Below are 144179 nucleotides of genomic sequence, written 5' to 3' on the forward strand. Positions count from 1 at the left end.
TTTCATTTGAGTACATAAATAAAGACAATTCCTGAAACTGAGGTGTGGTTGAGTTTGGAGACATATGGAGTGGAATCTTACAGCCCAGCCATGGCAAGGGCGGGACCATAAAAGCTGTTCAAAAATCTATTCACTTCATGGGGACCATAAAATCCCGCTGGCATAAAATTCTGCCCATGGTTGTAATGCTTCACTTTGTAAATAAATTTAAAACTGAGTAAAGATTAGCTCTAGTATCATTCGGCACCAACTGGCTTTCAATAGTAGGGCAAAAGATGGACAAGCAAAGAACCTTTGGTCCATCCAGCCAATCCTGGGCAGTTGTGATACCTGCTGGCATTGAACGTCAGAAGGAAATGGTTTTTGTTGTTGAACAATGTCATTATCCAGCACTTGAGTGGCCTGCAGTGCGTCAAGGCCAGTTTTGAGCTGGTGACTCTATCCTTAGCTTGTCCCACTTAGTATGATGTAATGGCACACAACACAATGGAGGATATCCTCACTACCGAGATGGTTTTGCCTTCACAAGGACTGTGCATGGTCACGCCTACCGATGCTATCATGGATAGATATGTCTGAGACTGGTAGGTTGGTGAAAATGAGGTCTGATCAGCTACTCCCTTGTGCTAGTCCCTCTCCTTTGTGCATCTAAAGTAAGACCAGTGTGGCAATTATGTCATTCGCCACTCATGCAATTCAATTGTTCAATTGATCCATGCTTGGTGTGCAGAATAAAGTCCTCAATCAGAGTAGATTTTTGGCTCTTTCTTCCTTTATTGGTCCCTTCAAGTGTTGTGAAACATTAGGAGTACTGATTTGGAAGCTGAGAGGTAAAGTGTTAGGTGGTGGTCAGCCATTTGTTTCCTTGACCTGATTGGGCCTAAACCATGAGACTTCATAGAAGACATAGTCAATGTTGAGGACACCCCAAGACTACTTCTAACTAGCTGTGCCTTCACTTCTGGTGCCTCTATTTTGTTGGTTGGACGGGAAACACTCATGGATAATGTAGGAATGGGTAATGTAGGAATCTAGAACGTTGGCTAATGGAGATCAATCTATTATTTGACTAGCCTGTGGGACAGGTTTTCCAGATTGGGCACCAGTTCTCAGATTTTAATATGGCCTGAATCTTGTCCTGATGTGCTGCCTGGGTCATTGTCCAATTTTTCTTTATAACTGAACTTCGTTGTGACTGACTGATTTACTAGTCACTTCAGCAAGCATGAGGAGTCAACTGCATAGTGTGTGCTGGAGTCACGTGAAGACTTGCTTTGTTGGCTGAAAGACATTCAAAAATCAGTTGGGTTTATATAACAGTCCAACAGGTTTCATTGTTACTTTCCCTGTTCCAAGTAGATATTTGATCAAATTTATTGAACTGAATTGCACATCTTGCCATGGTGGGAGTTCAAGCTTTTGTGTGGGCTATTTGGCTGGGAGGGTAAGCTCAATACTTGTCCAGTCTGGTCTTCACAGACATGTTTTTCTAGCATTAGTTGCCTCCCCAACTGAGATCTACTAACTGAGATTGGCTAATTCAACACAGACCTGAGATCTTTGTGGTCTGTATAGCTCAGCCATCTGTTTGATAAACTTTTACCGATGATTCCATTCTATATTTAACAGCATCCTTCAGATCACAGATCCTCAATGCTCACAACCTCCACTCGTCTCGGAGTATGTACAATTACTATCAGCATTCATCTGATTTCCCAGGAAATAGAAAGTTTCTTTTGTGATTATTGCTCTTTTGTGTAGCTGCCTCATTCCTAAATACTAATTCTTTAAAGAGCCATCAGCATGACTGCTATTTACAATCAGCCTTTCTCACATGCTTCAGGTGCAGTTAGTTCTTGACGATCTTTCATTGTTCTGACACCAGACTGCCCTTCACATTAAACCTACATTTAAATCACAACCTGAAATTTAAAATCACCGAGCTTCTGTAATTTTGTGCGAAATGTGTGCAAATTGTATTTTATTGTAGCGCTTCAGTTTGGAAAATCAACTTTATTCTGCACTGGTTTTCCATTAGCCAATTCAGTTCTCAACTTTTCTCGCACTTTGTGACTAATCCTGAAAACAATTCAATTCCACAGAGTGGGCAACACTATTTTTACTTTTATTGGCCAGTCTGAAGAAAGCTGCACACGGCACCCCTATTCCAATGGTGCCTATTGGAACCAATTAAATTCCTGACGCTGGGATTAAAGTGTTATTTTCTAGGGCTGTGACTCCCAGAAGAAGCATGAAGTGGATCTCCAAGTGCAATTTGACAAAGACCCATCACTGAAGCTATCGATATTAGCTGCTGAAGTAAGAATGGCAATTAGCCATTGACCAGGCCTCCTGATGTAGAACATGATTTACTTATCATTACAAAGTGCTTGTACAGTAGCAGAGGTCAAAATGCTAAGAGACAGAAAGTGGATTGTGTCACCCCAGTAGTGTTAGTTGGTATGATAGAATCTGAAATGGAGGGTTTCCACACACTTACTTGCTACAGTGATGCATGTCACATTAATTACTGTAGAATGGCAGTAAACTGAAAAGAACAGAAGTATTCATTAATCAACTAGGAATGCTCAGTTTATAGATTGCAGTCAAGGAATGACAACAACATTACAGAATATCATTGATCCTTTAGGATATATGTGAAAACTAAGACCTGATTAAATTAACTCCATGTGAACTGTGAACACTGATTTTTTTTCAAAAATTGTACCTGTGCTTCATTGAAGGATATGGTGTAATCAGCATCAATAATACATTAGGCCTTTGAAATGTGTAGAGCAGTGGTCCCAGCAGTTACAATGGAATTAGACTGATTCACTGCTAACTCCTGGATTTGGGTCAGGGAGAGGTGAGTCAATTTGAATATTCTTTTGCATCTCGGAGGTGCATCTTGGGCAGTAGCCTGCTAGAAATTGTAGTCTTAGTGGTCAGGGAGGTACCAAGTTCCCATCAAATACGACACAGAAATTTTTCCAAACAGCCTCCTTTGTACTCAGTAGGAAGCCAGTGATGGTATGTGGAATACGCCCTACTTGTTACTATGCAATAACTACCATTGGCTTTTAGTACTCACAAACTATCCGGTACATTTCATACATAAATGTTCTATCACAATAGCCTGTGAGATGAATTTGTGAAACTGCACATGTTGGTTGTTGCAACAAGTAGTAATAGGGAACCTGATGAGACATATTTTCAGTGTTAGAGGGAAGAGCTTTGAGGAAGGTTTTGATAACATTGAAAAGGGTCATCACAGGGGAGACAATATATAGTGGTATATAATATACTTGGCAGGATAAACTAAACCTGGAACAGTGCTTTCAGATATGTCTTAACAGGGGCAAATTGATGCGTTGCGATTTATTTCTTTACACAGCTAGAATGTTTGAAGCCAGGACTCACTTAGGAAACAGGGAGATGCCGTAATGGGAAGAATGGAACATTGGGTTATTGTTCTGGGGAAGGATGAGTTTCAGTGGTCAGAAATGGCCTTCTTCATTACACATCCTAACTGAAATTTGTTCATAATTCACATAAGGACCATGATTTGTCAAGAAACCTAACACTGTACCTTGAAACAGAAACATAAAAGTAAAGTGGACCTGAAACACAGAGGCCTGAATTTTACGCTCCCCCACCAGCAGTTTTGTAGGCAGAGGGTGAACCTGCTCCGACCTTTCTGCAATTTTCCACTGGTGTGGGTGAAGCCTCGGATAGGCCACCCGCCCTTGGTCCAGGTGAGGCCCTTAAGCAGCCAATTATTGATCATTTAAGAGCCATTTCCACCCAGCCTCAATTTTCAGGCTGGCAGGAGGAATTCCCAGATATGGGGGAAGCCTGAAAATAGTCGGGTTCAGGCTTCAGGTGGAAAGGAGGTGGCACCTCCATCAGAAGCCCCCCGATTAACATCGGGCCCCCCCGATTAACATCAGGCCCTCCCGATTAACATCGGGCCCCCTCGATTAACATCGGGCCACACCCTCCTCCCTTTAAGGTCTGGTAACCGCTGAACCACCCTCCCCCACCTGGCCTCTTCCCTGACACCCTAATCCCCCACTGTCCACCCCCCAGGTCCTCCCCACCCTGAGACCCCCAAAACTTACCTGGTTCTGGACTCCTGGAACTTGGACTCTGGAAACTGACTGCAATCCCAGTCCTGTCCACTGCAGCCTCTGGCGCTGCAGGGACTAGAGAGCTGCCGGCCAATCTGATTGGCCTGTGGGGTCTCTAAGGCAGAACTTCCTGCTGAGTGAGGGGCATTTGGAGCGTGAAATGACTGTGGGGCAGACAGTGTCAGCAGGGATGTGTTCCCTGCCGACTCTTCAGATGGCGGAATGGGAGACGCTGCCATCCTAAAAGTCTTGGCCAAAGTGTACTGACTTGGAATAAATTGAATCTTACAGAATATCCATTCTTTCACATAGAATATAAAAAAAGCAGAAACAGATGATTTGACCCAACTAATCTGTGCTGGTGTTTTCACTGCATATAGGTCTCCTCCCATTCCACCTATCTCATCTCAGCCTTCCAGTGTATCTCTCTCCCTTTTCTTTCATGTACTAATTCTCTTCTTTGACATTTATGGATCATATCATTCCTTCGGTGTTAGAAAGTATGCTATTAAAAGCATATATAGTTGATTGCTTCAACTTCAAAAAAACAATGCAAAATAGCCCAATTATTGCTAACCAGCTGTAGTGAGTGAACTGATTATGCACTCACATCCATGTGATATAGAATCATGCACTATAGTCAAGTGGTGTGTTACAGTTCACTCAGGGAATCCAAGTGGTTGTGGCAACATGCACTTTTGCACCTTTACATGCATGTTGTAGCCTGGAGCTAGGGATAGTGATGGTAAGAGACTCCAATTTTCTTTCCATCATATGGCTGATCAGGAATCTCTCCTGCTCTTACCACCTGTCATTGACATGTATTGGTGGATTTGCAGGTTAACACTCAACCTGTTTGGCTGTGTTATGAGTGCATCTTCCTTGGCCATCAAGTCCTGGGATGGGATTCAAATTCCCCTAGATTTGGGGAAGGTTCCATCTGATTGGGAAATAGTGAATGTAACTCCTTTATGCAAAAAGGGAGGGAGACAGAAAGCAAGAAACTACAGGCTAGTCAGCTTAACATATGTCATAGGCAAAATGTTAGAAACTATTATTAAAGATATTATAGCAAGGCACTTGGATAAGTTCAAGGTAAACAGGCAGAGTCAACATGGCTTTGTGAAAGGAAAGTCATGTTTCACCAATTTATTGGAGTTCTTTGAGGAAGTAACATTTGCTGTAGATAAGGGGGAATCGGTGGGCGGAGCTTCATAGATTCTTAATAGGCAAGGAGGTTAAAGGTTAACTGGGGTGTGTGGGAATGTGGAGTTGAGGTTATAATCAGACCAGCCATGATCTTATTGAATGGAGGAGCAGGCTCGAGGAGTCAACTTGTCTCCTCCTCCTAATTTGTATGTTCATATGTATATTATTTGCCGCTTGTCAGCCTAAGCCTGAATGTTGTCCATGTCTTGCTGCATGCAGGCATGGACTGCTTCAGTGTCTGAGGAGTTGTGAATGGTACTGAACATTGTGCAATCAACAGTGCACATCCGCACTTCTGACCTTATGGTGGAGGGAAGGTGATTGATGAAGCAGCTGAAGATGGTTGGGCCGAGGACACTACCCTGTGGAACTCTTGTAATAATATCTTGGGACTGAGATGATTGGCATCCAACAACCTAAACCTTCTCCCTTTGTGCTATGTGTGTGTGAGAGAATTTCCCCCACTGATTCCCATTGAAATTAACCATTGTACGAGCCCAATCTGCAGCCTGCCCCAAGATTTCGATTGCTGTGGATTGTCCTCTAATGGTCCTTGACTGTGGCACTCTGGTTATCCTGCTCGGCAGACGGCCAGCCTGTCAATTTAGCCATTTGCTGGGGGAGTCAAGGGCGGAAATGGAAGAAACAAATTAGACTGAGGTCCTGTTGTTAAATTTGGCAGGTCCTCACCTTGCTGTGTTAACCCAATAACACCACATTCTCCCACAACTTCCCTGCTTATGCACGCTTCCAACTTCCCTGTAAATAGTGGGACTAATATCTCAGGACTAAAGTGGTGAAACTGTGGAGCAGGCAGTAACCTATTTATAACCCACTTTCTGGGGCTCCTCGTGCAATACTAGCAAATGATATGCTGTGGTTTGTTCTGCATATTACTCTCTTCCGATCTGACATGTGATACATACAGTTGCACTGGAGTTAACTGACAGCCTTTCAGTGAACATAAAGGATGCATTAAAATATCACTTTCAGAATGTTCCGCTTCACTGTAACATGTAAAAAAAAAATCCCCTTCACTTAGGACACAGCTTCCTTTAAGCTTTCTTTAATCAATCAACATGTATACATCAAAATTATACAATTCTTCCCCACAAGGAATTGCCATTGATTTTGTGAGGGAAGAAATGAAAGCGAGCAACGTTCCTACTTGTAGGTCGGAAATATCCACCAACCGGTGCAAATTGGTTAAAATTTGGTATAGAAAACAGTGATTAACACACTTTTTGATTAACGGAAACAGGATGTGGTGTATCTGAAAAATTGCGGTGTAGAGTTTGGCTGTTTGCACTGCCTGTTGTCACTGCGATTTTATAATAGAAGCCGCATTATTAATGCTGCCAGTTACTCTAACACTTCCACCACTCTCACCATTCTTGCTTGTGTCAGTCATGTGATCTACTGCTTGAGTGGATTTGCTGTACAGGTGGGTGAACCTGCTGTCAAGTTTAGGTTGCTTTGGGACTGCAGTTCACATTAAAAACAGCAGTTTAGAACCTGGACTGCTCATAGGAGATATATTAGTAATAATTAAATATAGTTGTCTCAGTGCTGCAAGACTTCTCCATGAATTACCGAAGATTCAGAACAGCCACAACACCACAACATGGTTACAATCACATAGATAAAAGCAAAAAACTGCGGATGCTGGAAATCCAAATAAAAACAAAAACAAAAATACCTGGAACAACTCAGCAGGTCTGATTTTTTTCACCAGAAATGGAGACAGAGAGGTCAAGGAAGGGAAGGGAAGTGTCAGAGCTGGACCATGTGAAAATGATGGAGGGGTGGAGTGCAGGGCAGATGCTGTCAGACCTGCTGAGTTTTTCCAGGTATTTTTGTTTTTGTTAAGGTTACAACCAATCTGTTCCAGAAAGCCACTTGGGAATTGGACATAAGCTACATCAGTGCATCAAGTCTATACCTCCACTATCTCCCAATAAACTACTATGACAGTCACACAGTTTCCAGTCGGCTTTACCTCTGGTTTTACTGCCTAAAGTCAAATAAGTGATTGTTTAAATTGCTGCCACACTCTTACTAATAAAACTTGCCTTATTGCTAGTTATTTCTGCCAGTGATTGCAGTTCTTTGTGATTGTGGAATGGTAGGTATTTTAAAACAGATAGATCTAGTGGGGAATGTGATGGTACAGAATGTCTGGTGTAGCATTATTTAAACGTGCATTTCAAATCTACATGAGAAAGACGATTTGATCATGAACTTTTATGGGGAGGATTTGAACCAACATCAGTTTTCTGTTAGATTCCTAGTTGCAACAGGTTGAGACCACAATTGTAACCTCATGGCCTGATACCACCATCTGACTTCCCAGCTGGACTAGAGGAAATGAACTCAGAAGTGAGATTTATAAGAAAGACACAGTCCAAATTCCAGAATAGAAAATATGTACGCACATGTTTTTTTTTTTCAAACACACTGATACTCATGATTTGAAGAGTAAAGTCAGTTTTCTCAGCTGCCCCTATACAACACAGCAACTTACAAATTGCAAACAACAAAATGACTGGAAACAAGATTTAAAAGTAAACAGCAGTCAAATGGAATGGTTTTCATTTTTCTGTGTGAGTGTTTAACACAAATATTGAAAATCTCTTGGGAACTATATTCTAACTTTTCTGAAGATAGTGTTAGCTATCCAAACGAAACAGTGAACTCATTGCAGAAACATTCAGCGAGCTACAGCAATGAAAATAATTTGCTTCTAAGTCAACCTAACACTGGAAAAAAGCTGCATTCTTATAACATAGCCTAGTGGCCCACAGTGTGCCAGCCCACAGCTGACAAGAAAGCTCTTGACCTCATAGACCCTCTACCATTCCCTCAAGGGATTTCAAACCCAGTCAGAAAACCTAAAGTCTGTTTTTCTGCACTTTCTGGTTTCCTCTATGCTGGTAAAAGCAGATATATATTTACTGTCATGCAGACTTCTCTGTGGTTAGATTGAATCAGCCAGTACAATATATAAAATGTGTGCTGCTTTAAATCAGATCCCACACAGAGTATTCATGAGGAATGGCAATATTCTCTTTGGTTTAATAAAGTGACCAATTTTGATTTACCTGACAAATCTATACACAAAACTTTAGCTGGCATTGGGTTTCCCATGGATGTGGGGAAGGGGCATGAAAATGACCAGCCTTCTCAATGCTCTCAGTGTGAGACTGGATCTTGTTTACCTCTAACTGGCAGGCTGATCGCATTGGGAACATGGTTTCTCAAGGGCTTTCAGATGCCTATTTAAAACACGAATGCGAGTTATACTGCTGCAAAGTGGTAATTCTGAGAAATGATCAGGAGCAAGTTCCCAATTCCTGACTCCTTCCTGGAGGTTCTGGTGGAAGATCTGAGGGCAAGAAGGGATGTTCTCTTTTCAAAACATGGTGATGAAATTCTGAAAACCAATGCTCAATAGCACTGGAGAGAGATAGCTAACTTGTCAGTTCAAGGAGCATCACTTTCAGAATTCAATACAAGAAATGGCCTGCCCAGGGTGGTAATGTTGAGTACAGGCTTTAATTTTTCCATCTCTCTCCCGGACACCTGACAATAGTTTCTCTGGATGCAAAGTACTGAGTGGCCTTCCTTACCTTCACTCAAGCATCCTTTTCAGATGAGGCATTCCTCTTGCTGCACCTTCTCTATGTGCAAATCTCTTTGAGTAACAAGATTAGCAAAGTGCAGGACACTGCCAAACTGCATGAAACTCTCAGTGAATCGTCCAGACTTGAGCCTCTGACTGATCCAGGCACCTAAGCCATTGTTTGAGGAGGGCAATTGTGTGCTTGATGATCATCCAGTTGTTCCTCAGTTGTGCAGGATAGGGGCCACAGAGGGTTGGCATCAGTCATGAATGGAAGGGATAACTCTTACCCCTGAGCAGCCATATTTTGATGTCCTTTGAGAGGTGGAACAGTGGAGAAATGGCTCCATGGAGCAGGAAGAAGGTATTGGGACAGCTACCTAAAAATCCGGCTTGGATCTATGGCAGTGATCACTGATCAGCTGCACAGTCATGGAATTCAATCCTTCCTTATTAACAAATGGTTGGTTTTCTGGTGCTTTGATGGCCACATGTATAAGTCCATGGGCAGAATTTTCTGTGCCTGTTGGTGTTGGGCATGTTCGGTGGCTTGAGCAGACAGTATAGCAAGAAGACCAAAAATCGGTTTCATGATGTTGTGAAACCAGTTTACAGTCATCCGCTCTGCCTGACAATGGCGTGCTGTGTTCCCCGCCATTGGACATTGGGAACTTCGTTAGAATGCATCTGCGTATCATTATAATCCCAGCTCGCCGGAATCATCCCCCCCACACACTGCATTGTCCAAGCACATCGGTGTGATTGCACGCTGACATGTTTCACAACTGCACATAAGCAATGTGCACCTGCTGAGCTGCACTTCACTCGGGACTTTGAAGTTAGTTTGTCAACCTGGCTTCAGGCAGCGCTCACAGTCTCAGCTCCAGGGTTCACAGACAGCACCACATCACTGTTAGGGGGCTCATGGGCAGGTCTGTACCCACCAGACCAGCTGTGGGGCTTTTCAATGGCTGCAGGGCTAGGACTTGCCTGGGGGAGGGGGAGAAGTGGCCTCAAGCAAAGGAAGAGGCTGCAGGATGAGGGCTGTACTGGGGAAGGGGGGTATCCCAGGGTGTGTGTGTGGGCACATGTTGACCTGTTTGAGTGGCCTCAAGATGGTGAGGGCTGAGGGGGCAGTCTCCAGAGGGAGATGAGGCCAAATGGTGGTGAGGGTGTGTGTGAGAGAGTGAGTGGTGATGCCCCTTGAGCTGGCAGTGAGTGAGATGCCAGTGAATGTGTGATGATCTTGTGAGTGTGTGAGTTTAGAGTGATGAGATGGTTGCCATACCCTGGCTGCACAGTGAGATCATTCATCCTCTATCTGCATTGGATGGTCAACCTCTTCTGTGCAGCGTTGGCACTGACCACCACTGCCATCGCTTACCGAGCTGGAGTGGTGATGTAGCTGCCCCTCCTGCAGCCAGAGCCGGGGGTAGAGGACATCATGGCCGGGCCTTCATGGAGCCCAAAAGGTGCTCGAGAGATGTATCACTTAACTGGGGTGGCGGGGGGCTGGGTTTTCTTGCCTTTCGGGGCCATGTCTTATTTGCAGCAGGTCCTGGGCTGGAAGCGCTGAGAGGTGTGTGCACAGCTGTGCTTTAAATATGGCGCCCGGCGTGAGAAAGAGTGAGGTGATGGCATGGCGGGCAAATGAGAGCCTGCTCGCCAACGAAGCAGCGTGTTTCCCAGGAATGCATGATTAAGGAGGCGGGATTGGGATGACACGGCATTGTGGCTGATGGGTAAAGGATCCTTCCTCCTGCCTGCTATCACACATGGTGCAAATGACTTCCTGCATATGAGTCAAGTCAGTGATGCTGCAAATCCCACAGCTCGGAACATGGGACCTGGCAGGAGGAGGCCATTCACCCCTTCAAACCTGCTCCACTATTTGGTTAGATCATGGCTGAACTGGTTGTGGTCTCAACTCCACCTCCTGTCTGTCCCCTATAACCCTTGATTCCCTTCTTCATCAAAAATCTATCTAACTCACCCTTGAATAAATCAAATGACCCAGCCTTCACTGCTTTCTGTGGGGGTGGTGGGGGGTGTTGGTGGGGGAAGGGGAGGGGGAGAATTGCACAGACTAACGGCCCACTGAGAGAAAGAAATTCTCCTCATCTCCACCGGGGAGACCTTATTTTTAAACTGTGTCCCCAAGTCATTGTTTCCTCCACAAGGGGAAACATCCTCCTGGTTTGCACCCTATCAATTCCCCTCAGGATCTCATGTTTCAATAAGATTACCTCACATTCTTCTAAACTCCAACCTGTTCAACCTTTCTTCATAAGATAAGCCCTTCACCCCAGGAATGACTCGAGTGAGCCTTTCCCTCATCTACTTCAAATGCAATTATGTTCTTTTTGAAATAAGGAGACCAAAACTGTACATAGTATTCCCGATGTGCTCTCACTAACGCCCTGCACAGCTGCAGTAAAACATCCCTATTTTTAAATTCCACCCCCCCTTGCACAATCAATGCCAACATTTTATTTGCCTTCCTAATCACTTGCTGTACCTGCACACTAACTTTATGTGATTCATGTGCCAGGACACCCAGAACCCTCTGTTCCACCAAGTTCTACCATCTCTCTCCATTTAAACAGTGTAATATTTCTCCATTCTTCCTGCCAAAGTGGACAAAATCATATTTGCCCACAGTATACTCCATGTGCCAAATTTTTGCCCACTCAATTAAACTGCCTGTACCCCTTGTAGGCTCTTTACCTCCTCTTGCCAATTTGCTTTCCTAACTATCTTGGTGTCAAATTTAATTCCCATACATCCAGGCCCTTCATCCATGATGTAGATTGTAAATAGTTGAGGCCCAGCACTGATCCCTGTGGCTCTCCACTGGTTACAGCTCGCTAACCTGAAAAAGACCTGGGGCAATGAGCACCATGCTACAAGGCTGTAACAAAAACAGAATTACCTGGAAAAACTCAGCAGGTCTGGTAGCATCGACGGAGAAGAAAAGAGTTGACGTTTCGAGTCCTCGTGACCCTTCAACAGAACTAGGTGAATCCAAGGAAGGGGTGAAATATGATTTCCAGCATCTGCAGTTTTTTTGTTTTTATATTTATGCTACAAGGCTGTGCCTGGCATCCATGTCCTAGTGCCAGTCTAGGGAGAGGGAGGGCCTGTCTGTGCTGTGTCAGTCGTGCACAGCTTGGTGTGCAGGGTGTGGTCAGTTCCTCACATATTTCGGTCCTGTGAGATTGATGGCTTGGTATTGGGCTGCAGATGGCAGAGTCACAGTCAGGGGAGGCATCTTCAGCCTGTGAATGGGCAACTGGTAACTAAGAGGGGGGTACTCGGTGTCATGGTGGGGGGGGGTGCTTTTGGTAGCTCACTGTGCATAGGGCCTCAAGATGGGAGGGGTCAGATCAACATGGGGCATTGGGACATCAACAGAAAATGGTTCAGCGGAGAGGACAGGAATATCTACAAAAATAACAGTGGGCTTCAGTGTTGAAAGGGGAGACAGGAGCATGGTCGGAAGGAGGGAAACTTGCACATGATGCTGTTCCAGGATGGTAGAAGGGATTTGGAAAGTCACATTGGAGGGGGGGTTGTGCAGGGGGTTGGGTGTTGGGAGCTGGTCTCACAATAGAAGTGGAGCAGCACCATTGGTGGTCATCACCGATGTCCTGGTGTCCGCTGGAGGGCCGAGGCCGGGAGGGCTCTGGCCTGTTTTGGGTCTCCTGATGTGCAGCAGATGCACCTCCCTCAGCCTGAGCAGCTGGAGCTGCTGGGGTCACAGGCAGAGTGGGTTTGAAGCGGCTGGACAGCCCAAGAGAGTCCTGAGTGGATCACCTCGGAGTGTCCGGTGATGGTCCTCCTCACTGTGGGTGTCTGCAGGTCCCTCCCTGACTCCTTGAGAAGGGGCTCCTGGAGGGAGACCAAGGTGCCCTGTCCCTCTGTCACCTAGTCAGAGATGGATCCCATTCATGGCTATTGCGATGGTATGCAGGTCCTCATGATTATCTGGCAGAAACTGAGCACCCTGCTGGACCAAGGTCTCCATGGTGGTCTCCATGTCAGACAGAACGGTGATGGACTCTTCCATCCTCCATTCTAATCTGCTAATGGCCTCTGACAACACTGCCTCCTGTACCCCTACCTGCCTGTCTGTCTTTGGAGTTCCAACATCTCTGGGAGGGCCGATTCCAGAGGCTTGTCTTTGGACTTGGACTCAGCAGAAGCCTGGCCTCCAGCAGTCCCTCGAGTGTCAGTGACCTTGGCTGTCACTGCCTCTGCCTGCTGTGGACCCGAATCTGTGCTGTGCCCACCAGAGAGTGACACTGAGCCTGCTGTAAAACTAGGTTCCACTGAGATGTGCGTCTCTGTGCTGGTGGAGGGTGCAGGTGAATGCAACGACAGCTCTACATCCAGTGGGTGGCCCTCAGGATCCTCACCTGAGGTGGGCTGGGGCCTGGGGGCTGGGGGCCTGGGGCCTGGGGGCTGGGGGCCTGGGGCCTGGGGCCTGGGGGCCTGGGGCCTGGGGCCTGGGGGCTGGGGGCCTGGGGCCTGGGGCCTGGGGCCTGGGGCCTGGGGCCTGGGGGCCTGGGGGCCTGGGGCCTGGGGCCTGGGAGCTGGGGCCTGGGGCCTGGGGCCTGGGGGCCTGGGGCCTGGGGCCCGGGGGGCTGGGGGCTGGGGCCTGGGGGCCTGGGGGGCTGGGGGCTGGGGGCCTGGGGGGCTGGGGGCCTGGGGGCCTGGGGGCCTGGGGGGCTGGGGGCCTGGGGCCTGGGGCCTGGGGCCTGGGGCCTGGGGCCTGGGGCCTGGGAGCTGGGGCCTGGGGGCTGGGGCCTGGGGGCCTGGGGGCTGGGGGCTGGGGCCTGGGGCCTGGGGGCTGGGGGCTGGGGGCTGGGGCCCGGGGGGCTGGGGGCTGGGGCCCGGGGGCCTGGGGGGCTGGGGGCTGGGGGCCTGGGGGGCTGGGGGGCTGGGGGCTGGGGGCCTGGGGGCTGGGGCCTGGGGGCCTGGGGGCTGGGGGCTGGGGGCTGGGGCCTGGGGGCTGGGGGCCTGGGGGCCTGGGGGCTGGGGGCCTGGGGGCCTGGGGGGCTGGGGGCTGGGGGCTGGGGGCTGGGGGCTGGGGCCCGGGGGGCTGGGGGCTGGGGCCTGGGGGCCTGGGGCCTGGGGGCTGGGGCCTGGGGGCCTGGGGGCCTGGGGGCTGGGGGCCTGGGGGCCTGGGGCCTGGGGGGCTGGGGGCTGGGGGCTGGGGGCTGGGGGCTGGCTGGTTGTGTGTTTCCTCCTTTTCTTGTTAGTTGCTGTAATAGAGAGAAGAGATCATTAGTGACTGGCTAGATAGTCACCAAATTAAAAAGCACTCAGTGGGCGAAGACTAGTGGATGGTCCTCACTGGCTTGTTTGGAGATGCCAATCTAGTCTTGGACACAAGAATGGTCCCGGTTCTCACCGGCCAGCTCTGCTGTCTGATCCAAAAGGGGGGTGAGTGGCCTAAGCTCGGGCATCGCCTCTCCCGTCTGGATCTCTCCCTGTTGTCGTGGGTGATCTTTTCCTGCATAAGGACAGATGGAGAGACTGTGAGCAGGACACAGGCCAACACAGGTGATAAGCTTGCCTGCCTTCTGTGTGTGTTGAGCGGACGTGTGTAAGGGCTGGTGACGTGACCTGTGCAGGATGTGACGAGAGATGAAGATGGAAAAGTGTGTGTGAGAGAATCAGTGATGGTGTCCCTTGTGCTGGTTGTGTGTGAGATCCCCGTGGACTGTAACCCTGCAAATGCCTGATGGCTTTATGAGAGTCTGAGTTGAGATTGAGAAGAAGGTTGCCTTCCCTGGCAGAGCAGATGAGATCATTTATCCCCTTCCTGCACTGGATAGCAGTCCTCACCCTGAGGGGCGTAGGTGCTGACTGCACTGGCAACCTCCTCCCAAGCTTTGGTAGTGAGGTTGTTGGACTTCTGGCTCCCATCAGGAGGGTAAAGTATCTCCTGCCAGTCCTCGACTTCCTGGAGGAGTGCCACCAGTACCTTGTCGCTGAACCTGGGAGCACTGCATTAATTTGTCTCTTCCAGGGCCATTACTCACCACAAGAAGCCCTGGACTGCAGAGAGTGAATGTCTGCCTGGGCGCCAGTAAAATATGGCCCCCGAAAACAAGAGCCAATGAGATTGCAGCAGGGTGGACGAGTCCAATCCTGGCCCACCAGGAGATACGACCTGCTCCTTGTTCACGCAGACACAGGGTGGAATCGTCCCAGATTTCCACTGAGTGCAGAGGCGGGTTGGGACAACGGCGTTTAAGCTGCCGGCTGCAATGGCAGCTTCCCACACCATATTGTCCCAAACCCGCCTCATTAATTATGCATTCCTGGGAAACACGCTGTTTTCATGTCAGGTGGGCTCTCATTCGCCTGGGCACCATCACGTCACCACTTCATCACGCTGGGCGCCATATTTAAAGTCTAGCCGCGCGCGCGCCTCTCGGCTCTTCCAGCCCAGGACTGCCACATGGAAGACACGGCTGTGAGAGGCAAAAAGACTGCAGCCCCCGGGTTTAATGACGTGTCCATCGAGTGCCTTTTGGACGCAGTGGAGGCTCGCTCTGATGTCCTCTATCCACCGCTCTGGCCACAGGATGGGCAGCAACATCACCAATCCGGCTTGGGAGGTGGGGACACTGGTGGTCAGTGCCAACAGCCTGCAAAGCAGGACAGACACCCAGGGCCGCAAGAGGATGAATGATCTCTTCCGTTCCGCCAGGGTAAGTCACTCTTCTCATCACTCTCAACTCACACACTCACAAACCCATCACACACCCACAGGGCCCTCACTGTCAGTACAAGGGGCATCACCATTTACTCTCTCACACTCACCGTCATTGTCCTCATCCTGTCCACGGGACCACTCACCACCCACACAGGCCAGGCACATTTATCATCTGGCCTGACAGGCATCCTGCTTACACTCTCTCCATCTGTATCCATGCAGGACAAGCTGGCACACAACAAGAGGGTGAGGTCGCAGTTTGGCTGAGGAATGCCTGAAATCAAGGTCCTCATGGACTTTAAAAACAGCCATGTGCTGATGATGAGGTTGGTGCTGCTCAACCAAGTGAGGGTCCAGCAGTGCAACATCCATCAGACAGCCATGCTGTGAGTGATGTGTCCTGTTTCACAGGCCCCTGCCATGCACTGATTATCTCTCCTTGCTTTCACAGACACATCTGGGAAACAGCCAATGGCTTCACTGGCTGGGCCAGCATTAGTTGCCCATCCCTAACTACCCTTGAGAAGGTGGTGGTGAACCGCTGCAGTCCATGTGGTGTAGGTACACCCACAGTGCTGTTAGGGAGGGAGTTCCAAGATTTTGACCCAGTGACAGTCAAGGAACGACGATATATTTCCAAGTCAGGATGGTGAGTGACTTGAAGGGGTGTGGGGCAGCTTATCTCACTCCAGCTTCCCCTTCTCCTCAAGGAGTCAGCCAGGGGCCCTCGGGCACCCATGGGGAGGAGGATCAGCAGGTCCACACCCCGGGGCCATCCACCCTGATGACTCTGAGTGTCCTGTTCATCCGAATCCCCTCTTCCTGTGTCCGCACTTGCTCCAGCTCCACAGCTTGAGGAGGGTGCCGCTGCCTCAAAGTAGGACCCCGAAAGCAGGCCAGGGCCCTCCAGGTATTGTAATCACTTGTACTTAATGTTCACTATTGTCAATAAACTCCCAAGAATGTCTCTCTGCCTATGGCTCCTTGTTCTGATGAGCAGTGTTCGTGTCACTCAGATGTGAAACCTTTCTGCAAAAGATAAAGGCAGGTGTCTCAGTCCAGGGCCTCTTCCCTCTGCTCTTTGCAAACTTCAGACCACAGTGATGGTCTGGCCTCACACTCAGTGGACACATTACTGATGCCTGCACCTCGATGGTGCTGGTCATTGCTGCCAGAATGTCATGGTCAGGGGTCACAGAGTTCCCTCATTCTCTCTGTGTGCTCTCAGCACCTTTAAGGTGGAGCTGGCCCCATCTCTTCAGCATCTGTGACCAGTGACACTGTGCTCCTGAAGGGCTCAGGTGCTGAAGGTGGACAAGGGATCAGGTGCATTTAAAGTTTCATGGCTGCGTCTTCATGATATGACCCTGATCACAGAGCACTTGCGAGCTGTCCTCGGCCAGACAGGAGTCAGATCTATGGAGTGTCCTCACTGCATGTCATCATCATCCTCTTGCAATCGAGTGACTATTAAGGCCTCCACTGCATCTCCATGACAGGAGCATTCTCACAGAGGGTATGTGTGCTGCCATCAGCCAGACTGTGGTCAAACATTTATAGATGCAATGTGAAGATCTGCGGTGTCTCCTCACTGCATGACATCAAATTCCTCCACAACCTGGCAGCTATGAGGGCCTCCTGTGCACACCTGTCTCGTCTGGCCAACGCGAGGGCCTCATCATTGTCATCACTGCCCTTGAGGACCTCCTCACTCTCATCCCCAACGACACCCTCCTCATCAGAGGAGACCTTCAGCTCCTCCATCTCCTCCTCCACCAGCTCCTCTCCCTGTTCAGCGCCAGGTTGTAAAGGGCGCAGCAGACGATGACGATGTGTGACACCCTCTGTGGACTGTATTGCAGGGCTCCACCAGACCGGTCCAGGCACCGGAACCTCATTTTCACCATCCTGATGGTCTGTCCCACCAAGCTGTGAGCTGCTGCATGAACCTCATTACAGCGTCTCTCTGCTGCAGTCTGAGGCCACCACACGGTGTCATCAGCCACGGCCTCTGTGGGTGGCCCATGTCCCCGAGGAGCCATCCCTGCAGCCTCTGTGGACCCTAGAAGATGTCAGGGATCTGTGACCGATTGAGAATGTAGGAGTCGTGCACACTCCCTGGAAACCGTGCGCAGACCTACAGGATGTGTTTGTGGTGGTCACACACCAGCTGCACATTCAGCGAATGGATCCCTTGCGATTGACATGCTTGACCACTTGTTGCGATGGAGACCTGAGTGCCACATGAGTGCAGTCAATGGCACCCTGTACCTGTGGGAAACCCAAGATCTGGGCAAATCCAACTGTCCTTGTATTCTGGCTCTCCTGGTCCTGGGCAAAATGCACAGTTGTGTTGCCCTCACAAAGATGGCGTCCATGACCTCATGGATGCATCTGTGGGTGGAGGTTGTGATATCCCACAGAGGCTACCTGTGGAGCCCTGAAAGGAACCACTGGTGTAGAAATTAAGGGCTGCAGTCACTTTCACAGCCACTGGCAGTGGATGTCCTCCATGTCCCCAAATCCTGCAGCAGGTGGCAGATATGACCAACCAGTTCCATAGACATGCACAGTCTTTGCTGACACTGGTTCTGTCATCTGCAGGAATGAAAGGTGGTGTCCATAGATCCTGGGTCTAGCTCGGCACTGACCAGTGACGTCTCACTGGGGCTCTTCATCAGTGTGTACAGGAGCCCCAGCTGCCCCTTCTTCCTGAGGGTGTTTCTCCTGCCTCTGTGTAACCAGGTCCCTCTTCACTGTCTGTACCCAATAAGGCTTACAGCTAGTTCACCAGGCTCCATGCTCCTGCTGTACTACTATTCCTGCAGGATGAAAGAGAGAGATGTGTGGGTTAGCATGGGTGTTCTAAGAGCCTCTCTTGGTTAAGTCTGAAGGCCCCTTAATGCATCCCGGAGAGAGCTGGACACCACTTGGATGGCCAGAGTTTAGTGCGCTGCATGGCTGCCTGAAACCCCACCCACCTCCCCCCCCACTCCACCCGACCGACTGGCAGCAGCTTCACCCTTTGGACTGCAGGCTGTGCTCTCAGCTCAGGCACAGGCATTCTCCTAACCCACACTGTTAGCTTGAATCATGGGGGAGACTGGTCCACACAGGGATGATGACATTGCAAGGGGCTGTGAGTGCCTCCACCAGCGACTGCTCCATGGCCGGCTTTAGCAAGGAGATTGTACAACGTGCCCAGATTGTACAATTGTTCTGCAGTTCACTAAAATGCTCGTTAGTTTGCAGTCTGTGCTCAGGGAGTGAAAAGCTCTGGAACACTCGGTGGCTCTTTCATGCCTCTGTGTTGTTTGAGTGGACAGATAAACTAGAGACCCGACTCCACACATGTGTCTGAACTGTCTCAGCTGCAGCGGAATGGTCACTTTATACAAGGTTTCCATAATGTGTGACTGCTCCCCTCCCCCAAGCTCACACGTGCTTGTGCATTACCTTCAACGGCAGGTCAGCCCTTGCCCCCGCCCCCCCCATTCAATGTGCGTCAACCTCAGGGCTGCCCCTCCCCCCCCTCCAACGTGCCTCAACATTGAAGTCCAAGAGGCGGCTCTTGTGAGTGCTGCACAGTGTTACTGTACGCTGGCCTCTGAGTTCACCTCAAAGTGCCGTCTGCCAAATGCACGCCTTATACACGCTGTTATGAAACATGTTGGCGTGCAATCACACTGAGGTGGGCGGACCAGTGCAGGGGATGATTCTGGTGGGCTGGCCTCATAATGATGTGCAGAAGTATTACATTGAGGTTCCTGACATCCAATGACCAAAAACTCAGCCCACCATCGACGGGTGGTCACAAACTGCTTTCACAACGTTGTGAAACCAATTTCTGGCCTTCTCGCCATATTGTCCGCTCATTCCACCAACCACACCCAATGCCAGCGGGCATGGAAAATTCCACCCACAATGAGGAGAAAAGTGGTCAATAGGGCGTGGAAACCTGCCACACTAGCCGGACAGAATCAACGCCACCTTTTCCACCTGCCACTGCACTTAGTCTCCGGAGTGGAAAATTCCATCCAAAATGTCTCCCATTTAGTCCAAGGGGAGGGGAGTTTTTTTTCTGGCAGAGCGGAGTCTGTGGAATTCTCTTTCCCAGAGAGTGGTGGAGGCAGGGTCGTTGAATATTTTTAAGGCAGAGATTGATAGATTCTTGACTAACAAGGGTGCTAAAGAGTATCGGGGATAGGCAGAAATGTGGACTTGAAGCTCCATTCAGATTGGTCATGATCTTATCAAATGGCAGAGCAGGTTTGAGGGACCGAATGGCCTACTCCTGTTCCTAATTTGTATGATCTTATGTGGCACCTTATCAAATGCCTTTTGGAAATCCAAGTACACCACATCTATAGTTTCTCCTTTATCCATTGATGTTGTTGCATGCCCCATTTCTTCCTACATACTCTAACTACAATGTAACTCCTATTACTGGGAATATAAGCTACATACACAAGTGACCTTTTAGCTCTAGATAAAAACAAAAAAACTGCGGATGCTGGAAATCCAAAACAAAAACAGAATTACCTGGAAAAACTCAGCAGGTCTGGCAGCATCGGTGGAGAAGAAAAGAGTTGACGTTTCGAGTCCTCATGACCCTTCGACACAGAACTTTCTGTCGAAGGATCATGAGGACTCGAAACGTCAACTCTTTTCTTCTCCGCCGATGCTGCCAGACCTGCTGAGTTTTTCCAGGTAATTCTGTTTTTGTTTTTGACCTTATAGCTCTCCCATTTCTTATCTTTACCCAAACTGATTCTACATCTTTCTCTTTCGAGCTAAGGCCATCTCTCATACTGTACCTAATGACATCCTTAGTTAACAGAGATACCCCACCACATTTTCCTACCTTCCTGTCTTTTCAAAATGTCAGGTCCCCAGCCTTGGTCACCTTGCAACCATGGCCTGAATTTTACCATTGGTAGGTGCATAGGATCAGCGAGCTGTGGAGCGGGCAAGAAACGGTTTGCCCACCGGGATTAGCCCCCGACTGCGGTTTCACACTGGCAGGCCAGTTAGTGCTGCCAGGGTGGGGGGGGCAGGGAGAGGGCGGGCAATGACCTGACCATGGGCGCGGGTGAGCGCTATGAGAGAGCTCCCTGAAGACAGACCAGTACCTCAGGGAGCTGCAGATATTCAAATGATGAAATAAATGTTTAAAAAGCTGCAAAAAAAATGTCCATGCATCACAATCAAACACTTGAAAGCATACCTCATAAAATCCACAGATATCTATTTTGATTTTATTTCATAACGGAGACTTCATCCCACCCTCGGATGAAGTTTGATGAAAAATGTAAAGGCCGCCTGGCCGATTCACCTCTCTGCCAACCGCGAGGTTGGATGGTCCACAGAAAACCGGGGACAATTGGGCTATTAATGGGCTTAATTATCCTCTTAATTGTTGGCAGCATGTTTCTGTCTTTTGCGCGTACCCGCCTAGTGAAATATCACACGAGTGCGCGATGACATCAGGATGCTCGCCCGATGTCATCTTGCACGATTTTATGTTCGATTGAGTTGGGCGAGTATCCACCTGTGGGACATTACGCTCTGGCCCATGTCTCTGTGATGGCTATCAGGTCAGACATATTTGTTCCTATCTGTGCTAATTATTTATCCATTTTGTTAAGAACACTGAATACATTCAGATATAGAGCCTTTAACTCTGCCTATTTACAACTTTTCCAATCTTTGGCATTATCTGCTGACGTTCTCTTAAGTTTGTACTCTCGTCCCTTCCTGCCTCACTCTGTTTACCTTTACTCGTATCACTACACTGCTCTGTTACCTCATTGTTTCCCTTTGATAAACCACATCTCCTCTCACATGATCCCTTCTCCACACTATTTAGTCTAAAGTCCTCGATATAAACGCTAGTTATTTGACTCGCCAGGGCACAGGGCCCAGTAGGTTCAGATGGAGACCATCCCACAGCTCTCACTTTCCCCAGTGCTGGTGCCAGTACCTCATGAATTGAAACCCATTTCTTCCATATGAGCCTTTGAGCCATACATTCGACCCTCTAATCTGTTTATTCTACACCAATTTAGTTGTGGCTCACCTCTCTCTCCGCGCTGTGTTAAAATGAACTCTCACCTTTCTGCACTGTTTTAATATGCAATCTTGTTTCTCTCCACACTGATTTAAAATGAACTCCCGCGTCTCTCTCCACGCTGATTTAAAATGAACTCTCGCCTCTCTCTCTTGCCGCTGTTTTAAAATGAACTCTCGCCTCTCTCTCCGCGCTGTTTTAAAATGAACTCTCACCTTTCTCTCTGCGCTGTTTTAAAATGAACTCTTGCCTTGCTCTCCACGCTGTTTTAAAATGAACTCTCGCCTCTCTCTCCGCGCTGTTTTAAAATGAACTCTCGCCTTTCTCTCTGCGCTGTTTTAAAATGAACTCTCGCCTCTCTCTCCACGCTGTTTTAAAATGAACTCTCACGTTTTTCTCCGCGCTGTTTTAAACTGAACTCTCACCTCTTCTCCACGCTGTTTTAAACTGAACTCTCGCCTCTCTCTGCGCTGTTTTAAAATTAACTCTCGCCTCTCTCTCCGCTCTGATTTAAAATGAACTCTCACCTCTTTCTCTGTGCTGTTTTAAACTGAATTTTTGCCCCTCTCTCCACACTGATTTCAAATGAACTCTCATTTCTCTCTCCGTACTGATTTAAACTGAACTCTCGCCTCTCTCTCTTTATTGCTTTGAAGTGGACATTCACCTCTCTCTCCACGCTGATTTAAAATGAACTCTCGCCTCTCTCTCCGCGCTGATTTAAAATGAACTGTAGTGATTGTAAGTAAGACCTGTCATACTGCAATGGGGATCATGTGACTGTACAGATGCATCAGCCCTAAGCGCAGGTAATCTTAGGGCTGGAGCTTTCTAGCCTAGGTCTTGGTATGAGCATGGAGCTTCATCAGGAGCTCGGTAAATAAAGTTTACTGTTTCTTAGAAGAAACCTGTCCGGCACACCAAATTTATTACAATTAGTGACGAGGATAAATAGCCCCAAGCTTCACCTCCCCTTGCGCAGGTGAATATTTTGATTTCTAAGGGAAGAAAGAACAGTATACTCACCAGTCATGCCACTCAACAGAATTGATTCATAGCACCCGTCCATCGGAGATTGTAGTCAGTACATAGAGCGCCCAGGTTTCTACATTGTGGTGGCAGAGGAGAAACAGAATGCAATTCTACGACATGTCTGCAGAAGCAAAACATAGAACCTAATCCATAGTCTGACAGCCCCAATCGTGCCAAATTCCAGATCCTTTAATGAGCTAATAGACCTCATGAAGGCACATTTTCAGCCTGAACCATCAGTGATTCAAGCTTACCTCAAGAATAAGGGCCCCAGGTGAGTCAATCAGAATGTACATTTAATTCTTTTTTAAAAAATTCTTTCATAGGATGTGGGCGTCACTGTCTAGGCCAGCATTTATTGCCCATCCCTAACTGCCCTTGATAAGAGGGCATTTAAGGGTCAACCACATTGCTGTGGAGTTACATGTCGGCTAGATTTCCTTTCCTGAAGAACATTGGTGAACCCGATGGGTTTTTACAACAATCAGCAATGGATTCATGATTATCATCAGACTTTTAATTCCAGATTTTTATTGAATTTAAATTTCACCATCTGCCATGGTGGGATTCGAACCCAGGTCCCCAGAGCATTATCCTGGGTCTGTAGAATACTAGTTCGGTGACAATGCCACTGCCTCCCCAAAGTTAAAACAGTTAACAGAGCATTATGTCTTCAGAGATACTCTAAACGTTGAGAGATCGTTTGGTTTGTGGTGTACACAATGGTGCCATCCAGCAGCGTTTACTTGCAGAAGTTAATATTGATCTGAAGCGCACCGTGGAGATAGCGCTAGCAATGGAGAGTGTGGAGAGGGACTTGCAGGCTTTGCATAGAGTGCAACATGGTGTGTTTTTCAGTTAAGGTGAGAACCGACCTTCAGGTGTGGCGCAAAAACCATGGGGATAACTGCAAAGCGGAACACGGTTAGATTTCAGGGGTTGTTGTCTGTGACATCAGACCCCTTTCATACCGAGCAGACATGGAAGGCAGGATTGTTCGTAAACATGTGGATCAGCTGAGAAACAGGGAGACGCTGCTACAGTCAGTGTCACCACCAAGGAATGTTATTGAACCTGTAAGCACCGAAGTACCTGATCGACCTGTTCTAGACATAACTGATGTCTCCGTTGAATCAAGTAGTAGTGATGGGCCAAAAGAGGTACCCAATATTGCAGTTCCTGTCAGCGTCGATCCTGTAGGAGAGCCTCAGGCTATAGTGTTATGCTGCTCTACCCTAAACAGAAAATCCCCTCAATGATATGATTTATAATTGCTGGGCCTATGTATATAAGTGTATAATCTGAATTCATGACAAATTGCCAGTGTGATTGTTTCTAAGAATTGTGATATTGTTTTATATTCATCTGTATAAAGTAATTTGTGTAAGGAATGTAAGACAAGAAATTAAAGGGGGAGGGATATGGTGATTATTGCTTTAAGACCAACCTCACTGAGTAAGGGTCACGTGGTCAGAACAGCCAATCAACACCGAGTGCGGGGTATCTCATAAGGGTGGAGTTTTCCTAGTTTGAGGGAATATATTATGGCCTTGCTAGAAGCAGGCAGCCAATCCAACAGTTCTGTAAATAAAGTTCATTTTTCAATTAAAGAAGCCTCTTGGTAGTACATCTCTACAGAATTCTAGCATCTGTTTCTACACTGATTTAAAATGAAGTCTCTACCTTCTCTCATGCTATTTTAAAATGAACTCTTGCCTCTCTCTCTCTGTGCACATTTAAAATGAGCTCTTGTGCTGATAGAAAATGAATGTGCCCCTCTCTCTGCGCTGATTTAAAACGAACTCTGATCTCTCTCCCTGTGCTGTTTTAAAATGAACTCTCACTCTGTTTTAGAATGAACTCTTGCTTCTCTCTCTGTGGTTTTTGAAAATGAACTCTCGCCTCACTGCGTGCTGTTTTAAAATGGGCTCTCGTCTCTCACTCCGCATTGTACTCTGGGTGGGGGACTTCAATGTCCATCAGGAGGACATGCCAGGAGCAGCACCAGGCATACCTAAAAATGAGGTGTTAACCTGGTGAAGCTATAACACAGGACTACTTGTGTGCCAAACAGCATAAGCAGCAAGTGATAGACAGGGCTAAGCGATCCCACAACCAACGGATCAGATGGTGGTGGACAACTAAACAACTCACTAGAGGGGGCAGCTCTACAAATATCCCCATCCTCAATGATGGAGGAGCCCAGCACATCAGTGCAAAAGATAAGGCTGAAGCATTTGCTACAATCTTCAGCCAGAAATGCTGAGTGGATGATCCATCTTGGCCTCCTCCAGAGGTCCCCAGCATCACAGATTCTAGTCTTCAGCCAATTCAATTCACTCCGTGTGATATCAAGAAACGACTGAAGGCACTGGATACTGCAAAGGCTATCGGCCCTGACAATATTCCAGCAATAGTACTGAAGACTTGTGCTCCAGAACTTGCCATGCCCCTAGCCAAGCTGTTCCAGTACAGCTACAACACTGACATCTACCCGGCTATGCGGAAAATTGCCCAGGTATGTCCTGTACACAAAAAAGCAGAAATCTAACCCGGCCAATTACAGCCCCATCAGTCTACTCTCAACCATCAGTAAAGTGATGGAAGGGGTCATCAACAGTGCTATCAAGCAGCACTTGCTTAGCAATAACCTGCTCACTGATGTGTAGTTTGGGTTCTGCCAGGGCCACTCTGCTCTTGACCTCATTACAGCCTTGGTTCAAACGTGGACAAAAGAGCTGAACTCCTGAGGTGAGGTGAGAGTGACTGCCCTTGACATCAAGGCAGCATTTGACTGAGTGTGGCATCAAGGAGCCCTGGCAAAACTGGAGTCAATGGGAATCGGGGGGATAACTCTCCGCTGGTTGGGGTTATACCTAGTACAAAGGAAGATGGTTGTGGTTGTTGGAGGTCAGTCATCTCAGCTCCAGGACATCACTGCAGGAGTTCCTCAAGGTAGTGTCCTCGTCCCACTTCAGCTGCTTCATCAATGACCTTCCTTCAGGTCAGAAGCGAGGATGTTCACTGATGATTGCACAATGTTCAACACCATTCGCCACTCCTCAGATACTGAAGCAGTCCATGTCCAAATGCAGCAAGACCTGGACAATATCCAGGCTTGGGCTGACAAGTGGCAAGTAACATTCACACCACACAAGTGACAGGCAATGACCATCTCCAACAAGAGAGAATCCAACCATTGCCCCTTGATGTTCAATGACATTACCATCACTGAATCCCCCACTATCAACATCCTGGGGGTTACCATTGACCAGAAACTGAACTGGATGAGCATATAAATACTGTGGCTACAAGAGCAGATCAGAGGGTAGGAATCGGATGATGATTAACCCACCTCCTGACTCCCCAAAGCCTGTACACCACCTATAAGGCACAGGTCAGGAGAGTGATGGAATACTCTCCACTTGCCTGGATGAGTGCAGCTCCCACAACACTGAAGAAGCTTGGCACCATTCAGGACAAAGTAGCCCGCTTGATTGGCACCCCATCCACAAACATTCACTCTCTCCACCACCGACGCACAGCAGCAGCAGTGTGTACCATCTACAAGATGCACTGCAGGAATACACTAAGGCTTCTTCGACAGCACCTTCCAAACCCACGGCCACTACCATCTCGAAGGACAAGGGCAGCCGATAGATGGGAACACCGCCACCTGGAGGTTCCCCTCCAAGTCACTCACCATCCTGACTTGGAAATATATTGCTGTTCCTTCACTGTCGCTGGGTCAAAATTGTGGAACTCCCACCCTAACAGCACTGTGGGTGTACCTACACTACATGGACTGCAGCGGTTCAAGAAGGCAGCTCACCACCACCTTCTCAAAGGCAACTAGGGATGGGCAATAAATGCTGGCCCAGCCAGCAAAGCCCACATCCCATGAATGAATTAAAATAAATTAATTTAAAATGAACTCTCGCACGGTTTTAAAATGAACTCTCGCCTCCCACTCCGCACTGTTTTAAAATGAGCGCCCGCACTCTTATAAAATGGACTCTCACTTCTCTTCCACGCCGATTCAAGATGAACTCTTGTTTCTCAATTCACGTTGTTTTAAAATGAACTCTCACGCTGTTAATGAATTCTTGTCTCTCCCTCCGTGCTGTTTTAGAATGAACTCTCGTCTCACTCCACACCGATTTAAAATGAAATCTCGTGCAGTTTTAATATGAACTCTAGCTTCTCTCTGTGTGGTTTTTTTAAGATTAATTCTCCTGCTGTTTTAAAATGAGCTCTCACCTCTCACTCCGCGCTGTTTTAAAATTAATGATTCCTTTCTTCTCCGCGCTTTTTAAAAATGAACTCTCGCCTCTCTCTGCGCTGATTTAAAATGAACCTTCCCCTCTCTCTCCGCGCTGTTTTAAAATGAACTCTCGTTTCTCTTTCCGTGCTGCTTTAAGAAGAAACCATGTGTGTCTCTCCGCGCTGCTTTAAAACAACCTCTCGCCTCTCTCTCTGCACTGACTTAAAATGAATTCTCGTGTTTCTCTCCGTGCTGATTTGAAATGACCTCTTGTGCTATTTTAAAATTAAACCTCGCCTCTCTCTCTGCGTAATTTTAAAATGAACTCTCGCCTGTCTCCCCGTGCTGATTTGAAATGATCTCTTGCCTCTTTCTCTGCGGTGTTTTAAATCGAATCTTGCTCCCCGTGCTTTTTTAAAATGAACTCTCGCCCCGCTCTCCGCATTGTTTTAAGGTGAACACTTTCCTCTCTGCGCTGTTTTAAAATGAAACCATGTGTGTCTCTCTGCGCTGATTTAAAACAAACCCTCACCTCTCTCTCTGCGCTGACTTAAAATGAATTCTCGCGTTTCTCTCCGCGCTGATTTGAAATGATCTCTCGCCTGTCTCTCCATGTTGATTTCAAATGAACTATCCCCTCCCTCTCTGCGCTGTTTTAAGATGAGCACTTGCCTCTCGCCCCATGTTGTTTCAAAATGTACTCTAGCCGCGCTTTCTGCACTGTTTTAAGGTGAACTCTCGCCCCTCTCTCCACTTGATTTAAAATGAGCTTTTACCTCTCTGTCCACGCTGTTTAAAAATGAACTCTTACCTCTCTCTCCGCACTGTTTCGAAATGAACTCTCACACTGTTTAAAGTGAACTCTCGCCTCTCTTTCCACGCTGTTGTAAAATTAACTCTCGCATTGTTTTAAAATGAATCTCGCCTCTCTCTCCACACTGTTTTGGAATGAACTCTGCAGTAACTTGAAACGTAATATATGTTTAAGACAAGTATTGTAATCTAAGGTCACATAATCTTACTGTCCACTAACAGAGTAGCGTGGACTACCTCTATGTGGGAGAGTCTTGGGTTAGTTACTGAGGAGTGAAGAGAGAGTTTTATGTAGTGAACACACTAGTATAGTTTTAGAGTTAGATTGTAAATAAACAGCACGTGTTTATTCTAACAACAATCTCCTGATTTTCTCTGTCTCTAAACTGACGTGGTCACCCTGAACAAAGCGTGTAACCTGGATCCTTTAGCCCAGCAAACCATGGGCACTGCATCTAACAACCTGGCGATGAGAGTAAAAGCAAGAAAAATCGCAGAAGAAACTAGATAAAAAGCGAGAGAGAAAAATGAAGCAAACCAGAAGACCCAAAACTGGGCTGTACCTCGCACAGTAGTTGTAACTGAAAGAAAATTTTCTTCTGAGCATCGAATTAATTCCCTAGGGGATGCTGCAATTTGGAAGAGTAGGGCCATTTGATTCAACTGGATGACTGGTCTCACTATGGTGAGCCCCTCACGTCCTTCTTCCAGGCGAGGACATTGCAGGGGAGGAGAAGAGGCGACACAATCCTTCTATCCACATGTGGGAGTAAGACTTACGGATCAGTTCGAAATCTGTTGGCACCCAGTGCCCCAGGCCCCAAAAGCTTTGATGATTTTAGTGAACCGCTTAAGAAATCATTATCAGCCCGAGCCATCAGTAACCATACAAAGATTTAAATTTATCTCAAGAATCAGAGCTGTGGGGAAGGCAGTTGCTTCTTATGTAGCGAGTCTGAAGCAATTAACTGAATACTGCAAGTTCGAGACTTCAATCAATGATACTCTCAGAGATCGGTGTAAACGTAACAGATCTCGATTTTCCGAAGGCGTTGGAAATCACTTGGGCAATGGAAGGTGCAGCACGAGACTCAGAAGCCATTTGAGGAGGGCAAATGGTGCTGTCCTCCATGTTGGGTGGGGAACTTCAACCAAAAAGAGCGTGAAAGTGCAAAGCTTTGTTCTGAAGCAGGAAGCAGCCGCAGCTAGCGGACAAATTCAAAATGAGGTCTCAGCAGCAAAAGCTTGGCATCATAGTAACAGAGATGGAAGTAGACAGCTCCATAATGAAACACAATTTAAAAAGATTGAATGTTTCTACTGCCATCGATTTGGACACCTCATGAGAAATTGTAAAGATAGAATCAGGCAGACTGTCAGACAAAGGCAAAAACCCAATGAGATAAACTGCGTTGAAAAGCCTGAAGTAATAGATGCTGATATCTATTTGCTATATAATTTAAAGCTAAGAAGAACAGAGCCTATCTATGTAAACATGAGAGTAAACGAGAAACCTATCAGACCGGAGGTGGATACTGGTGCAGCGACTAGAGTGATCGGAGATCATGCTTTTCAATACTTGAATCATGGGCTGAATTTACCCCCTGTCGGGGGTGGGTGGGAGTGAGTGCGAACCCGATTGGTGCCCCCGATCGGGTGCACGCTGCCATTTTCCGTGGGTGTGCCGATTAAGGCCTGCCCAGCGTGATGCGCACCTGAAAGTGCTGAGCACTCCCTGTGCGAGTGGAGGGGGATTCCCTGAGTCGGGGCCTGCGCTCTTTCACCCCTCTGTGCCTCAGGGAGATTTGTTTAAGTTATAAACATCAAAATAAAGAAATTAAAAACTGTTAAAACATGTCCCCTCTGTGACACTGTCATGTGAGCTGGGACATGTCAATGAATTCTTTTGAAAATTTTTATTGAATTTTTAAACACTTCATGAAACCTTGTCCCGCCCGTGGATGAGGTTCCATGAAAAATGCGAAGGCCGCCTGGGCCCTTCACCTGCCCCAACAACATTAAGGTTGGACGGGCAGCTCATTAACTGTTTTAATTAGTTTTTGAATGGCCTTAATAGGCCTTTGATAGCTCGGCGGGTACACAGCTGACTCGGCTGCATGCCCATCGAACTGAAAATCTAAATGACCTGCGGTGACGCGGGGAAGCTCGCCTGACATCACCGTGCGTTATTTTATGTGTCGGCGAGTGGGCCCCGCCCCCACTTGCCGACCGGAAAATTCTCCCCATGGAGAACGTAAGCTGAATTTAGGAGGAACTGATGAAGAATTAAAGATTTATACAGGAGAAAACATACTAGTCAAGGGCGTATGTAAAGCCTCAGTAAACTATAATGGTCAAACAGAGATTACCCTTAAAGGTAGTAGCAGGCGAGGGACCTAGTCTCCTCGGATGAAGCTGGCTGAAAGAAATTAAATTCGAATGGAATGAAATCTTCCAACTAAGGACGAATGGACTTTCACACCTATGACAGAGAATATGCCTCAGGTTTCAAGGAAGAACTTGGAAAAATTGAAGGGTTGCAGGCAAAAATTCATCTAGATCTGGAGGCAACACCAAGATTCATGAAGGCAAGACCAGTATCTTATGTAATGCGGGATAAGGTAGATGCTGGAGTGGACAGATTAGGAAAGCTGGGAGTGAGACGACCAGTACAATTTTCAGAGTGGGCAGCTCCAATTGTACCTGTTCTCAAACCTGACTGAAGTATTAAGATACGTGGAGACTACAAATTAATAGCCAATCAAGTTGAAAATTGGATAGACACCCCATACCTAAAATTGAAGATTTGTGTACTAAATTGGCAGGTGGAAAGTTTACACAAAGTTAGATTTGAATCATGCTTACCAATAATTGGAATTAGCGCAGGCATCCTGAAAGTTTGTCACCATTAATACATATAAGGGATTGTATCAATCCAACTCTTTACCATTTGGCGTATCTTCTGCTTGCGCCATATTCCAAAGAGCTATGGAAAGTTTGTTACAGGGACTGCCCCATACTGTAGTTTATTTGGATGACGTTCTCGTGACTGGACTCATAGATAAAGAACATTTGATGAACCTGGAGGAAAGTCCTGAAATGTTTTTTCACAGGTGGGAGTGAGATTGAAAAAGGAAAGGTGCAAACTCCAGGCAGAAGAGGTAACTTACCTCGTTCACAAGGCCCACATCCACTTGGAGAAAAAGTGAAAGCTATTAAAGAAGCCCGAGAACCAAAGAATATATCTCAATTGAAAATGTTTTTGGGGGATGATTAACGACTATGGATGCTTCTTTCCTAACCTATCAACAAACTGGCCCCATTATATTGTTTGCTTAAGAAAAATCAGAGATCGTCACGGAAAACACCACAAACACAAGAAGAAGCTTTCACAAAAGTGAAAAATTTGTTAGAGTCATCTACACTTCTAGTACATTTAGACCCAAAGAAAGAGTTGATATTAATGTGCGATGCATCAGTTTATGGAGTCGGAATGGTGCCACCTCATCGAATACGTGATGGATCAGAATAAACTATAGGTTATGCACCAAGAACACTTAGTACTGCAGAGAAAAAGTACTCACAAATTGAAAAAGGTGATCATTTTTGGTGTTTAAAAATTTTCATCAATATGTGCAAAGCTGTCACTTTACTATCGTATTGGACCACAAGCCATTATTAGGACTATTCTGTGAAGACAAGGCGAGATCCCCTATGGCCTCAGCAAGAGTACAAAGATGGGTGTTGATCTTGGCAGCATATGAGTGCACTTTAATTCATAGACCCAGAAGTCAAATTGCAAATGCAGACGAACTCAGTCGTTTACCTTTGCAGGTAAAAGATGAGGGATGTTCCAATTCCTCAGGAATATGTCTTGGAATAGATGGAGAGATAGAAAACCTAGTAACAAGTTGTGTGCAGTGTCAACCAGTACAAAAATTACCTACAACAGCCCCATTACACCCCTGGGAATGGCCAAAAAGACCATGGGTACATGTACACATTGACTATGGGACCTTTTAAGGAAACAATGTTTCTCCTTATAATGTACGTGCATTCAGAATGGATGGATATATTGAAGTAAGGTCAACCACATCCTCAGTGGCAATAGACAAGCTACAACAAAGCTTCTCTTTAAATGGATTGCCTGAAGTGCTAGTATCAGATAATGGAACAGTATTCACAAGTGCTGAATTTAACTGATTTACAAGAATCAATGGGACTGTTCATGTGAAAACATCTCCATATCCTCCTTCTCCAAATGGTCTTGCTGAGAGAGCAGTTCAGAGGTTTAAATCTGGTATAAAGAAATTGTCTGGAGTTTTGATAGCGACTAAATTAGCACGATTGCTATTCCACTATTGAACCACCCCTCATTCGACAACAGGTATCACACCTGCTGAACTGTTAATGAAACGCTGGGCAGGATCTTCTGCCTGTTGGGCAGGCCGGTCGGGAGCGGGTGTGGAGGGGCACAAAAGCACTCACTGTCCGTGATCGGCTGCGCACCACCATTTTGTGTGGGCAGGCAAATTAAGGCCCGCTCAGCGTGACGTGGGGCTGATTTAAAATCCTCTCTCTGCGCTGTTTTAACATTAATTCTCGTCTCGCTCTCCACGCTGTTTTAAAATGAACTCTCGCCTCTCTTTCCACACTGATTTAAAATGAATTCTCGTCTCGCTCTCTGCACTGATTTAAAATGAACTCTTGCCTCTCTCTCCACACTGATTTAAAATTAACTCTCGCCTTTCTCTTTGCACTGATTTAAAATGAATTCTCGCCTCTCTCTTTGTGCTGACTTAAAATTAACTCTCGCCTCTCTCTCCATGCTGATTTAAAATGAACTCTCGCCTCTCTCTCCACGCTGATTTAAAATGAACTCTCGTCTCTCTCTCTGTGCTGATTTAAAATGAACTCTTGCCTCCCTCTCTGCATTGGTTAAGTTGAGCTCTTATCTCTCCACGCTGATTTAAAATGGACAATCATGCTGTTTTAAAATGAAAGTTGATGTCTCTCACCGCGCTGTTTCAAAATGTATTATCGCCTCTCTGTCTGCGTAGATTTAAAATGAACTCTCGCACCACCAATATTTTAAAATAAACTTTTTCCCCTCTCTCTCCGTGCTGATTTAAAATTAATTCCTGCCTCTCTCTCTCCGTGCTGTTTTAAAATGAACTCTCGCCTCTCTTTCCACACTGATTTAAAATGAATTCTCGTCTCGCTCTCCGCGCTGATTTAAAATGAACTCTTTCCTCTCTTTCCAAGCTGATTTAAAATGAACTCTCGCCTCCCTCTCTGCATTGGTTAAATTGAGCTCTTATCTCTCCATGCTGATTTAAAATGGACAATCATGCTGTTTTAAAATGAACGTTGATGTCTCTCACCGCGCTGTTTCAAAATATATTATCGCCTCTCTCTCTGCGTAGATTTAAAATGAACTCTCGCACCGCCAATATTTTAAATAAACTTTTTCCCCTCTCTCTCCGCGCTGATTTAAAATTAATTCCTGCCTCTCTCTCTGTGCTTATTTAAAATGAACTCTCACCTCTCTCTCTGCGTTGTTTTAAAATTAATTCCTGCCTCTCTCTCCGTGCTGATTTAAAATGAACGAACATCTCTCGCTCTGCACTACTGCAAAATAACCCTTTCCTCTCCGGCCTTTCTCTCGCGCTGTTTTAAAGGGCAGAATTTTCCCGTTGGTGTTCAGGGGTGGGACCCACACACTGATTTGTGAAATGGCTGGTGCCCTGAGGTCACCGTGTGCCATCGCAATATGTCATTGGGCGACTGCACGATGATGTCCGATGCACACCAGCCGTTAATTCAGGCTCCGGTCGATGGCGGTGTTTCGGCGCCCGGGTGATCTTCGGGTTGGTGCACGGGCACAATGGGCAGGTGGGTAGGAGACATTTGTATAAACCTCATCCACGGGTGGGATAAGGGGGCTCAGTGGGGTTGCGAGTGTGCACTGTGAAATTTTGATGTTTCACAGTCACTGATACTTGTCTGTGTGATCTGTAATACTTCAAAACGCAGACCAGCTGCTTGGACTGGACTCACAGCCTTCAGGTCCACACTCTGCAGTGAGGAATCTTTTCTGGGCCTGCAGGTTTCAGGAAGCCTTCCCATAGCCTGGGAATGGGAGCTGAACTCTCCACTGGAGGCACCTCCACTGAGGAGGAAGGAAGGGCCAGGAGGGGGAGGAGGGCAGCAGTGGACATTCAGCCTCCAGGGGAGCCACCTTTGAGAGGAGAGGCACAAGCACAAGGGGCGCAGGGCCAAGAGGTTGTCCAAGGTGGAAGGGGCCACAGAAGACGCCACTATCCTGCTGCCAGGGTTTACAGGCGGTGAAGCAGCTACCTCAATATGTCTGAGGTGCAGTAACGAAGGAGGCTCCATTTCTCAAGGGAGACAGTCAACTCTATCTGTCAGATAATTGGACCTGAGATCAGTTCCGACTGTGTGGGTGGTGTAGAGGGTGGTGGTGTGTGTGTCAGCTTCACCTCTGACTTCTGAGTGGTCCAAATCGCTCCCACTCCCTGGGTTCTAGACCTTGGACTTATTTGGGGGCTGTGACAAAGTGCAGCAGACAACTGGCTTTGGTGCAAGAAAAAAACTGAGTTTATTGAAGTCACAAATGAATTTATAACATTAGGATTACACTGAGATTATACAGATTTACAAAGTACACTTAGTTAAGAATGAGGAACACACAGCATAACGAGGGAAAATCACGCTACTAATCCCCTTAACCTTGTCCCACCCCCAAAACCTAACTAAATTGAACTAGGAGAGGTCAGGGGTCATGCTCACCAACCCAGGGTTCCTTGACAGTTGGAAATCCAGCCAGGGAAGCCGGTTGCAGTTTTGGGCTACGCTCTTTGTGTCCTCTGGGGCCTGCTGTCCCCACATGGTCCTGGTCTGTGGAATGTATGAAAGTTCTTCAGTTGGGTGGAGGGTGCGGTTGTGGGTGGTCGATCTTCGTGGAGGGCTGCGGTTGTGGCCTTGTTGTCTTCGGTTGAGCCTGACACCCCGTGCCCTTCGCTGTGATGTTGCCTGTGGGCCTGCAAACCTCCAGATCTCCTTCCTTCGCTTGGCTCAGCTCCCTGCTTAAACTCTGCTCCAACTGCTCCCAACTGCTCACTGCCCTGTGTCAGCTTTCAAAACTGCTCACCCTTCTGTGTCCCTACTCAAAACTGCTCACTTCAGATCTCCTGACCCAGTTATACTGTTTTTCAAATTTCTTATCTCAATCCAAATCAAGGTTAGTTCTTTGTCTGATTTTGGTGGGCTTCTACAGGTGATTGTTATCTCGTTTTTAATGGGCTCGCATGATGTTTATCATTGTCTTCCTGCCCCTGTAACTAGTCTTGAACTGAAAGCCATTGTATATGTGGAGTATTGATGGGTTTGCATAATTTGCATTGATTGTTGTCTTAGTAGTTAGTAGCGATTATGCAAGATTTTGATGGGTTTTAATTTTGTGTTGATTGTTTTAAAGGGAAGAATGCATTTTCTGTCTCCTCTCGTCTGGTTTCAGGTAAAAGTCCAAAAGTCATATCCTTGTTGATGAAAAATGTGGGAATTTTGAGAACTCTTCAGTGGACACCCCAGGTCAGTAGCTCTGAAGGTCACAGTTTCCCCCCACTTCTATGCCTCTGGCTCCTTCCAGGGGTCGGTGGGTGATCTCTGTGGAGTTTCCCAGTCAGCTGTCCACACGTTTCATGCAGGTGACAGACGCTTTGTTCAGACGGGCATTGACCTTCATCCACTATCGCTAGGACAATGCCAGACAGACACAGTGAGCCAGAGGCTTCGCGGCCATTGCTGGCTTCCCCCGTGTCCAGGGTGCTATAGACTGTACACATGTGGCCATCAAGGCGCCAGCAGGTGAGCCCGGTGCCTTCGTCAACAGGAAGGGCTTCCACTCCATGAACGTGCAGATAGTGTGTGACCACAGGATGCTGATTCTACAAGTCTGTGCAAGGTACCCAGGCAGCTCCCACGACACCTACATCCTCAGACACTCCCAGGTGCCGGGGCTCTTCAGTGCTCCAGCCCGGCTGGATGGATGGCTGCTGGGTGACAAGGGCTATCCCCTCAGAAGGTGGCTCATGACGCCTCTCCACTATCCAAGAACAGAAGCTGAGCAGCGGTACAATAGGAGCCACGGCTCCACAAGGGCTGTGGTGGAGACAGCCATCGGTCTCAAGATGCGCTTCCGATGCCTGGACCGTTCAGGGTGTGCACTCCAGTACCCCCCAGATCGTGTGTCGGTGATAGTGGTTGCATGCTACGCTCTCCACAATCTGGCGCTGGAAAGGGGGGACACAGTGGACGATGAAGATGTAGACACAGTGGCTGCAGCTGCACACGGTGAGTCCAGCAGTGAGTCCGAGGATGAGCACACACAGGGGAACACTGAGGGGGTAGACGCTGACCCAGGTATACTCCAGGGAGGCAGGGACACCTGGGAGGCTTTAATCCAATGAACCTTCAGCTAGCACAGCACAGATGGACCCTCTTGGACAAGCCTGGGCTGTAGGCTCCGTACTCCACACCGAAGTACAAAATCTGCCTGGTTAGGAACAGTCACTAAGGGCCTTGTTAATAAAGCTGAATATCCAACAAGCGCTCGTTACAGTTTTGGAAACCACTCACATGCAGAAGAAAAGAGGCTCCCTCAGCCATGGTGACATATCTGAATTTATTCAGTCAAACAAACAAAGTTATTCCAAAAAAAAAGACAATAGTGTCACAAATCAGAACAAATCATAAGGACCTCACCTTGGGCCAACACAAAAGCACCAGTGAGAAACCCGTGATGTACCTAATGTGCCTTATGTTTACGTTTCCGGGTGCTGCGTCCTCGCTGGGAGGGGTATCTGAGCCAGCTGCTGACCCTGCTGTCCTGTTGGCCTCGATGACCTTGGCGGGCGTCCTCTGGCCCGTGGAGCCTGTGCTGGCCCCGCCTGGGAGGGAGCTGCCAGTTCCAGAACTGGCACCTCCCCAGTTGATGCAGCCTGACCGGATGATAAGGTCACAGTGAGAGGGGCGGAGGAGCTGCTGCCCTCATCCGGAGACCCCTGAGAGGAGCTCACAGATACAACAGGCAACTGCTGTGCCGACGTGAGGTCGCTTCAGACCTCCCTGCTCTTCGTGGATGGATGGGCACCGAGCGGGGAAACTTGATGCCCAGACCATCTCCCACACTGGCACTGACCAGCTGAGGTCAATGCTGATATGAGGTACTTGTTGGTCCAAGTGCATCCCCAGGAAGCCCTGGTGGGTCTCCTGGAGGAGCCTCTCCACCAGAGTCGCCACTCTCTCCATGGAGGACACATGGCGCTCGGATATGAGTCTCATTGCTTCAGCGATATCTGTGTAGACTCCTGCACCATGGACACCAAGCCAAGCACAGCCTCATGTATCTCCCCCAGATGCTCCCACACACCCGGCCCCATCTCCTGCAGCTGCTGCATCGCGGACGATTCCAGAGGCAAATCATCCGGCACCGACTGAGCATGTGTCTGGTCCCCTGCAGTCCTCTGACTGCTGGCACCATGGGCACTCTCTGTCCCTGCCAGCTCCTCCAGCGAGTGTGAAGTGCCCTCACTGCTGTGCCCCGGGACATGAGGTGATGTTCTAATTCCCACCGAGGTGCCAGTATCTACGCTGGTGCCTGCCTGGCAGAGATGGTGTGACACTGGTGAGACTTCAGGCCCCTCAGGTGTGAGAGGGGGTCTCTGCTGCTCCTCCCGGCCCTGCTCCACTGATGCTGAAAGGAAGAACAAGGACATTGGATCAGTTAACGTGGAGACAATGACAAAGCTCATCCCTGTCCCCTGGATCATTATGCGCTCATCCTTCCATAAGCAATGGTCAAGCCATGTTGCAAACTTCAATCACTGAACATTCAGCACTGCCATGGCTGTTGGGAGAACAATACTGACCTCACTGCTGGGCAAACATACCTGCCCATGGTACCCCAGCCTCACCGACACCAGGGGACCTGGGTGCTTGGCGTCTCTCCAGATCCAGGGCCTCCTGCTCGAAGCGGCTAAGAATGGTGATCTGTGCCTGGCCACCTGCAGTCCTCACCCGCTCAACCGTGTTCTGTGCGTTCTTCTCCTGAAAATGAGAGATGAGCATCGATTAGTGAAAATTGCACATGGACTCTGTTCACACACGGCCCACCCCATCCAGAGTGGGACATTGTAGGGCTCCAATGCCTCCTCACCCCGCTGCTGCCCAACACTCACACAAAGATGCTCGGCCTGTCTCCCCTCTCCCCAACACCCCCCACCCCCACAGTCTCCCCCCCCCGCCTTGGACACATGCTGCCTCCATCACATTAGGCACCACACGGTCTATCCTTCCATAACAAAGAGGCACAAGCACGTGGAGTGCAGAGGGCAGCAGATCGATCGGTGCCAACGCCACCTTGAAGCTCCCCTCCCAGCATCTCATCACCCTGACTCTGACATGTCCTGGAGTTCCAGCTCTGTGCCCAGGTGCAGCTCCTCCAGGTTACCCCCAAACCAGTCATGTGGGTCTCAGTGTACCACATGCTGCGGGGGCAAAACACATCTCGCCACCCTCTCAGGGTGACCTCAGCATGGGCAATATCTGCTGGCCCACCCAGCGAAGGACACAGACCGTCAATGATTCAATGCAGTCACCACACTCAGACTTGGTGGGGGGGGTAATAGGGGGTAAGCCAACCTGCTGGTTAAATGTCCAATGCCAACGTGGTTCTCACCCTGCCAGAGCACAACGAATCGTTGAAGCGCTTGTGACACTGGATCCAGGTGCCGCACCACATCGCAGGAGCTCACCACCTCCACCTCCTCCCAGACCTGTTTCATCATATGGAGTGGTGGGGGGGGGCCTCCTCCTCCTCCTCCTCCTCCTGCCTGGGGAATCAGCACCTCGAGGAGGGCAGCAAGGCCATCGTCAGAAAAACGAGGGGCAGACTGGCCTCCCCCTTGCCTTACCCTCCTGTCTGGCCTGCTCACCTGCAGCGCTCCGCAGAGCCCTTCCTCTGGCCGGGATTCACAGCCTGGGAAAGGCTGCGAAGCTTTTTAAAACAGGCCGTCCGGTCGCCCAGAGGGTCAGGTCAGTCCCTCTGCCGCCCACCCACTCCCGCTGTGCCCAGGAGCCGCGATTCGTGTTGGACAGGCCCGAATTGGCCCACCCACATAAAGTGGCACCGAAGAACGATCGGGTCCAGGCCCAATCCCGCACCACCCACTCACCAGGCAGAAAATTCTGCCCAAACTGAACTCCCGCCTCTCCCTCCAGGCTAATGTAAAATGGACAATCGCAGTGTTTTAAAGTGAGTGCGCGTGGGCAGCATGGGTGAGCAGGGAGGTGGAGTAGCTCGCTCGCCGACAGCTAAAACGATGTGTGGTGATGTCAGGCACGTGTCCCGGTGTCACCGCACATCATTTAGATTTCCAGTTCAGCGGGCACTCAGCCGAGACAGAACCCGCTGCCCTGTCAAAGGCCTATTAAGGCCCGTTAAAAACCAATTAAAACAATGAACTGAGCTGCCCGTCCGACCTGACAGTTGTTGGGCAGGTGAAGATCCCAGGCGGCCTTCACATTAATCATAGAACCTCAACCACGGGCAGGAGGAGGCTTCATGGAGTGTTTGAAAAATCAGCAACATTTTTTCCCAAATTTCTTTGACATGTCCCAGTTCCTGGGACACAGTCAGATGAGGGGACAAGTTTCAAAAGTTAAAAAATCCTTTAGTTAAAAACACTGAAACCAATCTGTCCCTGGCACCTCTGTGCCTCAGAGAGATCTCTGCGCTCTTTTGTGCGCATGTGTGAGGAGCCACTCAGAGAACTGTCCCCCACCCCCCCCCACCGCCTGCACAGGGAGCGCTCAGTGCTTCTGGGCGCGTGTCACACTGGGTGGGCCTGCACAAGCAAAATGGTGGCGCAGACTCGATCGGGGGCACCAATTGGGTTCCTGCCCACCCCTGCACAGATGCCCCCGCCCCCCCCCCAATGGGAGGAATTTTCTGGCCCACGTCTCTCTCCTCGCTGTTTCAAAATGAAATCTCGCCTCTCACTCCACGCCAATTTCAAATGAACTCTCGCCTCTCTCTGCGCAGATTTAAAATGAACTCTCTCCTTTCTCTCCGTGTTCATTTAAAATGAACTCCCGCACCACTCTCTGCACTATTTTGAAATAAACTCTTGCCTCTCTCTCCGTGCTGTTTGAAAATAAACTCTCACCTCTCTGCGCTGTTTTAAAATCATGTCTCACTTCTCTTGCTTCACAGTTTTAAAATAAACTCTTTCCTCTCTCTCCGTCCTGATTTCAAATGAACTCTCGCCTCTCTCTCCACGATGTTTTAAAATCAGTTCTCGCCTCACTCACTTCACAGTTTTAAAATAAACAATTTCCTCTCTCTCCGCGCTGTTTTAAAATTAACTCTCACCTCTCTCTCCACTCTGTTTTAAAATGATCTCGCCTCTCTCTTTGCTGTTTTAAAATGAACACTTTCCTCTCTGCGCTGTTTTAAAATGAGCTCTCGTCTCTCTCTCCGCGTTGTTTTAAAATGAACTCTCGCCTCTCTCTCTGCTCTGTTTTAAAATGAACACTTTCCTCTCTCTCTGCGCTGTTTTAAAATGAGCTCTCGTCTCTCTATCTGTGGTGATTTTAAATGAATGCACATCACTCTATTTGCGCTGCTTTGAAATAAGGGATGAATTTTCCCAGAATTGCACAAAATGTGGTCACGGAGGGTAAAATGGAGTCCTACCCGCTGATGAAAATGGTGGGTTTTCACGCTGTATCTTCCCGAGCCCGCCTCATTATATATTCACTCCTGCAAAACATGCCATTTCCATGCCAGGCAGGATCTCATTCACCTGCTCACCATCACCCCACTGTTACATCACGCTGGCCGCCATGTTTAAAAGGCAGCACCAGTAAAGCGTTCATCGCCACCAACTCACCACCGCTGCCTGGGAGACGTGGCCAACAAAGGAAAAAATACTGCCATTCCCTCGCTTCAACATCGGTCCCTCGAGTGACTGCTGGATGCCGTGGAGGCCCCATCGGGATGTGACCTACCCTCACCCTGGTCGCAGGATGGGCAGCAAAGTCACCAACCCGGTTTGGGAGGTGGTGGTCGGTGCCAATGCCCTACAGAGAAGGACAGCCACCCAGTGCCGCAAGAGGATGAATGATCTCCTCCGTTCTGCCAGGGTAAGTCACAGTTCTCATCACTCTCAACTCACACACTCACAAACCCATCACACACTCACAGGGCCCTCAGTCACAGCCAGTGCGAGGGACATCACCATTCCCTCTCACACACTCACCGTCATTGTCCTCATCCGTCCATGGGACCACTCACCACCCACACAGGCCAGGTATACTTATCATCTGGCCTGGCAGGCGTCCTGATACACTCTCCCCATCTCCATCCATGCAGGACAAACTGGCTCACAACAGGAAGGAAAGGTCACAGACAGGTGGAGGGATACCGGAAATCAGAGTTCTGACAGAATTTGAAAACAGAGCCATCCAGCTGTCCGGCGATGACCAGGACCGGTCCTGTGCTGACAGTGAGGTCAGTGCTGCTCTACCAAGTGAGGATCCAGCAGTGCAACATCCACCAGACAACCATGCTGTGAGTGATGTGTCCTGTTTCACAGGCCCCTGCCATGCACTAATTATCTCTCCTTACTTTTGCAGGCACATCTGGGAAACAGCCGACAGAATCCATGACCCAGGGCCTCCAATCAAGGTCCTAAGACACCTCTGAAGAGGAATCTGGAGGCACCCTCCCTGAAGTCCTGTCTCAGCGTCACCCACACCCTCCACCAGCGCAAAGACACACCTCAGTGGGACCCAGCTTCAGAGTAGCCTCAGGATCACAATCTGGTGAGCACATCACACTGTCTGATCCACAGCTGGCAGAGGCAGGGACTTCCCAGGTCCCCGGCACTCGGAGGGCTGCTGGAGGCCAGAACGTTGCTGAATCCGAGTCAGATGACGACCCTCTGGACTCGGTCATGTCACAGTTGCTGGAGCTGCAAAGACAAGCTCGGGAACATCAGGAAGGGATGTCCGCTGCACTCCTCAGATTGCAAGGCACGATGGAGGAGTCTGTCCACCTTCAGGATGAGGTGATAGCGCTGGCATTGCCAACATACCAAGGTCAACACTGGCAGGATGGTGGCCGCCATGGAGACCTTGGTCCAGGATGTCACTCCTGAACTGTTGTGTGGACAGGAGCATCCTCACGGAGGGTATTGACGCTGAGATAAGCCAGACTGAAGTCAAACGTTTGCAGCTGTGATGTGAGGATCTATGGGTTCACCTCTCTGCATGTCGTCATCATCCTCCACAAATCCGGCAGCTACGAGGGCCTCCCGAGTGCACCTGCCTCATCTAGTCAGTGTGAGAGCCTCATCCCCGTCATTGTCGCCTCCAAGGACCCCCTCCCCTCATCCCCATTGGCGCCCTCCTCATCTGAGCAGACCTCCAGCTCCTCCATCTCCTCCTCAGCCAGCTCCTCTCCCTGTTGCAGCGCTAGGTTGTAAAGGGCGCAGCAGACGATGACAATGTGTGACACCCTCTGTGGACTGTATTGCAGGGCTCCACCAGACCGGTCCAGGCACTGGAACCTCATCTTCAACATCCCGATGTTCTGCTCCACCAAGTTGTGAGCTGCTGCATGAGTCTCATTACAGCTTCTCTCTGCTGCAGTCTGAGGCCCCCACACGGTGTCATCAGCCACAGCCTCTGTGGGTAGCTCTTGTCTCCAAGGAGCCAACCCTGCAGCGTCTGTGGACCCTGGAAGACTCCAGGGATCTGTGACCAACTGAGAATGTAGGCATCGTGCACACTCCCTGGAAACCGTGCGCAGACCTGCAGGATGTGTTTGTGGAGGTCACATACCAGCTGCACGTTCAGTGAGTGGAAGCCCTTGTGGTGGATGAAGTCCATCGAGTGTAGCGATGGAGACCTGAGCACCACATGAATGCAGTCAATCGCACCCTGTACCTGTGGGAATCCCGAGATCAGGGCGAATCCAATGGGCCTTGTATCCTGGCTGTGCCAGTCCTGGGCAAAATGCATAAAGTTGTTGCCATGGAGAAGATGGAATCTGTGACCTCATGGATGCATTTGTGGGTGGCAGATTGTGAAATCCCACAGAGGTCGCCTGTGGAGTCCTGAAAGGAGCCACTGGTGTAGAAATTGAGCATCACAGTCACTTTCACAGCCACTGGCAGTGGATGCCCTCCATGTCCCCTTGGCACCAAGTCCTGCAGTAAGTGGCAGATGTGAGCCACCAGGTCCCTAGACATGTGCAGTCATCGGCGACACTGGTTCTCAGTCACCTGCAGGAATGGCAGGCGGTGTCTATAGACCCTGGGTGTTGCTAGGCACTGACCAGCCATGGCTCACTGTCACTCCTGGGCAGAGTGTGTGGGAGCTCCTGTTGCCCCTTCTTCGTGTGGTTGCTGCTCCTGCCTTTGAGCAGCCAGGAGCCTCAGTCACTCTCTCCTCCGTATTCTACACTCTCTGTAGGCATCAGCTAGGTCACCAGGATCCATGATCCTGACATGGTCCTCCTGCAGCATGAAAGAGTGAGAGAGAGAGAGACGTGGTTATCATTGCTGTACTTAGCACCTTTCCTGGCCTGTGTGACTGCCCCTTAATGCCTCCCGGAGAGAGCTGGTCACCCCTCGGATGGCCAGAGGTGAGTGCGCTGCATGGCTGCCCTGTCAACCTGTGACATGGGGGACACTGGTCCAAACCAGGAGGCTGAGATTGCGAGGAGGCTGTGAGCTCCTCCAGCAGTGACTGCTCCATGGCCAGTGTTAGCGAGGAGACTGTGCAACGTGTACATTAACTGGTTGCGGACTGGCAGCCTGTGCCGGGGGGGTTAGGGGGTTACGGGGGGTGGGGTGGGGTGCGTGGGTAAGGTCTGGGGGGTTTGCTGGACCTTTGGTGCCTCTGCAATGTTTGCATGGGCGGCCAGGGTAGGGGCCTGACCCCAGCCACATCACTGTGGCTGTGCCTGGTCTGTCTCAGTTGCTGAGGTCTGGTCAGTTTATACAGTGTGGCCACTTCCCTCACTTACCCTGACCCCTGACTGTGCACAGGATGCAGAGCCAGGGCAGTACTTGAACTGCACCCTCAGCACCTCAACAGCCTCCTCCAAGGCTGCTCAGCAATTGCCCCCGGACACCCCACACCCCTCAGCAGTCACCTCCGAAGCTAGCCAGCATTTGCCCCTGGACACTATTCCCAATGCCCTCAGTAGTAACCTCAGGGGCCAGGCATCAGTTACCCCCCACCCCGTGGCAACCCTGAGGCCTGTAAACAAGGGTGAGCTGTGGAAAATGCTGCTGCTCACTCACTTCAGTTCCTCCAGGAGTGAAGACCGCCAAGTGCACGTCCCCTGCGTGTTGTTGTGAAACACGTTGACAGGTTTTCCCGCCGGCGCGGACAGACGATACAGCAGGGGTTCCAAGACCCTGGTGGGACGGCCTTTTAATTATATGCTAATGAATTACAATTAGCCCCTGCCGACCAATGGCCTCTCCACACTGATTTAAAATAAACTCTCTCCTCTCTCTCGGCGCTGATTTAAAATGAACTCTCACCTCTCTTTCCCCGTTGATTTAAAATGAACTCTCGCCTCTCTCACCTCACTAATTTAAAATGAACTCACACCTCTCTCTCCGCACAGATTTAAAATAAACTCTCACCTCTCTCTCTGTGCTGATTTAAAATGAACTCTCGCCCCTTTCTCCGTGCTGTTTTAAAATTAACTCTTTCTCTCCACACTGTTTTAGAATGAACTCTCACTTCTCTCACCTCACTAATTTAAATGAACTCTTGCCTCAATCTCCGCGCGGATTTAAAATAAAGTCTCGCCACTCTCTGTGCTGATTTAAAATGAACACTCGCCCCTTTCTCCGTGCTGTTTCAAAATAAACTCTCATCTCTCTCTCCGCGCTAGTTTAAAATGAACTCTCGCCTCTCTCACCTCACTAATTTCAAAGGAACTCTCGCCTCTCTCCACACTGATTTAAAATGAACTCTCACCTCTCCCTCCACACTGTTTTAAAGTGAACTCTCGCCTCTCTCTCCACATTGTTTTAAAACGATCTCTCACCTCTCTCTCCGCCCTGTTTTAAAATAAACTCTCACCTTGCTCTCCACGCTGTTTAAAAATGAACTCTTGCTTCTTTCTCCGCACTGTGTTAAAGTGAACTCTCACCTCTCTCCGCGCTGTTTTAAATGAACTCTCGTCTCTCTCCACACTGTTTTAAAATGAACTCTCCGCGCTGTTTTAAAATGAACTTTCTCCTCTTTCTCCGCCCTGTTTTAAAATAAACTCTCACCTTGCTCTCCGCGCTGTTTTAAATGAACTTTCACCTCATTCTCCACGCTGATTTAAAATGTACTCGCCCCTCTCTCTCTGCGCTCATTTAAAATGAACTCTCACCTCTCTCTCCGCGCTGATTTAAAATGAACTCTCGCCTCTCTCTCCACGCTGTTTTATAATTAACTATCACTTCTCTCACCTCACTCATTTAAAATGAACTCTTGCCTCTCTCTCCACGCTGTTTTATAATTAACTATCACTTCTCTCACCTCACTCATTTAAAACGAACTCTCGCCTCTCTCCACCCTGATTTAAAATGAACTCTCGCCTCTCTCTCCACGCTGTTTTATAATTAACTATCACTTCTCTCACCTCACTCATTTAAAATGAACTCTCGCCTCTCTCTCCACCCTGATTTAAAATGAACTCTTGCCTCTCTCTCCGTGCTGTTTTAATATAAACTTTTGCCTCTCCCTCCACACTGTTTTAAAGTGAACTCTCACTCTCCCTCCACACTGTTTTAAAGTGAACTCTCGCCCCTCTCTCCACATTGTTTTAAAACGATCTTTCACCTCCCTCTCCGCCTTGTTTTAAAATAAACTCTCACCTTGCTCTCCATGCTGTTTTAAAATGAACTCTTGCCTCTTTCTCCACACTGTGTTAAAGTGAACTCTCACCTCTCTCTCCGCGCTGTTTTAAATGAACTCTCGTCTCTCTCTACACTGTTTTAAAATGAACTATTTCCTCTCTCTCCACGCTGTTTTAAACTGAACTCTCGCCTCACTCTGCACGCTGTTTTAAAATGAGCTCTCGCCTCTCTCTCCACAGTGATTTAAACAGAACTCTCGTATCTCTCTTGTGATATACAGTCTGGATGACAGAGAATTACAGACACAACGAAACGGTTTAAATACACAATTACGAAAAATCTTACCAGAGGGGAACACAGTGATAGGCTCAGAGCTACATGAGGACCAGGCCATGATGGTCCATTTAAAGGAGATTATTGCTGAGATTGAAAGGCACGTCAAAACAGTGAATGCACTCATTCGAGAGGATAGGAATGCACCAGACCAGGCTGCACAGAATGAGGTGTGAGTGCTGTACGGGGCATGGTTCCTGGGCGAGGGCTGCAGCAACCTGGAGAACTTAAAGCCAGGTTTAGTCCCGTCCTGGATCAGCACCTCGCAGCCCTCCACCCATTTGAGAACTCACTCAGCCTGTGTCAGTTCCGTCTAGCCTCTGAAGCCTACCCTGTCCCAGTAGATTGTAGGCGCTCCAACCACACCATCATGGGTATAGTAGTGAGGATGCCGGTCATGGGTGGGACAGCCCGACCTGCACCGGTTTATAGGGTGGAGAACATTGGAGTCATTCAAGGGGGTGCACACGTCTGTTTGCAGTGGTCCCACCTTACGTCATAAGGTGGGAGCACATGATGACAGGTACAGACCTCTCTGGGTGCCGGAGCCGGGGTGCACACGTAATACTGTGTCCCCAGCACTTGAATGCCTATTCCAGACCACAGTGCGGGTTTAAAACTGCCGGTGCATGGCCTATAAACTGCACCATGGAGGTAATGGCACAAGGCCATGTTCCCCCACAAGGGGCATATATAGGGGGTGAGACATATTGTGTCACCACAAGTGCGCCCCACTACCAGTTTGGACAGCACATCCGGTGTCCGGTAAGTGACAGCAGTTTTTGTTTTGACCCGAGGCAGAAGTTCAAGTCCCCCAGGAATGGATTGTCCCCATTCCTGAACCCTCCACTGTTCACCTCACTGTTAGGGAAAACACTACCAACCTGCAGAGCTCTGTCACACGTTTCGGTTATGAAATTCCCCCTCTACCAGAACATCTTACTAAACTACTAAAAGCTATAGAGTTATCACAAAAGTATTTCTATACTTTGGAACAGAAAACACATGAGATAGAGGGAGAGATTCAAGGTATCACAGTCCCACCCTGGTGGGACATTTACGAAAACATAGAGGTCCCTTCATGAGTCAGAATGGCTTCCCACAGCCTGGTGGTTTGCCGGCTGGGAATATTTTTGTACCTGTTGTGCTCTCAGTGCAAAGGGAAAAGGCTAAATCCTAGAGTTCTAAAACGAAAAGACCTGGAAGAAGCATCTTGCTAAGGTGGAGAGAGATACACCTGTTTGAACCTTTCCTATATATTTTTTTGTGTGTTCCTGAATAAAGATTGTTGTTTTTTTGTGTTCGGTTATTTTTAAGAAGGACTTTAACGTGTTGTTTTCTTTTAATAAAGATGTATGTGCACCCAGTGGGGTGTTGGACCCCCTAAACATTTGGATGTATGTAAATAACTGTAATTTGCCTCTACTTGGCCCCCCCACCCTTAAACCAGCTTATATTTCACCTCTCTTCTATTTTTACTTAGTTCTGTTGAAGGGTTATTCAGACTCGAAACATTAACTGTGCTCCTCTCCGCAGATGCTGCCAGACCTGCTGAGTTTTTGCAGGTATTTTTGTTTCTGTTTTGTGTTTTGCCTATGCACATTTTAAAGAATGGGAATGTATGTGTCATGAGATCTTAGATAGGTAACTACAGGGGAAGATTGACTATGGAGGGTCGGGAATTTTGTTTCTTTTCTATGACACTTGAAGCAGGATTTAAGTATCACGGGGAGGCTGAAGGGTTCTCAAAATTCCCACATTTTTCATATCATCAACAAGGATTTGACTTTTGGACTTTTATGGCAGAGGACCCAACTACTGAGTTAAGTGTAGAACCCTGCAGACAGGAGGCTGGGCCCATTAAGGTCTGGGACTGGACATGCCTGGGCTTGTTGAGTGCAGTGTGGATTATTGACTGAAACCAGACAACGAGGGGCGACAGAATACGGATTCTTCCCTTTAAAACAATCAATCCAGAGAAAGATTTCATCTTACATGAAACTAAAGTCCATCAAAATCTTGCTTAAATAATTGCTACTAACTACTTAGACAACAATCAATGCAATTATGCAAACCCATCAATACTCCACATATACAATGGCTTTCAGTTCAAGACTAGTTACAGGGGCAGGAAGACAATGATAAACATCATGCGAGCCCATTAAAAACAACGAGACAACAATCACCTGTAGAAGCTCACCAAAGTCAGACAAAGAACTAACCTTGATTTGGATTGAGATAAGAAATTTGGAAAACTGTATAACTTGGCCAGGAGATCTGAAGTGAGCAGTTTTGGGTAGGGACACAGAAGGGTGAGCAGTTTTGAAAGCTGACACAGGGCAGTGAGCAGTTGGGAGCAGTTGGAGCAGAGTTTGAGCAGGGAGCTGAACCAAGCGGAGGAAGGAGATCTGGAGGTTTGCAGGCCCACAGGCAACATCACAGCGAGAGGCATGGGGTGTCAGGCTCAACCGAAGACAACAAGGCCACAACCGCAGCCCTCCACGAAGATCGACCACCCACAACCTCACCCTCCACCCAACTGAAGAACCTTCACACATTCCACAGACCAGGACCACGTGGGGCTGGCAGGCCCCAGAGGACACAAAGAGCGTAGCCCAAAACTGCAACCGGCTTCCCTGGCTGGATTTCCAACTGTCAAGGAACCCTGGGTTGGTGAGCATGACCCCTGACCTCTCCTAGTTCAATTTAGTTAAGTTTTGGGGGTGGGACAAGGTTAAGGGGATTAGTAGCGTGATTTTCCCTCATTATTCTGTGTGTTCCTCATTCTTAACTAAGTGTACTTTGTAAATCTGTATAATCTCAGTGTAATCCTAATATTATAAGTTCATCTTCAATAAACTCAGTTTTTTTCTTGCACCAAAGCCAGTTGTCTGCTGCACTTTGTCACAGCCCCCAAATAAGTCCAAGGTCTAGAACCCAGGGAGTGGGAGTGATTCGGACCACTCAGAAGTCAGAGGTGAAGCTGACACACACACCACCCCCTGCACACTTCGCGCTGTTTGAAAATGAACTCTCACCTTTCTCTGCGCTGTTTTAAAACGAGCTCTCGCCTCTCTCTCTGCAGGGATTTGAAATTAACTCTCACCTCTCTCCATGACGTTTTAAAATGAACTCTGACCTCTCTCTGCGCTGTTTTAAAGTGAACTCTCGCCTCTCCCTCTGCACTGATTTAAAATGAACTCTCGCTTCTCTCTCCACGCTGTTTTAAGGTGAACTATTCCCTCTCTCTCCGCACTGATTTAAAATGAACTCTCACCTCTCTCTCCACGCAGTTTTAAAATGAACTCTCGTCTCTCTCTCCTCACTGTTTTAAAATGAACTCTTGTCTCTCTCCACGGTGTTTTAAAGTGAACTCTCGCCTATCTCTCCGCACTGTTATAAAATGAACTGTCACGTCTCTCTCGACGCTGTTTTCAAAGTTTTTTGATGAACTCTCGTTACTCCCTCCTCACTGTTTTAAAGTGAATTCTTTCCTCTCTCTCCTCATTGTTTTAAAATGAACTGTCGCCTCTCTCTTGCGCTGTTTTAAAGTGAATTCTCACCACTCTGCACTATTTTAAAGTGAACTCTTGCCTCTCCATCGGCAATGGTTTAAAATGAACGCTCGCTTCTCTCTCCGCGCTGATTTAAAGTGAACTCTTGCCTCTCTCTCTGGCACTGATTTAAAATGAACTCTCACCTCTCACTTGTCGCTGTTTTAAAGTGAACTATCGCATCTCTCTTTCTGCGCTGAATTAAAATGAACTCTCGCCTCTCCCTCCGCACTGATTTAAAATGAACTCTCACCTCTCCATGTTGTTTCAAAATGATCTCTCACCTCTCTGCGCTGATTGAAAATGAACTCTCACCTCTCACTGCACATTGATTTAAAATGAACTCTCACCTCTCACTCCACATTGATTTAACATGAACTCTCACCTCTCACTCCACATTGATTTAAAATGAACTCTCACCTCTCACTCCACATTGATTTAAAATGAGCTCTCGCTTCTCCGCGCTGTTTTAAAGTAAACTCTCCCCACTCTCTCTGTGTTGATTTAAAATGATCTCTCACCTCTCTGCGCTGTTTTAAATGAACTGTCGCCTCTCTCTCCGCACTGATTTAAAATGAACTCTCACCTCTCTCTCCGCGCCTTTTTAAATTAACTCTCACCTCTCTCGGGCGCTGATTTAAAATGAACTCTCAACTCTCTCTCCACACTTTTAAAATGAACTCTCCCATCTCTCTCTGCGCTGATTTAAAGTGAACTCTCGCCTCTCTCTGTACTGATTTAAAATGAACTCTCGCCTCTCACTTGTTGCTGTTTTAAAGTGAAATCTCACATCTCTCTCCGCGCTGCTTTAAAATGAATTCTCGCCACTCTCACTGCGCTGTTTTAAAGTAAACTCTCGCCTCTCTCTCCCCGTTGTTTTAAAATGAACTCTTTCCTCTCTCTGCAGGGATTTAAAATGAACTCTCACCTCTCTCTCCACACCGTTTTAAAATTAACTCTCGCCTCACTCTGTGCGTTGTTTTAAAGTGAACTCTCGCCTCTCCATCCGCACTATTTTAAAGTGAACTCTTGCCTCTCCCTCTGCCCTGATTTAAAACGATCTTTCACCTCTCTCTCCGCGCTGTTTTAAAGTGAAATCTCGCCTCTCTCTCCGCACTGATTTAAAATGAATTCTCGCTTCTCCCTCCGTGCTGTTTTAAAGTGAACTCTTCCCTCTCTCTCCACGCTGTTTTAAAATGAACTCTCAGCTGTCTCTCCACGCTGTTTTAAAATGAACTCTCGGCTCTCCCTCCATGCTAATTTAAAATGAATTCTCACCTCCCTCTCCGCGCTGTTGCAAAATGAACTCTCGCCTTTCTCTTGGCACTGTTTTGAAGTGAACTCTTGTCTCTCTCTGCACTGTCCTAAAATGAACTCTCACCTCTCTCTCTGCGCTGTTTTAAAGTGAACTCTCGCCTCTCTCACCTCACTGTTTTAAAATGAACTCTCGCCTCTCTCTTGGCACTGTTTTGAAGTGCACTCTTGTCTCTCTCCGCACTATTCTAAACTGAACTCACACCTCTCTCTCTACACTGTTTTAAAGTGAACTCTTGGCTCTCTCCGCGCTGCTTTAAAATGAATTCTCACCACTCTCTGCGCTGTTTTAAAGTGAACTCTCGCCTCTCTCTCCCCGTTTTTAAAAAATGAACTCTTCCCTCTCTCTCTGCAGGGTTTTAAAATGAACTCTTGCTTTTCTCTGTGCGCAGGTTTACAGTGAACTCTCGCCTCTCCCTCCGCACTATTTTAAAATGAACTCTCGCCTCTCTCTCCGCACTGCTTTAAAGTGAACTCTCGCCTCTCCCTCCGCACTGATTTAAAATGAATTCTCGCTTCTCCCTCCATGCAGTTTTAATTGAACTCTCACCTCCCTCTCCGCACTGATGTAAAACGAACTCTCACCTTTCTGCGCTGTTTTAAAAGAACTCTCACCTCTGTCTCAGGCACTGCTTTAAAATGAACTCTTACCTCTCTCTGCACTGTTTTAAAGTGAACTCTCGACTCTCCCTCCGCACAGATTTAAAATGAACTCTCACATCTCTCTCCGTGCTGCTTTAAAATGAATTCTCACCACTCTGCGCTGTTTTAAAGTGAACCCTTGACTCTCCCTCCGCACAGATTTAAAATGAAGTCACACATCTCTCTCTGCGCTGTTTTAAAGTGATCCCTCGCCTCTCCCTCCGCCCTGATTTAAAATGAACTCTTGCCTCTCTCTCCACGCTGTTTTAAAATGAACTCTCGCCTCTCCGCACTGATTTAAGATGAAATCTCACCTCTTTCTCCGTGCTGATTCAAAATAAACCCTCGCCTCACGCTTGTTGCTGTTTTAAAGTGAACTCTCACATCTCGCTCCGCGCTGTTTTAAAATGAATTCTCGCATCTCTCTCTGCGCTGTTTTAAAGTAAACTCTCACCTCTCTCTCCGCACTGATTTAAAATGAACTCTCGCCTCTCTCTCCACGCTGTTTTAAATGAACTCTCACCTCTGTCTCAGGCGCTGCTTTAAAATGAACTCTTTCCACTCTCTCTGCGCTGTTTTAAAGTGAACTCTCACCTCTCTCTCCGCACTGTTTTGAAATGAACTCTCGCCTTCGCTCCACACTGTTTTAGAATGAACTCTCACGCCTCAAAGCTGTTTTAAGTGTTTTATGATGAACTCTTGCCTCTCTCTCTCCGTGCTGATTTAAAATGAACTCTCACCTCTCTCTGCACTCATTTAAAATGAACTCTCGCCTCTCACTTGTTGCTGTTTTAAAGTGAAATCTCACATCTCTCTCCGCGCTGCTTTAAAATGAATTCTCGCCTCTCTCTCCCCGTTGTTTTAAAATGAACTCTCACCTCTCTCTCTGCAGGGATTTAAAATGAACTCTCGCCTCTCTCTGTGCGTTGTTTTAAAGTGAACTCTTGCCTCTCCATCCGCACTATTTTAAAATGAACTCTCGCCTCTCCATCCGCACTATTTTAAAGTAAACTCTCGCCTCTCCCTCCGCACTGTTTTAAAGTGAACTCTCACCTCTCCCTTCGCACTGATTTAAAATGAATTCTCGCTTCTCCCTCTGCGCAGTTTTAAATGAACTCTCACCTCCCTCTCCGTGCTGTTTTAAAACGAACTCTCACCTTTCTCTCCGCTCTGTTTTAAAGTGAACTCTCACCTCTCCTTCTGCCCTGATTTAAAATGAACTCTCGCCTCTCTCGGCACTCTTTTGAAATGAACTCCCGTCTCTCTCTGCACTGTTCTAAAATGAACTCTCACCTCTCTCTCTCTGCGCTGTTTTAAAGTGAACTCTTGCCTCTCTCTCCGCACTGTTTTAAAGTGAACTCTCACCTCTCCCTCCGCACCGATTTAATATGAATTCTCGCTTCTCCCTCTGTGCAGTTTTACATGAACTCTCACCTCCCTCTCCGCACTGATGTAAAACGAACTCTCACCTTTCTCTCCGCTCTGTTTTAAAGTGAACTCTCACCTCTCTCTGCACTGATTTAAAATGAATTCTCGCCTCCCTCTCCACACTGTTTTAAAGTGAACTCTCACCTCTATCCGCACTGATTTATAGTGAACTCTCGCCTCTCTCTCCCCTTTGTTTTAAAATGAACTCTCACCTCCCTCTCCGCACTGATGTAAAAAGAACTCTCACCTCTCTCTCCGCGCTGTTTTAAAAGAACTCTCACCTCTGTCTCAGGCGTTGCTTTAAAATGAATTCTCACCACTCTCTCTGCGCTGTTTTAAAGTGAACCCTCGCCTCTCCCTCCGCCCTGATTTAAAGTGAACCCTCGCCTCTCCCTCCGCCCTGATTTAAAGTGAACCCTCGCCTCTCCCTCCGCCCTGATTTAAAATGAACTCTCGCTTTCGCTCCACACTGTTTTAGAATGAACTCTCACGCCTCAAAGCTGTTTTAAATGTTTTATGATGATCTCTTGCCTCTCTCTCTCTGCGCGGATTTAAAATGAACTCTCGCCTCTCTCTCCACGCTGATTTAAAATGAATTCTTGCCTCTCTTTCTACACTGTTTTAAAGTGAACCCTCGCCTCTCACTTGTTGCTTTTTTAATGTGAACTCTCACTTCTCGCTCCGCGCTGCTTTAAAATGAATTCTCTCCACTCTCTGCGCTGTTTTAAAGTGAACTTTCGCCTCTCTCTCCACGCTATTTTAAATGAACCCTCACCTCTCTCTCAGGCGCTGCTTTAAAATGAACTTTTACCTCTCTCTCTGCGCTGTTTTAAAGTGAACTCTCGCCTCTCCCTTCACCCTGATTTAAAATGAACTCTCGCCTTCGCTCCACACTGTTTTAGAATGAACTCTCACGCCTCAAAGCTGTTTTAAATGTTTTATGATGAAATCTTGCCTCTGTCTCTCCGCGTTGATTTAAAATGAACTCTCGCCTCTCTCTCCACACTGTTTTAAAATGAACTCTCGCCTCTCTCTCCGCGCTGATTTAAAATGAACTCTTGCCTCTCTCTCTGCAGGGATTTAAAATGAAGTCTCACCTCTCTCTGTGCGCTGTTTTAAATGAACTCTCGCCTCTCCCTGCGCATTGATTTAAAGTGAACTCTCGCCTCTCCATCCGCACTGTTTTAAAGTGAACTCTCACCTCTCCCTTTGCACTGATTTTAAATGAATTCTCGCTTCTCCCTCCGCGCAGTTTTAAATGAACTCTCACCTCCCTCTCCGTGCTGTTTTAAAACAAACTCTCACCTTTCTCTCCGCTGTTTTGAAGTGAACTCTCACCTCTCTCTGCGCTGTTTTAAAGTGAACTCTCGCCTCTCTGTCCGCACTGTTTTAAAGTGAATTCTCGCTTCTCCCTGCGCACTGATTTAAAATGAATTCTCGCTTCTCCCACCGTGCTGTTTTAAAGTGAATTCTCACCTCTCTCTCCACGCTGTTTTAAAATGATCTCTCACCTGTCTCTCCACGCTTTTTTAAAATGAACTCTCGTCTCTCCCTCCGCACTAATTTAAAATGAATTCTCACCTCCCTCTCTGAGCTGTTGTAAAGTGAACTCTTGCTTCTCTCACCTCACTGTTTTAAAATGAACTCTCGCCTCTCTCTTGGCACAGTTTTGAAATGAACTCCCATTTCTCTCTGCACTGTTCTAAAATGAACTCTCACCTCTCTCTCTGAGCTGTTTTAAAATGAACTCTCACCTCTCTCTTGGCACTGTTTTGAAGTGAACTGTTGTCTCTCTCCGCACTGTTCTAAACTGAACTCTCACCTCTATCTCCACGCTGTTTTAAAGTGAACTCTCAACTTTCCAACGGCACTGATTTAAAATGAACTCACACCTCTCTCTCTGCACTGTTTTAAAATGAACTCTCGCCTCTCCCTCCACACTGATTTAAAATGAATTCTCGCTTCTCCCTCCACGCTGTTTTAAATGAACTCTCACCTCCCTCTCCACACTGATGTAAAATGAACTCTCACCTTTCTCTCCGCACTGTTTTAAAGTGAACTCTCGCCTCTCTCTCTCCATTGTTTTAAAATGAACTCTCACCTCCCTCTCTGCAGGGTTTTAAAATGAACTCTCGCCTCTCTCTGTGCATTGTTTTAAAGTGAACTCTCGCCTCTCCATCCGCACTATTTTAAAATGAACTCTCGCCTCTCCATCCGCACTATTTTAAAGTGAACTCTCACCTCTCCCTTCGCACTGATTTAAAATGAATTCTCGCTTCTCCCTCCGCGCAGTTTTAAATGAACTCACCTCCCTCTCCGCGCTGTTTTAAAACGAACTCTCGCCTCTCTCTCCGCGCTGTTTTAAAGTGAACTCTCGCCTCTCTCTCCGTGCTGTTTTAAAGTGAATTCTCGCTTCTCCCTCCGCTCTGTTTTAAAGTGAACTCTCACCTCTCTCTCCACGCTGTTTTAAAATGAACACTCGGCTCTCCCTCCGCGCTAATTTAAAATGAATTCTCACCTCCCTCTCCGCGCTGTTGTAAAATGAACTCTCACCTCTCTCGGCACTGTTATGAAGTGAACTCTTGTCTCTCTCTGCACTGTTCTAAAATGAACTCTTTACCTCTCTCTCTGCGCTGTTTTAAAGTGAACTCTCGCCTCTCTCACCTCACTGTTTTAAAATGAACACTCGCCTCTCTCTTGGCACTGTTTTGAAGTGCACTCTTGTCTCTCTCCGCACTATTCTAAACTGAACTCTCACCTCTATCTCCACGCTGTTTTAAAGTGAACTCTCAACTTTCCAACGGCACTGATTTAAAATGAACTCACACCTCTCTCTCCGCACTGTTTTAAAGTGAACTCTCGCCTCTCTCTCCCCGTTGTTTTAAAATGAACTCTCACCTCTCTCTGCAGGGATTTAAAATGAACTCACACCTCTCTCTCCGCACTGTTTTAAAGTGAACTCTCGCCTCTCTCTCCGCGTTGTTTTAAAATGAACTCTCGCCTCTCTCTCCGCGTTGTTTTAAAATGAACTCTCACCTCTCTCTCTGCAGGGATTTAAAATGAACTTTCACCTCTCTCTCCACACCGTTTTAAAATGAACTCTCGCCACTCTCTGTGCGTTGTTTTAAAGTGAACTCTCGCCTCTCTCTCCCCGTTGTTTTAAAATGAACTCTCACCTCTCTCTCTGCAGGGATTTAAAATGAACTTTCACCTCTCTCTCCACACCGTTTTAAAATGAACTCTCGCCACTCTCTGTGCGTTGTTTTAAAGTGAACTCTCGCCTCTCCATCCGCACTGTTTTAAAGTGAACTCTCACCTCTCCCTTCGCACTGATTTAAAATGAATTCTCGCTTCTCCCTCCGCGCAGTTTTAAATGAACTCACCTCCCTCTCCGCGCTGTTTTAAAACGAACTCTTGCCTCTCTCTCCGCGCTGTTTTAAAGTGAACTCTCGCTTCTCCCTCCGTGCTGTTTTAAAGTGAATTCTCACCTCTCTCTCCACGCTGTTTTAAAATGAACTCTCAGCTGTCTCTCCACGCTGTTTTAAAGTGAACTCTCGGCTCTCCCTCCGCGCTAATTTAAAATGAATTCTCACCTCCCTCTCCGCGCTGTTGTAAAATGAACTCCCGCCTCTCTCTTGGAACTGTTTTGAAGTGATCTCTTGTCTCTCTCTGCACTGTTCTAAAATGAACTCTCACCTCTCTCTCTGCGCTGTTTTAAAGTGAACTTTCGCCTCTCTCACCTCACTGTTTTAAAATGAACTCTCGCTTCTCTCTTGGCACTGTTTTGAAGTGCACTCCTGTCTCTCTCCGCACTGTTCTAAACTGAACTCTCACCTCTATCTCCACGCTGTTTTAAAGTGAACTCTCAACTTTCCAACGGCACTGATTTAAAATGAACTCACACCTCTCTCTCTGCACTGTTTTAAAGTGAACTCTTGGCTCTCTCCGCGCTACTTTAAAATGAATTCTCACCACTCTCTCTGCGCTGTTTTAGTGAACTCTCTCCTCTCTCTCCCCGTTTTTAAAAAATGAACTCTTCCCTCTCTCTCTGCAGGGTTTTAAAATGAACTCTTGCTTTTCTCTGTGCGCAGGTTAATGTGAACTCTCGCCTCTCCCTCCGCACTATTTTAAAATGAACTCTCGCCTCTCTCTCCGCACTGTTTTAAAGTGAACTCTCGCCTCTCCCTCCGCACTGATTTAAAATGAATTCTCGCTTCTCCCTCCATGCAGTTTTAAATGAACTCTCACCTCCCTCTCCGCACTGATGTAAAACGAACTCTCACCTTTCTCTCCGCACTGTTTTAAAGTGAACTCTCACCTCTCTCTCCGCACTGATTTAAAGTGAATTCTCGCTTCTCTCTCTGCGCTGTTTTAAAATGAACTCTCACCAGTCTCTCCATGCTGTTTCAAAATGAGCGCTCGCTCGGCTCTCCCCCCGCGTTAATTTAAAATGAATTCTCACCTCCCTCTCTGCGCTGCTGTAAAGTGAACTCTCGCTTCTCTCACCTCACTGTTTTAAAATGAACTCTTGCCTCTCTCATGGCACTGTTTTGAAATGAACTCTCGTCTCTCTCTGCACTGTTCTAAAATGAACTCTCACCTCTCTCTCCACGCTGTTTTAAAGTGAACTCTCGCCTCTCTCTCCGCACTGTTTTAAAGTGAACTCTTGGCTCTCTCCGCGCTGATTTAAAATAAACTCTCACTTCTCACTTGTCGCTGTTCTATAGTGAACTCTCGCCTCTCTCCGCGCTGATTTAAAATAAACTCTCACTTCTCACTTGTCGCTGTTCTATGGTGAACTCTCACCTCTCTCTGTGCTGATTTAAAGTGATCTCTCACGTCTCTGCGCTGTTTTAAAATGAACTCTTGTGCCTCCATCGGCACTGATTTAAAATGAACTCTCGCCACTCTCTCCGCGCTGTTTGAAAATGAAATCTCGCCTCTCCCTCCACACTGATTTAAAATGAACTCTTGCTTCTCTCTCTGCTGCTGAATTAAAATGAACTCTCATCTCTCTCTCTCTCCACGCTGTTTTAAAGTGAACTCTAGCCTCTCTCCACGCTGATTTAAAATGAACTCTTGCTTCTCTCTCCGTGCTGATTTAAAGTGAACTCTCACCTACCTGCGCTGTTTTAAAGTGAACTCTCGCGTCGCCATCGGCACTGATTTAAAATGACCACTCACCTCTCTGTCCGCACTGTTTGAAAATGAATCCTTGAACTCCCTGCGCACTGATTTAAAATGAACTCTGACCTCTCACTCCAAGCTGATTTAAAATGGACTCTTGCCTCTCTCTCCCCGTTGTTTTAAAATGAACTCTTACCTCTCTCTCCGCAGGGATTTAAAATGAACTCACGTATCTCTCTCCGCGCTGATTTAAAGTGAACTCTCATCTCTCTGTGCTGTTTTAAAGTGAACTCTTGTGTCTCCATCGGCACTGATTTAAAATAATCTCTCGCCTTTCACTTGTCGCTGGTTTAAAGTGAACTCTTACCTCTCTCTCCGTGCTGATTTAAAATAAACTCTCAGCTCTCACTTGTCGCTGTTTTAAAGTGAATACTCACCTCTCTCTCCACGCTGTTTTAAAATGAACTCTCACCTCTCTCTCTGCGCTGTTTTAAAGTGAACTCTCGCCTCTCTCTCCTCACTGTTTTGAAATGAACTCTCGCCTCTCTCTTGGCACTGTTTTGAACTGAACTCTTGTCTCTCTCCGCACTGTTCTAAACTGAACTCTCACCTCTATCTCCACGCTGTTTTAAAGTGAACTCTCAACTTTCCAACGGCACTGATTTAAAATGAACTCACACCTCTCTCTCCGCACTGTTTTAAAGTAAACTCTTGGCTCTCTCCGCGCTACTTTAAAATGAATTCTCACCACTCTCTGCGCTGTTTTAAAGTGAACTCTCGCCTCTCTCTCCCCGTTTTTTAAAAATGAACTCTTTCCTCTCTCTGTGCAGGGTTTTAAAATGAACTCTCGCTTTTCCCTGTGCGCAGTTTTAAAGTGAACTCTCACCTCTCCCTCCGCACTGATTTAAAATGAATCCTCGAACTCCCTGCGCACTGATTTAAAGTGAACTCTGATCTCTCTGCGCTTTTAAAATGAACTCTCGCGTCTCCATCGGCACTGATTTAAAATGACCACTCACCTCTCTCTCTGCGCTGTTTTAAAATGGACTCTAACCTCTCCCTCCGCGCTGATTTAAAATGGACTCTTGCTTCTCCCTCCACGCAGTTTTAAATGAACTCTCACCTCCCTCTCCACACTGATGTAAAACGAACTCTCACCTTTCTCTCTGCACTGTTTTAAAGTGAACTCTCACCTCTCTCTGCGCTGATTTAAAATGAATTCTTGCCTCTCTCTCCGCACTGTTTTAAAGTGAACTCTCGCCTCTTCCCCGTTGTTTTAAAATGAACTCTCACCTCCCTCTCCGCACTGATGTAAAACGGACTCTCACCTTTCTGTCCGTGCTGTTTTAAAAGAACTCTCCCCTCTGTCTCAGGCGCTGCTTTAAAATGAACTCTTACCTCTCTCTGTGCTGTTTTAAAGTGAACTCTCGACTCTCCCTCCGCACAGATTTAAAATGAACTCTCACATCTCTCTCCATGCTGCTTTAAAATGAATTCTCACCACTCTTTCTGCGCTGTTTTAAAGTGAATCCTCGCCTCTCCCTCCGCACAGATTTAAAATGAACTCTCGCCTCTCTCTCAGCACTGTTTTAGAATGAACTCTCACGCCTCAAAGCTGTTTTAAATGTTTTATGATGAACTCTTTCCTCTCTCTGCGCTGATTTAAAATGAACTCTCGCCTCTCTCTCCACACTGTTTTAAAATGAACTCACGCCTCTCTCTCCGCGCTGTTTTAAAGTGAACTCTCGGCTCTCCCTCCGCGCTAATTTAAAATGAATTCTCACCTCCCTCTCCGCGCTGTTGTAAAGTGAACTCTCGCCTCTCTCACCTCACTGTTTTGAAATGAACTCTCATCTCTCTCCGCACTGTTCGAAAATGAACTCTCACCTCTCTCCGTGCTGTTTTAAAATGAACTCTCGCCTCTCTCCACGTTGATTTAAAATGAACTCTTGCATCTCTTTCCACGCTGATTTAAAGTGAACTCTGATCTCTCTGCGCTGTTTTAAAGTGAACTCTCGCGTCTCCATCGGCACTGATTTAAAATGACCACTCGCCTCTCTCTCTGCGCTGTTTTAAAATGAACTCTTGCCTCTCTCTCCGCAGGGATTTAAAATGAACTCTCACCTCTCCATCCGCACTGTTTTAAAGTGAACTCTCGCCTCTCCCTCCGCACTGATTTAAAATGAATTCTCGCTTCTCCCTCCGCGCAGTTTTAACTGAACTCCCACCTCCCTCTCTGCGCTGATGTAAAACGAACTTTCACCTTTCTCTCTGCACTGTTTTAAAGTGAACTCTCACCTCTCTCTGCACTGATTTAAAATGAATTCTCGCCTCTCTTTCTGCACTGTTTTAAAGTGAACTCTTTCCTCTCTCTCCCCGTTGTTTTAAAATGGACTCTTGCCTCTCTCTCTGCAGGGATTTAAAATGAACTCTCACCTCTCTCTGTGCGCTGTTTTAAAGTGAACTCTCGCCTCTCTCTCCGCACTGTTTTAAAATAAACTCTCGCCTCTCACTTGTCACTGTGTTAAAGTGAACTATCACATCTCTCTCCGCACTGTTTTAAAATGACCTCGCGACACTCTCTCGGCACAGTTTTAAAGTGTACTTTCACCTCGCTCTTCATGCTATTTGAAAATGAACTCTCGCCTCTCTCTCTGCGCTGTTTTAAAGTGAACTCTTGCCTCTCCCTTCGCACTGATTTAAAATGAACTCTTGCTTCACTCTCCACACAGTTTTAAAGTGAACTCTCCCCTCTTTCTCAACCCTGTTTTAAAATGAACTCTTCCCTCTCTGCGCTGATTTAAAATGGACTCTCGCCTCTCCCTGTGCACTGATTTAAAATGAACTCTCGCTTCTCTCTCAGTGCAGTTTTAAAGTGAACTTTTGCCTCGCTCTCCACGCTATTTGAAAATGAACTCTCGCCTCTCCCTGCGCACTGTTTTAAAATGAACCCTCGCCTCTCCCTGCGCACTGATTTAAAATAAACACTCGCTTCTCTCTCCGCGCTGTTTTAAATGATCTTTCACCTCTTTCTCTGTGCTGTTTTAAATGAAATCTAACCTCTTTACGCTGATTTAAAATCAACTCTCGACTCTCTCTGGTGATGATTTAAAATGAACTCTTATCTCTCTCTCCGTGCTGTTTTAAAGTGAACTCTCGCTGCTCCCTCCGCTCTGATTTAAAATGAACTCTTTCCTCTCACTCCGTGCAGTTTTTTGATGAATTCTCTTCTCGCTCTCCGTGCTGATTTTAAATGAACTCACCTCTCTCTCTGCGCTAATTTAAAATGGACTCTCGCCTCTCCACGCTGATTTAAAATAAACTCTCGCCTCTCTCTCCCCGCTGTTTGAAAATGAACTCTTGCCTCTCTCTCCATGCTGTTTTAAAGTGAATTCTCGCCTCTCCCTCCACAATGATTTAAAATGAACTTTTGCTTCTCTCTCCGCGTTGTTTTAAAGTGAACTCTCTCCTCTCTGCGTTGATTTAAAATGGACTCTCGCCTCTCCCTGTGCACTGATTTAAAATGAACTCTCGCTTCTCTCTCCGCGCTGTTTTAAAGTGAACTCTCGCCTCTCTCTCCGCGCTGTTTTAAAATGAACTCTTCCCTCACTGCGCTGATTTAAAATGAACTCTCGCCTCTCCATGCGCAGCGATTTAAAATGAACTCTCGTCTCTCTCTCTGCGCTGCTTTAAATGAACTCTCACCCCTCTCTCCGCGCTTTTATAAAATGAACTCTCGTCTCTCTCTCCGCGCTGTTTTAAAGTGAACCCTTGCCTTTCTCTCTGTCCTGATTTAAAATGAACACTCGCCTCTCTCTCCGTGCTGATTTATTATAAACTCTCACCTCTCACTTGTCGCTGTTTTAAAGTGAACTCTCGCCTCCCTCTACGCTGATTTAAAATGAACTGTCCCCTATCTCTCTGCGCTGTTTTAAAAAGAACTCTCCGCTTTCTGTGCTGATCTAAAATGAACTCTCGCCTCTCCCTGCGCACTGATTTAAAATGAACTCTCGCCTCTCTCTCTGCGCTGTTTAAATGAACTCTCACCTCTCTCTCTGCGCTGTTTTAAATGAAATCTCACCTCTCTCTCTGCACTTTTTAAAAACTCTCGTCTCTCTCTCACCACGCTGTTTTAAAGTGAAACCTTTCCTTTCTCTCTGCCCTGATTTAAAATAAACTCTCGCTGCTCACTTGTTGCTGTTTTAAAGTGAACTATCGCATCTCTCCGCCCCTTTTTAAATGATCTATCACCTCTTTCTCTGCGCTGTTTTAAATGAAATCTAACCTCTTTGCGCTGATTTAAAATCAACTCTCGACTCTCTCTGGTGATGATTTAAAATGAACTCTCGCCTCTCTCTCCTTGCTGTTTTATAGTGAACTCTCGCTGCTCCCTCCGCTCTGATTTAAAATGAACTCTTTCCTCTCACTCCGCGCAGTTTTTTAATGAATTCTCTTCTCGCTCTCCGTGCTGATTTTAAATGAACTCACCTCTCTCTCTGCGCTAATTTAAAATGGACTCTCGCCTCTCTCTCCACGCTGATTTAAAATAAACTCTCGCCTCTCTCTCCCCGCTGTTTGAAAATGAACTCTTGCCTCTCTCTCTGCACTGTTTTAAAGTGAATACTCGCCTCTCCCTCCGCAATGATTTAAAATGAACTTTTGCTTCTCTCTCCGTGTTGTTTTAAAGTGAACTCTCTCCTCTCTGCGTTGATTTAAAATGGACTCTCGCCTCTCCCTGCGCACTGATTTAAAGTGAACTCTCGCTTCTCTCTCCGCGCAGTTTTAAAGTGAACTCTCGCCTCTCTCTCCGCGCTGTTTTAAAATGAACTCTCGTCTCTCTCTCCGCGCTGTTTTAAAGTGAACCCTTGCCTTTCTCTCTGTCCTGATTTAAAATGAACACTCGCCTCTCTCTCCATGCTGATTTAATATAAACTTTCACCTCTCACTTGTCGCTGTTTTAAAGTGAACTCTCGCCTCCCTCTACGCTGATTTAAAATGAACTGTCCCCTATCTCTCTGCGCTGTTTTAAAAAGAACTCTCCGCTTTCTGTGCTGATCTAAAATGACCTCTCGCCTCTCCCTGCTCACTGATTTAAAATGAATTCTCGCCTCTCTCTCTGCGCTGTTTAAATGAACTCTCACCTCTCTCTCTGCGCTGTTTTAAATGAAATCTCACCTCTCTCTCTGCACTTTTTAAAAACTCTCGTCTCTCTCTCACCACGCTGTTTTAAAGTGAACCCTTGCCTTTCTCTCTGCCCTGATTTAAAATAAACTCTCGCCCCTCACTTGTCGCTGTTTTAAAGTGAACTATCGCATCTCTCTCCGCACTGTTTTAAAATAAATTCTCGCCTCTCACTTGTCACTGTGTTAAAGTGAACTATTGCATCTCTCTCCGCACTGTTTTAAAATGACCTCGCGCCACTCTCTCGGCACAGTTTTAAAGTGTACTTTCACCTTGCTTTTCATGCTATTTGAAAATGAACTCTCGCCTCTCCCTCTGCACTGATTTAAAATGAACTCTTGCTTCACTCGCCACACAGTTTTAAAGTGAACTCTCCCCCCTTTCTCAACCCTGTTTTAAAATGAACTCTTCCTTCTCCGCACTGATTTAAAATGAACTCTCACCCCTCTCTCTGCGCTGTTTTAAGTGAACTCTCACCTCTCTGTCCGCGCTGTTTTAAAGTGAACTCTCGCCTCTCCCTCCGCGCACTGTTTTAAAATGAACTCACGCTTCTCTCTCGGTGCAGTTTTAAAGTGGACTTTCACCTCGTTCTCCACACTATTTGAAAATGAACTCTCGCCTCTCTCTCCGCGCTGTTTTAAAATGAACTCTTGCCTCTCACTCCACGCAGTTTTTAATGAATTCTCTTCTCGCTCTCCCTGCTGATTTTAAATGAACTCACCTCTCTGCGCTGATTTAAAATGGATTCTCGCCTCTCCCTGCGCACTGATTTAAAATGAACTTTGTTTTCTTTTTCCGCGCTGTTTTAAAGTGATTTCTCTCCTCTCCCTCCGCTTTGATTTGAAATGAACTCTTGCTTCTCTCTCTGAGTTGTTTTAAAGTGAACTCTCACCCCTCTCTTAGCCCTGTTTTAAAGTGAACTCTGTCCTCTCTGCGCTGATTTAAAATGGACTCTCGCCTCTCCCTGCGCACTGATTTCAAGTGAACAATCGCTTCTCCCTACGCACTGATTTAAAATGAACTCTCGCTTCTCTCTCCGCGCAGTTTTAAAGTGAACTCTTCCCTCTCTGCGCTGTTTTAAAATGAACTCTTCCCTCTCTGCGCTGATTTAAAATGAACTCTCGCCTCTCTCTCCGCACTTTTATAAAATGAACTCTCGTCTCTCTCTCCGCACTGTTTTAAAGTGAACGCATGCCTTTCTCTCTGTCCTGATTTAAAATGAACACTCGCCTCTCTCTCCGTGCTGATTTAATATAAACTCTCACCTCTCACTTGTTGCTGTTTTAAAGTGAACTCTCGCCTCCCTCTGCGTGATTTAAAATGACCTGTCCCCTATCTCTCTGCGCTGTTTTAAAAAGAACTCTCCGCTTTCTGTGCTGATCTAAAATGACCTCTCACCTCTCCCTGCTCACTGATTTAAAATGAACTCTCGCCTCTCTCTCTGCGCTGTTTTAAATGAAATCTCACCTCTCTCTCTGCACTTTTTAAAAACTCTTGTCTCTCTCTCACCACGCTGTTTTAAAGTGAACCCTTGCCTTTCTCTCTGCCTTGATTTAAAATAAACTCTCGCCTCTCACTTGTCGCTGTTTTAAAGTGAACTATCGCATCTCTCTCCGCACTGTTTTAAAATAAATTCTCGCCTCTTACTTGTCACTGTGTTAAAGTGAACTATCACATCTCTCTCCGCACTGTTTTAAAATGACCTCGCGCCACTCTCTCGGCACAGTTCTAAAGTGTACTTTCGCCTCGCTCTCCACGCTATTTGAAAATGAACTCTCGCCTCTCCCTCCGCACTGATTTAAAATGAACTCTTGCTTCACTCTCCACACAGTTTTAAAGTGAACTCTCCCCCCTTCCTCAACCCTGATTTAAAATGAACTCTCGCCTCTCTGTCCGCGCTGTTTTAAAGTGAACTCTCGCCTATCCCTGCACACTGATTTAAAATGAACTCACGCTTCTCTCTCGGTGCAGTTTTAAAGTGAACTTTGACTTCGTTCTCCACACTATTTGAAAATGAACTCGCGCCTCTCTCTCTGCACTGTTTTAAAGTAAACTCTCGGTGCTCCCTCTGCACTGATTTAAAATGAAATCTCGCCTCTCTCTCTGCCCTGATTTAAAGTGAACATTCGCCTCTCTTTCCACATTATTTGAAAATGAACTCTCGCCTCTCTCTCCTCGCTGTTTTAAAGTGAAATCTTGCCTCTCCCTCGGCAATGATTTAAAATGAACTCACCTCTCTCTCTGCGCTGATTTAAAATGGACTCTCCCCTCTCTCTTTCGTGCTGATTTAAAATGAACTCTCGCCTCTCCCTCTGCACTGTTTTAAAATGAACTCTCACTTCTTTCTCGGTGCAGTTTTAAAGTGAACTTTCACCTCGCTCTCCACGCTATTTGAAAATGAACTCTCACCTCCCTGCGCTTTGTTTTAAAATGAACTCTCGCCTCTCTCTCCGCGCTGTTTTAAATGATCTTTCACCTCTCTCTCTGCGCTGTTTTAAATGATCTTTCACCTCTCTCTCTGTGCTGTTTTAAATGAAATCTAACCTCTTTGCGCTGATTTAAAATCAACTCTCGACTCTCTCTGGTGATGATTTAAAATGTAGTCTCGCCTCTCTCTCTCTGCGCTGTTTTAAATGTTCTCTCACCTCTTGAACTCTTGGCTCTACCTCCACGCTCATTTGAAAAGAACTTTTTCCTCTATCTCCACGCTATTTGGAAATGAACTCTAGCCTCTCTCTCCACACTGTTTTAAAGTGAACTCTCGCCACTCCCTCCGCAATGATTTAAAATGAACTCTTGCTTCTCTCTCCGCGTTGTTTTAAAGTGAACTCTCCACTCTCTCTTAGCCCTGTTTTAAAATGAACCCTCCCCTTGCTGCGCTGATTTAAAATGGAATCTCGCTTCTCCCTGCGCACTGATTTAAAATGAACTCTCGCCTCTCTCTCTGCACTGTTTTCAAGTGAACTCTCGCCTCTCTCTCTGTGCTGATTTTAAAATGGACTCTCGCCTCTCTCTCTGCGCTGTTTTAAAATGAACTCTCGTCTCTCCCTCCGCACTGATTTAAAATGAACTCTCACCTTTCTCTCTGCGCTGTTTTAAGTGAACTCTCGCCTCTCTCTCCACGCTATTTGAAAATGAACTCTCGCCTCTCTCTCTGCACTGTTTTCAAGTGAACTCTCGCTGCTCCCTCCGCATTGATTTAAAATGAACTCTTGCCTCTCACTCTGCGCAGTTTTTTAATGAATTTTCTCCTTGCTCTCCATGCTGATTTTAAATGAAATCACCTCTCTCTCTGTGCCGATTTAAGTTGGACTCTCGCCTCTCTCTCCACGCTGATTTAAAATGAAGTCTCGCCTCTCTCTCCCCGCTGTTTCAAAATGAACTCTCGCCTCCCTCTCCGCAATGTTTTAAAGTGAACTCTTGCCTCACCCTCCACAATGATATAAAATGAACTCTTGCTTCTCTCTCCACGTTGTTTGAAAATGAACTCTCGCCTCTATCTCCACGCTGTTTTAAAGTGAACTCTCGCCACTCCCTCTGCAATGATTTAAAATGAACTCTTGCTTCTCTCTCCGCGTTGTTTTAAAGTGAACACTCCACTCTCTCTTAGCCCTGTTTTAAAATGAACTCTCCCCTTGCTGCGCTGATTTAAAATGGAATCTCGCTTCTCCCTGCGCACTGATTTAAAATGAACTCTCACCTCTCTCTCTGCGCTGTTTTAAAGTGAACTCTCGCCTCTCTCTCCATGCTATTTGAAAATGAACTCTCGCCTCTCTCTCTGCACTGTTTTCAAGTGAACTCTCGCCTCTCTCTCTGCGCTGTTTTAAAGTGAACTCTCGCTGCTCCCTCTGCACTGATGTAAAATGAACTCTCCCCTCTCTGCACTGATTTAAAATGAACTCTCGACTCTCTCTCCCCGCTGTTTGAAAATGAACTCTCCCCTCTCTCTCCGCGCTATTATAAAATGAACTCTCGTCTCTCTCTCCGCGCTGTTTTAAAGTGAACCCTTGCCTTTCTCTCTGCCCTGATTTGAAATGAACACTCGCCTCTCTCTCCGCGCTGATTTAAAATAAACTCTCACCTCTCATTGTCGCTGTTTTAAAGTGAACTCTCGCCTCCCTCTGCGCTGATTTAAAATGAACTCTCACCACTCTCTCGGCACAGTTTTAAAGTGAACTTTCACCTCGTTCTCCACGCTATTTGAAAATGAACTCTCGCCTCTCTCTCTGCGCTGTTTTAAAGTGAACTCTCGCTGCTCCCTCTGCACTGATTTAAAATGAACTCTCACCTCTCTCTCCGCGCTGTTTTAAAGTGAACTCTCGCTGCTCCCTCTGCGCTGTTTTAAAATGAACTCTCGCTGCTCCCTCTGCGCTGTTTTAAAATGAGCTCTCGCCTATCCCTGTACACTGATTTAAAATGAACTCTCGCCTCTCTCTCTGCGCCTTATTAAAATGAACTCTCGCCTCTCCCTGCGCACTGATTTAAAATGAACTCTTGCCTCTCTGCGCTGATTTAAAATGAACTCTCACCTCTCTCTCTGCGGTGTTTTAAATGGATCCTCGCCTCTCTCTCCACGATGATTTAAAATGAACTCACATCTCTCCCTCCGCACTGATTTAAAATGAACTCTTGCCTCTCACTCCGCGCAGCTTTTTAATGAATTCTCTTCTCGCTCTCCGTGCTGATTTTAAATGAACTCACCTCTCTCTCGTGGCTGATTTAAAATGAACTCTCACCACTCTCTCCACACTGATTTAAAATAAAATATCGCTTCTCACTTGTCGCTGTTTTAAAGTGAACTATCGCATCTCTCTTCGCACAGTTATAAAATGTACTTGCATCACTCTTTCGGCGCAGTTTTAAAGTGAACTTTCGCCTCGCTCGCCACGCTATTTGAAAATGAACTCAGCTCTCTCTCTGCGCTGAGTTAAAATAAACTCTCGCCTCTCTCTCCCCGCTGTTTGTAAATGAACTCTCGCCTCTCTATCTGCACTGTTTTAAAATGAACTCTCCCCTCTCTGCGCTGATTTAAAATGGACTCTTGCCTCTCCCTGCGCATTGTTTTAAAGTGAACTCTCCCCTCTGTGCTGATTTAAAAAAAACTCTCGCCTCTCTCTCTCTGCGCTATTTTAAATGAACTCTCAACTCTCTCTCTGCGATGATTTAAATGAACTCTCACCTCTCTCTTTGCGTTGATTTAAAATGAATTCTCGCCTCTCTCTCCCCACTGTTTGAAAATGAACTCTCACCTCTCTCTCCGCGCTATTATAAAATGAACTCTCATCTCTCTATCCACGCTGTTTTAAAGAAAACCTTGCCTTTCTCTCTGCCCTGATTTAACATGAACACTTGCCTCTCTCTCCACGCTGATTTAAAATAAACTCTCACCTCTCACTTGTCGCTGTTTTAAAGTGAACTCTCGCCTCCCTCTGTGCTGATTTAAAATGAACTGTCACCACTCCTGCCGCGCTGATTTAAAATAAACTATCGCCTCTCACCTGTCACTGTTTTAAAGAGAACTATCGCATCTCTCTCTGCACTGTTTTAAAATGAACTCGCACCACTCTCTCGGCGCAGTTTTAAAGTGAACTTTCGCCTCTCTCTCCACACTATTTCAAAATGAACTCTCGCCTCTCTCTCTGCGCTGTTTTAAAGTGAACTCTCGGACTCCCTCTGCAATGATTTAAAATGAACTCTTGCTTCACTCTCCAGATTGTTTGAAGGTGAACACTCCCCCCTCTCTCCGTCCTGTTTTAAAATGAACTCTTGCCTCTCTGCGCTGATTTAAAATGAACTCTCACCTCTCTCTCTGCGGTGTTTTAAATGGATCCTCGCCTCTCTCTCCACGATGATTTAAAATGAACTCACATCTCTCCCTCCGCACTGATTTAAAATGAACTCTTGCCTCTCACTCCGCGCAGCTTTTTAATGAATTCTCTTCTCGCTCTCCGTGCTGATTTTAAATGAACTCACCTCTCTCTCGTGGCTGATTTAAAATGAACTCTCACCACTCTCTCCACACTGATTTAAAATAAAATATCGCTTCTCACTTGTCGCTGTTTTAAAGTGAACTATCGCATCTCTCTCCGCACAGTTATAAAATGTACTTGCATCACTCTTTCGGCGCAGTTTTAAAGTGAACTTTCGCCTCGCTCGCCACGCTATTTGAAAATGAACTCAGCTCTCTCTCTGCGCTGAGTTAAAATAAACTCTCGCCTCTCTCTCCCCGCTGTTTGTAAATGAACTCTCGCCTCTCTATCTGCACTGTTTTAAAATGAACTCTCCCCTCTCTGCGCTGATTTAAAATGGACTCTTGCCTCTCCCTGCGCATTGTTTTAAAGTGAACTCTCCCCTCTGTGCTGATTTAAAAAAAACTCTCGCCTCTCTCTCTCTGCGCTATTTTAAATGAACTCTCAACTCTCTCTCTGCGATGATTTAAATGAACTCTCACCTCTCTCTTTGCGTTGATTTAAAATGAATTCTCGCCTCTCTCTCCCCACTGTTTGAAAATGAACTCTCACCTCTCTCTCCGCGCTATTATAAAATGAACTCTCATCTCTCTATCCACGCTGTTTTAAAGAAAACCTTGCCTTTCTCTCTGCCCTGATTTAACATGAACACTTGCCTCTCTCTCCACGCTGATTTAAAATAAACTCTCACCTCTCACTTGTCGCTGTTTTAAAGTGAACTCTCGCCTCCCTCTGTGCTGATTTAAAATGAACTGTCACCACTCCTGCCGCGCTGATTTAAAATAAACTATCGCCTCTCACCTGTCACTGTTTTAAAGAGAACTATCGCATCTCTCTCTGCACTGTTTTAAAATGAACTCGCACCACTCTCTCGGCGCAGTTTTAAAGTGAACTTTCGCCTCTCTCTCCACACTATTTCAAAATGAACTCTCGCCTCTCTCTCTGCGCTGTTTTAAAGTGAACTCTCGGACTCCCTCTGCAATGATTTAAAATGAACTCTTGCTTCACTCTCCAGATTGTTTGAAGGTGAACACTCCCCCCTCTCTCCGTCCTGTTTTAAAATGAACTCTACCCTCTCTGCGCTGATTTAAAATGGACTCTCGCCTCTCCCGGAGCACTGATTTAAAATGAACTCTCGCCTCCATCTCTGCGCTGTATTCCATGAACACTCACCTCTCTCTCGGCGCTGTTTTAAAGTGAACTCTCGCCTCTCCCTCCGCACTGTTTTAAAATGAACTCTCGCTTCTCTCTCGGCGCAGTTTTAAAGTGAACTTTCACCTCGCTCTCCACGCTATTTGAAAATGAACTCTTGCCTCTCCTTGCGCACTGTTTTAAAATGAACTCTCGCCTCTCTCTCCGCGCTGTTTTAAATGATCTTTCACCTCTCTCTCTGCGCTGTTTTAAATGATCTTTCACCTATCTCTCTGTGCTGTTTTAAATGAAATCTAACCTCTTTGCACTGATTTAAAATCAACTTTCGACTCTCTCTGGTGATGATTTAAAATGAAGTCTCGCCTCTCTCTCTGTGCTGTTTTAAATGTTCTCTCACCTCTCTCTATGTGCTGATTTAAAATGAACTCTTGGGTCTACCTCCACGCTCATTTGAAAAGAACTTTTTCCTCTCTCTCCACGCTATTTGGAAATGAACTCTCGCCTCTCCCTCCGCACTGATTTAAAGTGAACTCTCACCTTTCTCTCTGCGCTGTTTTAAAATGGACTCTTTCCTCTCTCTCCGCGCAGTTTTAAAGTGAACTCACGCCTCTCTCTCTGCGCTGTTTTAAAATGAACTCTCTGCGCTGATTTAAAATGAAATCTCGCCTCTCACTGCGCACTGATTTAAAATGAACACTTTCCTCTCTCTCTGCGCTGTTTTAAAGTGAACTCTCGGTGCTCCCTCTGCACTGATTTAAAATGAACTCTCCCCTCTCTCTCCGCGCTGTTTTAAAATGAACTCTCGCCTATCCCTGTACACTGATTTAAAATGAACTTTAGCGTCTCACTCCGCGCAGTTTTTTAATGAATTCTCTTCTCGCTCTCCGTGCTTATTTTAAATGAACTCACCTCTCTCTCTTCGCTGATTTAAAATGGACTCTTGCTTCTCTCTCGGCGCAGTTTTAAAGTGAACTCTCCTCTCTCTCTCCGTGCTGTTTTAAAATGAACTCTCCCTTCTCTGCGCTTATTTAGAATGAAGTCTCGCCTCTCCTTGTGCACTGATTGAAAATGAACTCTCGCCTCTCTGCACTGTTTTAAGTGAACTCTCGCCTCTCTCTCCACGCTATTTGAAAATGAACTCTTGCCTCTCACTCTGCGCAGTTTTTTAATGAATTTTCTCCTTGCTCTCCATGCTGATTTTAAATGAAAACACCTCTCTCTCTGTGCTGATTTAAATTGGACTCTCGTCTCTCTCTCCACGCTGATTTAAAATGAACTCTCGACTCTCTCTCCCTGCTGTTTCAAAATGAACTCTCGCCTCCCTCTCCGCACTGTTTTAAAGTGAACTCTTGCCTCACCCTCCGCAATGATATAAAATGAACTCTTGCTTCTCTCTCCGCGTTGTTTGAAAATGAACTCTCGCCTCTATCTCCACGCTGTTTTAAAGTGAACTCTCGCCACTCCCTCTGCAATGATTTAAAATGAACTCTTGCTTCTCTCTCCGCGTTGTTTTAAAATGAACTCTCCACTCTCTCTTAGCCCTGTTTTAAAATGAATTCTCCCCTTGCTGCGCTGATTTAAAATGGAATCTCGCCTCTCCCTGCGCACTGATTTAAAATGAACTCTCGGCTCTCTCTCTGCACTGTTTTAAAGTGAACTCTCGCCTCTCTCCACGCTATTTGAAAATGAACTCTCGCCTTTCTCTCTGCCCTGTTTTCAAGTGAACTCTCGCCTCTCTCTCTGCGCTGTTTTAAAGTGAACTCTCGCTGCTCCCTCTGCACTGATGTAAAATGAACTCTCCCCTCTCTGCACTGATTTAAAATGAACTCTCGACTCTCTCTCCCCGCTGTTTGAAAATGAACTCTCACCTCTCTCTCCGCGCTATTATAAAATGAACTCTCGTCTCTCTCTCTCCGCGCTGTTTTAAAGTGAACCCTTGCCTTTCTCTCTGCCCTGATTTAAAATGAACACTTGCCTCTGTCTCCGCGCTGATTTAAAATAAACTCTCACCTCTCACTTGTTGCTGTTTTAAAGTGAACTCTCGCCTCCCTCTGCGCTGATTTAAAATGAACTCTCACCAGTCTCTCGGCGCAGTTTTAAAGTGAACTTTCGCCTCGCTCTCCACGCTATTTGAAAATGAACTCTCGTCTCTCTCTCCGCGCTGTTTTAAAGTGAACCCTTGCCTTTCTCTCTGCCCTGATTTGAAATGAACACTCGCCTCTCTCTCCGCGCTGATTTAAAATAAACTCTCACCTCTCATTGTCGCTGTTTTAAAGTGAACTCTCGCCTCCCTCTGCGCTGATTTAAAATGAACTCTCACCACTCTCTCGGCGCAGTTTTAAAGTGAACTTTCACCTCGTTCTCCACGCTATTTGAAAATGAACTCTCGCCTCTCTCTCTGCGCTGTTTTAAAGTGAACTCTCGCTGCTCCCTCTGCACTGATTTAAAATGAACTCTCACCTCACTCTCCGCGCTGTTTTAAAATGAACTCTCGACTATCCCTGCACACTGATTTAAAATGAACTCTTGCCTCTCTGCGCTGATTTAAAATGAACTCTAGTCTCTCCCTGTGCACTGATTTAAAATGAACTCTCACCTCTCTCTCTGCGGTGTTTTAAATGGATCCTCGCCTCTCTCTCCACGATGATTTAAAATGAACTCACGTCTCTCCCTCCGCACTGATTTAAAATGAACTCTTGCCTCTCACTCCACGCAGTTTTTTAATGAATTCTCTTCTCGCTCTCCGTGCTGATTTTAAATGAACTCACCTCTCTCTCGTGGCTGATTTTAAATGAACTCTCGCCACTCTCTCCACACTGATTTAAAATAAAATATCGCCTCTCACTTGTCACTGTTTTAAAGTGAACTATCGCATCTCTCTCCGCACAGTTATAAAATGAACTTGCGTCACTCTTTCGGCGCAGTTTTAAAGTGAACTTTCGCCTTGCTCGCCACGCTATTTGAAAATGAACTCAGCTCTCTCTCTGCGCTGATTTAAAATAAACTTTCGCCTCTCTCTCCCCGCTGTTTGTAAATGAACTCTTGCCTCTCTATCTGCACTGTTTTAAAATGAACTCTCCCCTCTCTGCGCTGATTTAAAATGAACTCTCGCCTCTCCCTGCGCACTGTTTTAAAATGAACTCTCCCCTCTGTGCTGATTTAAAAAAACTCTCGCCTCTCTCTCTCTGTGCTGTTTTAAATGAACACTCACCTCTCTCTCTACGATGATTTAAATGAATTCTCACCTCTCTCTTTGCGATGATTTAAAATGAACTCTCACCTCTCTCTTCGCACTATTATAAAATGAACTCTCGTCTCTCTCTCCGCACTGTTTTAAAGAGAACACTGCCTTTCTCTCTGCCCTGATTTACCATGAACACTCGCCTCTCTCTCCGCGCTGATTTAAAATAACCTCTCACCTCTCACTTGTCGCTGTTTTAAAGTTAACTCTCGCCTCCCTCTGTGCTGATTTAAAATGAACTCGCACCACTCTCTCAGAGCAGTTTTAAAGTGGACTTTTGCCTCACTCTCCACGCTATTTGAAAATGAACTCTCGCCTCTCTCTCTGCGCTGTTTTAAAGTGAACTCTCGCCTCTCCCTCCGCAATGATTTAAAATGAACTCTTGCTTCACTCTCCGGATTGTTTGAAGGTGAACACTTCCCCCTCTCTCCGCCCTGTTTTAAAATGAACTCTACCCTCTCTGCGCTGATTTAAAATGGACTCTCGCCTCTCCCGGAGCACTGATTTAAAATGAACTCTTGCCTCCCTCTCTGCGCTGTATTCCATGAACACTCACCTCTCTCTCGGCGCTGTTTTAAAGTGAACTCTTGCCTCTCCCTCCGTGCTGTTTTAAAATGAACTCTCACTTCTCTCTCGGCGCAGTTTTAAAGTGAACTTTCACCTCGCTCTCCACGCTATTTGAAAATGAACTCTTTCCTCTCCCTGCGCACTGTTTTAAAATGAACTCTCGCCTCTCTCTCCACGCTGTTTTAAATGATCTTTCACCTCTCTCTCTCTGCGCTGTTTTAAATGATCTTTCACCTCTCTCTCTGTGCTGTTTTAAATGAAATCTAACCTCTTTGCGCTGATTTAAAATCAACTCTCGACTCTCTCTGGTGATGATTTAAAATGGAGTCTCGCCTCTCTCTGCGCTGTTTTAAATGTTCTCTCACCTCTCTCTATGTGCTGATTTAAAATGAACTCTTGGCTCTACCTCCATGCTCATTTGAAAAGAACTTTTTCCTCTCTCTCCACGCTATTTGGAAATGAACTCTAGACTCTCTCTCTGCGCTGTTTTAAATTGAACTCTCGCCTCTCCCTCCGCACTGATTTAAAGTGAACTCTCACCTTTCTCTCTGCGCTGTTTTAAAATGGACTCTTTCCTCTCCGCGCAGTTTTAAAGTGAACTCACGCCTCTCTCTCTGCGCTGTTTTAAAATGAACTCTCCCCTTTCTGCGCTGATTTAAAATGAAATCTCGCCTCTCCCTGCGCACTGATTTAAAATGAGCACTTTCCTCTCTCTGCGCTGTTTTAAATGAACTCTTGCCTGTCTCTCCGCATTTTTAAAAATGAACTCTCGTCTCTCTCTCTGCGCTGTTTTCAATGAACTCTCACCTCTCTCTCCGCGCTGTTTGAAAGTGTACTCTCTCCTCTCACTCCGCGCTGATTTGAAATAAACATTCGCCTCTCTGAGCTGATTTAAATAAACTATCCCCTCTCACTTGTCGCTATTTGAAAATGAACTCGCGCCTCTCTCTCTGCGCTGTTTTAAAGTGAACTCTCGGTGCTCCCTCTGCACTGATTTAAAATGAACTCTCCCCTCTCTCTCCGAGCTGTTTTAAAATGAACTCTCGCCTATCCCTGTACACTGATTTAAAATGAACTTTTGCGTCTCACTCCGCGCAGTTTTTTAATGAATTCTCTTCTCGCTCTCCGTGCTTATTTTAAATGAACTCACCTCTCTCTCTGCGCTGATTTAAAATGGACTCTTGCTTCTCTCTTGGTGCAGTTTTAAAGTGAACTCTTCTTTCTCTCCCCGTGCTGTTTTAAAATGAACTCTCCCTTCTCTGCATTTATTTAAAATGAACTCTCGCCTCTCCTTGTGCACTGATTGAAAATGAACTCTCGCCTCTCTCTCTTCACTGTTTTAAGTGAACTCTTGCCTCTCTCTCCACACTATTTGAAAATGAACTCTTGCCTCTCTCTCTGTGCTGTTTTAAAATGAACTCTCGTCTCTCCCTCCGCACTGATTTAAAATGAACTCTCACCTTTCTCTCTGCGCTGTTTTAAGTGAACTCTCGCCTCTCTCTCCACGCTATTTGAAAATGAACTCTCGCCTCTCTCTCTGCACTGTTTTCAAGTGAACTCTCGCTGCTCCCTCCGCATTGATTTAAAATGAACTCTTGCCTCTCACTCTGCGCAGTTTTTTAATGAATTTTCTCCTTGCTCTCCGTGCTGATTTTAAATTAAATCACCTCTCTCTCTGTGCTGATTTAAATTGGACTCGCGCCTCTCTCTCCACGCTGATTTAAAATGAACTCTCGCCTCCCTGTCCGCACTGTTTTAAAGTGAACTCTTGCCTCACCCTCCGCAATGATATAAAATGAACTCTTGCTTCTCTCTTCGCGTTGTTTGAAAATGAACTCTCGCCTCTATCTCCACGCTATTTTAATGTGAACTCTCGCCACTCCCTCCGCAATGATTTAAAATGAACTCTTGCTTCTCTCTCCGCGTTTTCTTTAAAGTGAACTCTCCACTCTCTCTTAGCCCTGTTTTAAAATGAACACTCCCCTTGCTGCGCTGATTTAAAATGGAATCTCGACACTCCCTGCGCACTGATTTAAAATAAACTCTTGCTTCTCTCTCCGCTCTGTTTTAAAGTGAACTCTCACGTCTCTCTCCGCGCTGTTTTAAAATGAACTCTCCCCTTTCTGCGCTGATTTAAAATTAAACCTCACCTCTCTCTCTGCTCTGTTTTAAATGAACTCTCACATCTCTCCCCGCGCTTTTTAAAAATGAACTCTCGTCTCTCTCCACGCTGTTTGAATTTGAATCCTTGCCTTTCTCTCTGCCCTGATTTAAAATGAACACACGCCTCTATCTCCGTGCTGATTTAAGATAAACTCTAACCTCTCACTTGTCGCTGTTTTAAAGTGAACTCTTCCCTCTCTCCGCGCTGTTTTAAAGTGAACTCTCGCCTCTCTCTGCCCTGATTTAAAGTGAACACTCGCCTCTCTCTCTACATTAATTGAAAATGAACTCTGGGCCTCTCTGTCCTCGCTTTTTAAAAATGAACTCTCGTCTCTCTCCATGCTGTTTTAATTTGAATCCTTGCCTTTCTCTCTGCCCTGATTTAAAATGAACACACGCCTCTCTCTCCGTGCTGATTTAAGATAACTCTAACCTCTCACTTGTCGCTGTTTTAAAGTGAACTCTTGCCTCTCTCCGCGCTGTTTTAAAGTGAACTCTCGTCTCTCTCTGCCCTGATTTAAAGTGAACACTCGCCTCTCTCTCTACATTATTTGAAAATGAACTCTGGCCTCTCTGTCCTCGCTGTTTAAAAGTGAACTCTTGCGTCTCCCTCCGCCCTGATTCAAAATGAACTCTCATTTCTCTCTCCGCGCTGTTTTAAAGTGAACTCTCCCGTCTGTCTTCGTGCTGTTTTAAAATGAACTCTCCCCTTTCTGCGCTGATTTAAAATGAACTCATGAACTCTCACATTCTCTCTGCACTGTTTTAAATGAACTCACACCTCTCGCTATGCGCTTTTTAAAAATGAACTCCCATCTCTCTCTCCGCGCTGTTTTAAAGTGTATTCTTGCCTTTCTCTCTGCCCTGGTTTAAAATGAACACTCACCTCTCTCTCTGCGCTGATTTAAAATAAACTATCGCCTCTCACTTGTCGCTGTTTTAAAATGAACTATCGCATCTCTTTCCGCACTGTTTTAAAATGAACTCGGGCCACTCTCTCGGCGCAGTTTTGAAGTGAACTTTCACCTAGCTCTCCATGTTTTTGAAAATGAACACTCACCTCTCTCTCCGCGCTGTTTTATAGTGAACTCTCGCTGCTTCCTCCGCACTGATTTAAAATGAACTCTCGCCTCTCTCTCCGCGGTCTTTTAAAATGAAATCTTGCCTCTCCCTGCACACTGATTTAAAATTAACTCTTTCCTCTCACTCCGCGCAGTTTTTTAATGAATTCTCTTCTCGCTCTCCGTGCTGATTTTAAATGAACACACCTCTCTCTCTTCGCTGATTTAAAATGGACTCTCACCTCTCTCTCTCCGCTGTTTGAAAATGAACTCTCACCTCTCTCTCCGTGCTGTTTGAAAATGAACTGTTGCCTCTCTCTCCACGCTGTTTTAAAGTGAACACTCACCTCCCTCACAGCCCTGTTTTAAAATGATCTCTCCCCTCTCTGCGCTGATTTAAAAAGGACTCTCGCCTCTCCCTGCGCACTGATTTAAAATGAACTCTCGCCTCTCTCTCTGCGCACTTTAAATGAACTCTCACCTCTCCCTCCGCGCTGTTTTAAAATGAGCTCTCCCCTCTCTGCGCTGATTTATAATAAACTCTCGCTTCTCCCTGCACACTGATTTAAAATGAACTCTCACCCCTCTCTCTCCGCTGTTTTAAATGAACTCTCCCCTCTCTCTCCTTGCTTTTATAAAATGAACTCTTGTCTCTCTCTCTCCACGCTGTTTTAAAATGAACCCTTGCCTTTCTCTCTGCACTGATTTAAAATGAACTCTCGCCACTCTCTCTGCGCTGATTTAAAATAAACTATCACCTCTCACTTGTTGCTGTTTTAAAGTGAACTCGCGCCACTCTCTCGCCACAGTTTTGCAGTGAACTTTCACCTCGCTCTACACGCTATTTGAAAATGAACTCTCGCCTCTCTCTCTACACTGTTTTAAAGTGAACTCTCGCTGCTCCCTCTGCACTGATTTAAAATGAATTCTCGCCTCTCTCTCCGCGCTCTTTTAAAATGAACTCTCGCCTATCCCTGCGCACTGATTTAAAATGAGCTCTTGCCCCTCACTCCGTGCAGTGTTTTTATGAATTCTCTTCTCGCTCTCCCTGCTGATTTTAAGTGAACTCTCCTCTCTCTCTCTGTGCTGATTTAAAATGAACTCTCGCCTCTCTCTCTCTGCTGTTTGAAAATGAAATCTTGCCTCTCTCTCCGCGTTGTTTTAAAGTGTGCTCTCGCCTCTCCCTCCACATTGATTTAAAATGAACTCTCTCTTCTCTCTCCTCACTGTTTTAAAGTGAACTCTTGCCTCTTTCTGCGCTGTTTTAAAGTGAACTCTCGCCTCTCTCTGCCCTGATTTAAAGTGAACACTCGCCTCTCTCTCCACATAATTTGAAAATGAACTCTCGCCTCTCTCTCCTCGCTGTTTTAAAGTGAACTCTCGCCTCTCTCTCGCTGCGCTGGTTTATAGTGAACAGTCGCCACTCTCTCCTCGTTATTTGAGAATGAACTCTCGCCTCTCTCTCCTCCCTGTTTTAAAGTGAAAACTCGCCTTTCTCTCTGCCCTGATTTAAAATACACTCTCACCTCTCGCTTGTCGCTGTTTTTAAAGTGAACTCTCACCTCCCTCTGCGCTGATTTAAAATGAACTCCCGCCACTCTCTCCGCGCTGATTTAAAATAAACTATCGCCTCTCACTTGTCGCTGTTTTAAAGTGAACTATCGCATCTCTCTCCGCACTGTTTTAAAGTGAACTATCGCATCTCTCTCCGCACTGTTTTAAAACGAACTCTTGCCTCTCCCTCCGCACATTGATTTAAAATTAACTCTTTCCTCTCACTTCATGCAGTTTTTTAATGAATTCTCTTCTCGCTCTCCGTGCTGATTTTAAATGAACACACCTCTCTCTCTTCGCTGATTTAAAATGGACTCTCACCTCTCTCTCCCCGCTGTTTGAAAATGAACTCTCGCCTCTTTCTCCGCGCTGTTTGAAAATGAACTCTCACCTCTCTCTCCACGCTATTTGAAAATGAACTCTCGCCTCTCTTTCCACGCTGATTTAAAGTGAACACTCCCCTCCCTCACAGCCCTGTTTTAAAATGATCTCTCCCCTCTCTGCGCTGATTTAAAAAGGACTCTCGCCTCTCCCTGCACACTGATTTAAAATGAATTCTCGCCTCTCTCTCTGCGCACTTTAAATGAACTCTCACCTCGCTCTCTGCGCTGTTTTAAAGTGAATTCTTGCCTCTTCATCCGCACTGATCTAAAATGAACACTCACTTCTCTCTCTGCGCAGTTTTAAAGTGAACTTTCCCCTCTCTCTCTCCGCGCTGTTTTAAAATGAGCTCTCCCCCTGCGCTGATTTAAAATGAACTCTCGCCACTCTCTCTGCGCAGATTTAAAATAAACTATCACCTCTCACTTGTTGCTGTTTTAAAGTGAACTATCGCATCTCTCCACACTTTTTAAAGTGAACTCGCGCCACTCTCTCGCCACAGTTTTGCAGTGAACTTTCGCCTCGCTCTACACGCTATTTGAAAATGAACTCTCGCCTCTCTCTCTACGCGGTTTTAAAGTGAACTCTCGCCTATCCCTGCGCACTGATTTAAAATGAGCTCTTGCCCCTCACTCCGTGCAGTGTTTTTATGCATTCTCTTCTCGCTCTCCCTGCTGATTTTAAGTGAACTCTCCTCTCTCTCTGTGCTGATTTAAAATGAACTCTCGCCTCTCTCTCCCTGCTGTTTGAAAATGAAATCTTTCCTCTCTCTCCGCGCTTTTTTAAAGTGTACTCTCGCCTCTCCCTCTGCATTGATTTAAAATGAACTCTCACCTCGCTCTCCACGCTGTTTTAAAGTGAACTCTCGCCTCTTCCTCCGCACTGATTTAAAATGAACTCTCCTCTCTCTATGCGCTGTTTTAAAGTGAACTTTCCCCTCTCACTCTGCGCTGATTTAATGAACTCTCACCTCTCTCTCCGTGCTTTTATAAAATGAACACTCGTCTCTCTCTGCACGCTGTTTTAAAGTGAACCCTTGCCTTTCTCTCTTCCCTGATTTAAAATGAACTCCCGCCTCCATCTGCGCTGATTTAAAATGAACTCTCACCACTGTCTCCGCACTGATTTAAAATAAACTATCGCCTCTCACTTGTCGCTGTTTTAAAGTGAACTATCGCATCTCTCCCCGCACTGTTTTAAAATGAACTCTCGCCACTCTCTCGCCGCAGTTTTAAAGTGAACTTTCGCCTCGCTCTCCACGCTATTTGAAAATGAACTCTTGCCTTTCTCTCTACGCTGTTTTAAAGTGAACTCTCGCTGCTCCCTCTGCACTGACTTAAAATGAATTCTCGCCTCTCTCTCCGCGCTCTTTTAAAATGAACTCTCGCCTCTCCCTGCGCACTGATTTAAAATGAACTCTTGCCCCTCACTCCGTGCAGTGTTTTTATGAATTTTCTTCTCGCTCTCCCTGCTGATTTTAAGTGAACTCTCCTCTCTCTCTCTGTGCTGATTTAAAATGAACTCTCGCTCCTCTCTCTCTCTGCTGTTTGAAAATGAAATCTTGCCTCGCTCTCCGCGTTGTTTTAAAGTGTACTCTCGCCTTTCCCTCCACATTGATTTAAAATGAACTCTCTCTTCTCTCTCCTCACTGTTTTAAAGTGAACTCTTGCCTCTTTCTGCGCTGTTTTAAAGTGAACTCTCGCCTCTCTCTGCCCTGATTTAAAGTGAACACTCACCTCTCTCTCCACGTAATTTGAAAATGAACTCTCGCCTCTCTCTCCTCGCTGTTTTAAAGTGAACTCTCGCCTCTCTCTCTCTGCGCTGGTTTATAGTGAACAGTCGCCACTCTCTCCTCGTTATTTGAGAATGAACACTCGCCTCTCTCTCCTCCCTGTTTTAAAGTGAAAACTCGCCTTTCTCTCTGCCCTGATTTAAAATAAACTCTCACCTCTCGCTTGTCGCTGTTTTTAAAGTGAACTCTCACCTCCCTCTGCGCTGATTTAAAATGAACTCCTGCCACTCTCTCCGCACTGATTTAAAATAAACTATCGCCTCTCATTTGTCGCTGTTTTAAAGTGAACTATCGCATCTCTCTCCGCACTGTTTTAAAGTGAACTATTGCATCTCTCCCCGCACTGTTTTAAAATGAACTCTCGCCACTATCTCGCCGCAGTTTTAAAGTGAACTTTCGCCTCGCTCTCCACGCTATTTGAAAATGAACTCTTGCCTCTCTCTCTACGCTGTTTCAAAGTGAACTCTCGCTGCTCCCTCTGCACTGACTTAAAATGAACTCTCGCCTCTCTCTCTGCGCTGATTTAAAATGAACTCTCGCCACTCTCTCTGCGCTCTTTTAAAATGAACTCTCGCCTATCCCTGCGCACTGATTTAAAATGAACTCTTTCCCCTCACTCCGTGCAGTGTTTTTATGAATTCTCTTCTCACTCTCCCTGCTGATTTTAAGTGAACTCTCTCCTCTCTCTCTCTGTGCTGATTTAAAATGAACTCTCGCCTCTCTCTCCCTGCTGTTTGAAAATGAAATCTTGCCTCTCTCTCTGCGCTGTTTTAAAGTGTACTCTCGCCTTTCCCGCCACATTGATTTAAAATGAACTCTCGCTTCTCTCTCCTCACTGTTTTGAAGTGAACTCTCGCCTTTTTCCACGCTGTTTTAAAGTGAACTCTCGCCTCTCTCTGCCCTGATTTAAAGTGAACACTCGCCTCTCTCTCCACGTTATTTGAAAATGAACTCTCACCTCTCTCTCCTTGCTGTTTTAAAGTAAACTCTCCCCTCTCTCTCTCTGCACTTGTTTATAGTGAACACTCGCCACTCTCTCCTCTCTGTTTTAAAGTGAACTCTCGCGTCTCCCTCCGCCTTGGTTCAAAATGAACTCTCGTTTCTCTCTCCGTGCTGTTTTAAAGTGAACTCTCCCGTCTGTCTTCGTGCTGTTTTAAAATAAACTATCGCCTCTCACTTGTCGCTGTTTTAAAGTGAACTATCGCATCTCTCTCCGCACTGTTTTAAAGTGAACTATCGCATCTCTTTCCGCACTGTTTTAAAACGAACTCTTGCCTCTCCCTCTGCATTGATTTAAAATTAACTCTTTCCTCTCACTTCATGCAGTTTTTTAATGAATTCTCTTCTCGCTCTCCGTGCTGATTTTATATGAACACACCTCTCTCTTCGCTGATTTAAAATGGACTCTCGCCTCTCTCTCCCCGCTGTTTGAAAATGAACTCTCGCCTCTTTCTCCGCGCTGTTTGAAAATGAACTCTCGCCTCTCTCTCCACGCTGATTTAAAGTGAACACTCCCCTCACTCACAGCCCTGTTTTAAAATGATCTCTCCCCTCTCTGCGCTGATTTAAAAAGGACTCTCGCCTCTCCCTGCGCTCTGATTTAAAATGAATTCTCGCCTCTCTCCCTGCGCACTTTAAATGAACTCTCACCTCCCTCTCTGCGCTGTTTGAAAGTGAACTCCCGCCTCTTCATCCGCACTGATTTAAAATGAACACTCACTTCTCTCTCTGCGCAGCTTTAAAGTGAACTTTCCCCTCTCTCTCCGCGCTGTTTTAAAATGAGCTCTCGCCACTCTCTCTGCGCTGATTTAAAATAAACTATCAACTCTCACTTGTTGCTGTTTTAAAGTGAACTTTCCCCTCTCTCTCCGCGCTGTTTTAAAATGAGCTCTCGCCACTCTCTCTGCGCTGATTTAAAATAAACTATCAACTCTCACTTGTTGCTGTTTTAAAGTGAACTCGCGCCACTCTCTCGCCACAGTTTTGCAGTGAACTTTCGCCTCGCTCTACACGCTATTTTAAAATGAACTCTCGCCTATCCCTGCGCACTGATTTAAAATGAACTCTTGCCCCTCACTCCGTGCAGTGTTTTTATGAATTCTCTTCTCGCTCTCCCTGCTGATTTTAAGTGAACTCTCCTCTCTCTCTCTGTGCTGATTTAAAATGAACTCTCGCTCCTCTCTCTCACCGCTGTTTGAAAATGAAATCTTGCCTCTCTCTCCGCGTTGTTTTAAAGTGTACTCTCGCCTCTCCCTCCCCATTGATTTAAAATGAACTCTCTCTTCTCTCTCCTCACTGTTTTAAAGTGAACTCTTGCCTATTTCCGCGCTGTTTTAAAGTGAAGTCTCACCTCTCTCTGCCCTGATTTAAAGTGAACACTCGCCTCTCTCTCCACGTTATTTGAAAATGAACTCTCACCTCTCTCTCCTCGCTGTTTTAAAGTGAACTCTCGCCTCTCTCTCAGCCCTGTTTTAAATTGAACTCTCCCCTCTCTGCGCTGATTTAAAATGGACACTCGCCTCTCCCTGCGCGCTGATTTAAAATGAACCCTCACCTCTGTCTCTGCGCTGTTTTAAATGAACTCTCACCTCGCTCTCCACGCTGTTTTAAAGTGAACTCTCGCCTCTTCCTCCGCACTGATTTAAAATGAACTCTCGCTTCTCTCTCTGCGCTGTTTTAAAATGAACTCTCGCCTCTCTAAACGCTGTTTTAAAGTGAACTCTCGCCTCTCTCTGCCCTGATTTAAAATGGACCCTCGCCTCTGTCTCTGCGCTGTTTTAAATGAACTCTCACCTCGCTCTCCACGCTGTTTTAAAGTGAACTCTCGCCTCTTCCTCCGCACTGATTTAAAATGAACTCTCGTTTCTCACTATGCGCTGTTTTAAAGTGAACTTTCCCCTCTCACTCTGCGCTGATTTAATGAACTCTCACCTCTCTCTCCACGCTTTTATAAAATGAGAACTCGTCTCTCTCTCCACACTGTTTTAAAGTGAACCCTTGCCTTTCTCTCTTCCCTGATTTAAAATGAACTCTCGCCTCCCTCTGCGCTGATTTAAAATGAACTCTCGCCACTCCCTTCGCTGATTTAAAATAAACTATCGCCTCTCACTTGTCGCTGTTTTAAAGTGAACTATCGCATCTCTCCCCGCACTGTTTTAAAATGAACTCTCGCCACTCTCTCGCCGCCGTTTTAAAGTGAACTTTCGCCTCGCTCTCCACCCTATTTGAAAATGAACTCTCGCCTCTCTCTCTGCACTATTTTAAAATGAACTCTCGCCTATCCCTGCGCACTGATTTAAAATGAACTCTTGCCCCTCACTCCGAGCAGTGTTTTAATGAATTCTCTTCTCGCTTTCCGTGCTGATTTTAATGAATTCTCTTCTTGCTCTCCCTGCTGATTTTAAGTGAACTCACCTCTCTCTCTGCGCTGTTTTAAAATGGACTCTCGCCTCTCTCTCCGCACTGATTTAAAATGAACTCTCGCCTCTCTCTCGCCGCTTTGAAAATGAACTCTCGCCTCTCTCTCTGCGCTGTTTTAAAGTGAACTCTTGCCTCTCTAAACGCTGTTTTAAAGTGAACACTCGCCTCTCTCTACACGTTATTTGAAAATGAACTCTCGCCTCTCTCTCCTCGCTGTTTTAAAGTGAACTCTCGCCTCTATCTCTCTGCGCTGGTTTATAGTGAACACTCGCCACTCTCTCCTCATTATTTGAAAATGAACTCTCGCCTCTCTCTCCTCGCTGTTTTAAAGTGAACTCTCGCCTCTCCCTCCGCCCTGATTCAAAATGAACTCTCGTTTCTCTCTCCGTGCTGTTTTAAAGTGAACTCTCCCGTCTGTCTTCGTGCTGTTTTAAAATGAACTCTCCCCTTTCTGCGCTGATTTGAAATGAACTCTCACCTTCTCTCTGCACTGTTTTAAATGAACTCACAACTCTCTCTCCATGCTTTTTAAAAATGAACTCTCGTCTCTCTCTCCGCGCTGTTTTAAAGTGAACTCTCCCGTCTGTCTTCGTGCTGTTTTAAAATGAACTCTCCCCTTTCTGCGCTGATTTGAAATGAACTCTCACCTTCTCTCTGCACTGTTTTAAATGAACTCACAACTCTCTCTCCACGCTTTTTAAAAATGAACTCTCGTCTCTCTCTCCGCGCTGTTTTAAAGTGAAACCTTGCCTTTCTCTCTGCCCTGATTAGAAATGAACTCTTTCCTCTCTCTCCGTGCTGATTTAAAATAAACTATCGCCTCTCACTTGTCGCTGTTTTAACGTGAACTATCCCATCTCTCTCCGCAATGTTTTAAAATGAACTCTCGCCTCTCCCTCCGAGCTCTTTTAAAACGAACTCTTGCCTCTCCCTCCGCATTGATTTAAAATTAACTCTTTCCTCTCACTTCATGCAGTTTTTTAATGAATTCTCTTCTCGCTCTCCGTGCTAATTTTAAATGAACTCACCTCTCTCTCCACGCTGATTTAAAATGGACTCTCGCCTCTCTCTCCACGCTGTTTGAAAATGAACTCTCGCCTCTCTGCGCTGTTTGAAAATGAACTCTCGCCTCACTCTCCGCGCTGTTTGAAAATGAATACTCGCCTCTCTCTCCACATTGATTTAAAGTGAACACTCCCCTCCCTCACAGCCCTGTTTTAAAATGATCTCTCCCCTCTCTGCGCTGATTTAAAAAGGACTCTCGCCTCTCCCTGCGCACTGATTTAAAATGAATTCTCGCCTCTCTCTCTGCGCACTTTAAATGAACTCTCACCTCGCTCTCTGCGCTGTTTTAAAGTGAATTCTTGCCTCTTCATCCGCACTGATCTAAAATGAACACTCACTTCTCTCTCTGCGCAGTTTTAAAGTGAACTTTCCCCTCTCTCTCCGCGCTGTTTTAAAATGAGCTCTCCCCCTGCGCTGATTTAAAATGAACTCTCGCCACTCTCTCTGCGCAGATTTAAAATAAACTATCACCTCTCACTTGTTGCTGTTTTAAAGTGAACTATCGCATCTCTCCACACTTTTTAAAGTGAACTCGCGCCACTCTCTCGCCACAGTTTTGCAGTGAACTTTCGCCTCGCTCTACACGCTATTTGAAAATGAACTCTCGCCTCTCTCTCTACGCGGTTTTAAAGTGAACTCTCGCCTATCCCTGCGCACTGATTTAAAATGAGATCTTGCCCCTCACTCCGTGCAGTGTTTTTATGCATTCTCTTCTCGCTCTCCCTGCTGATTTTAAGTGAACTCTCCTCTCTTTCTGTGCTGATTTAAAATGAACTCTCGCCTCTCTCTCCCTGCTGTTTGAAAATGAAATCTTTCCTCTCTCTCCGCGCTTTTTTAAAGTGTACTCTCGCCTCTCTCTCCGCATTGATTTAAAATGAACTCTCGCTTCTCTCTCCTCACTGTTTAGAAGTGAAGTCTCGCCTCTTTCCGTGCTGTTTTAAAGTGAACTCTCGCCTCTCTCTGCCCTGATTTAAAGTGAACACTCGCCTCTCTCTCCACATTATTTGAAAATGAACTCTCACCTCTCTCTCCTCGCTGTTTTAAAGTGAAATCTCGCCTCTCCCAGCCCTGTTTTAAAATGAACTCTCCCCTCTCTGCGCTGATTTAAAATGGACACTCGCCTCTCCCTGCGCACTGATTTAAAATGAATTCTCGCCTCTCTCTCTGCGCTGTCTTAAATGAACTCTCACCTCAATCTCCGCGCTGTTTTAAAGTGAACTTTTGCCTCTTCCTCCGCACTGATTTAAAATGAACTCTCGCTTCTCTCTCTGCGCTGTTTTAAATGAACTCTCCTCTCTCTCTGCGCTGTTTTAAAGTGAACTTTCCCCTCCCTCTCTACGCTGATTTAATGAACTCTCACCTCTCTCTCCGCGCTTTTATAAAATGAACACTCGTCTCTCTCTCCACGCTGTTTTAAAGTGACCCCTTGCCTTTCTCTCTTCCCTGATATAAAATGAACTCTCGCCTCCATCTGTGCTGATTTAAAATGAACTCTCGCCACCCTCTGCGCTGATTTAAAATGAACTCTCACCACTGTCTCCGTGCTGATTTAAAATAAACTATCGCCTCTCACTTGTCGCCGTTTTAAAGTGAACTATCGCATCTCTCTCCGCACTGTTTTAAAATGAACTCTCACCCCTCTCTCCGCGCTCTTCTAAAATGAACTCTTTCCTCTCCCTGCACACTGATTTAAAATTAACTCTTTCCTCTCACTTCGGGCAGTTTTTTAATGAATTCTCTTCTCGATTTCCATGCTGATTTTAAATGAACTCACCTCTCTGTCTTCGCTGATTTAAAATGGACTCTCGCCTCTCCCTCCGCAATGATTTAAAATGAACTCTCGCCACCCTCTGCGCTGATTTAAAATGAACTCTTACCACTCTATCCCCGCTGATTTGAAATAAAATATCACCTCTCACCTGTCGCTGTTTTGAAGTGAACGATCGCATCTCTCTCCGCACTGATTTAAAATGAACTCGCGCCACTCTCTCTGCGCTGTTTTAAAGTGAACACTCGCTGCTCCCTCCGCACTGATTTAAAATGAACTTTCGCTTCTCTCTCTCCGCTGTTTTAAATGAACTCTCACCTTTCTCTATGTGCTGTTTTAAATGAACTTTCCTCTCTCTCTCTGCGCTTTTTTAGAATGAACTCTCGTCTCTCTCTCCACACTGTTTTAAAGTGAACCCTTGCCTTTCTCTCTTCCCTGATTTAAAATGAACACTCGCCTCCCTCTGCGCTGATTTAAAATGAACTCTCGCCACTCTCTGCGCTGATTTAAAATAAACTATCGCCTCTCTCTTGTCGCTGTTTTAAAGTGAACTATCGCATCTCTCCCCGGACTGTTTTAAAATGAACTCGCACCACTCTCGGCGCAGTTTTAAAGTGAACTTTCGCCTCGCTCTCCACGCTATTTGAAAATGAACTCTTGCCCCTCTCTTTCTGCACTGACTTAAAATGAACTCTCGCTGCTCCCTCTGCACTGATTTAAAATGAACTCTCGCCTCTCTCTTTGCGCTCTTTTAAAATGAACTCTCGCCTCTCTCTTTGCGCTCTTTTAAAATGAACTCTCGCCTCTCTCTTTGCGCTCTTTTAAAATGAACTCTCGCCTTTCCCTGCGCACTGATTTGAAATGAACTCTTGCCCCTCACTCAGCGCAGTGTTTTAATGAATTCTCTTCTCGCTCTCCCTGCTGATTTTAAATGAACTCACCTTTCCCTCTGCACTGATTTAAAATGAACTCTCGCTTCTCTCTCCTCGCTGTTTTTAAGTGAACTCTCGCTTATCTCTACCCTGATTTAAAGTGAACACTCGCCTCTCTCTCCACGTCATTTGAAAATGAACTCTCGCCTCTCTCTCCTCGCTGTTTTAAAGTGAACTTTGGCCTCTCTCTCTGCGCTGTTTTAAAGTGAACAATCGCCACTGTCCATGCTGTTTTAAAGTGAACTCTTGCCTCTCTCTGCCCTGATTTAAAGTGAACGCTCGCCTCTCTCTCCACGTTATTTGAAAATGAACTCTCGCCTCTCTCTCCTCGCTGTTTTAAAGTGAACTCTCGCCTTTCTCTGCGTTGTTTTAAAATGAATTCTCGCCACTCTCTCCGCGCTGATTTAAAATAAACTGTCACCTCTCTGCGCAGATCTAAAGTGCACTCTCGCCTCTCTCCGTGCTGTTTTAAAGTGAACTCTCGCCTCTCTCTGCCCTGATTTAAAGTGAACACTCGCCTCTCTCTCCACGTTACTTGAAAATGAACTCTCACCTCTCTCTCCTCGCTGTTTTAAAGTGATCTCTCGCCTCTGTCTGCGCTGATTTAAAATAAACTGTCACCTCTCACTTGTCGCTGTTTTAAAGTGAACTATCGCATCTCTCTCCGCACTGTTTTAAAACGAACTTGCGCCACTCTCTCTGCGCAGTTTTGAAGTGAACTTTCGCCTCGCTCTCCACGCTATTTGAAAATGAACACTCGTCTCTCTCTGCGCTGTTTTAAAGTCAACTCTTGCTACTCCCTGCACACTGATTTAAAATGATTTCTTGCCTCTCACTCCGTGCCGTTTTTTAATGAATTCTCTTCTCGCTCTCCGTGCTGATTTTAAATGAGCACACCTCTCTCTCTACGCTGATTTAAAATGGGCTCTCTACTCTCTCTCCCCGCTGTTTGAAAATGAACTCTCGCTTCTCTCTCTGCGCTGTTTTAAAGTGAACTCTCCCCTCCCTCTCCGCCCTGTTTTAAAATGAATTCTCCCCTCTCTGCGCTGCTTTAAAGTGCACTCTCGCCTCTCCCTGTACACTGATTTAAAATGAATTCTCGCCTCTCTCTCTGCGTTGTTTTAAATGAACTCTCAGCTTACTCTCCGCTCTGTTTTAAAGTGAATTCTTGCCTCTTCCTCCGCACTGATTTAAAATGAACTCTCACTTCTCTCTCCACGCTGTTTTAAAGCGAACCCTTGCGTTTCTCCCTGCCCTGATTTAAAATGAACTCTCGCCACCCTCTGCGCTGATGTAAAATAAACTATCACCTCTCACTTGTCGCTGTTTTGAAGTGAACTATCGCATCTCTGTCCGCACTGATTTAAAATGATCTCTTGCCCCTCACTCCGTGCGGTGTTTTAATGAATTCTCTTCTCGCTCTCCCTGCTGATTTTAAATGAACTCACCTCTCCCTCTGCACTGATTTAAAATGTACTCTCGCCTCCCTCTCCACGCTGATTTAAAATGAACTCTCGCCTATCTCTACCCTGATTTAAAGTGAACACTCGCCTCTCTCTCCACGTCATTTGAAAATGAACTCTCGCCTCTCTCTCCGCGCTGTTTGAAAATGTACTCTCGCCTCCCTCTCCACGCTGATTTAAAATGAACTCTCGCCTATCTCTACCCTGATTTAAAGTGAACACTCGCCTCTCTCTCCACGTCATTTGAAAATGAACTCTCACCTCTCCCTGCGCACTGATTTAAAATGAACTCTTACCTCTCACTCCGCACAGTTTTTTAATGAAATCTCTTCTTGCTCTCTGTGCTGATTTAAAATGAACTCACCTCTCTCTCTGCGCTGATTTAAAGTGAACTCTCGCCTCTCCCTCCGCATTGATTTAAAATGAACTCTCGCTTCACTCTCCTCGCTGTTTTAAAGTGCACTCTCGCCTCTCTCCGCGCTGTTTTAAAGTGAACTCTCGCCTGTCTGCGCCCTGATTTAAAGTGAACATTCGCCACTCTCTCCCCGTTACTTGAAAATGAAATCTCGCCTCGACCTCCTCACTATTTTAAAGTGAAATCTCACCTCACCCTCGGCCCTGATTTAAAATGTACTCTAGCTTCTCTCTCCGCGCTGTTTTAAAGTGAACTTTCCCGTCTCTCTCCGTGCTGTTTTAAATTGAACTCTCCCCTTTCTGTGCTGATTTAAAATGAACTCTCATCTCTCTCTCTGCGCTGTCTTAAATGAACTCTCACCTCTCTCTCCGCACTGATTTAAAATGAACTCTCACTTCTCTCTCTGCGCTGTTTTAAAGTGAACTTTCCCCTCTCTCTCTGCGCTGATTTAGTGAACTCTCACCTCTCTCTCCACGCTTTTATAAAATGAACACTCGTCTCTCTCTCCACGCTGTTTTAAAGGGAACCCTTGCCTTTCTCTCTGCCCTGATTTAAAATGAACTCTCACCACTCTCTCCACGCTGATTTAAAATAAATTATCACCTCTCACTTGTCGCTGTTTTGAAGTGAACTATCGCATCTCTCTCCACACTGATTTAAAATGAACTCTCGCCTTTCCCTGCACACTAATTTAAAATGAACTTTTGCCTCTCACTCCGCGCAGTTTTTTGAATGAATTCTCTTCTCGCTCTCCCTGCTGATTTTAAATGAACTCACCTCTCCCTCTGCACTGATTTAAAATGAACTCTCGCTTCTCTCTCCTCGCTGTTTTTAAGTGAACTCTCGCTTATCTCTACCCTGATTTAAAGTGAACACTCGCCTCTCTCTCCACGTCATTTGAAAATGAACTCTCGCCCCTCTCTCCTCGCTGTTTTAAAGTGAACTTTGGCCTCTCTCTCTGCGCTGTTTTAAAGTGAACAATCGCCACTGTCCATGCTGTTTTAAAGTGAACTCTTGCCTCTCTCTGCCCTGATTTAAAGTGAACGCTCGCCTCTCTCTCCACGTTATTTGAAAATGAACTCTCGCCTCTCTCTCCTCGCTGTTTTAAAGTGAACTCTCGCCTCTCTCTGCGTTGTTTTAAAATGAATTCTCGCCACTCTCTCCGCGCTGATTTAAAATAAACTGTCACCTCTCTGCGCAGATTTAAAGTGCACTCTCGCCTCTCTCCGTGCTGTTTTAAAGTGAACTCTCGCCTCTCTCTGCCCTGATTTAAAGTGAACACTCGCCTCTCTCTCCACGTTACTTGAAAATGAACTCTCACCTCTCTCTCCTCGCTGTTTTAAAGTGATCTCTCGCCTCTGTCTGCGCTGATTTAAAATAAACTGTCACCTCTCACTTGTCGCTGTTTTAAAGTGAACTATCGCATCTCTCTCCGCACTGTTTTAAAGCGAACTTGCGCCACTCTCTCTGCGCAGTTTTGAAGTGAACTTTCGCCTCGCTCTCCACGCTATTTGAAAATGAACACTCGTCTCTCTCTGCGCTGTTTTAAAGTCAACTCTCGCTACTCCCTGCACACTGATTTAAAATGATTTCTTGCCTCTCACTCCGTGCCGTTTTTTAATGAATTCTCTTCTCGCTCTCCGTGCTGATTTTAAATGAGCACACCTCTCTCTCTACGCTGATTTAAAATGGGGTCTCTACTCTCTCTCCCCGCTGTTTGAAAATGAACTCTCACCTCTCCCCGCTGTTTGAAAATGAACTCTCGCTTCTCTCTCTGCGCTGTTTTAAAGTGAACTCTCCCCTCCCTCTCCGCCCTGTTTTAAAATGAATTCTCCCCTCTCTGCGCTGCTTTAAAGTGCACTCTCGCCTCTCCCTGTACACTGATTTAAAATGAATTCTCGCCTCTCTCTCTGCGTTGTTTTAAATGAACTCTCAGCTTACTCTCCGCTCTGTTTTAAAGTGAATTCTTGCCTCTTCCTCTGCACTGATTTAAAATGTACACTCGCCTCTCTCTCCACGTTATTTGAAAATGAACTCTCGCCTCTCTCTCCGCGCTGTTTGAAAATGAACTCACGCCTCTATGTCCGCACTGTTTTAAAGTGAACTCTCCCCTCCCTCTCAGCCCTGTTTTAAAATGAACTCTCCCCTCTCTGCGCAGATTTAAAGTGCACTCTCGCCTCTCCCTGCGCACTGATTTAAAATGAACTCTTCCCTCTCACTCCGCACAGTTTTTTAATGAAATCTCTTCTTGCTCTCCGTGCTGATTTAAAATGAACTCACCTCTCTCTCTGCGCTGATTTAAAATGGACTCTCGCCTCTCACTCCGCATTGATTTAAAATGAACTCTCGCTTCACTCTCCTCGCTGTTTTAAAGTGAACTCTCGCCTCTCTCCGCGCTGTTTTAAAGTGAACTCTCGCCTGTCTGTGCCCTGATTTAAAGTGAACATTCGCCACTCTCTCCCCGTTACTTGAAAATGAAATCTCGCCTCTACCTCCTCACTATTTTAAAGTGAAATCTCGCCTCACCCTCGGCCCTGATTTAAAATGTACTCTAGCTTCTCTCTCCGCGCTGTTTTAAAGTGAACTTTCCCGTCTCTCTCCGTGCTGTTTTAAATTGAACTCTCCCCTTTCTGTGCTGATTTAAAATGAACTCTCATCTCTCTCTCTGCGCTGTCTTAAATGAACTCTCACCTCTCTCTCCGCACTGATTTAAAATGAACTCTCACTTCTCTCTCTGCGCTGTTTTATAGTGAACTTTCCCCTCTCTCTCTGCGCTGATTTAGTGAACTCTCACCTCTCTCTCCACGCTTTTATAAAATGAACACTCGTCTCTCTCTCCACGCTGTTTTAAAGGGAACCCTTGCCTTTCTCTCTGCCCTGATTTAAAATGAACTCTCACCACTCGCTCCACGCTGATTTAAAATAAATTATCACCTCTCACTTGTCGCTGTTTTGAAGTGAACTATCGCATCTCTCTCCGCACTGATTTAAAATGAACTCTCGCCTTTCCCTGCACACTAATTTAAAATGAACTTTTGCCTCTCACTCAGCGCAGTTTTTTGAATGAATTCTCTTCTCGCTCTCCACGCTGATTTAAAATGAACTCTCGCCTCTCTCTCCCTGCTGTTTGAAAATGAAATCTCGCCTCTCTCTCTGCCCTGATTTAAAGTGAACATTCGCCTCTCTTTCCACGTTATTTGAAAATGAACTCTCACCTCTCTCTCCTCGCTGTTTTAAAGTGAAATCTTGCCTCTCCCTTGGCAATGATTTAAAATGAACTCTCTCTTTTCTCTCTGTGCTGTTTTAAAGTGAACTCTCCCCTCTCTGCGATGTTTTAAAGTGAACTCTCGCATCTCCCTCCGCACTGATTTAAAATGAACTCTCGCCTCTGTCTCTGCGCTGTTTTAAAATGAACTCTCGCCTCTCTCTCCGCACTGTTTTAAATGAACTCTCACCTCTCTCTCTCCGTGCTTTTTTAAAAAGCACTCTCGTTTGTCTCTCCACGTTGTTTTAATGTGAAACCTTGCCTTTCTCTCTGCCCTGATTTAAAATGAACACTCGCCTCTCTCTCCGCGCTGATTCAAAATAAAGTCTCACCTCTCACTTGTCGCTGTTTTAAAGTGAACTATCGCATCTCTCTCTGCACTGTTTTAAAATGAACTTGCGCCACTCTCTTGGCGCAGTTTTAAAGTGCACTTTCGCCTCGCTCTCCACACTATTTGAAAATGAACTCTCGCCTCTCTCTCTGCGCTGTTTTGAAGTGAACTCTCGCTGCTCCCACCGCACTGATTTAAAATGAACTCTCGCCTCTCTCTCCGCGCTCTTTTAAAATGAACTCTCGCCTCTCCCTGCACACTGATTTAAAATGAACTCTTGCCTCTCACTCCATGCAGTTTTTTAATGAAATCTCTTCTCGCTCTCCGTGCTGATTTAAAATGAACTCACCTCTCTCTCTGCGCTGATTTAAAATGGACACTCGCCTCTCCCTGCGCACTGATTTTAAATGAATTCTCGCCTCTCTCTCTGCGCTGTCTTAAATGAACTCTCACCTCGTTCTCCGCGCTGTTTTAAAGTGAACTTTTGCCTCTTCCTCCGCACTGATTTAAAATGAACTCTCGCTTCTCTCTCTGCGCTGTTTTAAATGAACTCTCCTCTCTCTCTGCGCTGTTTTAAAGTGAACTTTCCCCTCCCTCTCTGCGCTGATTTAATGAACTCTCACCTCTCTCTCCGCGCTTTTATAAAATGAACACTCGTCTCTCTCTCCACGCTGTTTTAAAGTGACCCCTTGCCTTTCTCTCTTCCCTGATATAAAATGAACTCTCGCCTCCATCTGCGCTGATTTAAAATGAACTCTCGCCACCCTCTGCGCTGATTTAAAATGAACTCTCACCGCTGTCTCCGTGCTGATTTAAAATAAACTATCGCCTCTCACTTGTCGCTGTTTTAAACTGAACTATCGCATCTCTCTCCGCACTGTTTTAAAATGAACTCTCGCCCCTCTCTCCGCGCTCTTCTAAAATGAACTCTTTCCTCTCCCTGCACACTGATTTAAAATTAACTCTTTCCTCTCACTTCGCGCAGTTTTTTAATGAATTCTCTTCTTGATTTCCATGCTGATTTTAAATGAACTCACCTCTGTCTTCGCTGATTTAAAATGGACTCTCGCCTCTCCCTCCGCAATGATTTAAAATGAACTCTCGCCACCCTCTGCGCTGATTTAAAATGAACTCTTACCACTCTCTCCCCGCTGATTTGAAATAAAATATCACCTCTCACCTGTCGCTGTTTTGAAGTGAACGATTGCATCTCTCTCCGCACTGATTTAAAATGAACTATTGCCACTCTCTCTGCGCTGTTTTAAAGTGAACACTCGCTGCTCCCTCCGCACTGATTTAAAATGAACTTTCGCTTCTCTCTCTCCGCTGTTTTAAATGAACTCTCACCTTTCTCTATGTGCTGTTTGAAATGAACTCTCCTCTCTCTCTCTCTGCGCTTTTATAAAATGAACTCTCGTCTCTCTCTCCACACTGTTTTAAAGTGAACCCTTGCCTTTCTCTCTTCCCTGATTTAAAATGAACTCTCGCCTCCCTCTGCGCTGATTTAAAATGAACTCTCGCCACTCTCTGCGCTGATTTAAAATAAACTATCGCCTCTCTCTTGTCGCTGTTTTAAAGTGAACTATCACATCTCTCCCCGGACTGTTTTAAAATGAACTCGCACCACTCTCTCGGCGCAGTTTTAAAGTGAACTTTCGCCTCGCTCTCCACGCTATTTGAAAATGAACTCTTGCCCCTCTCTTTCTGCACTGACTTAAAATGAACTCTCGCTGCTCCCTCTGCACTGATTTAAAATGAACTCTCGCCTCTCTCTTTGCGCTCTTTTAAAATGAACTCTCGCCTTTCCCTGCACACTGATTTGAAATGAATTCTTGCCCCTCACTCAGCGCAGTGTTTTAATGAATTCTCTTCTCGCTCTCCCTGCTGATTTTAAATGAACTCACCTCTCCCTCTGCACTGATTTAAAATGAACTCTCGCTTCTCTCTCCTCGCTGTTTTTAAGTGAACTCTCGCTTATCTCTACCCTGATTTAAAGTGAACACTCGCCTCTCTCTCCACGTCATTTGAAAATGAACTCTCGCCCCTCTCTCCTCGCTGTTTTAAAGTGAACTTTGGCCTCTCTCTCTGCGCTGTTTTAAAGTGAATTCTTGCCTCTTCCTCCACACTGATTTAAAATGAACTCTCACTTCTCTCTCCACGCTGTTTTAAAGCGAACCCTTGCCTTTCTCCCTGCCCTGATTTAAAATGAACTCTCGCCACCCTCTGCGCTGATGTAAAATAAACTATCACCTCTCACTTGTCGCTGTTTTGAAGTGAACTATCGCATCTCTGTCCGCACTGATTTAAAATGATCTCTTGCCCCTCACTCCGTGCAGTGTTTTAATGAATTCTCTTCTCGCTCTCCCTGCTGATTTTAAATGAACTCACCTCTCCCTCTGCACTGATTTAAAATGTACTCTCGCCTCCCTCTCCACGCTGATTTAAAATGAACTCTCGCCTATCTCTACCCTGATTTAAAGTGAACACTCGCCTCTCTCTCCACGTTATTTGAAAATGAACTCTCGCCTCTCTCTCCGCGCTGTTTGAAAATGAACTCACGCCTCTATGTCCGCACTGTTTCAAAATGAACTCTCCCCTCTCTGCGCAGATTTAAAGTGCACTCTCGCCTCTCCCTGCGCACTGATTTAAAATGAACTCTTCCCTCTCACTCCGCACAGTTTTTTAATGAAATCTCTTCTTGCTCTCCGTGCTGATTTAAAATGAACTCACCTCTCTCTCTGCGCTGATTTAAAATGAACTCTCGCCTCTCTCTCCTCGCTGTTTTAAAGTGAACTCTCGCCTCTCCCCCCGCATTGATTTAAAATGAAATCTCGCTTCACTCTCCTCGCTGTTTTAAAGTGAACTCTCGCCTCTCTCCGCGCTGTTTTAAAGTGAACTCTCGCCTGTCTGTGCCCTGATTTAAAGTGAACATTTGCCACTCTCTCCCCGTTACTTGAAAATGAAATCTCGCCTCTACCTCCTCACTATTTTAAAGTGAAATCTCGCCTCACCCTCGGCCCTGATTTAAAATGTACTCTAGCTTCTCTCTCCGCGCTGTTTTAAAGTGAACTTTCCCGTCTCTCTCCGTGCTGTTTTAAATTGAACTCTCCCCTTTCTGTGCTGATTTAGAATAAACTCTCATCTCTCTCTCTCTGCGCTGTCTTAAATGAACTCTCACCTCTCTCTCTGCATTGATTTAAAATGAACTCTCACTTCTCTCTCTGCGCTGTTTTAAAGTGAACTTTCCCCTCTCTCTCTGCGCTGATTTAGTGAACTCTCACCTCTCTCTCCACGCTTTTATAAAATGAACACTCGTCTCTCTCTCCACGCTGTTTTAAAGGGAACCCTTGCCTTTCTCTCTGCCCTGATTTAAAATGAACTCTCACCACTCTCTCCACGCTGATTTAAAATAAATTATCACCTCTCACTTGTCGCTGTTTTGAAGTGAACTATCGCATCTCTCTCCGCACTGATTTAAAATGAACTCTCGCCTTTCCCTGCACACTAATTTAAAATGAACTTTTGCCTCTCACTCAGCGCAGTTTTTTGAATGAATTCTCTTCTCGCTCTCCACGCTGATTTAAAATGAACTCTCGCCTCTCTCTCCCTGCAGTTTGAAAATGAAATCTCGCCTCTCTCTCTGCCCTGATTTAAAGTGAACATTCGCCTCTCTTTCCACGTTATTTGAAAATGAACTCTCACCTCTCTCTCCTCGCTGTTTTAAAGTGAAATCTTGCCTCTCCCTCGGCAATGATTTAAAATGAACTCTCTCTTTTCTCTCTGTGCTGTTTTAAAGTGAACTCTCCCCTCTCTGCGATGTTTTAAAGTGAACTCTCGCATCTCCCTCCGCACTGATTTAAAATGAACTCTCGCTTCTGTCTCTGCGCTGTTTTAAAATGAACTCTCGCCTCTCTCTCCGCACTGTTTTAAATGAACTCTCACTTCTCTCTCTCCGTGCTTTTTTAAAAAGCACTCTCGTCTGTCTCTCCACGTTTTAATGTGAAACCTTGCCTTTCTCTCTGCCCTGATTTAAAGTGAACATTCGCCTCTCTTTCCACGTTATTTGAAACTGAACTCTCACCTCTCTCTCCTCGCTGTTTTAAAGTGAAATCTTGCCTCTCCCTCGGCAATGATTTAAAATGAACTCTCTCTTTTCTCTCTGTGCTGTTTTAAAGTGAACTCTCCCCTCTCTGCGATGTTTTAAAGTGAACTCTCGCATCTCCCTCCGCACTGATTTAAAATGAACTCTCGCTTCTGTCTCTGCGCTGTTTTAAAATGAACTCTCGCCTCTCTCTCCGCACTGTTTTAAATGAACTCTCACCTCTCTCTCTCCGTGCTTTTTTAAAAAGCACTCTCGTCTGTCTCTCCACGTTGTTTTAATGTGAAACCTTGCATTTCTCTCTGCCCTGATTTAAAATGAACACTCGCCTCTCTCTCCGCGCTCTTTTAAAATGAACTCTTTCCTCTCCCTGCACACTGATTTAAAATGAACTCTTGCCTCTCACTCCATGCAGTTTTTTAATGAAATCTCTTCTCGCTCTCCGTGCTGATTTAAAATGAACTCACCTCTCTCTCTGTGCTGATTTAAAATGGACTCTCGTCTCTCTCTCCTCGCTGTTTTAAAGTGAACTCTCGCCTCTCTCTCCGCACTGATTTAAAATGAACTCTCACTTCTCTCTCTGCGCTGTTTTAAAGTGAACTTTCCCCTCTCTCTCTGCGCTGATTTAGTGAACTGTCACCTCTCTCTCCACGCTTTTATAAAATGAACACTCGTCTCTCTCTCCACGCTGTTTTAAAGGGAACCCTTGCCTTTCTCTCTGCCCTGATTTAAAATGAACTCTCACCACTCTCTCCACGCTGATTTAAAATAAATTATCACCTCTCACTTGTCGCTGTTTTGAAGTGAACTATCGCATCTCTCTCCGCACTGATTTAAAATGAACTCTCGCCTTTCCCTGCACACTAATTTAAAATGAACTTTTGCCTCTCACTCAGCGCAGTTTTTTGAATGAATTCTCTTCTCGCTCTCCACGCTGATTTAAAATGAACTCTCGCCTCTCTCTCCCTGCTGTTTGAAAATGAAATCTCGCCTCTCTCTCTGCCCTGATTTAAAGTGAATATTCGCCTTTCTTTCCACGTTATTTGAAAATAAACTCTCACCTCTCTCTCCTCGCTATTTTAAAGTGAAATCTTGCCTCTCCCTCAGCAATGATTTAAAATGAACTCTCTCTTTTCTCTCTGTGCTGTTTTAAAGTGAACTCTCCCCTCTCTGCGATGTTTTAAAGTGAACTCTCGCATCTCCCTCCGCACTGATTTAAAATGAACTCTCGCCTCTGTCTCTGCGCTGTTTTAAAATGAACTCTCGCCTCTCACTCCGCACTGTTTTAAATGAACTCTCACCTCTCTCTCTCCATGCTTTTTTAAAAAGCACTCTCGTCTGTCTCTCCACGTTGTTTTAATGTGAAACCTTGCATTTCTCTCTGCCCTGATTTAAAATGAACACTCGCCTCTCTCTCCGCGCTGATTCAAAATAAAGTCTCACCTCTCACTTGTCGCTGTTTTAAAGTGAACTATCGCATCTCTCTCTGCACTGTTTTAAAATGAACTTGCGCCACTCTCTTGGCGCAGTTTTAAAGTGCACTTTCGCCTCGCTCTCCACACTATTTGAAAATGAACTCTCGCCTCTCTCTCTGCGCTGTTTTAAAGTGAACTCTCGCTGCTCCCACCGCACTGATTTAAAATGAACTCTCGCCTCTCTCTCCGCGCTCTTTTAAAATGAACTCTCGCCTCTCCCTGCACACTGATTTAAAATGAACTCTTGCCTCTCACTCCATGCAGTTTTTTAATGAAATCTCTTCTCGCTCTCCGTGCTGATTTAAAATGAACTCACCTCTCTCTCTGCGCTGATTTAAAATGGACACTCGCCTCTCCCTGCGCACTGATTTTAAATGAATTCTCGCCTCTCTCTCTGCGCTGTCTTAAATGAACTCTCACCTCGTTCTCCGCGCTGTTTTAAAGTGAACTTTTGCCTCTTCCTCCGCACTGATTTAAAATGAACTCTCGCTTCTCTCTCTGCGCTGTTTTAAATGAACTCCCCTCTCTCTCTGCGCTGTTTTAAAGTGAACTTTCCCCTCCCTCTCTGCGCTGATTTAATGAACTCTCACCTCTCTCTCCGCGCTTTTATAAAATGAACACTCGTCTCTCTCTCCACGCTGTTTTAAAGTGACCCCTTGCCTTTCTCTCTTCCCTGATATAAAATGAACTCTCGCCTCCATCTGCGCTGATTTAAAATGAACTCTCGCCACCCTCTGCGCTGATTTAAAATGAACTCTCACCGCTGTCTCCGTGCTGATTTAAAATAAACTATCGCCTCTCATTTGTCGCTGTTTTAAACTGAACTATCGCATCTCTCTCCGCACTGTTTTAAAATGAACTCTCGCCCCTCTCTCCGCGCTCTTCTAAAATGAACTCTTTCCTCTCCCTGCACACTGATTTAAAATTAACTCTTTCCTCTCACTTCGCGCAGTTTTTTAATGAATTCTCTTCTTGATTTCCATGCTGATTTTAAATGAACTCACCTCTGTCTTCGCTGATTTAAAATGGACTCTCGCCTCTCCCTCCGCAATGATTTAAAATGAACTCTCGCCACCCTCTGCGCTGATTTAAAATGAACTCTTACCACTCTCTCCCCGCTGATTTGAAATAAAATATCACCTCTCACCTGTCGCTGTTTTGAAGTGAACGATTGCATCTCTCTCCGCACTGATTTAAAATGAACTATTGCCACTCTCTCTGCGCTGTTTTAAAGTGAACACTCGCTGCTCCCTCCGCACTGATTTAAAATGAACTTTCGCTTCTCTCTCTCCGCTGTTTTAAATGAACTCTCACCTTTCTCTCTGTGCTGTTTGAAATGAACTCTCCTCTCTCTCTCTCTGCGCTTTTATAAAATGAACTCTCGTCTCTCTCTCCACACTGTTTTAAAGTGAACCCTTGCCTTTCTCTCTTCCCTGATTTAAAATGAACTCTCGCCTCCCTCTGCGCTGATTTAAAATGAACTCTCGCCACTCTCTGCGCTGATTTAAAATAAACTATCGCCTCTCTCTTGTCGCTGTTTTAAAGTGAACTATCGCATCTCTCCCCGGACTGTTTTAAAATGAACTCGCACCACTCTCTCGGCGCAGTTTTAAAGTGAACTTTCGCCTCGCTCTCCACGCTATTTGAAAATGAACTCTTGCCCCTCTCTTTCTGCACTGACTTAAAATGAACTCTCGCTGCTCCCTCTGCACTGATTTAAAATGAACTCTCGCCTCTCTCTTTGCGCTCTTTTAAAATGAACTCTCGCCTTTCCCTGCACACTGATTTGAAATGAATTCTTGCCCCTCACTCAGCGCAGTGTTTTAATGAATTCTCTTCTCGCTCTCCCTGCTGATTTTAAATGAACTCACCTCTCCCTCTGCACTGATTTAAAATGAACTCTCGCTTCTCTCTCCTCGCTGTTTTTAAGTGAACTCTCGCTTATCTCTACCCTGATTTAAAGTGAACACTCGCCTCTCTCTCCACGTCATTTGAAAATGAACTCTCGCCCCTCTCTCCTCGCTGTTTTAAAATGAACTTTGGCCTCTCTCTCTGCGCTGTTTTAAAGTGAACAATCGCCACTGTCCATGCTGTTTTAAAGTGAACTCTTGCCTCTCTCTGCCCTGATTTAAAGTGAACACTCGCCTCTCTCTCCACGTTATTTGAAAATGAACTCTCACCTCTCTCTCCTCGCTGTTTTAAAGTGATCTCTCGCCTCTGTCTGCGCTGATTTAAAATAAACTGTCACCTCTCACTTGTCGCTGTTTTAAAATGAACTATCGCATCTCTCTCCGCACTGTTTTAAAACGAACTTGCGCCACTCTCTCTGCGCAGTTTTGAAGTGAACTTTCGCCTCGCTCTCCACGCTATTTGAAAATGAACACTCGTCTCTCTCTGCGCTGTTTTAAAGTCAACTCTCGCTACTCCCTGCACACTGATTTAAAATGATTTCTTGCCTCTCACTCCGTGCCGTTTTTTAATGAATTCTCTTCTCGCTCTCCGTGCTGATTTTAAATGAGCACACCTCTCTCTCTACGCTGATTTAAAATGGGCTCTCTACTCTCTCTCCCCGCTGTTTGAAAATGAACTCTCACCTCTCCGCGCTGTTTGAAAATGAACTCTCGCTTCTCTCTCTGCGCTGTTTTAAAGTGAACTCTCCCCTCCCTCTCCGCCCTGTTTTAAAATGAATTCTCCCCTCTCTGCGCTGCTTTAAAGTGCACTCTCGCCTCTCCCTGTACACTGATTTAAAATGAATTCTCGCCTCTCTCTCTGCGTTGTTTTAAATGAACTCTCAGCTTACTCTCCGCTCTGTTTTAAAGTGAATTCTTGCCTCTTCCTCCGCACTGATTTAAAATGAACTCTCACTTCTCTCTCCACGCTGTTTTAAAGCGAACCCTTGCGTTTCTCCCTGCCCTGATTTAAAATGAACTCTCGCCACCCTCTGCGCTGATGTAAAATAAACTATCACCTCTCACTTGTCGCTGTTTTGAAGTGAACTATCGCATCTCTGTCCGCACTGATTTAAAATGATCTCTTGCCCCTCACTCCGTGCAGTGTTTTAATGAATTCTCTTCTCGCTCTCCCTGCTGATTTTAAATGAACTCACCTCTCCCTCTGCACTGATTTAAAATGTACTCTCGCCTCCCTCTCCACGCTGATTTAAAATGAACTCTCGCCTATCTCTACCCTGATTTAAAGTGAACACTCGCCTCTCTCTCCACGTTATTTGAAAATGAACTCTCGCCTCTCTCTCCGCGCTGTTTGAAAATGAACTCACGCCTCTATGTCCGCACTGTTTCAAAATGAACTCTCCCCTCTCTGCGCAGATTTAAAGTGCACTCTCGCCTCTCCCTGCGCACTGATTTAAAATGAACTCTTCCCTCTCACTCCGCACAGTTTTTTAATGAAATCTCTTCTTGCTCTCCGTGCTGATTTAAAATGAACTCACCTCTCTCTCTGCGCTGATTTAAATTGGCTCTCGCCTCTCTCTCCTCGCTGTTTTAAAGTGAACTCTCGCCTCTCCCTCCGCATTGATTTAAAATGAACTCTAGCTTCACTCTCTGCGCAGATTTAAAGTGAACTCTCGCCTCTCTCCGCGCTGTTTTAAAGTGAACTCTCGCCTGTCTGTGCCCTGATTTAAAGTGAACATTTGCCACTCTCTCCCCGTTACTTGAAAATGAAATCTCGCCTCTACCTCCTCACTATTTTAAAGTGAAATCTCGGCTCACCCTCGGCCCTGATTTAAAATGTACTCTAGCTTCTCTCTCTGCGCTGTTTTAAAGTGAACTTTCCCGTCTCTCTCCGTGCTGTTTTAAATTGAACTCTCCCCTTTCTGTGCTGATTTAAAATGAACTCTCATCTCTCTCTCTCTGCGCTGTCTTAAATGAACTCTCACCTCTCTCTCTGCATTGATTTAAAATGAACTCTCACTTCTCTCTCTGCGCTGTTTTAAAGTGAACTTTCCCCTCTCTCTCTGCGCTGATTTAGTGAACTCTCACCTCTCTCTCCACGCTTTTATAAAATGAACACTCGTCTCTCTCTCCACGCTGTTTTAAAGGGAACCCTTGCCTTTCTCTCTGCCCTGATTTAAAATGAACTCTCACCACTCTCTCCACGCTGATTTAAAATAAATTATCACCTCTCACTTGTCGCTGTTTTGAAGTGAACTATCGCATCTCTCTCCGCACTGATTTAAAATGAACTCTCGCCTTTCCCTGCACACTAATTTAAAATGAACTTTTGCCTCTCACTCAGCGCAGTTTTTTGAATGAATTCTTTTCTCGCTCTCCACGCTGATTTAAAATGAACTCTCGCCTCTCTCTCCCTGCAGTTTGAAAATGAAATCTCGCCTCTCTCTCTGCCCTGATTTAAAGTGAACATTCGCCTCTCTTTCCACGTTATTTGAAAATGAACTCTCACCTCTCTCTCCTCGCTGTTTTAAAGTGTAATCTTGCCTCTCCCTCAGCAATGATTTAAAATGAACTCTCTCTTTTCTCTCTGTGCTGTTTTAAAGTGAACTCTCCCCTCTCTGCGATGTTTTAAAGTGAACTCTCGCATCTCCCTCCGCACTGATTTAAAATGAACTCTCGCTTCTGTCTCTGCGCTGTTTTAAAATGAACTCTCGCCTCTCTCTCCGCACTGTTTTAAATGAACTCTCACCTCTCTCTCTCCGTGCTTTTTTAAAAAGCACTCTCGTCTGTCTCTCCACGTTGTTTTAATGTGAAACCTTGCATTTCTCTCTGCCCTGATTTAAAATGAACACTCGCCTCTCTCTCCGCGCTCTTTTAAAATGAACTCTTTCCTCTCCCTGCACACTGATTTAAAATGAACTCTTCCCTCTCTCCGTGCTGATTTAAAATGAACTCTTCCCTCTCTCCGTGCTGATTTAAAATGAACTCTCCTCTCTCTCCGTGCTGATTTAAAATGAACTCTCGTCTCTCTCTCCTCGCTGTTTTAAAGTGAACTCTCGCCTCTCTCTCCGCACTGATTTAAAATGAACTCTCACTTCTCTCTCTGCGCTGTTTTAAAGTGAACTTTCCCCTCTCTCTCTGCGCTGATTTAGTGAACTGTCACCTCTCTCTCCACGCTTTTATAAAATGAACACTCGTCTCTCTCTCCACGCTGTTTTAAAGGGAACCCTTGCCTTTCTCTCTGCCCTGATTTAAAATGAACTCTCACCACTCTCTCCACGCTGATTTAAAATAAATTATCACCTCTCACTTGTCGCTGTTTTGAAGTGAACTATCGCATCTCTCTCCGCACTGATTTAAAATGAACTCTCGCCTTTCCCTGCACACTAATTTAAAATGAACTTTTGCCTCTCACTCAGCGCAGTTTTTTGAATGAATTCTCTTCTCGCTCTCCACGCTGATTTAAAATGAAATCTCGCCTCTCTCTCTGCCCTGATTTAAAGTGAACATTCGCCTCTCTTTCCACGTTATTTGAAAATGAACTCTCACCTCTCTCTCCTCGCTGTTTTAAAGTGAAATCTTGCCTCTCCCTTGGCAATGATTTAAAATGAACTCTCTCTTTTCTCTCTGTGCTGTTTTAAAGTGAACTCTCCCCTCTCTGCGATGTTTTAAAGTGAACTCTCGCATCTCCCTCCGCACTGATTTAAAATGAACTCTCGCCTCTGTCTCTGCGCTGTTTTAAAATGAACTCTCGCCTCTCTCTCCGCACTGTTTTAAATGAACTCTCACCTCTCTCTCTCCGTGCTTTTTTAAAAAGCACTCTCGTTTGTCTCTCCACGTTGTTTTAATGTGAAACCTTGCCTTTCTCTCTGCCCTGATTTAAAATGAACACTCGCCTCTCTCTCCGCGCTGATTCAAAATAAAGTCTCACCTCTCACTTGTCGCTGTTTTAAAGTGAACTATCGCATCTCTCTCTGCACTGTTTTAAAATGAACTTGCGCCACTCTCTTGGCGCAGTTTTAAAGTGCACTTTCGCCTCGCTCTCCACACTATTTGAAAATGAACTCTCGCCTCTCTCTCTGCGCTGTTTTAAAGTGAACTCTCGCTGCTCCCACCGCACTGATTTAAAATGAACTCTCACCTCTCTCTCTGCGCTCTTTTAAAATGAACTCTCGCCTCTCCCTGCACACTGATTTAAAATGAACTCTTGCCTCTCACTCCATGCAGTTTTTTAATGAAATCTCTTCTCGCTCTCCGTGCTGATTTAAAATGAACTCACCTCTCTCTCTGCGCTGATTTAAAATGGACACTCGCCTCTCACTGCGCACTGATTTTAAATGAATTCTCGCCTCTCTCTCTGCGCTGTCTTAAATGAACTCTCACCTCGTTCTCCGCGCTGTTTTAAAGTGAACTTTTGCCTCTTCCTCCGCACTGATTTAAAATGAACTCTCGCTTCTCTCTCTGCGCTGTTTTAAATGAACTCTTCTCTCTCTCTGCGCTGTTTTAAAGTGAACTTTCCCCTCCCTCTCTGCGCTGATTTAATGAACTCTCACCTCTCTCTCCGCGCTTTTATAAAATGAACACTCGTCTCTCTCTCCACGCTGTTTTAAAGTGACCCCTTGCCTTTCTCTCTTCCCTGATATAAAATGAACTCTCGCCTCCATCAGCGCTGATTTAAAATGAACTCTCGCCACCCTCTGCGCTGATTTAAAATGAACTCTCACCACTGTCTCCGTGCTGATTTAAAATAAACTATCGCCTCTCACTTGTCGCTGTTTTAAACTGAACTATCGCATCTCTCTCCGCGCTCTTCTAAAATGAACTCTTTCCTCTCCCTGCACACTGATTTAAAATTAACTCTTTCCTCTCACTTCACGCAGTTTTTTAATGAATGCTCTTCTCGATTTCCATGCTGATTTTAAATGAACTCACCTCTCTGTCTTCGCTGATTTAAAATGGACTCTCGCCTCTCCCTCCGCAATGATTTAAAATGAACTCTCGCCACCCTCTGCGCTGATTTAAAATGAACTCTTACCACTCTATCCCCGCTGATTTGAAATAAAATATCACCTCTCACCTGTCGCTGTTTTGAAGTGAACGATCGCATCTCTCTCCGCACTGATTTAAAATGAACTATCGCCACTCTCTCTGCGCTGTTTTAAAGTGAACACTCGCTGCTCCCTCCGCACTGATTTAAAATGAACTTTCGCTTCTCTCTCTCCGCTGTTTTAAATGAACTCTCACCTTTCTCTCTGTGCTGTTTGAAATGAACTCTCCTCTCTCTCTCTCTGCGCTTTTATAAAATGAACTCTCGTCTCTCTCTCCACACTGTTTTAAAGTGAACCCTTGCCTTTCTCTCTTCCCTGATTTAAAATGAACTCTCGCCTCCCTCTGCGCTGATTTAAAATGAACTCTCGCCACTCTCTGCGCTGATTTAAAATAAACTATCGCCTCTCTCTTGTCGCTGTTTTAAAGTGAACTATCGCATCTCTCCCCGGACTGTTTTAAAATGAACTCGCACCACTCTCTCGGCGCAGTTTTAAAGTGAACTCTCCCCTCCCTCTCAGCCCTGTTTTAAAATGAATTCTCCCCTCTCTGCGCCGCTTTAAAGTGCACTCTCGCCTCTCCCTGTACACTGATTTAAAATGAATTCTCGCCTCTCTCTCTGCGTTGTTTTAAATGAACTCTCAGCTTACTCTCCGCTCTGTTTTAAAATGAATTCTCCCCTCTCTGCGCCGCTTTAAAGTGCACTCTCGCCTCTCCCTGTACACTGATTTAAAATGAATTCTCGCCTCTCTCTCTGCGTTGTTTTAAATGAACTCTCAGCTTACTCTCCGCTCTGTTTTAAAGTGAATTCTTGCCTCTTCCTCCGCACTGATTTAAAATGAACTCTCACTTCTCTCTCCACGCTGTTTTAAAGCGAACCCTTGCCTTTCTCCCTGCCCCGATTTAAAATGAACTCTCGCCACCCTCTGCGCTGATGTAAAATAAACTATCACCTCTCACTTGTCGCTGTTTTGAAGTGAACTATCGCATCTCTGTCCGCACTGATTTAAAATGATCTCTTGCCCCTCACTCCGTGCGGTGTTTTAATGAATTCTCTTCTCGCTCTCCCTGCTGATTTTAAATGAACTCACCTCTCCCTCTGCACTGATTTAAAATGTACTCTCGCCTCCCTCTCCACGCTGATTTAAAATGAACTCTCGCCTATCTCTACCCTGATTTAAAGTGAACACTCGCCTCTCTCTCCACGTTATTTGAAAATGAACTCTCGCCTCTCTCTCCACGTTATTTGAAAATGAACTCTCGCCTCTCTCTCCACGCTGTTTGAAAATGAACTCTCGCCTCTCTCTCCACGCTGTTTGAAAATGAACTCACGCCTCTATGTCCGCACTGTTTTAAAGTGAACTCTCCCCTCCCTCTCAGCCCTGTTTTAAAATGAACTCTCCCCTCTCTGCGCAGATTTAAAGTGCACTCTCGCCTCTCCCTGCACACTGATTTAAAATGAACTCTTCCCTCTCATTCCGCACAGTTTTTTAATGAAATCTCTTCTTGCTCTCCGTGCTGATTTAAAATGAACTCACCTCTCTCTCTGCGCTGATTTAAAATGGACTCTCGCCTCTCTCTCCTCGCTGTTTTAAAGTGAACTCTCGCCTCTCCCTCCGCATTGATTTAAAATGAACTCTCGCTTCACTCTCCTCGCTGTTTTAAAGTGAACTCTCGCCTCTCTCCGCGCTGTTTTAAAGTGAACTCTCGCCTGTCTGTGCCCTGATTTAAAGTGAACATTCGCCACTCTCTCCCCGTTACTTGAAAATGAAATCTCGCCTCTACCTCCTCACTATTTTAAAGTGAAATCTCGCCTCACCCTCGGCCCTGATTTAAAATGTACTCTAGCTTCTCTCTCCGCGCTGTTTTAAAGTGAACTTTCCCGTCTCTCTCCGTGCTGTTTTAAATTGAACTCTCCCCTTTCTGTGCTGATTTAAAATGAACTCTCATCTCTCTCTCTGCGCTGTCTTAAATGAACTCTCACCTCTCTCTCCGCACTGATTTAAAATGAACTCTCACTTCTCTCTCCGCGCTGTTTTAAAGTGAACTTTCCCCTCTCTCTCTGCGCTGATTTAGTGAACTCTCACCTCTCTCTCCACGCTTTTATAAAATGAACACTCGTCTCTCTCTCCACGCTGTTTTAAAGGGAACCCTTGCCTTTCTCTCTGCCCTGATTTAAAATGAACTCTCACCACTCTCTCCACGCTGATTTAAAATAAATTATCACCTCTCACTTGTCGCTGTTTTGAAGTGAACTATCGCATCTCTCTCTGCACTGTTTTAAAATGAACTTGCGCCACTCTCTTGGCGCAGTTTTAAAGTGCACTGTCGCCTCGCTCTCCACACTATTTGAAAATGAACTCTCGCCTCTCTCTCTGCGCTGTTTTAAAGTGAACTCTCGCTGCTCCCACCGCACTGATTTAAAATGAACTCTCGCCTCTCTCTCCGCGCTCTTTTAAAATGAACTCTCGCCTCTCCCTGCACACTGATTTAAAATGAACTCTTGCCTCTCACTCCATGCAGTTTTTTAATGAAATCTCTTCTCGCTCTCCGTGCTGATTTAAAATGAACTCACCTCTCTCTCTGTGCTGATTTAAAATGGACTCTCGTCTCTCTCTCCTCGCTGTTTTAAAGTGAACTCTCGCCTCTTCCTCCGCACTGATTTAAAATGAACTCTCGCTTCTCTCTGCTCGCTGTTTTAAAGTGAACTCTCGCCTCTCTCTCTGCCCTGATTTAAAGTGAACATTCGCCACTCTCTCCCCATTATTTGAAAATGAAGTCTCGCCTCTACCTCCTCACTGTTTTAAAGTGAAATCTTGCCTCACCCTCCGCCCTGATTTAAAATGAACTCTCGCTTCTCTCTCTGCGCTGTTTTAAAATGAACTCTCCCCTTTCTGCGCTGATTTAAAATGAACTCTCACCTCTCTCTCTGCGCTGTCTTAAATGAACTCTCACCTCTCTCTCTGCGCTGTTTTAAAACGAAGTCTCGCCTTTCCCTGCACACTGATTTAAAATGAACTCTTGCCTCTCACTCCGCGCAGTTTTTAATGAATTCTCTTCTCGCTCTCCCTGCTGATTTTAAATGAACTCACCTCTCCCTCTGCGCTGATTTAAAATGGACTCTCGCCTCTCTCTCCATGTTATTTGAAAATGAACTCACGCCTCTCTCTCCGCGCTGTTTGAAAATGAGCTCTCGCCTCTCTCTCCGCGCTGTTTTAAAATGAACTCTCCCCTCTCTGTGCAGATTTAAAGTGCACTCTCACCTCTCCCTGCGCACTGATTTCAAATGAACTCTTACCTCTCACTCCGCACAGTTTTTTAATGAAATCTATTCTCGCTCTCCGTGCTGATTTAAAATGAACTATCACCTCACTCTTTGGCGCTGATTTAAAATGCACTCTCGTCTCTCTCTCCCCGCTGTTTGAAAATGAACTCTCGCCTCTCTCTCCTCGCTGTTTTAAAGTGAACTCTCGCCTCTCTCCACGCTGTTTTAAAGTGAACTCTCGCCTCTCTCCACGCTGTTTTAAAGTGAACTCTCGCCTGTCTGTGCCCTGATTTAAAGTGAACATTCGCCACTCTCTCCCCGTGATTTGAAATGAAATCTCGCCTCTATCTCCTCACTGTTTTAAAGTGAAATCTCGCCTCACCCTTCGGCCCTGATTTAAAATGTACTCTCGCTTCTCTCTCCGCACTGTTTTAAAGTGAACTTTCCCGTCTCTCTCCGTGCTGTTTTAAAATGAACTCTCCCCTTTCTGCGCTGATTTAAAATGAACTCTCATCTCTCTCTCTGCGCTGTCTTAAATGAACTCTCACCTCTCTCTCTGCACTGATTTAAAATGAACTCTCACTTCTCTCTCTGCGCTGTTTTAAAGTGAACTTTCCCCTCTCTCTCTCCGCTGATTTAATGAACTCTCACCTCTCTCTCCACGCTTTTATAAAATGAACACTCGTCTCTCTCTCCACGCTGTTTTGAAGGGAACCCTTGCCTTTCTCACTGCCCTGATTTAAAATGAACTCTCACCACTCTCTCCACGCTGATTTAAAATAAATTATCACCTCTCACTTGTCGCTGTTTTGAAGTGAACTATCGCATCTCTCTCCGCACTGATTTAAAATGAACTCTCGCCTTTCCCTGCACACTGATTTAAAATGAACTTTTTCCTCTCACTCCGCGCAGTTTTTTTGAATGAATTCTCTTCTCGCTCTCCACGCTGATTTAAAATGAACTCTCGCCTCTCTCTCCCCGCTGTTTGAAAATGAAATCTCGCCTCTCTCTCTGCCCTGATTTAAAGTGAACATTCGCCTCTCTTTCCACATTATTTGAAAATGAACTCTCACCTCTCTCTCCTCGCTGTTTTAAAGTGAAATCTTGCCTCTCCCTCGGCAATGATTTAAAATGAACTCGCCTCTCTCTCTGCGCTGATTTAAAATGGACTCTCCCCTCTCTCTTTCGTGCTGATTTAAAATGGACTCTCGTCTCTCTCTCCTTGCTGTTTTAAAGTGAACTCTCGCCTCTCCCTCCGCACTGATTTAAAATGAACTCTTGCTTCTGTCTCCTCGCTGTTTTAAAATGAACTCTCGCCTCTCCCTCTGCCCTGATTTAAAGTGAACATTCACCACTCTCTCCCCATTATTTGAAAATGAACTCTCGCCTCTACCTCCTCACTGTTTTAAAGTGAAATCTTGCCTCACCCTCGGCCCTGATTTAAAATGTACTCTAGCTTCTCTCTCCGCGCTGTTTTAAAGTGAACTCTCCCCTCCCTCTCAGCCCTGTTTTAAAATGAACTGTCCCCTCTCTGCGCAGATTTCAAGTGCACTCTCACCTCTCCCTGCGCACTGATTTAAAATGAACTCTTACCTCTCACTCCGAACAGTTTTTTAATGAAATCTCTTCTCGCTCTCCGTGCTGATATAAAATGAACTCACCTCTCTCTCTACGCTGATTTAAAATGGACTCTCACCTCTCTCTTTGGCGCTGATTTAAAATGCACTCTCGTCTCTCCCTCCCCGCTGTTTGAAAATGAACTCTCGCCTCTCTCTCCTCGCTGTTTTAAAGTGAACTCTCGCCTCTCCCTCCGCATTGATTTAAAATGAACTCTCGCTTCTCTCTCCTCGCTGTTTTAAAGTGAACTCTCGCCTCTCTCCGCGCTGTTTTAAAGTGAACTCTCGCCTGTCTGTGCCCTGATTTAAAGTGAACATTCGCCACTCTCTCCCCGTTTTTTGAAAATGAAATCTCGCCTCTACCTCCTCACTGTTTTAAAGTGAAATCTCGCCTCACCCTCGGCCCTAATTTAAAATGTACTCTCGCTTCTCTCTCCGCGCTGTTTTAAAGTGAACTTTCCCATCTCTCTCCGCGCTGTCTTAAAATGAACTCTCCCCTTTCTGCGCTGATTTAAAATGAACTCTCATCTCTCTCTCTGCGCTGTCTTAAATGAACTCTCACCTCTCTCTCCGCACTGATTTAAAATGAACTCTCACCTCTCTCTCCGCACTGATTTAAAATGAACTCTCACTTCTCTCTCTGCGCTGTTTTAAAGTGAACTTTCCCCTCTCTCTCTGCGCTGATTTAATGAACTCTCACCTCTCTCTCCACGCTTTTATAAAATGAACACTCGTCTCTCTCTCCACGCTGTTTTAATGGGAACCCTTGCCTTTATCTCTGCCCTGATTTAAAATGAACTCTCACCACTCTCTCCACGCTGATTTAAAATAAATTATCACCTCTCACTTGTCGCTGTTTTGAAGTGAACTATCGCATCTCTCTCCGCACTGATTTAAAATGAACTCTCGCCTTTCCCTGCACACTAATTTAAAATGAACTTTTGCCTCTCACTCAGCGCAGTTTTTTGAATGAATTCTCTTCTCGCTCTCCACGCTGATTTAAAATGAACTCTCGCCTCTCTGTCCCCGCTGTTTGAAAATGAAATCTCGCCTCTCTCTCTGCCCTGATTTAAAGTGAACATTCGCCTCTCTTTCCACGTTATTTGAAAATGAACTCTCACCTCTCTCTCCTCGCTGTTTTAAAGTGAAATCTTGCCTCTCCCTCGGCAATGATTTAAAATGAACTCTCTCTTTTCTCTCTGTGCTGTTTTAAAGTGAACTCTCCCCTCTCTGCGATGTTTTAAAGTGAACTCTCGCATCTCCCTCCGCACTGATTTAAAATGAACTCTCGCTTCTGTCTCTGCGCTGTTTTAAAATGAACTCTCGCCTCTCTCTCCGCACTGTTTTAAATGAACTCTCACCTCTCTCTCTCCGTGCTTTTTTAAAAAACACTCTCATCTGTCTCTCCACGTTGTTTTAATGTGAAACCTTGCCTTTCTCTCTGCCCTGATTTAAAATGAACACTCGCCTCTCTATCCGCGCTGATTTAAAATAAAGTCTCACCTCTCACTTGTCGCTGTTTTAAAGTGAACTATTGCACCTCTCTCTGCATTGTTTTAAAATGAACTTGCACCACTCTCTTGGCGCAGTTTTAAAGTGCACTTTCGCCTCGCTCTCCACACTATTTGAAAATGAACTCTCGCCTCTCTCTCTGCGCTGTTTTAAAGTGAACTCTCGCCTCTCTCTCTGCGCTGTTTTAAAATGAACTCTCGCTGCTCCCACCGCACTGATTTAAAATGAACTCTCGCCTCTCTCTCCGCGCTCTTTTAAAATGAACTCTCGCCTCTCCCTGCACACTGATTTAAAATGAACTCTTTCCTCTCACTCCATGCAGTTTTTTAATGAAATCTCTTCTCGCTCTCCGTGCTGATTTAAAATGAACTCACCTCTCTCTCTGTGCTGATTTAAAATGGACTCTCGTCTCTCTCTCCTCGCTGTTTTAAAGTGAACTCTCGCCTCTTCCTCCGCACTGATTTAAAATGAATTCTCGCTTCTCTCTGCTCGCTGTTTTAAAGTGAACTCTCGCCTCTCTCTCTGCCCTGATTTAAAGTGAACATTCGCCACTCTCTCCCCATTATTTGAAAATGAACTCACGCCTCTCTCTCCGCGCTGTTTGAAAATGAGCTCTCGCCTCTCTCTCCGCGCTGTTTTAAAGTGAACTCTCCCCTCCCTCTCAGCCCTGTTTTAAAATGAACTCTCCCCTCTCTGCGCAGATTTAAAGTGCACTCTCACCTCTCCCTGCGCACTGATTTAAAATGAACTCTTACCTCTCACTCCGCACAGTTTTTTAATGAAATCTCTTCTCGCTCTCCGTGCTGATATAAAATGAACTCACCTCTCTCTCTGCGCTGATTTAAAGTGCACTCTCACCTCTCCCTGCGCACTGATTTAAAATGAACTCTTACCTCTCACTCCGCACAGTTTTTTAATGAAATCTCTTCTCGCTCTCCGTGCTGATATAAAATGAACTCTCCCCTCTCTGCGCAGATTTAAAGTGCACTCTCACCTCTCCCTGCGCACTGATTTAAAATGAACTCTTACCTCTCACTCCGCACAGTTTTTTAATGAAATCTCTTCTCGCTCTCCGTGCTGATTTAAAATGAACTCACCTCTCTCTCTGCGCTGATTTAAAATGAACTATCACCTCACTCTTTGGCGCTGATTTAAAATGCACCCTCGTCTCTCTCTCCCCGCTTTTTGAAAATGAACTCTCGCTTCTCTCTCCTCGCTGTTTTAAAGTGAACTCTCGCCTCTCCCTCCGCATTGATTTAAAATGAACTCTCGCTTCTCTCTCCTTGCTGTTTTAAAGTGAACTCTCGCCTCTCTCCACGCTGTTTTAAAGTGAACTCTCGCCCGTCTGTGCCCTGATTTAAAGTGAACATTCGCCACTCTCTCCCCGTTTTTTGAAAATGAAATCTCGCCTCTACCTCCTCACTGTTTTAAAGTGAAATCTCGCCTCACCCTCGGCCCTAATTTAAAATGTACTCTCGCTTCTCTCTCCGCGCTGTTTTAAAGTGAACTTTCCCATCTCTCTCCGCGCTGTCTTAAACTCTCCCCTTTCTGCGCTGATTTAAAATGAACTCTCATCTCTCTCTCTGTGCTGTCTTAAATGAACTCTCACCTCTCTCTCCGCACTGATTTAAAATGAACTCTCAACTCTCTCTCCGCACTGATTTAAAATGAACTCTCACTTCTCTCTCTGCGCTATTTTAAAGTGAACTTTCCCCTCTCTCTCTGCGCTGATTTAATGAACTCTCACCTCTCTCTCCATGCTTTTATAAAATGAACACTCATCTCTCTCTCCACGCTGTTTTAAAGGGAACCCTTGCCTTTCTCTCTGCCCTGATTTAAAATGAACTCTCACCACTCTCTCCACGCTGATTTAAAATAAATTATCACCTCTCACTTGTCGCTGTTTTGAAGTGAACTATCGCATCTCTCTCCGCACTGATTTAAAGTGAACTCTCGCCTTTCCCTGCACACTGATTTAAAATGAACTTTTGCCTCTCACTCCGCGCAGTTTTTTGAATGAATTCTCTTCTCGCTCTCCACGCTGATTTAAAATGAACTCTCGCCTCTCTGTCCCCGCTGTTTGAAAATGAAATCTCGCCTCTCTCTCTGCCCTGATTTAAAGTGAACATTCGCCTCTCTCTCCACGTTATTTGAAAATGAACTTTCGCCTCTCTCTCCTCGCTGTTTTAAAGTGAACTCTCCCATCTCTCTCCGCGCTGTTTTAAAGTGAAATCTCCCATCTCTCTCCGCGCTGTTTTAAAATGAACTCTCCCCTTTCTGCGCTGATTTAAAATGAACTCTAACCTCTCTCTCTGCGCTGTCTTAAGTGAACTCTCACCTCTCTGCGCTGTTTTAAAATGAACTCTCGCCTTTCCCTGCACACTGATTTAAAATGAACTCTTTTCTCTCACTCCGCGCAGTTTTTATTGAATTCTCTTTTCTCTCTCCGTGCTCATTTTTAATGAACTCACCTCTCTCTCTGCGCTGATTTAAAATGAACTCTCGCCTCTCTCTCCGTGCTGATTTAAAATAAACTGTCACCTCTAATTTGTCGCTGTTATAAAGTGAACTCTCGCCACCATCTGTGCTGATTTGAAATGAACTCTTGCCACTCTCTCCGCGCTGATTTAAAATAAACTATCGCCTCTCACTTGTCACCGTTTTAAAGTGAACTATCGCATCTCTCTCCGCACTGTTTAAAATGAACTCTCCGCTTTCTGTGCTGATCTAAAATGAACTCTCGCCTCTCCCTGCGCACTGATTTAAAATGAACTCTTTCCTCTCTCTCTGCGCTGTTTAAATGAACTCTCACCTCTCTCTCTGCGCTGTTTTAAATGAAATCTCACCTCTCTCTCCGCACTTTTTTAAAATGAACTCTCATCTCTCTCTCTCCGCACTGTTTTAAAATGAACTCGCTCCACTCTCTTGTCGCAGTTTTAAAGTGAAATTACGCCTCGCTCTCCACGCTATTTGAAAATGGAATCTCGCCTCTCTCTCCGCGCTTTTTTAAAATGAACTTTCGCCTCTCTCTCCCCGCTGTTTGAAAATGAACTCTTTCCTCTCTCTCCGCGCTTTTTTAAAATGAACTCTCCCATCTCTGCGCTGCGTTAAATGAACTCTCCCCTCTCCCTCCTCACTGAGCTAAAATGAACTTGCCTCTCTCTCTGCGCTGTTTTAAAGTGTACTCTCGCCTCTCCCTCCACACTGATTTAAAATGAACTCTCACCTCTCTCTCCGCGCTGTTTTAAAGTGAACTCTCCCCTCTCTCTCTGCGCTGTTTTAAATGATCTCTCACCTCTCTCTCTGTGCTGTTTTAAATGATCTCTCACCTCTCTCTCTGTGCTGTTTTAAATGCAATCTCATCTCTCTCTCTGCGCTGATATAAATTGAACTCTTGCCTCTCTCTGGTGATGATTTAAAATGAACTCTTGCCTCTCTAACCACGCCGTTTGAAATTAACTCTCGCCTCACTCTCTCGCGCTGATTTAAAATGAAATCTCATCTCTCTGCGTTGTTTTAAAATGAACTCTCACCCCTCTCTCCGAGCTTTTTTAAATTGAACTCTCGTCTCACTCTCCACGCTTTTTTAAAGTGAACAGTTGGCTCTCTCCCTGCCCTGATTTAATTTGAACACTCGCCTCTCTCTCCACGCTGATTTAAAATAAACTCTCACCTCTCACTTGTCGCCGTTTTAAAGTGAACTCTCAGCACTCTCTGTGCTGATTTGAAATTATCTCTCGCCACTCTCACCGCGCTGATTTAAAATAAACTATCGCCTCTAACTTGTCGCTGTTTTAAACTGAACTATCGCATCTCCGCGCTGTTTTAAAGTCAACTCTTGCCTCTCTCTCTGCCCTGATTTAAAGTGAACACTCGCCTCTCTCTCCACGTTATTTGAAAATGAACTCTCGCCTCACTCTCTGCGCTGATTTAAAGTGAACACTCGTCACTCTCTCCCCGTTATTTGAAAATGAACTCGCGCCTCTCTCTCCTTGCTGTTTTAAAGTGAAATCTCGCCTCTCCCTCCGCCCTGATTTAAAATGAACTCTCGCTTCTCTCTCGGTGCTTTTAAAAAATGCACTCTCATCTCTCTCTCCTCGCTATTTTAGAATGAACTCTCCCCTTTCTGCGCTGATTTAAAATGAACTCTCGCCTCTCTCTCGGCGCTGTTTTAAATGAACTCTCAGCTCTCTCTCTGCACTGTTTTAAATGAACTCTCACCGCTTTCTCTGTGCTTTAAAAAAATGCACTCTCATCTCTCTCTCCGTGCTGTTTTAAAATGAACTCTCCCCTTTCTGCGCTGATTTAAAATGAACTCTCGCCTCTCCCTGCCCACTGATTTAAATGAACTCTCACCTCTCTCTCCGCACTGTTTTAAATGAACTCGAACCTCTCTCTCTGTGCTTTTCTAAAAAGCACTCTCGTCTGTCTTTCCGCGCTGTTTTAATGTGAAAACTTGCCTTTCTCTCTGCCCTGATTTAAAATGAACACTCGCCTGATTCAAAATAAAGTCTCACCTCTCACTTGTCACTGTTTTAAAGTGAACTCTCACCTCCCTCTGCGCTGATTTAAAATGAACTCTCGCCACTCTCTCCGCGCTGATTTAAAATAAACTATCGCCTCTCACTTGTCGCTGTTTTAAAGTGAACTATCGCATCTCTCTCTGCAGTGTTTTAAAATGAACTCGCGCCAATCTCTTGGCGCAGTTTTAAAGTGAACTTTCGACTCGCTCTCCACACTATTTGAAAATGAACTCTCGCCTCTCTCTCTGCGCTGTTTTAAAGTGAAATCTCGCTGCTCCCTCTGCGCTGTTTTAAAATGAAGTCTCGCCTTTCCCTGCACACTGATTTAAAATGAACTCTTGCCTCTCACTCCGCGCAGTTTTTTAATGAAATCTCTTCTCGCTCTCCGTGCTGATTTAAAATGAACTCACCTCTCTCTCTGTGCTGATTTAAAATGGACTCTCGCCTCTCCCTTTCGCGCTGATTTAAAGTGAACTCTCGCTTCTCTCTCTGCACTGTTTTAAATGAACTCTCACCTCTCTCTCCGCGCTGTTTTAAAGCGAACTCTCGCCTCTCTCTCCGTGCTGATTTAAAATGAACTCTCGCCTCTCTGTCCGCGCTGATTCAAAGTGAACTCTCGCCTCTCTTTCCGCGCTGCTTTAAAATGAACTCACACCTCTCTCTCTGCATTGATTTAAAATGAACTCTCGCCTCTCTCTCTGCGCTGATTTAAAATAAACTCTTGCCTCATTCTCCCCGCTGATTTAGAATAAACTCTCAGCTCTCTCTCTGCACTGTTTTAAATGAACTCTCACCTCTCTCTCCGCGCTGTTTTAAAGTGAACTCTCGCCTCTCTCTCCGTGCTGATTTAAAATGAACTCTCGCCTCTCTGCCCGCGCTGATTTAAAGTGAACTCTCGCCTCTCTTTCCGCGCTGCTTTAAAATGAACTCTCGCCTCTCTCTCTGTGTTTTTAAAAATGAACTCTCTATCGAGGGTGTTTTATAATGAATTCTGTTCTCACTCTCCGTGCTGAGTTTAAATGAACTCTCACCTCCCTCTCTGTGCTGATTTAAAATAAACTCTTGCCTCATTCTCCGCGCTGATTTAAAGTGAACTCTCGCCTCTCTCTCTGCGCTGATTTAGAATGAACTCTCACCTCTCTGCGTTGTTTTAAAGTGAACTCTCGCCTCTCCATCGGCACTGATTTAAAATGAACTCTCGCCTCTCTCTCCCCGCTGATTTAAAATAAAGTCTCACCTCTCACTTGTCACTGTTTCAAAGTGAACGCTCGCCTCTCTCTCCGCGTTGTTTCAAAATGAACTCTCGCCTCTCTCTCCGCACTGATTTAAAATGAACTCTTGCCTCTCTCTCTGCACTGTTTAAATGAACTCTCACCTCTCTCTCTGCGCTGTTTTAAATGAAATCTCACCTCTCTCTCCCAACTTTTTTAAAATGAACTCTCGTCTCTCTCTCTCCACGCTGTTTTAAAGTGAACCCTTGCCTTTCTCTCTGCCCTGAATTAAAATAAACTCTCGCCTCTCACTTGTCGCTGTGTTAAAGTGAACTATCGCATCTCTCTCCGCACTGTTTTAAAATGAACTCACTCCACTCTCTCGGCGCAGTTTAAAGTGAACTTTCGCCTTGCTCTCCAAGCTATTTGAAAATGGAATCTCGCCTCTCTCTTCGCGCTGTTTTAAAATGAACTTTCGCCTCTCTCTCCCCGCTGTTTGAAAATGAGCTCTCGCCTCTCTCTCCGCGCTGTTGTAAAGTGAACTCTCTCCTCTCTCAGCCCTGTTTTAAAATGAACTCTCCCCTCGCTGCGCTGCTTTAAATGAACTCTTTCCTCTCCCTCCACACTGATTTAAAATGAACTCTCGCCTCTCTCTCTGCGCTGTTTTAAAGTGAACTCTGCCCTCTCCCTCCACACTGATTTAAAATGAACTCTCGCCTCTCTCTCCACGCTGTTTTAAAATGAACTCTCCTCTCCCTCCACACTGATTTAAAATGGACTCTCGCCTCTCTCTCCCCGCTGTTTCAAAATGAAATCTTGCCTCTCTCTCCTCGCTGTTTTAAGATGAACTCTTGCCTCTTCCTCCGCATTCATATAAAATGAACTCTCGCTTCTCTCTCCGTGCTGTTTTAAAATGAACTCTCCCCTTTCTGCGTGATTTAAAATGAACTCTGGCCTCTCCCTGCCCACTGATTTAAATGAACTCTAACCTCTCTCTCCGCGCTTTTCTAAAAAGCACTCTCGTCTCTCTCTCCCCGCTGTTTTAAAATGAACTCTCGCCTCTCTCTCTACACTGTTTTAAAGTGAACTCTCGCCTCTCTCCGCACTGTTTTAAAGTGAACGCTCGCCTCTCTCTCAGCGCTGATTTAAAGTGAACTCTTGGCTCTCTCTGCACGCTAATTTAAAATGAACTCTCACCTCTCTGCGTTGTTTTAAAGTGAACTCTGGCCTCTCCATCGGCACTGATTTAAAATGAACTATCGCCTCTCTCTCTGCGCTGATTTAAAATAAACTCTTGCCTCATTCTCCCCGCTGATTTAGAATAAACTCTCAGCTCTCTCTCCCCACTGTTTTAAATGAACTCTCACCTCTCTCTCCGCGCTGATTTAAAATGAACTCTCGCCTCTCCCTGCGCATGGATTTAAAATGAAGTCTCGCCTCTCTCTCCGCACTGATATAAAATGAACTCTCGCCTATCTCTTCGCACTGATTTAAAGTGAACTCTCGCTTCTCTCTCTGCACTGTTTTAAATGAACTCTCACCTCTCTCTCCGCGCTGATTTAGAATAAACTCTCAGCTCTCTCTCCGCACTGTTTTAAATGAACTCCCACCTCTCTCTCCGCGCTGTTTTAAAGCGAACTCTCGCCTCTCTCTCCGTACTGATTTAAAATGAACTCTCGCCTCTCTGTCCTCGCTGATTTAAAGTGAACTCTCGCCTCTCTTTCCGCGCTGCTTTAAAATGAACTCACACCTCTCTCTCCGCATTGATTTAAAATGAACTCTCGCCTCTCTCTCTGCGCTGATTTAAAATAAACTCTTGCCTCATTCTCCCCGCTGATTTAGAATAAACTCTCAGCTCTCTCTCCGCACTGTTTTAAATGAACTCTCACCTCTCTCTCCGTGCTGTTTTAAAGTGAACTCTCGCCTCTCTCTCCGTGCTGATTTAAAATGAACTCTCGCCTCTCTGTCCGCGCTGATTTAAAGTGAACTCTCGCCTCTCTTTCCGCGCTGCTTTAAAATGAACTCTCGCCTCTCTCTCTGTGTTTTTAAAAATGAACTCTCTGTCGAGGGTGTTTTATAATGAATTCTGTTCTCACTCTCCGTGCTGATTTTAAATGAACTCTCACCTCCCTCTCTGCGCTGATTTAAAATAAACTCTTGCCTCATTCTCCGCGCTGATTTAAAGTGAACTCTCGCCTCTCTCTCTGCGCTGATTTAGAATGAACTCTCACCTCTCTGCGCTGTTTTAAAGTGAACTCTCGCCTCTCCATCGGCACTGATTTAAAATGAACTCTCGCCTCTCTCTCCCCGCTGATTTAAAATAAAGTCTCACCTCTCACTTGTCACTGTTTCAAAGTGAACGCTCGCCTCTCTCTCCGCGTTGTTTCAAAATGAACTCTCGCCTCTCTCTCCGCACTGATTTAAAATGAACTCTTGCCTCTCTCTCTGCACTGTTTAAATGAACTCTCACCTCTCTCTCTGCGCTGTTTTAAATGAAATCTCACCTCTCTCTCCCAACTTTTTTAAAATGAACTCTCGTCTCTCTCTCTCCACGCTGTTTTAAAGTGAACCCTTGCCTTTCTCTCTGCCCTGAATTAAAATAACCTCTCGCCTCTCACTTGTCGCTGTGTTAAAGTGAACTATCGCATCTCTCTCCGCACTGTTTTAAAATGAACTCACTCCACTCTCTCGGCGCAGTTTTAAAGTGAACTTTCGCCTCGCTCTCCACGCTATTTGAAAATGGATTCTCGCCTCTCTCTTCGCGCTGTTTTAAAATGAACTTTCGCCTCTCTCTCCCCGCTGTTTGAAAATGAGCTCTCGCCTCTCTCTCCGCGCTGTTGTAAAGTGAACTCTCTCCTCTCTCAGCCCTGTTTTAAAATGAACTCTCCCCTCGCTGCGCTGCTTTAAATGAACTCTTTCCTCTCCCTCCACACTGATTTAAAATGAACTCTCGCCTCTCTCTCTGCGCTGTTTTAAAGTGAACTCTGCCCTCTCCCTCCACACTGATTTAAAATGAACTCTCGCCTCTCTCTCCACGCTGTTTTAAAGTGAACTGTCTCCTCTCCCTCCACACTGATTTAAAATGAACTCTCACCTCTCTCGCTGCGCTGATTTAAAATGGACTCTCGCCTCTCTCTCCCCGCTGTTTCAAAATGAAATCTTGCCTCTCTCTCCTCGCTGTTTTAAGATGAACCCTCGCCTCTTCCTCCGCATTCATATAAAATGAATTCTCGCTTCTCTCTCTGCGCTGTTTTAAAATGAACTCTCCCCTTTCTGCGCTGATTTAAAATGAACTCTGGCCTCTCCCTGCCCACTGATTTAAATGAACTCTAACCTCTCTCTCCGCGCTTTTCTAAAAAGCACTCTCGTCTGTCTCTCCGCGCTGTTTCAATGTGAAACCTTACCTTTCTTTCTGCCCTGATTTAAAATGAACACTTGCCTTGCTCTCCACACTATTTGAAAGTGAACTCTCGCCTCTCTCTCTGCACTGTTTTAAAGTGAACTCTCGCTGCTCCCTCCGCACTGATTTAAAATGAACTCTTGCCTCTCACTCCGCGCAGTTTTTTAATGAAATCTCTTCTTGCTCTCCATGCTGATTTAAATGAACTCACCTCTCTCTCTGTGCTGATTTAAAATGGACTCTCGTCTCTCTCTCCCCGCTGTTTTAAAATGAACTCTCGCCTCTCTCTCTACACTGTTTTAAAGTGAACTCTCGCCTCTCTCCGCACTTTTTTAAAGTGAACGCTCGCCTCTCTCTCAGCGCTGATTTAAAGTGAACTCTTGGCTCTCTCTGCACGCTAATTTAAAATGAACTCTCACCTCTCTGCGTTGTTTTAAAGTGAACTCTGGCCTCTCCATCGGCACTGATTTAAAATGAACTATCGCCTCTCCCTGTGCACTGATTGAAATTGAACTCTTGTTTGTCTCTGTGCACTGTTTTAAATGAACACTCACCTCTCTCTCTGCGCTGATTTAGAATAAACTCTCAGCTCTCTCTCCCCACTGTTTTAAATGAACTCTCACCTCTCTCTCCGCGCTGATTTAAAATGAACTCTCACCTCTCTCTCCCTGCTGATTTAAAATGAAGTCTCACCTCTCACTTGTCGATGTTTCAAAGCGATCGCCTCTCTCTCCGCGCTGTTTCAAAATGAACTCTCGCCTCTCTCTCTGCACTGATTTAAAGTGAACTCTCGCCCTCTCGCTCCGCGCTAAATTAAAGTAAACTCTCACCTCTCTCCCAGCGCTGTTTTAAAGTGAACTCTCTTCTCTCCCTGTGCACTGAATTAAATTGAACTCTCACCTCTCCCTGTGCTCTGATTTAAATTGAACTCCCGGTTCTCTCTCCGCACTGATTTAAAATAAACTTTCACCTATCACTTGTAGCTGTTTTAAATTGAACTATCGCATCTCTCTCTGCTGATTTAAAATGAACTCTTGCCTCTCTCTCCGCGCTGATTTAAAATGAACTCTCACCTCTCTCTCTGTGTTTTTAAAGATGAACTCTCTGTCAACGGTGTTTTATAATGAATTCTCTTCTCGCTCTCCGTGCTGATTTTAAATGAACTCTCGCCTCCTTCTCTGCGCTGATTTAAAATAAACTCTTGCCTCATTCTCCGCGTTGATTTAAAGTGAACTCTCGCCTCTCTCTCCATGCTGATTTAAAGTGAACTCTCGCCTCTCTCTCCGCGCCGATTTAGAATGAACTCTCACCTCTCTGCGCTGTTTTAAACTGAACTCTCGCCTCTCCATCGGCACTGATTGAAAATGAACTCTCACCTCTCTCTTCCCGCTGATTTAAAATAAAGTCTCACCTCTCACTTGTCGCTGTTTCAAAGCGAACTCTCGCCTCTCTCTCCGCGCTGATTTAAAATGAACTCTCGCCTCTCTCTCCGTGCTGATTTAAAATGAACTCTCGCCTCTCTCTCCGTGCTGATTTAGAATGAAATCTCAGCTCTCCCTCCGCACTGATTTAAAATGAACTCTAGCCTCCCCTGGCGCATTGATTTAAAATGAACTCTCGCCTCTCTCTTCGCACTGATTTAAAGTGAACTCTTGCCTCTCTCTCTGCGCTGATTTAGAATGAACTCTCGCCTCTCTCTCCATGCTGATTTAAAATGAACTCTCACCTCTCTCTCCGCGCTGATTTAAAGTGAACTCTCGCCTCTCTCTCCATGCTGATTTAAAATGAACTCTCGCCTCTCCCTGCGCATTGATTTGAAATGAAGTCTCGCCTCTCCCTACGCACTGATGTAAAATGAACTCTCGCCTCTCTCTCCGCACTGATTTAAAGTGAACTCTCGCCTCTCTCTCCATGCTGATTTAAAATGAACTCTCGCCTCTCCCCCCGTGCTGATTTAGAATGAACTCTCAGCTGTCCCTCCGCACTGATTTAAAATGAACTCAAGCCTCTCCTTGCTCATTGATTTAAAATGAAGTCTCACCTCTCTCTCCGCGCTGATTTAAAATGAACTCTCGCCTCTCTCTGTGCTGTTTTAAATGAACTCTCACCTCTCTTTCCACGCTGATTTAGAATGAACTCTCGCCTCGCCATCGGCACTGATTGAAAATGAACTCTCGCCTCTCCCTATGCACTGATTTAAAATGAACTCTCACCTCTCTCTCCCCGCTGATTTAAAATGAAGTCTCACCTCTCACTTGTCGATGTTTCAAAGCGAACGATCGCCTCTCTCTCCGCGCTGTTTCAAAATGAACTCTCGCCTCTCTCTCTCCGCGCTAAATTAAAGTAAACTCTCACCTCTCTCCCAGCGCTGTTTTAAAGTGAACTCTCTTCTCTCCCTGTGCACTGAATTAAATTGAACTCTCACCTCTCCCTGTGCTCTGATTTAAATTGAACTCCCGGTTCTCTCTCCGCACTGATTTAAAATAAACTTTCACCTATCACTTGTAGCTGTTTTAAATTGAACTATCGCATCTCTCTCCGCTGATTTAAAATGAACTCTTGCCTCTCTCTCCGCGCTGATTTAAAATGAACTCTCGCCTCTCTCTCCGCGTTGATTTAAAGTGAACTCTCGCCTCTCCCTCCGCAATGATTTAAAGTGAACTATCACCTCTCTCTCAGCGCTGCTTTAAAATGAACTCTCGCGCCTCTGCGCTGTTTTAAAGTGAACTCTCTTCTCTCTCTCGGCACCGATTTAGAATGAACTCTCGCCTCTCCCTATGCACTGATTTAAAATGATCTCTCGCCTCTCTCTCCCTGCTGAATTAAAATAAAGTCTCACCTCTCACTTGTCGCTGTTTCAAAGCGAACAATCGCCTCTCTCTCCGCGCTGTTTCAAAATGAACTCTTTCCTATCTCTCCGCACTGATTTAAATTGAACTCTCGCCTCTCTATCCGCGCTGATTTAAAATGAACTCTCGCCTCTCCCTCCGCGCTGATTTAGAATGAACTCTCAGCTCTCCCTCCGCACTGATTTAAAGTGAACTCTCACCTCTCTCTCGGTGCTTCTTTGAAATGAATGCTCACCTCTCTCTCCGCACTGATTTAAAATGAACTCTCGCCTCTCTCTCCGCGTTGATTTAAAGTGAACTCTCGCCTCTCCCTCCGCAATGATTTAAAGTGAACTATCACCTCTCTCTCTGCGCTGCTTTAAAATGAACTCACACCTCTCTCCCCACATTGATTTAAAACGAACTCTCATATTTCTCTCTCGGTGCTGTTTAAAGTGAACTCTCAACTCTCTCTCGGCGCTGCTTTAAAATGTACTTTCACCTCTCTGCAATGATTTAAAATGAACTCTCGCCTCTCTCTCCGCACTGATTTAAGTGAACTCTCGCCTCTCTGCGCTGTTTTAAAGTGAACTCTCGCCTCGACATCGGCACTGATTGAAAATGAACACTCACCTCTCCCTATGCACTGATTTAAAATGAACTCTAACCTCTCCCTGCGCATTGATTTAAAATGAAGTCTCGCCTCTCCCTACGCACTGATGTAAAATGAACTCTTGCCTCTCTCTCACTGCGCTGTTTTAAATGAACTCTCACCTCTCTCTCTGCGCTGATTTAGAATGAACTCTCCCCTCACTCTCCGCGCTGATTTAAAATGAACTCTCGCCTCTCTCTTCGCAGTGATTTAAAGTGTACTCTCGCCTCTCTCTCCGTTTTGATTTAAAATGAACTCTCGCCTCTCTCTCCGCGCTGATTTAAAGTGAACTCTCACCTCTCTCTCCATGCTGCTTTAAAATGAATTCACACCTCTCTCTCTGCGCTGATTTAAAATGAACTCTCACCTCCCTCTCAGCGCTGATTTAAAATAAACTCTCGCCCCATTCTCTGCGCTGATTTAAAGTGCACTCTCGCCTCTCTCTCCTCGCTGATATAAAGTGAACACTCGCCTCGCCATCGGCAATGATTGAAAATGAACTCTCGCCTCTCTCTCCGCGCTGATTTAGAATGAACTCTCAGCTATCCCTCCACACTGATCTAATATGAACTCTAGCCTCTCCCTGCGCATTGATTTAAAATGAAGTCTCGCCTGTCCCTACGCACTGATGTAAAATGAACTCTCGCCTCTCTCTCTCTGCGCTGTTTTAAATGAACTCTCACCTCTCTCTCTGCGCTGATTTAAAATGAACTCTTGCCTCTCTCTCCGCGCTGATTTAAAGTGAACTCTCACCTCTCCCTCCGCAATGACTGAAAGTGAACTCTCACATCTCTCTTGGCGCTGCTTTAAAATGAAATCACACCTCTCTCCCCACATTGATTTAAAATGAACTCTCATCTCTCTCTCGGCGCTGTTTAAAGTGAACTCTCACATCTCTCTCTGCGCTGAGTTAAAATGAACTCTCACCTCTCTCTCTGCGTTTTTAAAAATGAACTCTCTGTCGACGGTGTTTTATATGAATTCTCTTGTCGCTCTCCGTTCTGATTTTAAATGAACTCTCACCTCCCTCTCTGCGCTGATTTAAAATAAACTCTCGCCCCATTATACGCGCTGATTTAAAGTGAACTCTCGACTCTCTCTCCACGCTGATATAAAATGAACTTTCACCTCTCTCTCTGTGGTTTTAAAGATGATCTCTCTGTCAACGGTGTTTTATAATGAATTCTCTTCTCGCTCTCCTTGCTGATTTAAAATGAACTCTCGCCTCTCTGTCCGTGCTGATTTAAAGTGAACTCTCGCCTCTCTCTCCGTGCTGATTTAAAATGAACTCACGCCTCTCTCTCTTTGTTTTTAAAAATGAACTCTCTGTCGAGGGTGTTTTATAATGAATTCTCTTCTCGCTCTCCGTGCTGATTTTAAATGAACTCTCGGCTCCCTCTCTGCGCTGATTTAAAATATGCTCTCGCCTCATTCTCCGCGCTGATTTAAAGTGAACTCCCGCCTCTCTCTCCGCGTTGATTTAAAGTGAACTCTCGCCTCTCTCTCCGCGCTGATTTAGGATGAACTCTCACCTCTCTGCGCTGTTTTAAAGTGAACACTCGCCTCTCCATTGGCACTGATTTAAAATGAACTCTCACCTCTCTCTCCCCGCTGATTTAAAATAAAGTCTCACCTCTCACTTGTCGCTGTTTCAAAGCGAACGCTCGCCTCTCCGCGTTATTTCAAACTGAACTCGCGCCTCTATCCCCGCAATGATTTAAAGTGAACTCTCGCCTCTCTCTCCGTGCTGATTTAAAGTGAACTCTCGCCTCTCTCTCCGCGCTGATTTAAAATGAACTCTCGCCTCTCCCTGCGCATTGATTTAAAATGAAGTTTCACTTCTCCCTACGCACTGACGTAAAATGAACTCTCGCCTCTCTCTCTCTGTGCTGTTTTAAATGAACTCTCACCTCTCTTTTCGCGCTGATTTAGAATGAACTCTCGCCTCTCTCTCCGTGCTGATTTAAAATGAACTCTCGCCTCTCTCCGTGCTGATTTAAAATGAACTCTCGCCTCTCTCTCCGTGCTGATTTAAAATGAACTCTCACCTCTCTCTCCGCGCTAATTTAAAGTGAACTCTCGCCTCTCTCTCCGCACTGATTTAAAGTGAACTCTCGCCTCTCTCTCCACGCAGATTTAAAATGAACTCTCGCCTCTCCCCCGTGCTGATTTAGAATGAACTCTCAGCTGTCCCTCCGCACTGATTTAAAATGAACTCTAGCCTCTCCCTGCGCATTGATTTAAAATGAAGTCTCACCTCTCTCTCCGTGCTGATTTAAAATGAACTCTCGCCTCTCTCTGTGCTGTTTTAAATGAACTCTCACCTCTCTTTCCACGCTGATTTAGAATGAAATCTCGCCTCGCCATCGGCACTGATTGACAATGTTCTCTCGCCTCTCCCTAAGCACTGATTTAAAATGAACTCTCACCTCTCTCTCCCCGCTGATTTAAAATGAAGTCTCACCTCTCACTTGTCGATGTTTCAAAGCGAACGATCGCCTCTCTCTCCGCGCTGTTTCAAAATGAACTCTCGCCTCTCTCTGCACTGATTTAAAGTGAACTCTCGCCTCTCTCTTTGCAGTGATTTAAAGTGTACTCTCGCCTCTCTCTCTGTTCTGATTTAAAATGAACTCTCGCCTCTCTCTCCGCGCTGATTTAGAATGAACTCTCACCTCTCTGCGCTGTTTTAAAGTGAACTCTCGCCTCTCCATCGGCACTGATTTAAAATGAACTCTCACCTCTCTCTCCCCGCTGATTTAAAATAAAGTCTCACCTCTCACTTGTCGCTGTTTCAAAGCGAACGCTCGCCTCTCCGCGTTATTTCAAAATGAACTCACGCCTCTCTCCCCGCACTGATTTAAAGTGAACTCTCGCCTCTCTCTCCGTGCTGATTTAAAGTGAACTCTCGCCTCTCTCTCCGTGCTGATTTAAAATGAACACTCGCCTCTCCCTGCGCATTGATTTAAAATGAAGATTCACTTCTCCCTATGCACTGACGTAAAATGAACTCTCGCCTCTCTCTCCCTGTGCTGTTTTAAATGAACTCTCACCTCTCTTTCCGCGCTGATTTAGAGTGAACTCTCGCCTCTCTCTCCGCGCTGATTTAAAATGAACTCTCGCCTCTCTCTTCGCGCTGATTTAAAGTGAACTCTCGCCTCTCTCTCCGTGCTGATTTAAAATGAACTCTCACCTCTCACTCCGCGCTGATTTAAAGTGAACTCTCGCCTCTCTGACCGCACTGATTTAAAGTGAACTCTTGCCTCTCTCTCCACGCTGATTTAAAATGAACTCTCGCCTCTCCTCCCATGCTGATTTAGAATGAACTCTCAGCTGTCCCTCCGCACTGATTTAAAATGAACTCTAGCCTCTCCCTGCGCATTGATTTAAAATGAAGTCTCGCCTCTCTCTCTCTGCGCTGTTTTAAATGAACTCTCACCTCTCTTTCCATGCTGATTTAGAATGAAATCTCTCCTCGCCATCGTAACTGATTGAAAATGAACTCTCGCCTCTTCCTATGCACTGATTTAAAATGAACTCTCACCTCTCTCTCCCCGCTGATTTAAAATGAAGTCTCACCTCTCACTTGTCGATGTTTCAAAGCGAACGATCGCCTCTCTCTCCGCGCTGTTTCAAAATGAACTCTCGCCTCTCTCTCTGCACTGATTTAAAGTGAACTCTCGCCCTCTCGCTCCGCGCTAAATTAAAGTGAACTCTCACCTCTCTCTCTGCGCTGTTTTAAAGTGAACTCTCCTCTCTCCCTGTGCTCTGATTTAAATTGAACTCCCGGTCCCCTCTCCGTGCTGATTTTAAATGAACTCTCACCTCTCTCTCCGCGCTGATTTAAAGTGAACTCTCGCCTCTCTCTCCGTGCTGATTTAAAATGAACTCTCGCCTCTCCCTGCGCATTGATTTGAAATGAAGTCTCGCCTCTCCCTACGCACTGATGTAAAATGAACTCTCGCATCTCTCTCCGCACTGATTTAACATGAACTCTCGCCTCTCTCTCCACTCTGATTTAAAATGAACTCTCGCCTCTCCCCCCGTGCTGATTTAGAATGAACTCTCAGCTGTCCCTCCGCACTGATTTAAAATGAACTCTAGCCTCTCCCTGCTCATTGATTTAAAATGAAGTCTCACCTCTCTCTCCGCGCTGATTTAAAATGAACTCTTTCCTCTCTCTCCGCGCTGATTTAAAATGAACTCTTGGCTCTCTCTCTGCGCTGATTTAAAGTGCACTCTCACCTGTCTCTTGGCGCTGATTTAGAATGAACTCTCAGCTCTCCCTCCACACTGAATTAAGATGAACTCTCACCTCTCTCTCCGCACTTTTTAAAAATAAACCCTCGTCTCTGTCTCGCGCTGTTTTAAAGTGAACTCTCACCTCTCTCTCCCTGCTGATTTAAAATAAAGTCTCACCTCTCACTTGTCACTGTTTCAAAGCGAACGATCACCTCTCTCTCCGTGCTGTTTCAAAATGAACTCTCGCCTCTCTCTCTGCACTGATTTGAAGTGAACTCTCGCCTCTCTCTCCGCGCTGTTTTAAAATGAACCCTCGCCTCTCTCCCTGCGCTGATTTAAAGGGAACTCTCGCCTCTCCCTCCGCAATGATTTAAAGTGAACTATCACCTCTCTCTCTGCGCTGCTTTAAAATGAATTCACACCTCTCTCCCCACGTTGATTTAAAATGAACTCTCGCCTCTCTCTCGGCGCTAAATTAAAGTGAACTCTCACCTCTCTCTCAGCACTGTTTTAAAGTGAACTCTCCCCCCTTCTTGTGCACTGATTTAAATTGAACTCTCGCCTCTCCCGGTGCACTGATTTAAATCGAACTCCCGCCTCTCTCTCCGCGCTGATTTAAAATAAACTTTCGCCTATCACTTGTCGCTGTTTTAAAGTGAACTTTCGCATCTCTCTCAGCTGATTTAAAATGAACTCTCGCCTCTCTCTCTGTGTTTTTAAAAATGAACTCTCTGTTGACTGTTTTTTACAATGAATTCTCTACTTGCTCTCCGTGCTGATTTAAAATGAACACACGCCTCTCTCTCCATGCTGATTTAAAGTGAACTCTCGCCTCTCTCTCTGTGTTTTTAAAGATGAACTTTCTGTCAACGGTGTTTTATAATGAATTCTCTTCTCGCACACCGTGCTGATTTTAAATGAACTCTCACCTCCCTCTCTGCACTGATTTAAAATAAACTCTCTCCCCATTCTCCGCGTTGATTTAAAGTGAACTCTCGCCTCTCTCTCCGCGCCAATTTAGAATGAACTCTCAACTCTCTGCGCTGTTTTAAAGTGAACTCTCGCCTCGCCATCGGCACTGATTGAAAATGAACTCTCACCTTTCCCTATGCACTGTTTTAAAATGAACTCTCACCTCTCTCTCCGCGCTGATTTAGAATGAACTCTCAGCTATCCCTCCGCACTGATTTAAAATGAACTCTAGCCTCTCCCTGCGCATTGATTTAAAATGAAGTCTCGCCTCTCCCTACGCACTGATGTAAAATGAACTCTCGCCTCTCTTTCTCTGCGCTGTTTTAAATGAACTCTCACCTCTCTCTCCGTGCTGATTTAGAATGAACTCTTTCTTCTCTCTCCACGCTGATTTAAAATGAACTCTTGCCTCTCTCTCTGCGCTGTTTTAAATGAACTCTCACCTCTCTCTCTGCGCTGATTTAGAATGAACTCTCACCTCTCTCTCCGCGCTGATTTAAAATGAACTCTCGCCTCTCTCTCCGCGCTGATTTAAAGTGAACTCTCGCCTCTCTCTCTGCGCTGATTTAAAGTAAACTCTCGCCTCTCTCTAGGCGCTGATTTAAAGTGAACTCTCGCCTCTCTCTCTGCGCTGATTTAAAATGAACTCTGACCTCTCTCTCTGTGTATTTAAAAATGAACTCTCTGTCGATGGTGTTTTATAATGAATTCTCTTCATGCTCTCCGTGCTGATTTTAAATGAACTCTCACCTCCCTCTCAGCGCTGATTTAAAATAAACTCTCGCCCCATTCTCTGCGCTGATTTAAAATGAACTCTCGCCTCTCTCTCCGTGCTGATTTAAAGTGAACTCTCGACTCTCTCTCCGCGCTGATTTAAAATGAACTCTTACCTCTCCCTCTGTGTTTTTAAAAATGAACTCTCGCCTCTCTCTCCGCGCTGATTTAAAGCGAACTCTTTCCTCTCTCTCCAAGCTGCTTTAAACTGAACTCTCGCCTCTCTCTCCCCGCTGATTTAAAGTGAACTCTCGCCTCTCTCTCCGCGCCGATTTAGAATGAACTCTCACCTCTCTGCACTGTTTTAAAGTGAACTCTCGCCTCGCCATCGGCACTGATTGAAAATGAACTCTCACCTTTCCCTATGCACTGATTTAAAATGAACTCTCACCTCTCTCTTCCCGCTGATTTAAAATAAAGTCTCACCTCTCACTTGTCGCTGTTTCAAAGCGAATGATCGCCTCCCTCTCCGCGCTGATTCAAAATGAACTCTTTCCTCTCTCTCACTGCGTTGTTTTAAATGAACTCTCGCCTCTCTCTCTGCGCTGATTTAAAATGAACTCTCGCCTCTCTCTTCGCAGTGATTTAAAGTGTACTCTCGCCTCTCTCTCCGTGCTGATTTAAAATGAACTCTCACCTCTCTCTCTGTGTTTTTAAAAATGAACTCTCTGTCGTTGGTGTTTTATAATGAATTCTCTTCTCGCTCTCCGTGCTGATTTTAAATGAACTCTCACCTCCCTCTCTGCGCTGATTTAAAATAAACTCTCGCCCCGTTCTCCGCACTGATTTAAAATGAACTCTCACCTCTCTCTCCCCGCTGATTTAAAATAAAGTCTCACCTCTCACTTGTCGCTGTTTCAAAGCGAACGATCACCTCTCTCTCCACGCTGATTCAAAATGAACTCTTTCCTCTCTCTCACTGCGCTGTTTTAAATGAACTCTCGCCTCTCTCTCCGCGCTGATTTAAAATGAACTCTCGCCTCTCTCTTCACAGTGATTTAAAGTGTACTCTCGCCTCTCTCTCCGTGCTTATTTAAAATGAACTCTCACCTCTCTCTGTGTTTTTAAAAATGAACTCTCTGTCGACAGTGTTTTATAATGAATTCACTTCTCGCTCTCCGTGCTGATTTTAAGTGAACTCTCACCTCCCTCTCAGCGCTGATTTAAAATAAACTGTCGCCTTGTTCTCCGCACTGATTTAGAGCGAACTCTCGCCTCTCTCTCCATGCTGATATAAAGTGAACTCTCGCCTCTCTCTCCGCGCCGATTTAGAATGAACTCTCACCTCTCTGCACAGTTTTAAAGTGAACACTCGCCTCGCCATCGGCACTGATTGAAAATGAACTTTCGCCTCTCTCACCGCACTGATTTAGAATGAACTCTCAGCTATCCCTCCTCACTGATCTAAAATGAACTCTAGCCTCTCACTGTGCATTGATTTAAAATGAAGTCTCGCCTCTCCCTACGCACTGATGTAAAATGAACTCTCGCCTCTCTCTCTCTGCGCTGTTTTAAATGAACTCTCACTTCTCTCTCCGCGCTGATTTAGAATGAAATCTTGCCTCTCTCCGCGCTGATTTAAAATGAACTCTCACCTCTCTCTCCGCGTTGATTTGGAATGAACTCTCGCCTCTCTCTCCGCGCTGATTTAAAATGAACTCTCGCCTCTCAGCGCTGTTTTAAAGTGAACTCTCGTCTCTCTCTCGGCGCCGATTTAGAATGAACTCTCGCCTCTCCCTATGCACTGATTTAAAATGATCTCTCACCTCTCTCTCCCTGCTGAATTAAAATAAAGTCTCACCTCTCATTTGTCGCTGTTTCAAAGCGAACAATCGCCTCTCTCTCCGCGCTGATTTAGAATGAACTCTCAGCTATCCCTCCGCACTGATCTAAAATGAACTCTAGCCTCTCCCTGCGCATTGATTTAAAATGAAGTCTCACCTCTCCCTACGCACTGATGTAAAATGAACTCTCAGCTCTCTCTCGGTGCTGCTTTAAAATGTACTTTCACCTCTCTCTCTCTGCAATGATTCAAAATGAACTCTCGCCTCTCTCTCCGCACTGATTTAACTCTCGCCTCTCTACGCTGATTTAAAGTGTACTCTCGCCTCTCTCTCCGTGCTGCTTTAAAATGAATTCACACCTCTCTCTCCGTGCTGATTTAAATGAACTCTCACCTCTCTCTGTGTTTTTAAAAATGAACTCTCTGTCGACAGTGTTTTATAATTAATTCACTTCTCGCTCTCTGTGCTGATTTTAAATGAAATCTCACCACCCTCTCTGCGCTGATTTATAATAATCTCTCGCCCCATTCTCCACGCTGATTTAAAGTGAACTCTCGCTTCTCTCTCCACGCTGATACAAAGGAACTCTCGCCTCTCTCTCCACGCTGATTTAGAATGAACTCTCACCTCTCAGCGCTGTTTTAAAGTGAACACTCGCTTCGCCATCGGCACTGATTGAAAATGAACTATCGCCTCTCTCACCGCGCTGATTTAGAATGAACTCTCAGCTATCCCTCCTCACTGATCTAAAATGAACTCTAGCCTCTCCCTGTGCATTGATTTAAAATGAAGTCTCGCCTCTCCCTACGCACTGATGTAAAATGAACTCTCGCCTCTCTCTCTCTGCGCTGTTTTAAATGAACTCTCACTTCTCTCTCCGTGCTGATTTAGAATGAAATCTTGCCTCTCTCCGCGCTGATTTAAAATGAACTCTCACCTCTCTCTCCGCGTTGATTTGGAATGAACTCTCGCCTCTCTCTCCGCGCTGATTTAAAATGAACTCTCGCCTCTCAGCGCTGTTTTAAAGTGAACTCTCGTCTCTCTCTCGGCGCCGATTTAGAATGAACTCTCGCCTCTCCCTATGCACTGATTTAAAATGATCTCTCACCTCTCTCTCCCTGCTGAATTAAAATAAAGTCTCACCTCTCACTTGTCGCTGTTTCAAAGCGAACAATCGCCTCTCTCTCCGCGCTGATTTAGAATGAACTCTCAGCTATCCCTCCGCACTGATCTAAAATGAACTCTAGCCTCTCCCTGCGCATTGATTTAAAATGAAGTCTCACCTCTCCCTACGCACTGATGTAAAATGAACTCTCGCCTCTCTCTCTCTGCGCTGTTTTAAATGAACTCTCACCTCTCTCTCGGCGCTGATTTAGAATGAACTCTCGCCTCTCTCTCCGCGCTGATTTAAAATGAACTCTCGCCTCTCTGCACTGTTTTAAAGTGAACTCTCGCCTCTCTCTCATCGCCGATTTAGAATGAACTCTCAGCTCTCCCTCCGCACTGATTTAAAGGGAACTCTCACCTCTCTTTTGGTGCTTCTTTGAAATGAACACTCACCTCTCTCTCCGCACTGATTTAAAATGAACTGTCGCCTCTCTCTCCGCGCTGATTTAAAGTGAACTCTCGCCTCTCTCTCTGCGCTGCTTTAAAATGAGCTCACACCTCTCTCCCCACATTGATTTAAAATGTACTCTCGACCCTCTCTAGGCGCTGTTTAAAGTGAACTCTCAACTCTCTCTCGGCGCTGCTTTAAAATATACTTTCACCTCTCTGCACTGTTTTAAAATGATCTCTCGCCTCTCTCTCCGCACTGATTTAAAATGAACTCTCGCCTCTCTCTCCGTGTTGCTTTAAAATGAACTCACACCTCTCTCCCCAAATTGATTTAAAACAAACTCTCGTCTCTCTCTCTCAGCGCTGTTTAAAGTGAACTCTCAACTCTCTCTCGGCGCTGCTTTAAAATGTACTTTCACCTATCTCTCTGCAATGATTTAAAATGAACCCTCGCCTCTCTCTCCGCACTGATTTAAGTGAACTCTTGCCTCTCTGCACTGTTTTAAAGTGAACTCACGCCTCGACATCGGCACTGAATTGAAAATAAACTCTCGCCTCTACCTATGCACTGATTTAAAATGAACTCTAACCTCTCCCTTCGCATTGATTTAAAATGAAGTCTCGCCTCTCCCTACGCACTGATGTAAAATGAACTCTTGCCTCTCTCTCTCTGCGTTGTTTTAAATGAACTCTCACCTCTCTCTCCGCGCTGATTTAGAATGAACTCACACCTCTCTCCCCACATTGATTTAAAACAAACTCTCGTCTCTCTCTCTCAGTGCTGTTTAAAGTGAACTCTCAGCTCTCTCTCGGTGCTGCTTTAAAATGTACTTTCACCTCTCTCTCTCTGCAATGATTCAAAATGAACTCTCGCCTCTCTCTCCGCACTGATTTAACTCTCGCCTCTCTGCGCTGTTTTAAAGTGAACTCTCGCCTCGACATCGGCACTGATTGAAAATGAACTCCTGCCTCTCTCTCCGCGCTGAACTCTCGCCTCTCTCTCCGTGCTGATTTAAAGTGAACTCTCGCCTCTCTCTCCGTGCTGCTTTAAAATGAATTCACACCTCTCTCTCCGCGCTGATTTAAATGAACTCTCACCTCTCTCTGTGTTTTTAAAAATGAACTCTCTGTCGACAGTGTTTTATAATTAATTCACTTCTCGCTCTCTGTGCTGATTTTAAATGAAATCTCACCACCCTCTCTGCGCTGATTTATAATAATCTCTCGCCCCATTCTCCACGCTGATTTAAAGTGAACTCTCGCTTCTCTCTCCACTCTGATACAAAGGAACTCTCGCCTCTCTCTCCAAGCTGATTTAGAATGAACTCTCACCTCTCAGCGCTGTTTTAAAGTGAACACACGCCTCGCCATCGGCACTGATTGAAAATGAACTTTCGCCTCTCTCACCGCGCTGATTTAGAATGAACTCTCAGCTATCCCTCCTCACTGATCTAAAATGAACTCTAGCCTCTCCCTGCGCATTGATTTAAAATGAAGTCTCACCTCTCCCTACGCACTGATGTAAAATGAACTCTCGCCTCTCTCTCTCTGCGCTGTTTTAAATGAACTCTCACCTCTCTCTCGGCGCTGATTTAGAATGAACTCTCGCCTCTCTCTCCGCGCTGATTTAAAATGAACTCTCGCCTCTCTGCACTGTTTTAAAGTGAACTCTCGCCTCTCTCTCGTCGCCGATTTAGAATGAACTCTCAGCTCTCCCTCCGCACTGATTTAAAGGGAACTCTCACCTCTCTTTTGGTGCTTCTTTGAAATGAACACTCACCTCTCTCTCCGCACTGATTTAAAATGAACTGTCGCCTCTCTCTCCGCGCTGATTTAAAGTGAACTCTCGCCTCTCTCTCTGCGCTGCTTTAAAATGAGCTCACACCTCTCTCCCCACATTGATTTAAAATGTACTCTCGACCCTCTCTAGGCGCTGTTTAAAGTGAACTCTCAACTCTCTCTCGGCGCTGCTTTAAAATGTACTTTCACCTCTCTGCACTGTTTTAAAATGATCTCTCGCCTCTCTCTCCGCACTGATTTAAAATGAACTCTCGCCTCTCTCTCCGTGTTGCTTTAAAATGAACTCACACCTCTCTCCCCAAATTGATTTAAAACAAACTCTCGTCTCTCTCTCTCAGCGCTGTTTAAAGTGAACTCTCAACTCTCTCTCGGCGCTGCTTTAAAATGTACTTTCACCTATCTCTCTGCAATGATTTAAAATGAACCCTCGCCTCTCTCTCCGCACTGATTTAAGTGAACTCTTGCCTCTCTGCACTGTTTTAAAGTGAACTCACGCCTCGACATCGGCACTGAATTGAAAATAAACTCTCGCCTCTACCTATGCACTGATTTAAAATGAACTCTAACCTCTCCCTTCGCATTGATTTAAAATGAAGTCTCGCCTCTCCCTACGCACTGATGTAAAATGAACTCTTGCCTCTCTCTCTCTGCGTTGTTTTAAATGAACTCTCACCTCTCTCTCCGCGCTGATTTAGAATGAACTCACACCTCTCTCCCCACATTGATTTAAAACAAACTCTCGTCTCTCTCTCTCAGTGCTGTTTAAAGTGAACTCTCAGCTCTCTCTCGGTGCTGCTTTAAAATGTACTTTCACCTCTCTCTCTCTGCAATGATTCAAAATGAACTCTCGCCTCTCTCTCCGCACTGATTTAACTCTCGCCTCTCTGCGCTGTTTTAAAGTGAACTCTCGCCTCGACATCGGCACTGATTGAAAATGAACTCCTGCCTCTCTCTCCGCGCTGAACTCTCGCCTCTCTCTCCGTGCTGATTTAAAGTGAACTCTCGCCTCTCTCTCCGTGCTGCTTTAAAATGAATTCACACTTCTCTCTCCGCGCTGATTTAAATGAACTCTCACCTCTCTCTGTGTTTTTAAAAATGAACTCTCTGTCGACAGTGTTTTATAATTAATTCACTTCTCGCTCTCTGTGCTGATTTTAAATGAAATCTCACCACCCTCTCTGCGCTGATTTATAATAATCTCTCGCCCCATTCTCCACGCTGATTTAAAGTGAACTCTCGCTTCTCTCTCCACTCTGATACAAAGGAACTCTCGCCTCTCTCTCCAAGCTGATTTAGAATGAACTCTCACCTCTCAGCGCTGTTTTAAAGTGAACACACGCCTCGCCATCGGCACTGATTGAAAATGAACTCTTGCCTCTCTCTCCGCGCTGATTTAGAATGAACACTCAGCTATCGATCTGCACTGATCTAAAATGAACTCTAGCCTCTCCCTGCGCATTGACTTAAAATGAAGTTCTGCCTCTCCCTACGCACTGATGTAAAATGAACTCTCGCCTCTCTCTCTCTGCGCTGTTTTAAATGAACTCTCACCTCTCTCTCCGTGCTGATTTAGAATGAACTCTCGCCTCTCTCTCGGGGCCGATTTATAATGAACTCTCGCCTCTCCCTATGCACTGTTTTAAAATGAACTCTCACCTCTCTCTCCTCGTTGGTTTAAAGTAAAGTCTCACCTCTCACTTGTCGCTGTTTCAAAGCGAACGATCGCTTCTCTCTCCGTGCTGTTTCAAAATGAACTCTAGCCTCTCTCTCCGCACTGATTTAAAATGAACTATCGCCTCTCTCTCCGCTCTGATTTAAAGTGAACTCTCACCTCGCTCTCCGCGCTGCATTAAAATGAACTCACACATCTTTCCCCACATTGATTTAAAATGAACTCTCGTCTCTCTCTCGCCGCTGTTTAAAGTGAACTCTCAACTCTCTCTTGGCGCTGCTTTAAAATGTACTTTCACCTCTTTCTCTGCACTGATTTAAAATGAACTCTTGCCTCTCTCTCCGCGTTTATTTAAAATGAACTCTCGCCTCTCCCTCCGCAATGATTTAAAGTGAACTATCACCTCTCTCTCCGCGTTGCTTTAAAATGAAATCACACCTCTCTCCCCACGTTGATTTAAAACAAACTCGCGTCTCTCTCTCTCAGCGCTGTTTAAAGTGAACTCTCAACTCTCTCTCGGCGCTGCTTTAAAATGTACTTTCACCTCTCAGCAATGATTTAAAATGAACTCTCGCCTCTCTCTCCGCACTGATTTAAGTGATCTCTCGCCTCTCTGCGCTGTTTTAAAGTGAACTCTCGCCTCGACATCGGCACTGATTGAAAATGAACTCTCGCCTCTCCCTATGCACTGATTTAAAATGAACTCTAACCTCTCCCTGCGCATTGATTTAAAATGAAGTCTCGCCTCTCCCTATGCACTGATGTAAAATGAACTCTTGCCTCTCTCTCACTGCGCTGTTTTAAATGAACTCTCAACTCTCTCTCCGCGCTGATTTAGAATGAACTCTCGCCTCTCTCTCCAAGCTGATTTAAAATGAACTCACGCCTCTCCCTTCGTGCTGATTTAAATTGTACTCTCGCCTCTCCTTTCTGATTTAAAATGAACTCTCGCCTCTCTCTCCGCGATGATTTAAAGTGAACTCTCGCCTCTCTCTCCGTGCTGCTTTAAAATGAATTCACACCTCTCTCTCCGCGCTGATTTAAAATGAACTCTCACCTCTCTCTCTGTGTTTTTAAAAATGAACTCTCTGTCGTTGGTGTTTTATAATGAATTCTCTTCTCGCTCTCCGTGCTGATTTTAAATGAACTCTCACCTCCCTCTCTGCGCTGATTTAAAATAAACTCTCGCCCCGTTCTCCGCGTTGATTTAAAGTGAACTCTCGCATCTCTCACCACGCTGATATAAAGTGAACTCTCACCTCTCTCTCCGCGCCGATTAAAATGAACTCTCACCTCTCTGCACTGTTTTAAAGTGAACACTCGCCTCGCCATCAGCACTGATTAAAAATGAACTGTCGCCTCTCTCTCCGCGCTGATTTAGAATGAACTCTCAGCTATCCCTCCACACTGATCTAAAATGAATACTAGCCTCTCCCTACGCACTGATATAAAATGAACTCTCGCCTTTCTCTCTCTGCGCTGTTTTAAATGAACTCTCACCTCTCTCTCCGCACTGATTTAGAATGAACTCTCGCCTCTCTCTCCTCGCTGATTTAAAATGAACTCTCGCCTCTCTGCACTGTTTTAAAGTGAACTCTCGCCTCTCTCTCGGCGCCGATTTAGAATGAACTCTCGCCTCTCCCTATGCACTGATTTAAAATGAACTCTCACCTCTCTCTCCCCGTTGCTTTAATATAAATTCTCACCTCTCACTTGTCGCTGTTTCAAAGCGAACGATCGCCTCTCTCTCCGTGCTGATTCAAAATGAACTCTTTCCTCTCTCTCACTGCACTGTTTTCAATGAACTCTCGCCTCTCTCTCCGCACTGATTTAAAGTGAACTCTCGCCTCTCTCTCCGCGCTGATTTAAAATGAACTCTCGCCTCTCTCTCCACGCTGATTTAGAATGAACTCTCAGCTCTCCCTCCGCACTGATTTAAAGGGAAATCTCACCTCTCTCTCTGCGCTTCTTTGAAATGAACAATCACCTTTCTCTCTGCACTGATTTAAAATGAACACTCGCCTCTCTCTCCGCGCTGATTTAAAGTGAACTCTCACCTCACTCTCCGTGCTGCATTAAAATGAATTCACAGCTCTCTCCCCACATTGATTTAAAATGAACTCATGTCTCTCTCTCGGCGCTGTTAAAAGTGAACTCTCAACTCTCTCTTGGCGCTGCTTTAAAATGTACTTTCACCTCTTTCTCTGCACTGATTTAAAATGAACTCTCGCCTCTCTCTCCGCGTTGATTTAAAATGAACTCTCGCCTCTCCCTCCGCAATGATTTAAAGTGAACTATCACCTCTCTCTCCGCATGGCTTTAAAATGAACTCACACCTCTCTCCCCACGTTGATTTAAAGCAAACTCTCGTCTCTCTGTCTCAGCAGTGTTTAAAGTGAACTCTCAACTCTCTCTCGGCGCTGCTTTAAAATGTACTTTCACCTCTTTCTCTGCAATGATTTAAAATGAACTCTCGCCTCTCTCTCCGCACTGATTTAAGTGAACTCTCGCCTCTCTTCGCTGTTTTAAAGTGAACTCTCGCCTCGACATCGGCACTGATTGAAAATGAACTCTCGCCTCTCCCTATGCACTGATTTAAAATGAACTCTAACCTCTCCCTGCGCATTGATTTAAAATGAAGTCTCGCCTCTCCCTACGCACTGATGTAAAATGAACTCTTGCCTGCCTCTCACTGCGCTGTTTTAAATGAACTCTCACCTCTCTCTCCGCGCTGATTTAGAATGAACTCTCCCCTCTCTCTCCGCGCTGATTTAAAATGAACTCTCGCCTCTCTCTCCGCGATGATTTAAAGTGAACTCTCGCCTCTCTCTCCATGCTGCTTTAAAATGAATTCACACCTCTCTCTCCGCGCTGATTTAAAATGAACTCTCACCTCTCTCTCTGTGTTTTTAAAAATGAACTCTCTGTCGTCGGTGTTTTATAATGAATTCTCTTCTCGCTCTCCGTGCTGATTTTAAATGAACTCTCACCTCCCTCTCTGCGCTGATTTAAAATAAACTCTCGCCCCGTTCTCTGCACTGATTTAAAGTGAACTCTCGCCTATCTCTCCACGCTGATATAAAGTGAACTCTCACCTCTCTCTCCGCGCTGATTTAGAATGAACTCTCACCTCTCTGCGCTGTTTTAAAGTGAACACTCGCCTCGCCATCGGCACTGATTGAAAATGAACTGTCGCCTCTCTCTCCGCGCTGATTTAGAATGAACTCTCAGCTATCCCTCTGCACTGATCTAAAATGAACTCTAGCCTCTCCCTGCGCATTGATTTAAAATGAAGTCTCGCCTCTCCCAACGCACTGATGTAAAATGAACTCTCGCCTCTCTCTCTCTGCGCTGTTTTAAATGAACTCTCACCTCTCTCTCCGCGCTGATTTAGAATGAACTCTCAGCTATCCCTCTGCACTGATCTAAAATGAACTCTATCCTCTCCCTGCGCATTGACTGAAAATGAAGTCTCGCCTCTCCCTACGCACTGATGTAAAATGAACTCTCGCCTCTCTCTCTCTGCGCTGTTTTAAATGAACTCTCACCTCTCTCTCCGCGCTGATTTAGAATGAACTCTCGCCTCACTCTCCGCGCTGATTTAAAATGAACTCACACCCCTCTCCCCACATTGATTTAAAATGAACTCTTGTCCCTCTCTAGGCGCTGTTTAATGTGAACTCTCAACTCTCTCTCGGCGCTGCTTTAAAATGTACTTTCACCACTCTCTCTGCACTGATTTAAAATGATTTCTCGCCGCTCTTTCCGCACTGATTTAAAATGAACTCTCGCCTCTCTCTCCGCGTTGATTTAAAGTGAACACTCGCCTCTCCCTCCGCCATGATTTAAAGTGAACTATCACCTCTCTCTACGCATTGCTTTAAAATGAACTCACACCTCTCACCCCACATTGATTTAAAACAAACGCTCATCTCTCTCTCTCAGCGCTGTTTAAAGTGAACTCTCAACTTTCTCTCGGCGCGGCTTTAAAATGTACTTTCACCTCTCTCTCTGCAATGATTTAAAATGAACTCTCGCCTCTCTCTCCGCACTGACTTAAGTGAATTCTTGCCTCTCTGCGCTGTTTTAAAGTGAACTCTCGCCTCGATATCGGCACTGATTGAAAATAAATTCTCGCCTCTCCCTATGCACTGATTTGAAATGAACTCTAACCTCTCCCTGCGCATTGATTTAAAATGAAGTCTCGCCTCTCCCTACGCACTGATGTAAAATGAACTCTCGCCTCTCTCTCTCAGCGCTGTTTAAAGTGAACTCTCAACTCTCTCTCGGCGCTGCTTTAAAATGTACTTTCACCACTCTCTTTCTGCAATGATTTAAAATGAAGTCTCGCCTCTCTCACCGCACTGTTTTAAGTGAACTCTCGTCTCTCTGCGCTGTTTTAAAGTGAACTCTCGCCTTGACATCGGCACTGATTGAAAATGAACTCTCGCCTCTCCCTATGCACTAATTTAAAATGAACTCTAACCTCTCCCTGCGCATTAATTTAAAATGAAGTCTTGCCTCTCCCTATGCACTGATGTAAAATGAACTCTTGCCTCTCTCTCACTGCGCTGTTTTAAATGAACTCTCACCTCTCTCTCAGCGCAGATTTAGAGTGAACTCTCGCCTCCTTCTCCGCGCTGATTTAAAATGAACTCTCGCCTCTCTCATCGTGCTGATTTAAAATGAACTCTCGCCTCTCTTTTCGCGCTGATTAAAAGTGTACTCTCGCGTCTCTCTCCGCGCCGATTTAGAATGAACTCTCAGCTCTCTGCGCTGTTTTAAAGTGAACACTCGCCTCGCCATCGGCACTGATTGAAATTGAACTCTTTCCTCTCTTTCCGCGCTGATTTAGAATGAACTCTCAGCTATCCCTCCGCACTGATCTAAAATGAACTCTAGCCTCTCCCTGCGCATTGATTTAAAATGAAGTCTCGCCTCTCCGTACGCACTGATGTAAAATGAACTCTCGCCTCTCTCTCTCTGCGCATTTTTAAATGAACTCTCACCTCTCTCTCGGCGCTGATTTAGAATGAACTCTCGCCTCTCTCTCCGCGCTGATTTAAAATGAACTCTCGCCTCTCTGCACTTTCTTAAAGTGAACTCTCGGCTCTCTCTCGGCGCCGATTTAGAATGAACTCTCGCCTCTCCCTATGCACTGATTTAAAATGAACTCACACCTCTCTCTCCACGTTGGTTTAAGATAAAGTCTCACCTCTCACTTGTCGCTGTTTCATAGCGAACGATCGCCTCTCTCTCCGCGCTGATTCAAAATGAACTCTTTCCTCTCTCTCACGGCGCTGTTTTAAATGAACTCTCGCCTCTCTCTCCGCACTGATTTAAAGTGAACTCTCGCCTCTCTCTCCGCGCTGATTTAAAATGAACTCTCGCCTCTCTCTCCGCGCTGATTTAGAATGAACTCTCAGCTCTCCCTCCGCACTGATTTAAAGGGAACTCTCACCTCTCTCTCGGTGCTTCTTTGAAATGAACACTCACCTCTCTCTCTGCACTGATTTAAAATGAACACTCGCCTCTCTCTCCGCGCTGATTTAAAGTGAACTCTCACCTCTCTCTCCGCGTTGCATTAAAATGAATTCACAGCTCTCTCCCCACATTGATTTAAAATGAACTCACGTCTCTCTCTTGGCGCTGTTAAAAGTGAACTCTCAACTCTCTCTTGGCGCTGCTTTAAAATGTACTTTCACCTCTTTCTCTGCACTGATTTAAAATGAACTCTCGCCTCTCTCTCCGCGTTGATTTAAAATGAACTCTCGCCTCTCCCTCCGCAATGATTTAAAATGAACTCACACCTCTCTCCCCACGTTGATTTAAAGCAAACTCTCGTCTCTCTGTCTCAGCACTGTTTAAAGTGAACTCTCAACTCTCTCTCGGC

The sequence above is a fragment of the Carcharodon carcharias genome, chromosome 5 (assembly GCF_017639515.1).
Source record: "Carcharodon carcharias isolate sCarCar2 chromosome 5, sCarCar2.pri, whole genome shotgun sequence".
NCBI classification, from domain to species: Eukaryota; Metazoa; Chordata; class Chondrichthyes; order Lamniformes; family Lamnidae; genus Carcharodon; species Carcharodon carcharias.